The following is a 144179-nucleotide window of genomic DNA, read 5'->3' as shown; positions in this document are numbered from 1 at the left end:
AATATTATTGCTAACATTCGCATTCGCACATTCGCATACCGTAAATTCGCATTCGCATTCGCAAATGTGAAAAATATGACATTCGAAACATTCCTAGTATAGACTTAATTTTGTTTTTAATTAGGCGGCCGCTGTAGTGTAGTGGTTAAAAGTGCGCAATCCCATTCCGCATGGTCTGGGATCGAGCTGTTTCCGGCTAACATCAAAAAAATAAAAGAAGAGTGATCGAGTGTGATCGATCTGTCCATGATTCGGAAGGTGTAGAAGGTGTAGTGGTTTCCAGGAATATGTGTAGAGAGATTACCTGCTGCCATGCACAAATTTAAACTGGCTCTGAGCAATGACAAGATCTAAAGGTGGTGCAGGACGAAAGAGGAGCGAGTGGAACATATCCGCTGCGAGTGCCCTGCCATTAGCGAAATGCGAATTAGTCTACTAGGAGCAGGCTTTCTGACTAATCTGGAAGCCGCTACCAAAATAGGGTACAATAGGGTAGATGTATTGCTCCTGGTACTCAGTGATTAGCTGTCTAAAGTGGTCGTAGTTCATGTGGTAACGCTATGGATCTTAATACTTACCTAACCTAACTTAACGAAAACTTTTATGTCTCAATCTTAATAGAACATATATCTATTTCGATCCAAGTAATTTGTTCTTTCGTCGTTCTCGTTGAATTTTGATTTGTATTTATGCCACATCCAACGACCAAGCAAATCATGTGCCCATTAGTCAAGAAGACACCACTCCAGCCAGCATTTTCATGTCTCAACTCATACTCGCTTACTTATGTAGCCAGAACCGACTTAGAATTTGTGTTGGCCATTGGCAGAGTCTCTACACGCCGACTAGCCAACTCAATAATGTTCGACAAACAACAACATATCCAGTTACCAGCGTTTTGCAGCTGTGTCTTCGTTCAATGAGCCATTTGACCATTTAAGGTGGACGACATCGAATGTCCGTTACCGACTTTGTTTGTTTACTCGGCCTATTACAAATAGCGCTGTTGCATGCATCTTGCGCCACCGTCGCGCGCGCTCCATGTTTGCGACATAAATTCCCTTTCTCGGCTTTCTCGGCTACCACTTTTTTGCTAACGCTTTTTTGTTTGTTTTGTTTTTGCCTATTACCATTTTTGGACAATGGACTTTTCGCATGCAACATTGTGGGTCGCGCGACTTGCGAGATTAATCGAACTTTTCGTTTGTGGCAGCTGCTGCTGCTGTAGGTGACGCTGCTCCGCGGGGGGTTGCGCTGGCGCGTTATTGTCATTGCTGACTGCTCAGTTATACATAGGTGCAAATACGTATGCCCATCAGTATGTATGTACATATGTATGTATGTATGTCATCAATATGAGCATTATATACGGAAATTGTGTTGTTTTGGTAAGATAAACCAAATCGGCGGTGGGCAAACAGGCAGCGCACAAACATACAAATCAGCATATAGACAAGCTGTAAGATAAAGCAATAGTCAACAAGCGACAGCCGCCAATAGCCGCCTAACCATTTAAGCCGACACGCTAACGATGTTGGAATTGCATTCGATTGCAGTTGAATTGCAAGCAAGGCTGTCTGTCGTCTTGTCTGTCTCTCTCTCTGTTTATCAGTCTGCCTGCCGGCAGGCCTATCTATCGGTTGGCAGTTGGTTCTGCTGCGAAGTGCTATAAGTGGGTTTTCTCTGTTGCAATGCAGCCGCAGCAGGAGGATGTCGTGGGTCGTTGGCGATGTCATTCACAGCTACTTTCTTTACATTTCACGGAATTTATTGTATTTCAATGCGCGATTGCTGTTATTGGTGGCAGCAAATGTCTGTAGCTGTTTGCGGTAACTTACTACATATATGTACATTGTTTTGCTTTTATTCATTTGTTTTTGGTTTTTCTTTTTCCTCGGTTACAACACTGTAATGTTGGTTTAGCTCAGATGGGAGTAATTTGTATATGTTAAGGTGTTTAAAAGCGTTTGTGAACAGCATAAATTACTATTCATAGAGAAAATCTACGTACAAATGAGCCGTGCCGCTTATATGGACCGGTGAAGGGCAACGCAGAAAGTTGACAGTGGTGATGATGGAAAGTTTTGGGTACTGCCACCAAAAAGTCAAACAGTAGAATATCAGATGGTATCCTTATCGTTACCGATGTGATAATCGATATAATTGCTGATACATCAGTTTATATTATCACTGATACTGATAATTTTTCGATAATGCTATCGATAAATTCATTGACATTTGATATTATCGATATAGTTATCGATAACTTTTATCAATGTAAATTCACAGACATTCATATCGATATAGTTATCGATAAATTTTTGGGTTATCAAAGTAAATTCATAGACATTAATATCGATATAGTTATCGATAAGTTTTTGGGTTATCAATGTACTTATCGATATATTTATCAGTTATCGATGTACTAGTTTATATAACAGCATTTTGAGATAGGCAGGATGACAGAAATAAGTCTGCTTCGTTTCGATAGCGCAGGCCCGACTGTCGTGGGCATATATTCATCGATACTGATATTAAGACGATTGTCCATATCGTTTCTAGTACTGTCGTAATCGTATTATTCTTCTATTTTTAATACATCGTCGTTTAAAGAACAATACCTCTTTTCAGTAAAATCCCAACACGGAAGCACACAGCAGCTGCAACCTGACAAAATTATAAAAATGGTATCGGAAGTACAAAGCCTATTAGCTCTCACAAAAGTGAAAGGAACCGAGAGGTCTGCGCAACAAACACTCATCATTGTGTGGCCAACGAACAGCGTCTGAGGAGATTTGCTGCAGCATGATGGCCTTTACTTCCCAAGCTCTCTAAAGCCACCCACCAAGTTAAAAGTACCGATCGTCGCCTGGTCATGCAGGGAGGATCAGAAGGACTTCAAGACGCTGCAAGAGTCTTGGGGTCAAAACCCAGTGGGTCTGAACTCGAAATGGTATGTGGAGCAAAAGAGCGCCACTTGTGAAGGAGGACCAGATCAGCCCTGTGAGGATAGTAGACCCGTGGAGAAGAGTGTAGCGACAATGGCTTCGGGAAGTTCAAAGTCTGACAGCGAAACTGAAACCAATTTGGCAGCATTCGTGAAAACTGAAGAAGCATCCAACAGGCAAAAGATGGACGCTGGTATGGTTTGGATGTGTCGGTATGCAGGGGTGGTTTTACGCCTATTTCAAACATCTTCGATAGAACGTTCAGTTAAACATAAACATAAACTTATATAGTTATATGTGGGGGGTATCACGCCCATTTTCCAATAATAATGTTATTTTTTCAAAGGATTGTTGTTAGTACAAATTTTGTGTAAATTAGCGTCATTAAATTTCTAAATATCGAAGTTATATCAAAAGTGGACTTAGTTTTAGTCCGATTTCAATAATTTTAAAGCTTTTGCTTTTATGTGGCAAGCACAATAATCGTACCGAGTTTAGTACCAATTGATAGAACGGTTAGCGAGATACAGATAAGTGGTTAGAAGTGGGCGGTGCAACGCCCATTTTCCAAAATTTATCATAAACGTATTTACTGATTTATCGAAGGTTTCGTATTTATCGAAATTACTGTACGATTTTTTAAAATTTGAGCCGTTTGGTATGCTGTACCAAAGCCAACAACTGTGCCAAGTTTGGCAGAAATTGGTAGAGCGGTTACCAAGATATACACATTTAATCAAAAGTGGGCGGGTCTTTACCCATTTTCCAAAAATTTATAGTATTCTTATTCGTCGTCTAAGAATCGTTGTAAAGATCAATTTTGAGTGAATAAGCTTCAATAGTTCCTAAAATATCGCAGTTTTCGTATTTCTGAAAACTACCGTTATATGGGAGGTAGGCGTGGTTATTGTCCGACTTTGCTCATTTTCAATGCCATCCGTTCTACGGTGAAAAGAAGTACACGTACCAAGTTTCGTTAAGATATCTTAATTTTTACTCGAGTTATCGTGTGCACGGACGGACGGACAGACAGGCACCGCTTAAACGATTTATTTTTTCATTCTGATCATTTATGTATCTATATCCATCACGATTCGTTTTGGCTATTACAAACAACCGTTATGTGAACAAAGTTATAATACCCTTATGCACACGTGCGCTCGGCTATAAAAATGAAAAATGTGCTCTGAAATATTTAGATAACCAAAACAACTAAATATAACTATACTGCGCTAATTTTGTGGGGCGGAGGACTGTCGTAGGCTAGCAAAGCTCAAAAAGTCCCAGTTCTTGGCCGGATTCTATCGACGCGAGCACCCGAACGAGCTCTGGTAGTCAGGACTTCCTTCGAAGGACGCCATAAGGCAGATTTAAAACAACAACGCTGTATAGGCAAACAATTCATCAGACCGTACTCGTAGTTCAATCAACACCCATTGTAGGGCAAGATCCTTGAGAAATATGCGGATAGCAAGTTAATTTCGACACGGATATCCCGCATGTGAAAGTTACTCGAAAGATCACATTTCCCGGGACTTACTTTTGTCAAACAACGCCTATAAATATGCAAGGTTTTTAGACGTAATTGCGTACAGTGCACTCTCCACTAAGTTGATTATAGAGTATTTTTCAAATAAACAGCCTCTTTGTAAGTGTCGTGTTGGGTGCAAGTCGCGTTTCCCCCGAGTCGAGTCGTATCGAAAAATGTATTAAAACGCAACTTGGCAGCAATGGACAGTTTTACGATTTTCGTCATCTACTTATTTCAGCACGCCCATAGGCAATGCCAATGTTGTGAAGTCGTGCAATTGCTCTAATTTACCACTTATATACGCAATGAGGCCAAAAGTCTCCGAAATTCGAGAAAATCGAGCTTTTTGAACCAAGGCGAGCCGATTTGCAAGGGTACATGCTAAGAATCGCAACACATTAAAATTATATAAAAAATACTTCTACCGCTTAGACTTTGTTGCTTTTTCAATTTTTCCTAATAAACAATCTTTGTACTACGATAATAATAAATATATTACTACGATAATAATAAAAATATTAAAAACAAAATGTTAACAAGCCACAATAACATTGACATATATAAAAAATATTTATCAAAATTAAAATAATTGCTGACTCTAATATTTGTTTTTTGATTGGTTTCCTGTAAATATGTGTGAAAAAGAATCACAAATAAACAGCCGATACCGTATGTTCCACAACCATTTTTGATTTTTTTAGACAAACGTACGTTTTGGCCGCACAATTTACTATTTCTAATTGACTGTAATTCTAGAATATTGTCAGTTGTCCAGCTACGTATGTACAAATAAAGCTATGCATTTTTTTCCATTAGTTTTGCTTACATTTGACATATTTATTTGTATATAATTTGTGTAGCATAATATCGTCTTAAAATACTAAGTAACTAATTACTAATTGAATTCTTTATTATCTCTCTCATTTATTTCGCTTGGTCTGCACTACATATTGCCAATTGGTTATGTTGCTTATTCACTTTCATTTTATTTCTTTTTTAAGGTTGCTAATTCTTGCTTACAACATAAAACTTACTTCATTCAAATCTTTTTCTTTTTTCCATAATGATTCCGAAATGTGAATTTTTAATGCAATAATATATTCCATTTGTAATGTTAAAATTTAGTCAGGTAAAAATCATCAACATCAATCATTATTGTGAAAAAAAAAACAAAGACAATTTACTTAAATGGCGAATACTAACAACAAATTATTACGCGATATAGTGTATATGCAAGTAATGGTAGGTGAATATTTTCGCAGCCTCGGTTTCTTGCATCAATATTGGGCATATATCTACAGGAATTTTATATTTTAATTAGCTAAATGTTCTCCTATGTTGCTGTTTTTAGTTTTGATATCTACTTGTGCAGTTTCTTGCTATAATTTCAACTGTGTGACAACTTTTTCTAGTCTAAGCACATGTACGCCCAGTTGAGTGACTGACCGAATGTACGCTTTTATGATTTTGTTGTTTTTGTTGATGTATTCTATATCGGGAGCTATGTATTGTGGCGGCTTAAATGCCTGCTATGAAACGGCTAGCTGCGCATGTTTGCTATAGCTTATTTGACTTTTCCAGCTGCTGCCGCAGCGGCTGCCTCCTCTTTCTTTTTCTGTTTTTCACGCATTACCTCGGCATCTCTGTATAAATGGGTAATATAAAAAAAAGTTAATACGATGCCTTATTTTAAATACGCCGATATAAATTACCTTGCTTTCCTCTGTTCAACTGTTAAATTATCACTGCGTTTACCCTTGCCAAGTTCTTGCAGTTTCTTCTGGGCCTTTTGGCGGGCAAGATCTCTTTGATTTCCACCTGGAACATTCCAAAGTACATGAACAATCAGTTTTTTGTAAAGCATAGTTAAATACATAGTTTAAACCAGTTATTAACTTAGGCATATTGGTATACATATTTAAACACAGAATTAACTCATATCAAAATAGGAATTAACTTGCCATCAATCACCGTATAGATAATATTTATTTACATAAGCGATAATTTCTGAAAATTTGTACTTCGCTAACAGTTTGACAATTTAAATTTACGTAAATTAAGCATCCAGAAATTGTATGTTTTGATAAAATGTATGTAAAGAGCATAATTAAAATGCATCTGCGCCAATGAAAATCAGATACTTCAAAAGCTTTTCAATGTGAAGCAAATACGTTTTAAAAAAATTTTCATATTCATAGCACGAAGTTACTTGCCAATGAACATTGCAAAACTTAAACAAATCTAACCAGGACAATATCTTACAACTCTTTATACTAATTTTCTTAAACAAAAACTGTATACATTACTAGAATATCCTATTTATGTTACTTTACATTTCTTTCTTTAAAAACGCTAGAAAATGTGAACTAACCAAACTTCAATAGTGTAAATACAAGTATCGAGTTCTGGCAGAAATTACCACTTCCCCTTCTTCTGTTTCATATCTGTATCGATTACTATTATCCCACTGGAGCAAAATATGTATGATGTATTCATCTTTACTATGGGAGTATGTGGATATGTACATATATATCTAAATTCAAAATTATAAAGCCGTTTTTGTCGAAATTTGGACTAAATCCTGCAAAACCTGCAAATCGTAGACGTTCTGAAACGCTCTATTTTAGGAAATGGGTGATATGTAGCATGTGTATGTATATCGTAAACACACTTTAAAATTAATGCAAAAACAGGAATAACAGTAGTTTTCTATTTGGAGAATATTTGCAAATTTGCATTAATTGGTATTTATTTATGCAAAAATCGACCTCAATTTGTTTCCGTGTTGTGCCTTTTTTGAAGAAGGCGTGTGCCATGCGTATTTTCCCAAGGTATTTTGTCTATTTCCATAAAATGAGAAAGTAAACAAGTTTTAAATCGAAGGTCACGCCCATAGAAGGGGATGACGTGAAAATGGCGACATTACCTCAAACAACGAATATTTATTATATTTAATAAAAAAAACAGTTAACCTGTTTAGAAGATAATTTATAAAATTAATCGATGACAACTTTTTTAGATTATATTTGAAGCTTACGCACCTTCCAAACCAAAAAAATCGCTGCCTTTGCTTTGGCCATTTATGGCACATCATCGCAGACCCAAACGCAACTTGTTACGTGTTCCCATACAAACAGAAACAAATATAAACACTATTTTAGATCCAAAGCACTTACGTGTCATATTTTAGATGTTATGCAAAAGCTTCCTGCAAATTTATTTAAACTATTTTAGACTTTTCCCGTGGCTGAAACGCCTATCGAAAATTTTCACGCCAGTCGTTCTCGATCGTTCTATTAATTTTGTTGTGTGTGAACTCGGTGTTGCAGCTCGTTACTTTTGCTCAATTAACTCGTTTGTTTTATTTGTCAAATTATGACAGCCCTTGTTGTTTTTAGAATGGAGCAGGGTTGCTGGCGCCCTTCGGTTGCATAGTGCAAAAGGTAGATGCCGTGCAAATCGCTTTTCGTTTTTTTTTTAATTCACTTAAATAAAATGCTTTAAACATTAGGAAAAAAGGAACAGTCCAGCGCCTTCGTCTTGGTCTGCAGGCTGTATCGGAGATACACCCGCTAAATTTAAACGTAGAATACGTGGTATGGTTAAGAGCATATCCAAGTCAAAAACGAAAGCACAAACTAAGAAAAAAATATTGATAACAAAATCGATAATAAAATCGATAACAAAATCGATAAAAATATCGATAACAAAATCGTTAACTAAATCGATTACAAAATCGATAAAAAATCGATTACAAAATCTATCGAAAAATCGATTACAAAATCGATAACAAAATCGATTCCAAAGTCAATAACAAAATTGATAACAAAATCTATCAAAAAATCCATTACAAAATCGGTAATAAATTCGATAAAAAAATCGATAAAACTATCGATAACAAAAGCGATGGCAATATCGATAGCAAAATCGGTAAAAAAACCGATAAAAATACCGACAACAAAAGCGATAACAATATCTATAGAAAAATCGATAAAAATATTGATGACAAAAGCGACAAAAATATCGATAACAAAAGCGATAACAATATCGATAGCAAAATTGTTAAAACAATCAAGAAAAATATCGATAACAAAACCGATAAATAATCAATAATAAAATCAATAACAGAATCGATTACAAAATCGATAACAAAATCGATAAAAATATCGATCATTATATCGATAAGTTCCGAAAATATCGATAGCAAAATCAATAACAACATCGATACAAATTTCGATAACAAAATCGGTGAAAATATCGGTAACAAAACCGATAAAAATATCGATGGCAAAATCGATTAAAATATCGGCAACAAAATCTATAAAAATATCGATAACAAAATCGATAGCAAAATCGATAACAAAATCGATAAAAATATCGATAACAAAACCAAACAGATCCACATTAACTGAAACTTTCATATGTACGTATATATGCATTTACATATGTACATACGCTGCGATCAAAAGCCGCATTACATACGCATACATACTTTTTGTCTCCTTCCCACACTTCCAACATATGCACGTGTTTGCAAAATGATGACGAGGTGATTTTGTATGGAAAATCATTTATGCCCATATATTTGAATAAAATAAACATATATAGAAGATATCAACCAATACTTCCCATATACCAAACGAAAGGAAAACTCTTGAATTTTTGATTAAAGAAAACAAAAACAAAATCATTCGAGCGGTTTTCGAGCATTTTGGTAATGAAAAAAATTTGCAAATTTTTTCAACAATTTTTTGCCTTAAAATGCTCAATATTTGTTAAATTTATATAAAATTTGTACCCGATAATATTTCTACTGCTCCAAAGAACCTATATCCCGAAAATGAAAGTTATATATGCCAACAATAAGTTGCTAGAGCACTTTAAAGGCTCAAAATTGACCCCAAAATAAGGCAATGTTTACCGTTGTTTTTACGACAGAAACCGAATTGGTTATTTACAAAAATGAATCTGTCGACAGGTTTGGAATTTTATCTTTGAAACGCCACACTTTTCTTTGAAATCGCTTTATTAGTTCTCGTGCAATAAGCGTTTTTGTGAAGCTCTAAAAATTACAACTACAACATTTGAACATAGCCCCCATACCTTAAGGTAAGACGTATTCTACGTCAAAAAAACAAGTGAAAAGAAAGCATTTCATTTAAATAGTAAAAAAATATGTTTCATACCAAGTTAAGTAACAGAAAATGAAACAAAACAAAAAGAAAAAAATGAGGTAAATTAAAATAAAACAATAGGAACCTTTAATAATATTTCTGCGAGATATTTCTTAAAATGTTTCAAAATTCTTATGAAATTGAGAGAATGCTTTATATTTAATAATATTTACTATAAGCACAAAAATATACTTTTTTAATTTCTTCAAAATAAATTAAATTTTAAATTATAGAAAAATTACCGCATTTTTGTACTTATGCATCGTTTATATTTGTTGTTGTTGTAACAGCATAAAAACTCCCAAAACAGGTTTTGGGTAGTGATGCTGGGGGGCAGTCCTTGGCCAGATATACATAAATCTGGGTCGTTCCGGTTACGTAGACCCGACTGTCGTGAGAGCTATCATTTACATTTCGCTACCTTCGGTGGACTTACATTCCCTACCTATTTCCATTCCATATGTAATACACTTTGTCGTAGAACTATGTAGCACTTACTAAAATTAGAATACAAAAACAAAAAAACCTACAAGGCTGTACAAGCAAACTAATAAGTTACAAGTGTATGTTATTTTAAAACAAAAATCAAATCATCAATAGCTTTACCTTTTTTGTAAACATATAATAATTTAATGTATTAGTGTATGCTGGGAATTAAAATACCCCGGAGTCCAGGACATCAACAAATCAAGGTCTGCGGTTTTCTGTTTAAATTATTAAATAAGTCATAAACCACCAATCCATTAAAATATTTAGGGCAGACAAACGTGCATAAATGTATACATATTTGTATGTATGTATTTAGTAATTTTGCATTTCTTGGTGCATGTACATTAGGGTGGTCCAAATTTTGTATGTGCGGAAAAAATGTCGTCGTAGAAAACGGGGCACCCACTTAGTTTTTTTTCCTTTTGGTATTTGTAATATCTACAACTTTCGATTTTCTACTGTAACCAATACAGGGTGCTCAATGGCCTTGAAATGCGTTACTGAGTCCCTTTGAGACTGACAAAAGATAGCCAATATTAAAATAGCTTGCGCGATGGGCTTGGAACAAGCGACGTTAAAAACAAATCCAAATAAAAAGCATAAAATGGCTTGGAGCATTATCTATACCAATACTGACAGCCCCTGCAAGTGGGAAAGGTATATGATTTACAGATATGTACCTGGAATGTACGGTCCTTCAAGCTCTGGATGTCCTAGAAATCCATAAGGCTTACATCACTGCAGTACCGGAAATGTGAAGGACGGAGCTTGGATGGGAAAAGTATTCGAGCGATAATTGGAAATAAGGCAACAATGCTCCGAAGCTGTAGGTATGCGGGTGAACTTTTCAAAGTCAGTGACGACAACTTGATGGAGGTCTAATAGTCGTTGGTGAGGTCCTCTGTCTGTCTGCTCTCTATTAAAGAAGCAGTAGACATACTGATGGCTCCGAATTGATCAAACATTGCCTGATCTCTCACTCAATCGAGTCGAAGTCGAGCTCTCATAATAAGATTCCGAAATTGGCTAGTATCTATTCGTGAAAACGCTTTAGGAGTGAGACCCAAGGTTTTAAATTCTTAAGCTTAGTAGCAGCTATTGAAGTAATTCCACTTCATCATACTCCATACAGCTGCTGCAGTAGCAGAGTACATGTAACCAGTGGAGCCCACCACCGAGAGAGGAGTAAGGAATTCCTTTACCATTTTCGAGCATATCCTCAAAGAGTCAACGACCGTGATTTCCGCCTGGCTATCATAATTGTAGGTATATATTAACCTTATTACGGCAATACACTTTTAAGAATCCAATTGCGGCTACCTAAGCTTTGAAAATATTGCAGTTATTCCGTCCACAAAATTTTAGGTGTAAAAGGAAATACAGAACATTTGGCGTCCCGTATAAAATAAATAAATTACCAGGACAATTGGTCAAAAAAGAAGACTGTCCCGTATAATACAGGACGGATGGTCACCGTAAATATAGGTGAGGTTGATTTGCTGTGTAATTGCTGTTTACTCAAAACAAAAATTAATTGAAATCTGAGAGCGTATGTGAATCGGTAACAAAGTTCGAGGCGAGTAAATTTTTGACAACTATGAGGTGAATAAAATTTCACTAGCTCATGAGGCTAGTGAAATTTTTGATAAATGCATAGAAAATTTTGACAATCGCAAAGATTGTTGATGTGTGTAACCTTTCGTTCGTTAAAAGCTTCAGTTGATGAATTGCGATGTTTTCTCAAAATATGAATTTCACTTCAATTTGTAATATTTTATTCCGCATAAATCCGCGGTTATCAAAAATTGACTGCTGTCAAAAAATATTTCATTTCACATAGCATATTGTCAAACTGTCTCACCATAGTAAAAATGTTATTCAACAGCTTTCCCCATAGAACTTTGTTACCGATTCACACACGCCCTGAATAACTTTGTTTATTTCTTTCGAGTTTGCTTTCAAACCAAATGAAATTTTTTATATGTATGTTTGTATGTACAAATATGTATGTGCGTATGCACATCCCACTAGAACTTGAAGGAAGATCTCCCTATTTGAGGAATAAAAGAGTACTCCCTTAACCTGATTTCTGAGCAATAAGAGAGATTTTTCGGTTTTGTACTCCTTTATTACTCGTTTAGGAGTCAAATAAGAGATCTCCTAAGCGAGCAATTAAAGAATGCTCCCTGCGGCATGATTTGAGAGCAATAAGCGAGATTTGTCGGTTTTTTACTCCGCTATTACTCGTTTAGGAGCTTAATGAGAGATCTCCTAAGCGAGCAATTAAAGAATGCTCCCTGCGGCATGATTTGAGAGCAATAAGCGAGATTTGTCGGTTTTTTACTCCGCTATTACTCGTTTAGGAGCAAAAAGTGATGTCTCCTAAGCGAGAAATCAAAGAGTATTCTTTTTGATTGATAGGAGAGCAGTACGCACCTCGCTCAAAAGAAATTTGTGTTTTCGAAAAAATTTATCATACAAAAAAAAAACAACAGAAAATATTTCTTATAGAAGCATAAGGAGGACACAATAATTTAATTTGGATAGCACACAGATTTTAATAAAAGTCCGTTGGTATGCACTTCAATTTTTGTTTAAATATATTAAGTATGTATTGTATTACTTGTAAATGCACCGTTAAATACTTTTCAGATTGCGCAAATTAGTGTCAGCATTTAAGTGTGACCCCCGGGTTTAAACATCGCATGGGTGACAAAGATGTCAGATAAGCAAAGTCACCTTCACAATTTCCCCGCTTGGTGAATTCCTGAACTGGCAAGCATCCTTGACACCCGGGAAATCATATAGGAGTACATACTTATATGTGCATATAGGTGCATATAATTCAAATCTTATCTTACCGTTTTGTTATTATTATGTTTTAATTTCATATGATTTCTCTGCAATATAATTCTAAAATTAAGCAATTATGTAAGACGTATCATTTATGTTTTATTTTTAAGATCTTGTAATATTGCACAAATGCAAGTGATTAAAAAGATAAATAAAAAAATTTAATAAATAGCAAAATCTGTTTGGCTAATGTAAAATGTTCGTTATCATTGCTCTCTTATTACTCCTACAGGAGGTTTTCGGGATGTCTCTAATGGGGGCACTCCTTTATTGCTCGTTCGGGAGGAATATGGGATGTTTTCTATGTGCACTCCCTTGTTGTCTTTTTGGGAGGTTTCTGGGAGGTAACTATGGGAGTACTCCCGTATTGCTCTATTAGGAGGTTTGTGGGATGATAATTCTGTGTGTGCTCCCCGATTGCTCGTTTAGGAGGTAAAAGGGATTACTCCCCCTCCTAGGACATCCAATGCTAAAGGGAGAATACAAAATTACATGCTTATACACAGAAGCATAGGGAGCAATGGGGAGTATTCGTATACTCCCAAGGGAGTACTCACCGAGCAATGGTACGATGCTCCCAAGTTCTACTGGGATTCAATATTCGTATTATTAATAAAAAATGCCAAACAAGTACGTACTATATAGTACATATTACGTAAATACATATGTACATACATATATATGTAGGTCCTTAAAATGAAAAATACGTATACATATACATATATACGTACATATGAACATACATACATATATATAAATTGTTTTCTATTTTTGTATACATACATACGTATGTTCATATGTAGAACAAAGTATAACAACAATTAGTCAGATTTCTGGTTAATCAGGTTATGATTTATCAGTTTGCTGAGTAATCAAATTAATTAGATTCTGATTAATCAATATGTAATTAATTGGGAAATTAATTATTTAGATTAATGAAAAATAATAGATATTTGATTAATTAATTAATGGGCTTTCGATTAATCAGCTTGTTCGATTAATTGGTTAATCACACATCCCTACATGGAAAACTTTGAGCGCTCTGAGCGACCTCTAAATATTTTTTTTTGATTTCAAAATAAAAAATAAGGGTATACTTTTTTCGATATAGAACAATCCTAGGGGGTGAGAGCATTACAATTCCGACCTTATTTTTTCTGGACCACCCTAATGTACATGCATGCTGCAACAGGTGCGTGCTTATTTGTGACATTAGTAACAAATCAACAAAAAGCTAGAGTAAACAATTGCATTACAAAAAAGTTGATGACATTAGACTCATTAATAAATACTTAAGTATGTATGTACATATAGTATTTATGTGTGTTTGTAAATCCTTATTTAAAAACTGCAACTATTCGCGCAAGCGCTTTTACAGCACCTTTGAGTATTTGAATGTCAGACGACCAGCAAAAAATGAATCAAACAATAAGCTAACAAATCATATTTTTTCTGCTCCCAATGCTATTACTTTTACTACATATTGAAGCTTTTGACGCTCACTGAAATCCATTAAGTTGTTAGAATCAAATTATTTGCGCCAACAGTAATTTTTCATGTCACAAAAGCATTTTACATTTTTTTCGTCCCACTCTGATTGCAGGTCGACGGTCCATTTGCCTATAGCCACTTCACTTTTTTACACTTTCCACTCGCAAAGCTAAGTGGTTGCACTACATGCATAGCCGTGAATGTGTGTTTACATATGTACATATGTATGTATGTACAGTAGGGTGGTGCAAAAATGCATGTGCAAAAGTGAAATCGGAATTTCAATGCTCTCACCCCCCCTAGGTTTGTTCTATAGCGTAAAAACTATCCTCCTATATTTTGAAATCAGAAAATATTTAGAGGTCGCTTAAAGCGCTCAAAGTTTTCCATGTATTTTATATGGAAAAAAAACTTTTCGTAGAAATTGTATAGGAGTCTGGAAAATCAATATTTTTCGATCGGATTTTCAAGAATTCTTTACTTCTACGAAAAACTTTTTTTTTCTCTGAAAAACTTTGAGCGGTTTGAGCGAACCCCAAATATTTTTAGATTTCAAAATAAAAAATAGGGATATATTTTTTCGATATATAACAGTCCTAGGGAGTGAGAGCATAGAAATTCCGATTTTACTTTTTTTTTGGACCACCCTAATGTGCAGGCATTCGTATGTGGGTGCCATGTACTGCCATGCGAATACAGTTAATTGCCTGCCTGCCTGTTTCAATTGACTAAAAAGTGTCACTTTGCCATTGAGTACTTACCCGGAAAACCCCACAGCATTCGGTGAATCAAAATTTGTTTACTTTGTGTGCGCCATCAGCGGCGGGTGAGGGCCATCGGTACATACTTACATACTACATACCAAACAGCCAACCAGCGCCACCGGTGCGTATGAAAATGGGAAATTTATTTTATTGCTATTAGTTTTTCCTATTGCCTGACTCCACAAATTATTGTTGGAGTAGTTTTCACGGATTTTTTTTTTGTGTCCCTAGCTACTAGTTCCACTTGCTTTTTTTTATGCCGCCACTCAAACTCACCCGCAATTCCAGAAATATAGAAAATAATAATCTATATAAAATTAAAATATTTCAAATTATCACGAGCAGTTGACCAACACGCGTGGTCGAGTGGATAGCAAATATTTAACGGCGCGGAGTTTCAAGTGCTTTTACATACATATTTACTTAGAGTAGTGGTTGTGTTAACACGCGATACAAAATTTACTGTTTGTTTGCGCAACGAAGGACCTCCATATAATATATATGTACAAACAAATTTGCAAATTCAATAAATAAAATGCAATTCCACTTCAGCGCCTTTGCACTTGTTGCCCTTTTGTGCAGTCTGGCGCTTTTGTCGGATTATATCCAGAGCGCACACGGCTTATCTACGGTTGATTCGGTACGTCGCAATAGAGGATTTACATTTAGTTCGGTTAATGGCAGCAGTGGTGGTGACAATGGTGGCCAGTCCATAGGATCGCCGAGTGCAACAGGTGATTCAGAATTTGGAAAACTGCTACGTTTGGGTTATGTGAAAGTTTTGTGAAAAATTAAATAAATAAAAATATTACTATTACATACGTATGCATTTATGAAAAACAAACTAAGTAGTTGAATGATTTGTGAAGTTTGGTATTTTTAATAATTTCCAAATTTTGTTAGAAGTAGTTCTGATTATGGAACATAATGTAGTACCCAAAGTAGATGGATAGACAATACAATGAAACTGAGCACTTTTTATTTTTACGAATGTTGCATACACTTTTACTTATTAAGCAATACTTCACGGTTGTTTTATGTATTTACACACAGTGGGACATCTCCATGTAAGCTGCGGCTAAAAATGGTAACCGTACTACGAATTCGCTGAAATTTCTTATATGCCCTATTCTCTCCTAGCTAGGATTGAAGAATGGTAAAAGTCGTCGCACTGCACAGTGGTTCCATATAGCCAGCTGTTTTGGGTCGCTTATACCAGATTTAAAAAATTCAAAATGGCGCACCCACTTCAAAAATTCAAAACTCATTTAATCTCAATAAAAGTTACAAAATTGGGGTTTTGGGGGTTGCTAACTCCTATAAAAACACGGTGCTATAAAAAAAAATCACGAAATCCACCCGAAACAAAACTTAGTGTAGATTATATATAGGTGGTGTATAATAATTAAAAAAAAACCGCTATTTTCGTCCGACATGTTTTGAAAATGAGATTTAAGGTCCCCCTTTGGGCGCTTTGAGCGACCTCTAAATATTTTTTTATTTCAAAATAAAAAAAAAATAGGGGTATATTCTTTTTCGGTATAGAGCAATCGTAGGATGTGAGAGCATACAAATTTCGACTTTACTTTTTCACCTGCATTTTTGGACCACCCTATTCTACATATATTGCCGTAATGCCGAATTTCCACTAGGCATTAAATTAGACAAATTTTAATGAAAAAGTTTGGCATTAAAAAATAGTTAGTCATTAAGTTATAAAATTGCTATTAAATTCGTTTCCACATGCAGGCCTATCACAGATTGCGAGTGAACTCCCGTCGTGAGAAAATCTCCCGTCACGAATTCGCGAGAAATGTTATCAGCACTTACGACATATTCGTAGTTGGTGCTGCCTTTGGTTTTTGTTTGTTTTTATGTTTTGGTTAAATAAAATATATCCAAATAAAATAACTCGTATCGAATTTGAAGGAGAATTTCGTGATCACGATGGAATTCGTCATAATGACGGAATTCATGATATTTTTTAAATTACACACATTTTTCGTAATTTCAATGCCTAGTGGAAATACGGCAAACCAGTTTATAAGAGTTCCCAAATTTGGACATGCCGTCATAGGGACAACTTCTCATCGTGCTTATTATTAACTGAAGCGATAGTTCGCCTAGAAGCAACCGGCTCGCTTTATGTGTCGACGTATGTAAATGTCTCTAGAGTCTTTGGATTGTCCTGGCGGAGTAACGACGACTTCTATATTCGGGAATGTATTGGTCTGGCCAAATTGCGATGAACATATGGTAGATATGCGTTTCCAGTTTCTTTTGCGCCAATATTCAACAGATCTGCTATTATACTATCGGATCTGAAGATTTTCTTATATTTTATTTACTTTGTTGTTGTTTTTATCTCTTCGTCGATTGTAGGTTTATAAGCTTCGTCCAAATACATTTGTATGGCTTCTATTTCATCAAACGCGACCCGCTGTGCTGCCCTGAAAACCGTAAAAAGTGGGTACTTAATATCTTTAGTGCACTCTGAACGTCTATTAACAAATTTGCATCGTCATATCCGCAGAACGGTTTTGAAACCAAGATTTAAATTTTTGCTGATACCTTTTTTTGCTTTCTTTAAAATAAATAAAGTTCTAATATTAATCTAACTGCCACAAATATCTTTCGCAGTTATGACACGCCAACTGATAGTCGGCAGCATTTCGCCATTTACTGTTCCGGCCAGCAGCACATCGTACTGCATCTGTGTGCCACCCGGTTCATGCTCGAATTCAAACAATGACGGCAGCGGTCAAATCGACGTACGCATCGTGAACAATGTAAGTGAAATAAGATTTCTTGAAGTTAAAAGTGGTGTATACGAAACTTCTTCCTCGCCCCCGTGCAGTTGACGTCTCCCATTGTTACACCAACCTTTTGCAATTACGGACTCACACTTTGCTGCCTAGCGGGTTCATACCAGTGTGGACGCCGCTATTCACCACCCCCCGGCAGCACACCAGGCGGCGCTGGTCAAGCGCAATTCGGCGAATATCCTTGGGTCGCAGCGCTGCTTACCAACAATGAGGTTTATTTGGGCGCCGGAGCGCTAATCACTGCACAGCATGTGCTCACGGCCGCGCACAAAGTCTACAATATTCCGTAAGATAATTCGCTATTTAAAAATTTTTCGTATTTTTCTTATTGCTGACTTACTTACTTTGACGCTTGCAGCACTTCAACCTTCAAGGTGCGTGTCGGCGAATGGGATGCGGCAAGCACTTCGGAGCCCATACCAGCGCAAGATGTGCTCATCGCAGCCGTTTATTTGCACCCGAATTTCAATTCGGCTAATTTACAAAATGATATCGCCATCATTCAACTCGCTACAGCTGTTTCACTCACCACAAAATCTACGGTGGGCACTGTCTGCTTGCCGACGACAACTTTTGTGGGTCAAACGTGCTATGTGGCCGGTTGGGGTAAGAACGATTTTGGTCCCACAGGCGCTTATCAGGCTATAGAACGGGAGGTGGATGTGCCACTCATTACGAATGCGGCGTGTCAGTCATTGCTGCAGGCCACACGACTCGGACCATCTTTTCAATTAAACAATAGTAGTTTCATTTGTGCTGGTGGTCAAGCGGGCAAAGATGCTTGTACGGTGAGTGAATGAGTGGAGCGAAGAGGTGACAGAGTTTTGTATTTACTTGGCTGTGCTTTCTTTCATACAGGGTGATGGCGGTGCACCACTCGTTTGCCAGAGCAACAACATTTGGTATGTGGTCGGCTTGGTGGCTTGGGGCATTGGTTGTGGCCAAGGTGGGGTGCCTGGAGTTTATGTGAATGTGGCCACGTATCTGGCGTGGATTCAAACAGTTTTAGCTTCTTCGTAAATTGTTGAAAGTCTTTTGTGAAGGAAGTTTGCGCATCTGAAGTATGAGCAATTTTATCGCATGCTTTAAGATTACACAGAATACATATTTTTTGACGCTTTCTGTGTTTTGGAAATCAAATATTATACATAAATGTAAATCCTTCTACGTGTGAAATTAAATCATTCCTTATTCGAAAAATTCAAAATTGTAAGAAAAGACATCATTCTAATATTGGAACTCCAACCCCTTTTGGTATCCCGCACGCAGGACTGAAACATTCAACCAATTCCTCCAGCATGTCCTCAGAAATATCCAAGTTCCTCTATGTTGAATTAGGATGAGCTGAGCAAAGATTCCTGTGACACAACTTCGAGATTCCTGTGGGAAGTTTTAGGAGGATTCGCGTCTCTCAGCAAGGCTGAAGGTGATTCCATCTCGATCCACCAGACATGATCTAGATCTTTTTAATCTCCTTTCATGGTGATCAAAATATACCCATTGCTGAAAATTTTGAAAAAGAAATATTTTTAGTTCGGTTACGATTAGCATGAATGCTCTGGTTCAACCTAAGATGGTCGCCGCTATTAACTTGATTTAAGTCCAGTAACGTTACATCTCAATGTGCAGCAAAAACTTGGCGATGACCGCCTTGTAAACCTTGATCTGTAAGGTCTTCATCCTCTAGAATTTTTTCCAGGCCTCTGTCGAACAGACCTCGGAGACTATCTGCTGGTCTGCTTAGCTGAGCACTCGCCACCAATACTCTCCGTATCCGATGAAGTCGTATCGACCTCTATGCACCATGGGATCGCGTTCTTTCCTACAGAGCTTTGACGCTTCCGGAGATTGATGCCCTGGCAGCAGACGTGAGGACTTTAAGAACCGCCTCGTCGTAGCCATAACTTATGAATACACTGGTATCAGCATTCAGCAGTACCCTCGGTCTTCTCCAGCTTTATAACCCTCCCATTTTACGTCGGAAGGTTGGAATTACAGTATCGAAGAGTTTCTTCGATTTCCACACACATGGATGAATCTGCAAGAAGCTAGACACGAGCCCGCGGATGAAGAGAGAGGTGCTTCTTTTCCTTTCTGCACCTCTCAAACCAGGGAGACTGCCTCCTTGGAAGGGAGTGGCCTGCTAATCAGCTTGTGCAGGCCATAGAGCCATGTGGCAGTCTCTGTTGGGGGTGTTCCGCTGACCATCCCACGACCTTTGTTGCATGACAAGCGGCAGTGGCGTGTTCACACCACTAGCCGCCGTCCCATCGAGTGTGCGAGTATGATTCTCAGAAGCTGATAACCCTACTAACCACCACAGTGCTTCAGAATTTTTGTGGGCAGTCTGCGCACAGTGGTTCAAAATTGACATTTTGTGCTCACAATTAGGTGGAGCCTTCAGTTTTTAACGAAAGCTAATAAAATATTGCAAATTTGCCCGATTTTTGAATTTTTGTTAGTTTGTATAAAATTTGTTAGTGCAAAGTGCTGAAAAGTAGAAAAAGTTACAAAAAAATTAATCCAATTGATTGAAAAATTAAGACTCCAGTGAATTGTGAACAAACAAAATCCAATTTTGAACCACTGTGCGGCGTTCCGAGAGCGCCTTTAGCTTGTTAGTTTTGTTAGTCAGACATTGCATTGTAAAATTCTGAGATAGGGCTTTCTTTAACCCAATTCTGAGATAGGGCGTTCTTGAAAAGTTTTCTGAGATAGAGCGTTGTTGAATTGGCTGCCGAGATAGGTCGATCTTCCACTCAGGTGACGATGTAGTATAAACAAGTTGAACTTAAGCTGTAAGAATACTCTCCAGTAGACTTGGTTTGCGTAACGAATTTATTCCTCAAGACTCTTCGAGTCAAGTATTGAGTCAAGAGTAATCCTTAATCCTAGCGATCACGTAAAGATTTTCCAAATTGTCTTTTTCTGAATTTGTGTGCATAAAATTTTATTTGTAAATAAACGACGAGAAATACACGGTAAATTATAAGACAAAGCTTGCAAATGAATGCAGCTGAAAACTAGACTGAATGTAGTTATGTACATAGATGTGAAATTGTACGTACAGATGTATGTAGATATGTTTACAATTGTGCACACTTGTAAAAGCTCTCCGACAAATGCAAATCCATAGGAGGAAAAAGAAACTAAATAAAAATGCCAAACAATTTATGCGCGCGAGGAGGCTGAGCTTAAAAATGGCAGTAAAGCGAAAAAAGACAAAAACAAATTCTAGAAGGCTAGAATAGCTAGCGCACATTAACAAGTCAGAGGGAATGTTTGCCAACAGGTGAGTCGCGGAATGCGCCCACTAAGTGGCATCATTCGAGAGAAAGCTTGAAAAAACCGAAGCGTTTGTGTGTATATTGGCTGCTATGGAATGCCTTGTTACATTTGTTGATGGTTTTTGTAGTCGTAGTTGTAGAAAACGTACACTTTCATTTGCAAATCAGCAGAGATGGGCAAACACACACATGCGCTTGTGTGCGAAGCAGCGCAGTCTTGCTCACTCTTAATTTAATTCCTGAAAACGGGGCACCGCCTTATCTTTTTCTTTTTGATATATGTTAAATCTATACCAACTTTCAGTTTTCTACTGCAACCAATACAGGGTGCTCAATGACCTCAAAATGCGCAAGTGGATTGCTATGAAACTGGTAAAAATATTAGTGATTTTTATAAAAAGCGATAATTTAGATTTGAGATATTCCCAAGTTATTTTATTATTTTTTTGATCAATACATGTACACAATACTTCTAGAGTAAACATGGGCATCCTCTAAATGCATACTTAGAAACGTGGTACCAGGACCTCTTTCGGTAAGAGGAAAAATTTGGGAAGTGGGCCACCTTGTCCCCTACCCTACCTCGGAAAACATTTTTTGGTCCACTCTAGTGTACAAGCGCCAAATAGCTCCTATGGCTGTAAAACAGTAATAAGTATGCACGAATGTTCATATGTATGTATGTATGCAGGTGTGCTTGAGTGCCCCACACACCACATTCTCATACGCACTTCTGTGGCATATTGCGTGATGACAACAAAACCAACAAAAAAAAAAATCCAAAACAACAACCACTATAACCAGCCTGAAAATGCAACTGCAAATGACTCACTATGCCAATAAGCATAAATGTATGCGTACTCGTACGTACGTATGAAGTATGTATGTATCAGCGCAAGCAAACAAACCTCCCCACATACACGCATCTACGCAAATAAATCGCCTCAATGCTTCGCCACATATATGTATTCGTACACATGCTTTCACGCTCTGTTACGCGGTTAGACCCACACACACTCCATCCAACTCGCACTTGTCGACAAATATCGACTGACTACTTACCTACTCGTACATATCAAGTACATACAATACTGCCAGCCGCGCGCCTCAAGGTTCCTTTGCTCCATTTCGATTTGGCATTTCTCCAGCTCAGCATATTGTTGGAGCCTTTGCCTGCTCGTTGGTGGGGGGTCAGTCGGTCTGCGGGTTGGTGCATTTTTTTTTTTTTATTGCTGCTCTGCGAGTTCTAAAGTTGCCATGGCTTATTTCCCCTTTCCTTTCAATTTGCAATTGCTTCTCAAATTGTCTGCTTTCCCATTTGAAAAGTGAAAATTTGTATAGATTTTTGTAAGTTTTTTTTCGTGTTTTTTATTTTTCCCCTTTTAACTGCCATTCGACACACTTTATAGTTCGCATAAAATTGGGCAATTGACCGTTGTTTGAACTTGCCTTTGAAATTGACTCAGATTCTTTTGCTTTTGTTTGTTGGCCCCCAAATAATAACAAAGCGTGGAAATCGAGTGAAAAGGAAAAGTAGCGAAACCGTGAAGTGTGCTCCGCAAAAAAAAAAAAAAACAGGCAAACAGCGCTGCAGAAACGATAAAGGAAAAGCTGAAAAATAATACAAACAAAACACAATTATCACGCAATCAGCTTTAGTGAGTGCGTTTTGGTGAGTTCGAAGTTTGTTTTGAATTTGGCCAAAGTGTTGGATTCTGCGCAGTTCCGACACGACTGAAAGTGTAAAGAGAAAGGCCTGCTCTTAAAATCGCTGATTATGAAAAACTTCATTTCAAGTGAATATTACTAGAGCACCTATGAATACCATTTTCGATATACGAAGGATCATTGTAAGAATCAGCGGAAAACGGAGTATTTATTATCAAAAATATTAAAGTTCCTGTTAGGGTTAATTTTAAGACAGAAAAACATAACTTTGACCTCAATAAATGCCACGTATGTGGACGCATCGGATCAACACCCAAAAGGGAAGCGATGCCTGTGTATGCGCTGATGTTCTGGCGGTGACCAGCGTTGGCACTTTGATACGATCGTATTAAATTTGCTACGAATTAAAAAAAAAAATTAAAATATGCCACCGCACTACGCTTTAGCACCTGGCAACCAGGATATTGATAATCCAAGTTAAAGAGCTAATAAGAAATAGCTATACTTGTAATTATTTTAAAGTCGGCAATTATAACCCAATTCTGTATCGGTGACGAAAAATTTTTTAGTAAACTGTGACAAGAATTTGGCACTGATACAAAATAGATCCATTACACTTTAAACCTCTCATGAACAGGTAATCTCTCTTACTCTCTTTTTACCGCAAATATATGCTCTTTGTACACTTCACGACGACTCATATCCTTCCGGCTTGAGTAACCAAAGCAAAACCATGGCGACAGTCAACCGTTAACAGCCATGTCATAACATGTGTACTCACTCATACATACACATTGATTTATTCCCAGTCAAAGAAATGTGTACAATTTGTTTAATCTTAGTACGATTCAAGGGAAGGCATTAGCGGCTTGAATTTTGAGAGTTGCTCCAATGGCAAGAAACAAATATTTTAAAGGGAATCAGAAGAAATTTTACTCGTTAATTAAAGGAAATCTGGTACTTGTGCAGAACTGTATGCGGATGCTTAAGGCGATTCAATTGGTGATATCTAGTAATATGCTTGTAGTAATGGGCATGACAATGGTAATGCAATAGTAATGATAAGAATAAGGCTAACTGTAAAATAATGGTAGTAGTATTGGTAAAAGTTATGGTACAGTTAATATTACTGGTAAAGGGGTTTGGTAGTTGTAATGCCAATGATAGTGGTAATGGAAATTGTAATGGCAATGGTAATGGTAGTGGTATTGCTATTGGTAAAGGTAATGTATTCGTTATAATGATAGTAAAGGTAATGGCATTACCATGTCGGCTAAAGGGAATTTCAATGATATTGGCAATGGCAATGGTAATCACAATTATAATTTTAATGATACTAGGGTGATTGTGATGGTAATGGCAATTGTATTAAATTTGGTAATTGTTATGGTAATGGTACTGGTAATTGTAAATGTGATAGCATTCGTGATAGCAATCGTAAAGGAAGTGGTAGTAATAATGCTGAAGATGATTGTATACGTGAGTGTAATTGTAATGATAATTATAATGGTACTGGTACTGATAAAGATAATGATAATGATAATGATACTAGCAAAGATAAAGATAATGGTACTGGTCATTGAAAATGGTGTTTTCTTAAGTAAAATTCAAGTTTACCGACTTCACTTTTGCTTAGTGGGAAAATAAAATTATAACTCACGCATACATACATACATATGTACGTTCAAATATCTACATAAGAAGTTTCTGCGTGTGGTGAGTTTCCTTACTACCAATGCAGTGCAAGTGAACTCATATTTACAGGCTACCACTGAATTATTCTTTCAGTCCGTCCTAAGCATTCTCACGTAACCGACGTTAAGCAAAAGAGGATAACTAGCGCGCCAACGGTACTTATTAGTGAAAATGAAAGTGAACAATTGAATTTGAATTCAAAAATATACTACAATAAATAAAAGTGGCATATAAGAAATTGGCTGGAAATTAAAAAAAAAAAAATCAGAAAATTAATTACTTAAAAGTTTTATGCAACTGACTTTTTTGCAAACAAAATCAATAAATAAAAATTAAATTTGACTACTAAATATTAATCAATTATTCTATAGAGTGAAAAGCGAAAAAGTTGCATGCCTACTCATTTAGATATGTATTTATAGTAAATATGTGCTTGTGTGCTGACTAAGTTGGACGACTTCTCCTCTCTGATCGTTTGGTTAGTTGGTGGAAATTTAAGAAAGTTGATCCGGATTTCACATATGCTGAGCTAAGTGAAGATGCAAACATACACATATTAACTCGAATTCTACACTGTGCCATTTAATAAAAACACACATACAAACAGCTACATATGTACATATATATGTATGTATGAATGCATATAATTTGATTTTCTCTTGTGCCAGTTTATTTTTTGTGTCATTTGTTGTTTTTGTTATTACTCACTTCCTGTTATGTCCTGTTGTTGTTGCCCATGGCAAAATGACGGCAAAAACAGTACGCAAACAGAAGGTGAAGTTATGTGTTGTGTAATCGCCTAAGCGGATGAAAAAGCGGGCAAGCAATGAATAAAAGACTCCAAAGTGAAAATTATAAAAAATTCAATAAAACTCAGTTATTATAAAAGCGTGTCAGCGCTAAGCTTGGTCTATTGCAAATCCGCGAAAATCGCAGCTAAAAGGTGAAAGTCCAGAAAATTTGTGTGCGCAACTGACAAAAACTCAGACTGGCGGATAAGTGGTTAAATGTTTTAAAAGCGATTAGGTAGGTGGGTTTTTTGTCAAGGCGCTTGCAAAACAACGACAAAAAAGTAAAAAAAAAAAACCTTTGAAATCATGAAGAGCGAAGAAAGGGAAAATAGTGCTGAAACGCGTAACATGCACGCAAATGTCCTTGACGTTGTCTGCCCGTGTGTGATTATCTGTTTTTTTTTTTTGTCTGTCTAACTGTGACTCAACTTACGCACGCCAATTCCTGGCAGCAACGATTAATTTCATTATTTAATTTTGTCGAATGTTTTGTTGCTTGTTGTGGCAAACTAGCAGCGAATAAAACGCATATTTGAAAATAAAAAGTGGAAATGGCAATTAAAATGCTTCTCAACGAAATAATTGCTCTCGTTTAACTATAGGCATTTTGGTGAAATATTTGAGTTTGTGGCAATTAAGGAAAGTATCAAAAAGTATCTGACAAATTGAGGTCATAAAAATAATAATCGTGAGCAACTGGCTGTTAAGTTACATAATAGATTATTCTTAATTAAATAAATGTAAGCATTTTTCTGCAAACCCTTTTATTTTCGAAAAATCACTTAAAAAAAATGGAAAATAAATTTGAATGATATTCCCAGGTTATCAGGTTATCTGGTTAAAAATAATTTATCTGTACTCTATTTTATTGGTGTAAACTAAATAAAAAATAACCATGGAAATTTATTTTGATTGCAAATCTAAAATTCATGTAACCTTCATAATCGACTGGGAAGCCTAATATTTTAATCGAAACTCGACGGGATACAGAAGATTCCGAGATGAGAAAGAAAGAGAATCCAATCATGACTTCATATGCGGGTTCATCGAACTGCTAAAAAAATGCCTCGGTTCGCTGGACGATAACTTCTTCGAAAGCTTAGATATGGAATCCGATCAGCAATATGTAGAGACAGATATATTTAGCAGGGACTGAACATAACAGTTATTGATGAAAAATGTCATTGAAAAATTCCATATCGTTGGCTGAGTGGAAGATCGACCTATCTCGGCAGCCAGTTCGAAAACGCCCTATCTCAGAAAAATTTTCAACAACGCCCTGTCTCAGAAAACTTTTCAAGAACGCCCTACTTCAGAATTTTTTTGAAAAACACCCCATCTCAGAATTTGGTTGAATAACGCCCTATCTGAGAATTCGGTTCAAAAACGCCCTATCTCGAACGAAAATACATTGAAAATAAGCTGAAATAGGGCGTTTTTGAATCGGCAGCTGAGATAGGGCGTTCTTGAAAAGTTTATTGAGATAGGGCGTTTTTCAATAAAATTCTGAAGTAGGGCGTTCTTGAAAAGTTTTATTAGTTAGAGCGTTGTTGAAAAATTTTCTGAGATAGGGCGTTTTCGAACTGGCAGCCGAGATAGGTCGATCTTCCACTCAGCCAACGATATGAAAGAAATGTTCTACAACTAAGTGATGCATACCAATTGATTTCTTTTTTCATCGAGAATCAAATTTGAAAATAAATTTTTATTTACAATTTTGATGAAATATTTAAAAAAAATAACAATTATCTTTGATTTTTATTTTATAAATCCAAAATAACAATTATTTTTAATTTGTATCTAAATAGTATGAAAATAACATTTATTTTTGATTTTTATATTATATGTCTTAGATAACAGTTATTGCAGACTTTTATTTATAAAAGTCATTAATAAATGTCAGTCAACGACTTTTATTTTCTAAGTCATACGATAAAAGTCATTATAATTTTTCGTAGTTAAGAAGGTGTTGGAGAACCACAATTTACTAAGACTTGTACAAATGACTTTTATAAGTATGATTTTAAATTGTATTAAATTATATTGATGGCTTGTATAAATAATTTAAAAATCAAAAATAACTGTTATTTGTGATTTATAAAATAAAAATCAGAAAAAACAGTTATTTAAGGAGTAATTAAATAAAATTCAAAAAAATAATTGTTAAATAGCGATTTATTTTAATAAAAGTTGTAACTGTTACGGTCCCTGATATTTAGGGGAATCCTTTCTCAGAAAATTTTTGGGTATGCATTTCTTAAGCTTCCATTACAAATTTCATTTACATTCATCAAAAAAACCTAAGTAAGTTTTATCTCCTAAGGAAGTTTTTGCAATTTAACCGAAACCAGTTAATTACCTCTTCCATTATAAACTGTTTTGTTCATTTGGCATGAAAGTTGTATGTACCCATAAAATCCAATTAATTGCAATTATTGGATTATCAATTATTGGAGAAGCTACATATATCTGGTTGCGCAATTTTAAAGTAAAATTTCTCTTCATTTAAGTAGTAAATGGCATCAGTTGAAAACACATTTGCTTCTCCTTTTTTTCTTCTGATACTGCCTCCCAATTCTTTATTTAGACTACGGAATTATTCGATTAATTAAAGTAATAAATAGGAAAAAGAATTCTTATAACGAAACTTTTTTAATTTTCAAAATACCTTCATTTGTGAGATTTTTTTTTGGTTTTTAAGTTGATTTATTTTTTAAGGATATCACGTCATAAACTTTTGAAAATACGATGCAATCGTAGTAAGTATAGAAGAAAATTTACCAAACGGAAGTGCTATTCAATCATGAAGAAATAGTTGATATCCATTGAGCATTTCTCGGGGTTAATCTAATTGAACATTGTTGCGAATAGTTACACTTAGTTGTAAATCTCGGTTAATTGCAACTTAATGACTGATAATATGGAGTTCCAATTATCAGGTTTCGACAGTACATACAATTTTTGTGGAGAAACAAGGTTTTCAGAGGTATGTACAACACAGTCCAGCTCACGAATGACGCTTAATTAAGCTAAAATATTTTTGTCAAAGCCAAAAAATATATCTACATACATACGTAACTACATTCTTTGTGAAGAGCCAACAGTGAAACTTCTTTGCGCAAAACATCGAAGTAACGAGAAAGCGACACAATCCTTTGGCTCTATGAAGGGAGGTGATGGCGGGGATGGTTGGGCACGACTAAGGCGAAGACTAACATTAAGATGAGGATTAAGATTAAGGCTAAGATTAAGATTAAGATTTAAAGTGAGACTAAGATTAAGATTAATAATAAGATTAAGATTCCGATTTAAATTGAGATTAAGATTAATACTAAAATTGATATTGAGATTAAGACTAGGATTAAGATTGAGATTGAAACTAAGACTGAGATTAGGATAACAATTTTAATTGAGATTAAGATTAAGCCCAAGATTAAGATTAAGAATAAGATTGAGATTAAGATTAAGACAGAGATTGAGCCTTAGGTTAAGATTAAGGCTAAGATTTAGATTAAGAGTAAAATTCAAATTTAGATTAAGGTTACGATTAAGTTGCAAATTAAGATTGAGGGCGAGATTGAGGTTGGAATCGAGATTAAGATTAAGATTTAGACTAAGACTAAGATTAAGATTGAGACTGAGATTAAAATTAAGACTGAGATTGAGATACAGATTTAAATGGATATTGTGATTAAGCTTAAGCTTAAGCCTAAGATTGAGATTAAGCTTAAGAAAATTGTTCCTTATTCGTCAGCATGGGATTCACAGACACCCTTTTTCCTGCAACAGAAGTTGAATTACCTGTTGTTATAAAAGCATAATTATTCAGTAAAGATTTTTGGTGAATGCTGCTGGTGTGACAGTCCTTAGCCAGAAATGTATATTAACCTTTGGAGTAACATTGATACGACTATCATGAGAACGATCACCACTTTAATAAAAAGTTGACAAGGCAATAATTTTTATGGTAATACACTACTTTGTAATACCCAAATACTCTCAAAGATAATATCTTGAAATAAAGCACAAATCGGACTTTTCGAAAAATTAAGCAAAAGCATAGCGCCTTAATGAATAATAGAGCATTTTGTGCAAGTACTGATAACATAACTTTTTCTAGCGCTTATTATAAAGCTTGCGGCAGCTAAGCGATACGTACCCTCTTTTTGTTTTCGTTTAGAATGGCATTTGTGCAATTAAAATCCAAATACAAAAAAATTATACCTGGTATATACAAAAACAAAGAAGAATCTGAAACAGAAGACACGTTCATATCGATGTATAGTATTAAACTAACTAACAAAGCAAAACGATTCCTTCAAACAAACCGAAGACTTTAGTGCCGAGGCGATTATTTAACAGAAAAAAAAACGTAAAAAGAAGTATTAAAGAAAAAATTAGGAAAAACAATGAAACAGTTGCTAATTGTCAGCCGCTAGCGCAATTTCGTTCGACACGTCGTATGAGTGATGATTTAAAAAAAAACTCCCATAAACGCATAAAGCACTCATACGCCGTGTTGACAGCGGCGGCTTGAGGGCAAATTGTACTAACTATACTCGTACATACAAAAATTTGAAAAATATGACAAGCACATTATTACCGTTATTAGCAGCATTAGGTGCGGAGAAAAGGAAAGGAAAATTGTTGCAACAACAATAACAATTACAAAGCACAGAGATTACTGAAATGTTACATTGTGTAGTTATGTAGTATGTATGCATGTGCGCTGCTAATGTAACAGCCAAGCAACAGTGAAGTTTAAAAGTATGTAGTTACAATTTGCAGAATACAACAATAAAAAAGAAAAGCCAAAAACACATTTACGAAAACTGTAAAAATCTACTTAAAAACCGGCGCAGCATCAAAGCTTATTGCTCATTTGTTCTGTACTCTGGGTGTCTTGAGCGGCACTGGAGTGTCATTAAAACGTCGACTACTCTACATAATTTGATGCGTCACTTTGCTTTGTGCGCCATCGTCAGTTGAGTTACGTAAGCAGTGAAAGCAACAACAACAACAACAACACTAGGAGGAATAAAATATCAGCAGTCAGACTGGTGTGTATTGTAAATAAATATTTTAGCCTATTACTTTTTTTTTCTATGTCCTCGCATGTATGTAGTTATTTAAAAATTAAAAAAAAAAAAAAAAAATATTTGTTATCTTTGTTATGTAGTCACTATTGTACATTTTGTCACCATCTATTAAAGTGTGTATGTGTTTGTGTGTGTGCTTCTATGAACAAATACTGCACATGCATTTTTATTACTACTTAATGCTAGTGTAACTGTGTTTACTTTTTACACTTTGAATATTAAGTTGAACACATTCACTATTTAAGAGTTGATAATATTTTAGTATTGTGTTTTCATTTATTTATTTATTTATACACAAATAAGACATATGGGATATTCACATCTGCCTGATTATCAGGTTATCTGGTCATAAATTATTATTCTCTAGTGTATTTTGTTTTTGTAAACTGAGCTAAAAATACAACCACAATCGGATAATTTGATAACCAGGCAGCTGTGAACACCCCAATAGTCTTTTATAATTAGTCTTGTACATAAAATTAAAAACATTACCTTAATAATAAAAAATTTCAATAACTTAAAAATAAAGAAGATTAGATACTAATAAATAAAAAGAGATTAGATTTTCACTGATACCCTGTGCAACACTGACTAAGAGCTGAGGTTTAAAAAAAATTCATAACTCAAATTATTGTAGAGTACACCCCATAATAATATACTTAAGTATTGCGCAATACCCGGAGCTACCATTGGGATTTTTTTCAATTTTTTTTTTTTTTGGGGGTTTTTATCAAAAAATTTTTAGGTGAAAAATTTTTCAAGAAAAAAAATTTAAAATATTTCTTTGCATAGAGAATTTTGATGTGTGTATGTGTGATTTTTTCAAATTTTTTCCTCGCCCCGTTCTCTATATATTTTTGAAAACTATTAAACCGATTTGTTTTTGTTTTTGTGCTGTAAAGCCTTTAAAAATTTATTAATCAAGCTCAAATTTCATATTTATTTATTACTTATGTTTATGCATCAACCCTAAAAATTTGAAACAAATCAAACACATAAAGTGTGAGCCCCGTCCGTTTTGGTATGTAACGCCCCATATACTTTTTAAAGTTTTAAAGGTTTCGGTATGGTTTGTATCGTATTAACATAATTAGATCAGTTAGTTAAAATGGTCAAAGTTTAAATATTACTGTACATATTTTTCTATTCAAAATGCACAACTTTTTCTTAACAAGGAAATCGAGACTTTGTTGAAAGTTAAGATGTTAATCGTATCGTCTTTATAGTCTAAAAATATTTACCAATTGTATACTAATGGACACACGTTGATGCTTTAATACTTTTAGCTTTCAATTACTTGAGTAATCAAGAATTTCATTACTCAAAACGATGATTAATTGAGTTACTTCAAATATGATTACTCAAAAAATAAATTTTGCTCGTTAAAATAGTTAGCTTTTGAAAATGTTTAACTTTTTTTTAAAATGTGTAATAAAAAAATATTTTATTATATTTTTGAGAACAAAAGTGTTCTTTTCAAAATATCAAGACACTTCTAGTGCTTAATTAAAATCTTGATTGCTCGAGTAACTGAACTTTTGAGTAATTCCAATTAATCGAATAATTGAGTTATTTACTTTATGATTAATTAAAAGTTTGAATAATCTATTAATCGCACAGCCCTACTTTGCATATAAGCATTTACCGTTAGGTAATTTCATTATTCGTATCCGCATATACTATTTAATTCTCTCATTAAAACATGTCGCACATACACACCCACCCACGTTTATAAAATACATTTGTAGATACATGTGTACATACATTAATGCATATTTTTGACCACATATTCAGGCACTTCCACTTCTGGGCATATGGGCATTTTCATCATATCGGACGAGACCATCGTACAAATTTAAACTGAAAAAAGCTGTAATCTAAAAAGTTTTTTTGTTTTGTAATTTTGACAACAGGCTTAACTTAAAGCTCTTAAATATCCCTATAATTGGCGCTTAAGTTGATTTTGGACGATTTTTCGTTTTCAAGGTTATAGCAAAAAAAAAAAAACAAAACAAGGAATGGGCAAAAAATAGAGGGGGTTTTCGCAGTCAACAATTCAAGGAGCGATTTCAGCTTATATTTTAGCAAACCCTATTTAAATCCAATAATGAAATTGTGTACGAAAATTAAAAAAAAAACTGCAAAGTTTCAACAAAATTGCACGCTTTTTAATAAGAATTTCTAAAAAAAAAATCAGGTATGCAGTATTATAGCCTATTAAATTTTAGTATAATAATGTGCAAATTTCAATTTAATTTTCCTCCCTGTCTCACGGGACATTTTTTTCATCAAGCAAAGTAAAAACTTACAGTTATTTTCCATCGAACAGTTTCTTATAGTTTTGTTAAAGATTTTAGAGAGCAATAGTCAACACATAATGTCTCCCCTTAAGAGCTTTTAAAAAAAAAAAAAAAACAAACTCCAATAGAAATATCCAAATGAGAAAGGTCGCGCTTAACGACTTTGAATTCGAATATCTCGAAATGAGTTATGAATAAATGTGAAATTTGTTTAAATCAAATTTGATTGTTTCCCTATGAAAATATGCTAAAGCAATGTAATTTTATTAAGGTATACAATTTTGTCTGCGGTGGAAATACCCATATGCAAATGTGTATTTACACGTACGCAGAACAAATACTCACATGTAACATACGTACATATAAATTCATGTACATAGCAACACTTACACGTAGCTATGTACATATAGACGCTCTCATACGGGCGCTTTGCACTTAAAGTTTGCTTCAGTTCTTATAGCCATGTTATGCCATTATATCCCAGTAGGGAAAATCACAGCTAAGCATTGCTCAAATTTCTCTAATATTTAAAACGAGTTTAGTACGAGTTCGACAATTTCAAAACACTTCCACTTTTCCCATAACACACTAAATAATCACAAACAATCTTATCGATGAAGTATGCGGCAAGAAACAGTCGTCACTATTTAGAAAATAACTAATTCAAAAGAGCATTAAAGAAAAACATGTCTACATCGTTCTAAATTCACTAGAATCGCATCAGTTCCCTATAAGGATTCAACTGCAACTTTGAACATATATTTACCATTGCATGTGAAAGTCAGCGAAGACGGTAGTCAGTTTATTCTTTGCTGTTACATATTTACTCACTTGTTAGCCACTCACTTCACCTGCACTTGCGCTTGCAATTACTGCAGCTGCGTTGGCACTTTTAGTTATGCTCTTTCTGGATGGAGCACTCTTTCAAGTCGGCATTTGAGGACTTTAGTTGCTATCCGAATTTAACAAAATTAGGTTTTTGTAAATGGATTTTTTTATAATTGGTGGGCGTAACAGTGGGCTGATTTTTACCATCTTTCAGATTTAAGTTTTTTTGGTTAAAATTAAGATACAAATCGAATTACATTAAAATCGGATAACATTCACCATATGCGCCCCTAGTATACTGGGCGTGGCAGTTTACCGTTCTATGCGATTTTTCACATTTCTTAATGCCTAAGAAAAAATATCATAGATAACCAATTACAGTAGAATCGGTGTATAATTGATACTTTTTGCCAAATTTTATATGAGACTCTTCTTTTGAGCCCCACCAGAAATATACAATCTCATATAGATTTTTACCACGATATAGGGAGACAGAGGTGGCGCAATCAGCAATACCGCTACTTTGTTCTTGGCGAATTTGACAGAATCAGCTGTTCACGTGACGTCATTTTAGCAAACTGTTTGTATGTATGCAGAGATGTTTATATGTATGTAAATATGGCGACCTCCATGATTTGACAGTTAACACTCTTTCTCTCCTCCATCTCCAATTATTCTTTCCTATTCGTTGCTATCTTGACGTTATCACTCGCAGGAATGCGCAATCTTGTATTCCAACATTCTTGGATTTTTACATCAGGAGCGATATAATTTCTGGAATTGCTACTATGGGCCGTTCAAGCGGCTCTAAAGGACAACAATTAAAATCAATTCTTCTGCATTTAAACAACGCTAAAATATTCTTAAGACACCGCACAGTGGTTCAGTTTCATACATTTTGTTGAGAAATTTAGAAGGAGTAGGCGTAGAGCTAAAATTTTTCTTGTGTAAGTTTGAGGACAATTTTGTCCATATATTTATAATAATAATATAAGTAAACACGCTTTAAATGCCTGTAATCGGTTTATTTTACGCACAACTCCCAGACATGTTTAACCTCAAAAAGCTTTAAAGAGCCATACAAAGCAATTTTTTTAGTGGAAGTTGTTGCTCATTTTCTCCATACAAAAAATAATTGTCGAATATACTTTGTATGGAAGAACTTGCGTGAAAAAAAAATTACCAAAAATCAATGCGATTTTCTAGCGACTTCAAACTTGCACTTTGTGATTCTAAATTTGGAATGGGCTATAAAACTGCATAATTAGAATTTTTTTAAAAAATCTGAATAAAAAGTTGCAAATAAGTGTGCAAATTTAATGAATTTCCTGAGTTTTGCACAAAGTTTAGAGATTTTATTATTATGTTTTCTGGTGTAGAATGAACAATATTTTTACAAAAAATTATCGAAAATAAATTAGAATAAAGAACTTTGCATATATTGCGAAAAATTCACTGTGCCAATACTTCTGTTCAGCACTGTATGTATTTTAAAATTTTTTTTGGTAGATATTCAGTCCCAGAAACTTTTTTGGCTTTGTTTACAAACTTGAAATTATATTTGCAGCCATGATAAAAATATTACAAGGTAAAACCATTGAGAGGCAGTCTGACGTTTGCAAGCAATTTTAAAATTCAAAACTCAAACACACACACACACACACACACACACATTTTCAATCTCAAAAAACAACCATTGTGAAAAATTTCATTTTTTATTATCAACTTTATATGATTTTAAAATGCTTGAAAATGTCAGAAAAAAAATCATGGCCGACGGATTGAGAGAATGATTTTACCTTGTAATGTTTTTAACATGTTTGCAGCCAATTTTTTTTTAAACCAAATCACTCAAAGGATGTAGTATAAGTAATAAATATAAAAAACGACAAAATCTGACCATCACCAATATAATTTTTTTTCCGCTCATCACCCATTGTGTGCCGCGAAATAAGTGCAATAAAATTACTGAAAAACAATACCTTAAGAATTCTTTCTTTGTCACTCGCATTCAATGAATGCATTAAAATATCGATAAAAATGCATTTCAACATTTCTGTCAAATGAAATTGCATTTTGAATGACTATAATTAAACAGGATGACCGTTAATGCACATCTGGAAAAAACCGATTAATTTTCATCTCCCATAGAGCTCAATAATAGCAATATTGGATTTTTTCTCGGACAAATGGATATGCGGTGTATAAAATAAAGTAAGCATGTATGTATGTACGTATGTACGTATGTACGTATGTAAGTAAGTAGACGTAACTGCATGTTGCCCATTGGTGCGATCATAATTAAAAATTGCAATCGAATAAAATGAAATGGCATTGCAAGCGCTTAAATATGTACATATGTGTGTGTAATCGTCGGTAGCACGGCAATCAAAACAAATGAATATCACCACCCCACATACGTGGTGTACGTGTAAGTGAGGTAGAAAATCGTGGGCGGTATTTGCGCAGCTTATCGTGATGGCATTACATTTTTAAGCCGCCAGAAAATCCTACTTAAACGACTGTTGCACAAATGTCGCGCGGTAGACGACTATGTACATTGGGATGGTTCTTAAAATCAGTATTTTGGTCCCGATTGCACAGGGGGCAAAGTACAGTTTTTTCTATAGAGACTCAAAATATTTAAATAAATTTTTTTTCCCATCTAATTCCCAAAATCGATACTATCACAAGTCGAAGATATCACATATAAATTTTTGTCCCGATTGAAGTCGTTCAAGACGTGTCGCAAAGGGGTCTAACACCAGATGCCTCTAAGGACTCAAAAGATTAAAAATATTTTTGTTTTTTTTTTATGTTGTGCCCAAAACCGATATTACTAAAGTCGATACTAAGACGTCTTCATAGGGTAATTTAAACTTTGGCCCCTGTGTGACACGCCTCAACCGTCTCCAATCGGGGTCAAAATTTATAAGTGATATCTTCGACTATATTAGCATCGACGTAGGGGTTCAGGCTTAGGAAATCTGATGTAAAAATTTGCTTGCTACATTTAAGGACCACCCTAATGTACACACATACATACATACATACATATGTATAGTAAATGGTATTAAGCGTGCAGTTAATGTTTGTTGTATAAGCGGCTAACCCTTTAAGCGCCTTTTAGCGACAAGCAGCATTTCGTTTGACCGCACATAATAACGTTTGGTTACGTTGCGAATGTTGGTGCATGTGTACGTCAACATACATACATACACATGTATGTATACGCATTAATGCACTTTGCACACACACACACACATACGTACACATGTATATGTAGTACATCTCCAAACGCACTTAAATAAACTGTCACAAACTTTCCAACCCATTCTCTGGCTTCCGTAAATGTCTCCTTGAAAAGATATGCTGACACATGGCCTAGTAAATATTACAGCTCGTATGGCAACGCCTATCCAAATATTTTTACAAGTGCAGGACTAGTATGTAGATTGATTTATTTGCATTATGTCGTTTTGCCATATAACTCTTTTTTTTTTTTTTTTTTTGTTACATTGGCGTTTCTGCCGCGCTCCAATTTCACGCAAGTTGTCCATTTTGTTACGCTTTGTTTCTCCACATTGTTGCCTCTGTTGGTTTTTTATGCACTCAATGCCTCCGACACGTGCGCCTTAAGCAAGTTTTTTTAATTCATTGTTTTTGTTATTTAATTTGACTTATTTTCTTTTTAAATATAGTTCATTCAAAAACCATGGATTTTTAATTTGCAAACTTTGTGTGCAATGTTAAAAAAAAGTTTAAACATTTTCGTGAAATTCCGAGTTTTCTAATTAATTTCACAGAACAATTTTGAGTATATCAAATTATTGTGGATTTTTTTTATAAAGGTTTGAAACTTGGATTTGCATGTTTTTTTGTTTAAAAATTAACTAAACTAAAACAAATAACTAAAATTAAATAACAAAAAATTAAATAATTGTGAAAACTTGTTAATATGTTGTGCGGCTATAACTATTTCTGATTTGTACAATAAAAGCCCCGAATAAATGAAAATAATAAAAATGTACAGTTGCCACCTTTTGAAAATTTTAATTTATTAAGTTAAGAAAATAAATGAAATATAACAATTTGGATATCAAACTAATGAGGGTTAAGGCGGCTTAATTTTGAAAATATTTTTGAAGAGGGTTGCCGTATGTTTCAAAAATTGCATTCATTTAAATTGATAAGATAAATGTCATATTATTCCAATATGGGCATCAAACTAAAGAGGCTTAAGGAAGCTTGATTTCTAAAATTTATTTGAAGAGGGTTGCAACCTGTTCGAAAAATTTTAACTGCTAAGGAAATTAAATGTTGTAATATGGGTGTCAAACGAAAGTGGTTTAAGAAAGTTTAATTTGTAAAATTTTTTTAAGAGGGTTGCCACCGGTTTGAAAAATTTTAATTCAATTAAATCGATACGAAAGCTGTTTAGAAAAAACTTTGACTTAGAAACATTTTGCACCAATCTAAAAAGTTGAGACGACTAATCAATTAAAAATAAATGAAATATTACCATATCGTACATGGCGTATGAGCAAGATTTTCCATGTTAGAAATATTTTCCATTATTTCTGTTGCTTGAAAAAGTACTTTGCTTTTACTGTAAATTTTCTTGAAGAAATAAATATAGGAGCATTTTATCTGATCTAAGAAATTTTGATAGAAGAAAATTTTCTTTCCCTTTCTTGTGCGTCATTTTGTATGAATTTTTCGTTTTTCTTGAAAGCTGCAAACAGCCCTCAAAGTTTGAATTTTTTCCATTCGCAAATGAAAATATATTGGAAAATTAGCCTGCTGACCTAGAAAAACGGAATACAGATCCGTAATCTACGACTCAAAATTAAGTTTACGTGTATCGGCGTTTTTTGTGTTATTTTAGCGTCCCTACAGTGTTATCAATCGAATTGTTCAAAAACTCTTTGAGAGAGTTGCCACTGATATTTATTTTTATAACCGAGCGCACTTGTGCACAAATTTTGGAAAATGGGCGTGGCACCGCCCACTTATGATCACATATAAGTATATCGGTAACCGTTCTACCAATTTGTACCAAACTCGGTGTGGTCATTGTGCTTGCCACACATAAGCAAATCGTTGAAAATTATTGAAATCGGACTAAAATAACGGCCACTTCTCATATAACGGTAAATTTCAGAAATGCTTGAAACTTCAATATTTCGAAATTGAAGGACGCTAATTTACTCAAAATTGATACACCCCGGCTTACCATCTAGCGAAAGGTTTCGGAAAGGTGAAAAAACATATATTTAATACTTGCGCCGGGTATTTAATGTTCGGCTCCGCCCGAACTTAGACTTTCTTACTTGTTATACTGAGGGTTATAGTAATTGAGTTGAAACACAAATTATGAATTGTTTACGAAACGTAAAATATTGAAAATATAATATATTATAAGGAATCATAAAAACGTAAACAATTATTAAAATATCAGATGAAAGCTGTTTACAAAGACTTTGATGGAAACTCAACTAAATTCACTGGTTTACAGCAAAAATGTTCTGCGAATGCCACTATCCAATTCCTATGTAGAATTGCTCGGTAATTCCGAACATCGAGTCAATTTTTTTTCTACGGATACCTTTTCGAGATATTTTCAATTTAGCGTTATTCAGCTTAAAACAAAAATTGGTTCCTTTTAATCACGTGTATCTTACGAACCAATTTAACAATCTTAATATAAAATATGGCAAATGAAAGCTAATAAAACCGTATACACATCGTAGCTTATGTCTCAATATTAATATCCATATTCGTCCGTTCATTCGACTTCATATTCAATTTCGACTTTGTATTCGATTTCGTTTTCGTATTCGACTTCGTAATATTCGTCTACAAATTTTTATTCGCCTTCGTCTACATGTTCGTGTACGTCTTAATGTTTGCCCTAGCCTTCGTATTCGTCTTCGTTTTGTCTTCGCGATATCACGTCAGGAATTCTACCAACTGTACAACGTTGCATGTCAGGAGTGACCATTCGTCGGGTTGAAAAAGGAAACCAGTGCGAAAGCCGAGCGGCAGACTTACCCGCCTTGTCTACAGCTTAAACGCTAAGCATGTCGTATAGGCCTAGAGTAGAAGTGTTAGATAATAAATATATACATGTTAAATTAAATATTGATGTTAAGAAGGTATACAAACATTCGGGTCTATTTCGTAAATACCAAAAGCTAGCCAGCCATTTGGGTCTACATTATAAACTCAGCAATATTTATTCGTCAAATTTACTCGCAGTGTAGTGGTCCCATAAATTGTTTGCAAAGCGCGAATGAATACAACAATTACACACTCTCACGAATTACACACCTTACAACTCATTTCATATTCTGCATTCTAATTTTTTGCAATCGGATTCTACGTACTTACTTATTTACATAACGGTAAACGTATGAATACTTTAAGGTATGGAAATCTATATTTACGCTTATTCGGTTGCATTTGCTTGTGTTTACCATCAATGAAAGTTAAATATTTGCTCGGCTTTGTATAATGAGGCGAGTGTATTGGTATATATTTATATGTACATATGTATGTAGGTAGGTATGTATATTGTTTTTTAATTTAAATATGCAAAAGCTGCACAAACACTATTTGCGTATTGACTGACATACATACACCGTTGTTGCATTCATTTAGCAGAATTTAGTAAATTTTAGTGTATAATTTTCACTTTCGTTGTCGCTCGAACAGCGTTTACATTGTCGTTAGTTTTGTTATCGTTTCAAATTGTTGTTGTTATTTGCATTCCGCTTTTAACAATTAAACCTTTAACAACGTAAGTATTCGCTTTTCCCCCGATTGTTTATAAACAAAAGCAGCGTGGTTTACGAGTAAAAAAAAAAAACGAAGCAAACACGGTCACCTTGCTAACTGCCGACAGACAGCAACAATACCAAAAACAACAAATCTGTCTACCTCTTCTGCTTACTAAAGACAGGGTGTTGTCGACCACTTCGACCTTTTCACTCATCTATTGTTCTGTTTTTTTTTTTATATATATATATGTATATATTTTTCTAACATTCTCTACATTTCATTCAAAGAACCTTTGTCACCATCGCTTCTTCCTCTTGCTTTTCTTAACTTTTTGTTCGTCCTTCTTCGTCCGTCTGTTTCGTTTTTCACCTTTCATTATCCTTTTATTTTAACTAGTTAAACCTTCGACCTTGTATATTTTCGTTCTCTCTCGTCCCTTTCTCATACAAATTCAACCACATCGCTTCGCCTCAGCAGTCTGCTTTTGAAACTTTTTCCTTTTGTTGCTTTTGTTTTATTACCACCACTATTGTTGAATTGTTGTGGCTTTTTGTTATTTCTAGCCTGCGTCATGTCTTTTATGCCAATGTTTTTGTTGCTTTCAATTTAGCTGTTCACTGCTTCTTTTATTTTAATACAATTGGCATTTGTTTGCCTTATCCAGCTAATTTGGGTAATTAATAAGTGTTTTGGCGTAGCGTACATTTAGGCGTTTTGTAGGCTGTTTGAGTGTGTGTGGGAGTGTTTTTATACTTATTCGAAAAAATTGCCACTTTTCAGTTATCTAACGTAAGCAAATGCTAAATTAATGATGGCTATAAAGGTGCTTTTATGCATTTTTTGTGTCCCAGTTGGCACTTTGATGTATTTTCTTGGTATTTAATGAGCCTCTGGGTGATGTGACACATGATAACAAATGCAGAACAGCTTCTCGGTTAACTCCTTCAAAACGAAAATGGCCATGTTCCCAAAAAAAACACAAAACTTCTCGCTTCGAAATACCTAGGTGAGATGGTGAGATTCAAGAAGAGTCTTGCGGATTAGTACATCTGCGAAAGTGCTTTTGGAAAACAAAGTGGTCTGTCGCCGTACATCACTTGTGACATGTACACCACAGTCATCAGGAGGGGACCGGATTTTTAGGACCTAAAAACCTATAAAAAAGGCAAAATAAAATAGCGAAATAGGCAGGAAAAGGCACTAGAAACGGCAACAACTGAAAAATAACACTGGTTTACATGAAAAATGTTCAACGGGCGCGACTTCATATCCAATTCCTGTATAGAATTGCGCGCTGATTCCGAAAATCGAGTTAATTTTTTCGATATATTTTTAGGTGTACATGGCGTATGGGTAACATTGTTTCCTGAACCACTTAAATATTATTTCTTTATTTATAAATCGATTTTCTTCATTATCAACTTGATATTTTTTTGTAACAGAACAGGCTTGAACACAGACTTGAATGTACTAAACGTGCGCTCGACGTGAGTTGAGTCAAGTGGAGCCCAATTCAAATATGGAGCCTTCACTTTTTCAGTTTTATTGATTATTAAATTTTAGTATATGTAAGCTGGCTGCAAATGGCGCAGAGTTTATTTTTAATATTTTTTTTTCGCAACTTTTCGAGCACATCTGCATGCTCAATAGAAAATTAAAGCGTTTTCTTTATCTCGCGTAGTCTATATTATTAAAAATCAACTCGAACTCTTAAAATTTAATGATCCACAAAAGCGCATACCCAATTTTTCTAATGGCGTTCTCTTTTGTACAAAACATTGTGTCTTTCCATTGCCTTCCCCTTAGTATTTGAAGCGTAGAGGGCACTGAGAAGGCAACATTTTTCAGTAAAAAAGAAAACGCCATAAAAAAAAATAATAATTTTGTTCAAATTTATTTTGTGAATTTTTTTTGCGTGTTGGGTGAAGCCTACAATTGTTTTCAACTAATTTTTAGTACGTAACATTTATTAATAGGAAAAGGAGAATTTTCTTCAAAATTGCTAGTTTTTCGGCACTTTGCGCTAAAAAATTTAATATAATTAATCAAATTGAAATAAACTCTATTCGTAAGACCCGCAGATCTTGTAGTTAGTCTTATGCTAAATGGCATAGTTCCGGCAAGAAAAGCCGATATATTCGTCGAAAGCCAAGCGGTATTAAAAGCAATAGCAATAGGATCCAAGGTAGGGAAATCAGCGATCGTTTGGAAACGCCTTACCGCGTTAGTATTACTAGCATATCTTAACGTCACTTTTTGCTAGGTTGCCGGACAATGTCTAAATTAGGCAGTTATTGTCTTACAAACTACTTATGAACCGAAGGAGACGATTCCGTGAGTACAACTCCGCAGTTAAACAGGAAACCACGGACGTCTTTCTGAAACTCAAAAGATCTGCATTAAGAAGAGATCTTAACGGCGTCATTGCAGGACACTATGATGCTCCAAATGTGCAAAATATCAACTGAAGCTACTACGTTGAGAATGAAGAGGAATCAATTGACCACTTTCCGGTCCAAGGGCCGAAACAACTCAATCGACTGGGGCAACGCTTCTTCGCCAGTCTGTCAGATATAAAGAATGTGGAATTACTAGACTTACTCAACTTTATTTAGGATATTAAGTGGCTCAAGTGGTTAATGTCTGAATTGTTTTTTTTATTTTCTCTTTCTAAAGGTTAGGTAAATAAGTCTTCTCCACAAGAGACAACTAGCATGTCTCCAAGTGAAAGTATGTCACTCTCCATACACCTTACAACAAAGAAGGTTGATGTCACACTCAACTCATTTTCTCAGTGACAGTGCTATTTGTCAGATACTCCGCAGTGTAGCCTCCAGAGCCTTCCACGAATTCCGCCAAGCCAGGTGCTGGTTGGTCGATGATATTGCTTGAGTGTTTGACTTTCAACTGCGTAATAGCCCTTCCCCTTTTTGATGCGATTTTCTCATGACGTCGAGTGAATATTCTTTATTTACCGTCTAACTATTTAGAAGAAAGTCATGGAGCGCAGGAGGAGTGAACATCCGAAAAGCAGAGTCAGACCCACCTTAACTTCGCTTTCACTTGACTAACACCGATGCATATTTACTAGTTATGTACATGGTTAAACTACATAACTATGACACATTTGTTGGTTATTCACCCGTTAGTCCATTTTCTAAGCCTTTGGCGTATTAGAGAATAATTTACGTATAATAATAATCATGTATAAGAACACTAATATTAAAGTAATTGCTTTTCACATGTAATTCTTCAAATAAATTGCTTGCCTTCATAAACCTACCTACATACATATGTACACATGTACGGGCATATACTTTTCATATGGGCATTGAGCTTGTGCGAATGTTCTGTTATGCTATTTTTAGCATGACATGCGTGCTCGCCATGCATTATTCCTAAAATAAAATTGAAACATATTCGCTCTATTTTAGCGCATATACATACATCTATGTATGTATACACACATTTTTCTAAGCCAAACTGCGATGGCAGAATTCATTTCAAATACAAGTGGAAATACCTTGCTGGTATTATGAAAAACTTAAAAGCACGTAAAATGTTAGAACAATAAATTCGAATATAAAAAAAAAACGGATTTTAATTTAAAGCTATTATTTATAGTGAGATGAAAGTTGTACCTAGTATATGTAGTACAGTTAATGTCACAGCTGCTAAAGTCTTAACGTGAAATTGAAATGTTTTTTGTTTTTTTTTTTGTCAGAAGTAAACCATGAAACGGTCGAAAATACGCGAAAAGTTTAAATTTAAAAGTGCAAAGAAATCCCGATTTATCCAAAAAAAAACCGAAAAGTCACTGAAAAATCTGAAAAGTTTCAAAAACACGTTTTGAAAGACTCCGAAATATCATGCAAGTTTCGAAATACATTGGAAACATTCGAAAGCCTCGAATATCTCATAAATCCCACAAAATTACCAAAAAAAAATTCCGAAAGGCCCCGAAAAAATTAGATAAACACCGAAAACTCACGAAAAGTCTGGAAATAAATCTATAGAAAATTTAAATTCAAATTTTATTTTAATGCCCTGTTTTACACGAAAATATATATGCACATATCTTAAACTAAATCTTAATCTGCCTTACCCTGTGTTTCCCCGAGTTATCCGAAACTTTTATAAACCGCCCATAGTAAATACATGGAAACCAAAAGTGAAAAGTGAACCGATTCGTGTACATTGAAACTCGTGAAAAGGCTGAATAACTAATGCTAGGGTGATTAACTTTTTTGTCGATACTAACCCAAAAATTGCGAAATGTGCGGAACACAACACGTGGCAAGTCGAAAATTCCCAAACGAGGTCCAAATGCCCTGGAAACGAACGGAAATATAGGCAAAATTAAGGTTTGAATGTTGAATTAGAATATTCCTGAAAAATTTCAATTGAAACACGAAAAGTCCGAGAAATCCTGAAAGCCCCCGATGAACTTCCAATAATCTAGTACAGCTTCGGGAGAGCCAAAAAATTTAGGGGTTTTCGTTTTTTGTACAGTTCATACCCGTTATTTTTTTTTTTAATTTTCTAAAAAATAAAGCCGTTTTCGCCTTTTACTTTTTTCAAAAAAGAATTAATTTTTGGAAAAAATAAATAAAAAATCTCCAAACCAAATTTGACAAGGGATGACGGAAATCCGTTCCATAATACATCATACACCCACCCTGTCGGAAACAACAACAACCAAAAAGGAAATAAAAAATCATTTGTCAAAAAAAAAAAATATTTTTCCTACAAATTAAAAGCAAAAAATGTTGCTTTTGCATTTATTTAATGTTTTTGAGATTCATAGTTTCTAATCATAGAAAATGAGATGTTATACGGGCGGTTTCAAATAATACTTTCAAAAAATTGAAAGGACCAATTCTTGGTTTCACAACCCTAAAAATAACTTAAACGAGTATTTAAAGGTTGGAAAATTTATCTTTTCCTACACAAGCATTTGAAAAGTCAGCAATAAAAGAAAATTTGTATGTTAGATATTCCTTAACCGATTGAAAATTCGTCATGACTATCTATTGAGCGGGATAAAACATGTGAATCTAAATCCAATTACCAGCGTCTAAGCACGTTTGCTAAATATTTGAAATTAAAGCTTCGAATGTACGTATGTACCCCTCCTCCAGTCAGCTCTAATAGCACATATTCGTGTTATGGCTGATGTTCAATATTAAAATAATGAATGTAATATTCCCTTTATGGCATTTCGTGCTTCTCCCCCTTAAATATTCCTCTACTTTGTAAGCAAAATTTACCAAAAACACAATTAGGAGAACATGTATAACATACGAACTAAAAATGAAGGGAAAAACCAATTGCACAGCTTATTCCGAACATATATGTACATCCATACATACATACATACATATGTACATATGTACATATATGCCCGTATTTATGGCAAGCAGCCAAAAGGCAATCGATACCTCGACATGTGTTAAATTGTAAAAAAGGTACTAGATATGTGTTTATCAAACATTTGTAGGTATGTATGTATGTAGTTCAAAACCGTATGCCATTCAAAAAAATTAGCAAATCTCAGGCATTCAATCTAAAATGTTGGCTTTGCTCTTATCTGCTAACAACAGCCTCTTCCCTACAAGACAGCTGAGTATCATATGAGTACTCATATTATCATTATCCCTAATCACAAAAGTGCTTATCAAAGTCCTCATTTTCGTTCAGGCCATGGGAAAAAATTGAGTACTTACCCCTCAATGTTGTCATCAGAAAGTCCTCAGTACTAATAGTCAAACTACTCATTTATGCCGTACTACAAAAACAAAAGTGTAAATGTGTGAGAATTTTTGCCTAAAGTGCTCAGCAATGTCTTGTAGGGTTCAATTTTATATCCTAATCACATGGATGAGAGGCGCTCATTATTTATACTTACGCATACATACATACATACTATCTACTCGTGCTTAGGTGTTGTCGAACATGCATGTCTACATAAATGTTTGGGTATTTTAACCCACTTTAAAGCGTTCAAATCGAAAATATATTAGATAACCATAAAATTTATAGCATACATTTGGGCGTTACAAGGATTTTCATTTGAAAAAGGTCGATGCATGACTGGCTGCATTCGCTCCCACAACAATGCCGCCACACACATTTATGAGCAAATCACAGCGGTTAGTAAAATTTTATCGAATACCCGTGCCAAGCCAAGGTAAGTTGGTAGTGTGGGAATATTTAAGTACTATAAGGCAACCAGGCCAACATCAACGCAGCACATTTTAACCACATGACGCGGCGTATTTGCAAGTAACCGAGCCGATAGGCAGCCCCACCAGCCAGCTACCTGTTATGTAAAGCGCGCCGCTCTTGGGATGTCAAGCATATTTTAGCGCAAATTCCAACAGATGTTAACTTATTTGTACTTGCCCGCAAGTTTCTGTAAGTGTGTATGTTTGTATTTAAACCATGTTGATTTTTGTGGCGTTGCAACTGGTGGTGGAAAGAGGCATGGCACTTTTTGGTCTGCAGCCACACGCTGTTGCATTTGATGAGCATAGCAACGGGTTGCAAATGAATGATTTTATCCTTATGGTATGAGCGTGTCCGAATTGAAAATGGAAAATCAGGACTTTAGTGGTATTGTGATTACGGTAAGAAAACTACAAATCTATATAAATAAATTGAAAAAATTTAAATCGAAGATGTTCCAATAATTTTAGTTTTTATCAAATACGTATTAGTTCAAAAAAAAAATTATAAAATTAAATAAGTATGTACTTTCTAAAAGTTTTAAAATTTAAATACTTCTACAGAAAAGTCAAATTTTTAAAAACTAAATACTAAAGAGCTAGAGCTTGAATGTTCGGAGAAAGGGGGTTTCTTTTAAAAAGTTACATAAGCACTTCGTACCTACACGTATACCTATTTCGGTTACTTATTTGCTGGTATTTGTACTTAAGCCTGACGTCAAACTTTCCGTTATTAGAAGAAACTTTTTGTTTTTATATTGGTGTAAAGGACGCTTTTAAGCAACAACAAAGCTTCGATCCTAAAATGATGAATAACAGGGCAATTATGGCAACGGTCTTTCAACTCACCACAGCCTTTGGAAAGACAAAAGTCCGACTGTCAATTCTGGTAACTATCTTGAAAGCTCTTTCGAAAAACTAATTGAAAGTTCTGCTCTCGAGGAGATCTTAGCATTATCCTCTTTGTATTTTAGTGCAAGGTTTGCTAAAAATTAAATTAAAAAATATGCATACATAAATACTTTTGTCTTTAGAGCAATAAAACTTTAAAATTAAAAGAAAAATAATTTCATTAAAAAAAATAATACAACTTTATAAAAATTTAATGTAACAAAAAAGTGTGCTTATTTTTAAAACAATATATTCCAAAAAGTTAAAAGACAATAAAATAAAAAAGTTCCTAAAAATTAAAGAAATTAACAAAAAAAAATTCTTGCTAAAATAATATAATCTGAATATTAAAAAAAAACTAATAAGTAAATTTATATTAATAAAAAAGGTCCTAAAAATTAAATTAAACTAAATGAAAATTTAATAAAAGGAAGAAAAATAAATATTAATAAAAAGAAAGAAAAAATTTTTCTAAAAAATAAAAAACAAATCCTTTATAGAAACTAAAATCTAAAAATTAAATTAAAACAGGAATAAGGTTAAAATAAAATAGTTCATTATTAAAAACCCAGAAAAAAATTCCTCTACTCGAGGACTCAAACCTCGAATTTTTCGAATATCACGCCAGTACTTTGCTCACTAGGCCATTTCGATTGTTGGAGCAGCGAGTGCTTTCCGTCAAACGCGCTTTTCATCACGAAAGTTGGCTTTCTTTTTTCTTCTAAGTGCCGTTTTCACCAACTCTGGTTAACACTAATTCCCTGTTAAGCATCGATATTCTATGCATATAACATTGTATCGTTAACGTCGGCCATGGTGTTTAACTGGTGATTAGTGTTAACCAGAGTTGGTGAAAACGGAACTTAAACTTTCGTCCCAGAACAAAGAAAATCTTTGAAACTTTCTTGCTTACTGTCTTTCAGTTGTCTTAAAAAAGACTTTCTTCTATCTTAGCCAGAATTGCCCTGTAAATCTAAGCTTGTCATAAATAGCTTTGACACGCTTCAACATTTGGCATTTGGAAATTGAATCGGACACAACCAGCTTCGTTGTCATATGCACCGACTCGGCCTTAAAGCGATACAACTTCCGATAACATTATTTACGTTTGCCCAGCTTCAAATCCTTAGAATTAGGATTTTGCCTTCTTTTAGTATTTATTAGGGAAGCCGGAGGTATGTTTTAGTATTCGGCGTCAGATACTCTCTTTAGGAATATAAAAATCTTTTCAGGTCGCTGTGGTCCTTTTTCTGATACATCCAATTGTTTAACTTACCAAGTACTGTATTATTTTCTTCAATCCTCAATCAAAATCAATTAATGAATACGAATACGAGTGGCATCTTAGGGCTTAACGGGTCTTAGTGGTTAGAGGAGCATTCTATCACTCGAAAGTGCACAGTGTTTGCAGTTTTTAGGCAAGCCTTCTTTTGCTGGTCTAACAGAAGCACAGATACGGTAAATAAAAATTACCTTTAAATTTTGACAGAAAAAGGCACGAAAAAACGGAAGTGCCTTCTTTTCGAAGATACCATTACAATTTGATTTCCTCTTCTTACTTAAAAGGCTTGACTTTTATTTAAAGTGGCTAATAACGTGTAATTTTTTGCTTTTTCAATCGACTTCAAAAAAACGAGGAATTTATCAATTCGTCGGAATTTTTTGTATGTGTGTAACCGATTTTCGATAATTCTTTTTCCAGAAAGGTGATGCTTTAATAAGGGTGGTGCCATACTAATTTGGCTGAGTTCTGATCATTGGACCATAAATAAACCAACGGCAATCCTAAATGCTTATATGAGCACTGAAGTCGATTGTTTTTTGTTTGATTGAAAATTATTTGTACTTAGTAAGTTTTCGAGAGTTTTAAAGATCTTCTCGAGACTTTTTCGGTAACTTTTAGAAATCTTTATGTTTTTACGAGAGTTTTATGGTTTTTCGGGCTTATCCGGGATATAGCGAGATTTGTTAAGAGCTTGCGATTGTTTGGCATTTTTCTTGAACCTTTATGTCTAAAATATTATTTAAGTCTCAGTTTTGCTTTACATGAATGCTTGAAACAATATGAAATCAAGTTTAATATTTAAAACTCCATGGATTGAATTTGATAAAATAGGAGGTTATCTAACCTGGCATCAATCTATGCTCATACAGAGTAGCAGAATGCATCCGATCGATTTTCTTACCGATATGTCTTTTCGAAATTATCAATGAAATATTTTCCATAAATTTTTCGATATCGTAATAGGTACTCTCATCGAGCTTGTTATCGAAAAGTTTATCGATATATTTACAGCTTTTGTCATCAACTTTTCGACTCGGTAATCAACTCTTAGTATTGTTTAGCTGCTCGATAAATCATTCCATTGGAATGGATAGACATGTAACCTTGCGTTAAGCCCTGTTTCTCATTTTCACATCATTATACATTTATACATAAAACTTACATACTATACAGAAATGTTATTTACACTATCTTTGACCGTTTGTGTATTTGCTCAACGCATGCATACGTGCACATACATATGTATAGCTTAAAGTACATACATATGTACATACAGAGAAGGTGTTGTCAGTTTTATGACAGCTGCCTTGGGATTTCTTGCGGTCAGCTAAAATTGATTGGAGGAAAGTGTGTGGAATCGGCAGCGAACAAGTCCTTCCTTTACATATGTATGTATATGTACATATGTAGGTATATATAAGTAGTACGTATTTATATAAATATATATATGAATAATTGTACATGCAAACTTTTACAAACACACTCACAAACTGAATTATTAAAACGAAGAAAAACATATAAATTTGACCTCTGTTGCATACTTAACTCAACCACCGCGGCAGAGTGTAAAATTAGTCCAAAATAATATAAATAAATAATATACTTTAAGGCGTAAACACACTGCATGCGAAATAAGTAATTTAGTTCTTGAAATTTTAGTACACAGCGGCAGGGGTCATTTTACAATGGGTTGTCTTCTCGATGCCGGAAAGCCAGAGAGAATGGCGAAAGTTGATAAACGTGACTAAGTAGCCTACATTTTACAAAATTTTTTTTTTTTTTCAGTCTGCAGCGAACATCAAATATGTTTGAAGCCATTGTTCATATATCTCACCTTGAAATTTTCACAGCTGCAGTCATTTTATTATTTTCAGTGCGCTCTTAATTCGCAGCTTTTTTTAAGTAAAATTTATTTGCTCGACTGAAATTGTATGCTGCCTGAATATCTGTAAGCAAAGTATATACTATATTTAGTAAATATATGCATACACAGGCTACATTTATTAAAGCATCTAAAATTTAGGGCGTACAAATTTTTAGCTGCTTTATTTTGCCACTTTTTGTTGTTTGTTGGCTTGCGCATACAACAATGATTTATTACTGTTTGCGGGCCATGACAAGCGACATGACAACAAAATAAGCCTAAGAACATATTTACAAATAACGTCACCTGCTAAATTTTCTCTAAATGGAACGAAAATATATTCATTGTAGCATACTTCTGTGCGCTGGAGATAATTTTTTTGCTATTACTTAAGTTCGCTTTGTTCTGTATTCTTTTGATTGAAGTAGAGCAGGGAAGTGTGATTTTTTGTGCTTTGCGTAAAATCATAAAATATATTTTTCTCATTTAAAGGACTAAAATTAAATTTAAACTTAAGTACTGAAAAAAGATAATCCTTCCGCGAGTGAAGAGGCCACTTTCGGTTCAACTGTTACCGTTTTACTTCAATTTCAGGATTGTCTATTTGGCTGCTTTCGTATCTCTCATCATAGGTATATTCAATTTAAGAAAACGCATATGCTAATGTGTGTCAATGTGTCTCTATACATATGTTTGTATGTAGGTGTACCTGAAAAAAATTTAAATCTATTGCGAATTACCGCAACCCTGCCACTAGCACGGACGCACAAATGGACGAATGTAGAAATATGCAAGAAGTGGTCGTAATTTGTTGAAACTTTACTCCTATGACGAGGACTTCACGGTGATTTCTAAAATTAAATCGGTTTTTTCTACCGGTTACTAACTGCGAAAAATCAGATATTTTAGTACCGCTTACCAATTCTTAAAAATTTTTAATAATTTAATATGAATAAACCATAAGAACATTTGTTCAAAAATTTTCAAATTCGTTTTTGCTCTTTATACATACATTTAAAAAAATGGGCGGTACCACTCCGCTTTTTACGAAATCAGTAACCGGTACTAAAAATTCGGATTTTTCAAAATTGGTAACCGGTGCAAAAAAGCGACTTCATTTTTGAAATAACCATAAAAAAAAAACTCCCCAATTCACTAAAAATGTACTGATACGAATGTACATATGTATGTAACCCCTGAACATTCCTGTATATGTATAAGTAAGTATGAACATTTGCGCTTATGTAACAGTTACGTCATATCTACAGCAATGTGTCACCGCATTTAAGCGTAGGAGAGAAAGTTTTCGCTCAAAATTTAGATAAACACGAATTTTGTATAAAAATAGTTGCAGGAAACTATGAAAAAAAAGATAAAATGGAAAACTATCTATAAAAAGTTTGCGCAGCAGCAAGTATGCTACAAAAACACTACGTTGTACATACCAGACAAAAAGTTTCATTTTCCGTATAATATTTCCGCTTTACAAATTTTAAATTAAGGCAACGCCAATGCAAACCTTGCTCCTGCATATTTACATACTTGAAAGAAAATAAATGTAAATAGTTTAATGCTAAAATTTAGTAAGCGCAAAATTTTAGTTTTGTTAGTGTAGTATATTTTTAGGCACCCCTAAATTATGGGGAAAATGGCTTTTGCTTTCGCTTGTAACGGTCGTGGTTATTCATCGTTAACTCTTTACTAATTGCAAAATGTCGCTTTCACTTTCTTATTTAGCTAGCTAACTGCTCTGCTGCAGAAAGCTCGATAGGTAGCGCGGCCACCAAATCTATGTCTGCGGTGATACATAGCTAATCTGCAGATGGGAGCTTCCACCGTCACGGGTGGGACATTTGTACAGAAAAAATGTTCTTTCTTGTTTAAATTTGAGTATAAAGTACTCAACAATTCTACATTTTGATAAAGCTACACCCTTGATAAAAGCATAGTAAGATAAAACCGTTCTCTCAATGCGTCGGCCATGATTTTTTTTTTGAAGTTTGCCAACATTTCCAAATCGTATAAAATTGAGAGTAAAAAAAAGGAGTTGTTCAAAGTTGTTGTTGTTTGAGATTGAAAAAAAGAATGTGTGTGTAAAATTTTAAAATTAAATTGCTTGCAAACGTCAAGAATTTGAAAAATTCCTCTCAGCGGTTCCACCTTCCTATTTTTTTTTATCATGGCAACACCTAATTGACTATTATATGAGTGATTATTGATGAACTTATTGTGGAAAAGCAACAATAATTTGAAAAAATGGTAGAAGTGATAGCTATTTCGGAAATCCCCACATTTCCTCATCAGACTTCTTTCAGTAGGATTCGCACCGACGATCACCTCTGACTCAGCCAGTTGCCTACGCACTGTGCTAAGTTTGCCTTGTTAGGCCATAAAATAACAAAAACAAATAACTTAAGGACGAGTACACCTAAAAGTTAAACATTCTAATAATAGAAATATTAACAAAAACCAACAAAACCAACAACCACATGATCAAGTGAATTGCAGCGGAATAGCTGCGCTTGATTGTAGTTGGCTTAGCAAAGTGAAATAGTGGAAAATAAGCAACAAGAATTAACAAGACAAACTTAGCACAGTGCGTAGGCAACTGGCTGAGTCAGTGGTGATTGTCGGTTCGAATTCTACTGAAAGAAGTCTGATGAGGAAATGTGGTGATTTCCGAAATAGCTATCACTTCTACCATTTTTTCAAATTATTGTTGCTTTTCCACAATAAGTTTTCACTAAAAACGGCCTCAAGCTCATAAAAATTTTTGAACATAATTGTTATAAGGCCATAAAATAACAAAAACAAAAAATATTATGTTAAAACTTGTCAAAATGTGATGAAGAATGAACTATATTTTTATAAAAAAATAACCAAAATTAAATAACAAAAAATATTATGTTAAAACTTGTCAAAATGTGATGCGGCTATAATTCTTACGACCACTGTATATACATATGCAACTATGTATTTGTGTAGAATGAATTCAAAATCGCACTCAATCATCAAATTCTAAATACTTGTGTGAACAAATTACATTTTGGGCAGACCATAAATCATTTAGAAATTTACAAATGCCATTAAAATACTGTAATGATATAATTTGTATTTAACAATAAGTAAAAGATATATTAGCTCATATATTATGAATGAAACTGCGTTTTACAAATTTATAAATGGATATAAATCATTCACTGGGAGTAATATTATGTTGTATATATCTCATTAGTTACTCGTTCATATTTTATTCCATTGAAAGGAAGAAATCTGCATATGGATCACATGCGTGACTTCTAAGTATGTACATACATAGTTCAATAAATAAATTACTAAATTTTCATGGCAGCGGAGGAGTTCAATTTGGAATTTAACACCAAAACTAGTTTTTCGCTTTAATTCAATTCAAATGTGTATGTATTTAAGTCTCACACGTGGCGACGTACATTCATACCCAGTATGGAAAGAAACTAGTTTACATATTGATATACAACTAGTTCTTTACCCACCACAACTAATTGAAGATCTGATTTTCTGCCTTGGAACGAACTGTTTACTTTAACATGGCGATGTCCTAGGAAGCACTCAATCATCCGACACTGCATTTGATTTCAACTGCTTTAAAATGCATTTGGCGTAAAGTACTTTAAAATCAGTATATTTCGTTTGAATACGCTTTCGTTCGGCACTTCACAGATGCTTTTTCATATTTCCAAGACACAAAAAAAAAAAAAAATTATTATCATTTTTACATGTTGTTGCCGTTGAGATTCGAACCCGTACCTTCTGGAAGTTAACAAGTAACAGCAGGCTTCTCTTCACGATCAGCTATAGCCAGCCATGTAAATGTGCTTTCAAATATTCAATTTGAATTGTGTGCACTTTGTAAAAATATAAATTTAAAAATATGTGATACATATATTTGCAGATGTCTTTTCAATCAATTTAAAATTACTTAGTATGAAATGCTGAACTAGTTAACTGCTCAAAGTTAAATGATTTTTCTACTAATATTGAATTATTTGCAAAGATATCAAAAGTGTAAGCATTTATGTAGTTTATCTCAAGGAGGTTGCTAGGTGATTATACATTAATTTGAAGTAAGTTGCTAAATAAGCAGAAATAAATTACTTTTTCTGAGAAATTGGTTGAGCTATGCCGTACTGGGTAGGTATGAACACATACATACATACATTTTAGTATGAAAATTGTGTTGGAATAACATTTTATTTAACCTTGATGTCACCCACACACGTCAGAAAATATGTTTGACTTCGTGTATTTATAAAAACCAATTTGTTGACACCGTCAAAGGTAATATCGAGAAAAAATAAATTTGGAGATCAAACTGGTGCAAATGCATTGCATTTTAATAGCATACCACCTACATGCATATGCATTTATGTTATATGTGTACAGTGACTCAAACAAATTACCACGTGTTGAATTTTTTTTTTAATATTCGTAATGTCCAAGGAAAATTCAAAAAATTTTCATCAAAATTTCAACTTTTTATTCCAAATTTTTAGAACGTTTTTGCAAGTTTTAACTAGCTAAAAATCGCATTCATTTTTGAGATTTTTTTTAGACTACTTTTTCGACTTTTTTTTTAATATAACAAGTGCATTTTACAAAAACACTGGCGTTAATTTTTTGAAATTTTGCTGCTAACGGTCTCCGGCATTTTATTTTGTAAGAAATTCACGCTCGTATGGAAAAAAGTGCAAAAATTCGAAAAAAACTTGAAACTTGCACTTCATTAGACTAAAATTGTATGTGCTATAAAACTAAATACCCAAAAATATTTTAAAGATTCAGAATAAAAAGTTGAGATTTTGATGAAAATTTGTTGCATTTTCCTAAATTTTGTATAAAGTTTGAAACAATGGTTTATGACATCGGTTAAAGCTTGGACGGTATTTTTATAGAAAAATAACAAAAAAAAATTAGCTCGAAAAACATTACAAATATTTAAAAAAAAAATCAACGCGTGGTCATTTGTTCGAGTCACTGTATATGAATGGGTTAGTAACCAAAGGGAATAAGTCAGCATTTTTCCGATATGGAAAATTGTATGCAGAGCTCCTTTAAATGAACCTAATTGCCATATCGAAAAAAAAAAGTTTATTTTTTTAATATCTCAAAAACGATTATACATATATAGTAACAAAAATTCGAAAAATAAAACATACAGAATTTTAAAATAAGAAAAAAAATCGTTAAACCAAAAAGTTATAAACATTTTTTCCTAACTTTATCTATACATATGTACATATCTCCAACTGATCTTCAAAGATCCTGAAATTTTCAAGAAGTCAGTATTTCGCTATAAACATACGTATTTTGAATAAGTTATGCATAATACGAGTACATACATATACATTAGAGTGTACCAAAAAAAAAAATTCCCTGTACAACCCTGAGCCTAAAGTATTTTTGCATGACAATTTCAAAACAATTATTATTTTTTTTTGCTGAGCGTAGGCGTTGACTTTTTACATTTTTCGACATATCTTCCGCATTTACAGTCGGGTCTTAAAATATAAGAAAAAAATTTTTTTGTTCCGAAATTAATTGGCCTCAAGTACTCACCCATCAGACCTCTGTTCTTATCCCCCCAACATAGCACTCGAATGCCAAAAATCATTAAACTTTTGCCAAAAAAATATTTCAATTATTCCAATAGAATTATTAAAAAAAAAATTGCCTTATTTAGGGAGACCGAAAAATTAAAAAAACGACCTCTAGGTTCCGCCAAAAAAAATTTTTTCCAAATTACAAAGTTTGCAAAAATTGCAAAAAATACTTTAGACTCAGGGATGTAGGCGAACTTTTTTGTTTACTTATTCGGTTGTACGGTCTAATGTTCATATACATACATACATATGAATGAATCATGTTTTGTTTTTTTTTAATATAAGATATTTAGTATGGTTATAACTGCAGAAAATAAACAACCTGCTCGACACGGCTCGCTGCGTACGTGTGCCATTAGCGCGGTGTCATTGTCGGTGGAGTAAATGTGCTGAGATATTCAAGTTTCGTGTCACGTGTCATAAGCAAACAATGATGTCGATCGAAAGCTGCTTAGAGTACATAATACGTATAAACAGGACATGCTAGCTAGCGTGAGGAGTTTTAACGCTGAAATGCGTGCTTAGCGATGGCAGAACTACACAAGTCACAATCCCAATAGGACGAGGCTGCTTTGACTGGGTTTAGACACGGCAACTTTTGTTGCGGCAACTCAAAGATTTGTGGAGAGACAGAGAGAGCGGCGATGAAAGGGAAAAGGCACCGAGTTGCTCGTGCACGCTTTGTGCTCTCGTTCATTGGACAAAAAAAAAAAGAGAAAATGCCGATACTAAGCTACTCGAGTTGCCGTGTCGGAACGCAGTTTTTCTAAATGTACTTATTATAGCACGGTTTTTATTCCGCTCAGAAGTAGTTCAAAAAATATGAAATCTTTAATTCGCTTTTATACAGGCGTTAAACATAGCAAGAACGGTTCTTTAAGAAGGCAATTTCGCATGGGGTGGTTTGTTGTTGGTCTGTAGTTTTGTAGAGTTTTTTTTTATCCTCATTCGCACTTATTTGTCGAAGTCCAAGCATTACAAAATGGTGATTTTAGTAGCGAAGTTTTCAAGACCTACGGATTTTTAACCTTCCATTATGGTAAAAAAAGAATGTTATTACTTTTCCACGCGGATATTTAGTGAGTTTTCATGGGTATCCACAAATTTAAAAACATCTCCTTTTTCAATTCAGCAACCCAATTAATAAAAAAAAAAAACAAGACAATTGTTATGTGCCTTAAGCACTTACAAACGCCAGTTACAATTTTGCAATGGAGATTATTTTCATAAAATTGATATGCTGCCCGGAGGCACAATAAAATTACAAGCTTATCTACTAGTGTTTGGAACACCTTTACAAGTCTGGTTCACATATTATTTTTTCTGTTCGTTAATTCCATATAACTTTAATATGACCTCATCACAATTTATACTAACTATATAAATATCCACCAAAATTACTGACAAAAAATTATGCATAAAATTACTAACAGGAAATTGGCAATAAAAATATTTCAATGTCCTTGTGAAATCTCCATTTTTCAGTCAACCGAAACAAAGTTGCCATCATTATGGACATTTTTGGACATATTCCAATTTAGCGCAGCCAAGGTTGTCGGCATTGTTATTGCATTCATATAGTTTCTCCAACTAAAAATAGATTTGGCAGAATTACTAAGAATATGCAAGCTGACACTGTTATTTAAATAAAAGCACGTCCGAATATTTATGCAAATACAAATGTATTTCCTTACGACGATTGCTCGACGCCGAAGCTGTAACTCAAGGGTGGCAAGCTAAGAATTTGCATATGATAATTTATATGTAGAAGTACTCTACAATTTGGTATTTGAATATATACATATTTTCATGGCAGAACTCTTTAAAATACTAGACGTTTGTGAAAGGATTTTTTAAAGCTTTTATTTGTAAAGCACAAATTTGTCGACTGAGTCGATGGAAGAGGTATGTGTGTTTGAAAATTAAGCGAATTGCTGAAGTTGTTAAATCAATGACCAGTCTAAATATCCGGAATTATCAACTCCCTTTGTCAAGGTCAATGCGAAAGGGGTGACAGTAATGCTCACCCCACATCGGAAAGAAAGACAGGGATAAACAATTTAAAAATCACTGGAGACAAAATTTGGTTGATAACAAATAACCTAAGTGGCTGCTGGAGTCGAGGAAAGGAATAAATTGCTGATAATAAGAAAGGATGTATTCTACTTTTCCTTGTTTTTATGGTAAAGACTAAACACAGTTTTATGGCACAGATCAACTTTATGAAATATTTGAGAAGTGCACTAAGATTTATAGAGGATATTTAAAAAAAAAAATAATAATCATAATATTCTCCACACTTCGAGCTTGTTGACCCTGCATGTCTCTGCATGAAAGTATGTAGGTAAAAATAATTTCAAATTTTTTCTAAATTTAGAGATACTCATTATCAAGCCAAATTTAAAAAAAAAAAATACCGCAAAATAACAGTGTTGTTAAAAAATATACGTGGAAGCAATAAAGTAACGGCAGCACAAGCACAAGAATATCACTCGAAGCATAAGCAATAAAACGCTTTTAAAGTAAGTACTTTAAGTACTTTCGTAATTCTATTGTTTTTAATGCGTTTTTTACGCCTTGCTATTTCTCAAAGAGCAGCGGCTATGTATTCGTACCAGAGCTGGTTAATAATTATCAATAATCATAATGATTGTTAATTAAAGTTTTTTTTTTTTGGTTAGCCGTTTAATGATTAAATACCATTATTGACACCTTTTTAATGATTAATAATTAATTACTTAAAAATTTCCATTGAGTTTTCTCCTCAGAACGTGAGCCGAGGACTTGTAAAGAGCAGGTACTCCACGTAGCCGCGAAATGGGTTACTTTGATGACTAAGTACGTGCTAACACATACATATGTACATCAATATTGGCGATAAAATCTTCCTTTCATTGTATTATCTCATCATACTTGCCATTGGGATATGTTGCGTTGCCTTTCTCGTCTGTGCCGGTTTTCCTTTCTATTGTGCCTAACTTCTCTATTTTCGACCATTTCGTTAGTTAAGAACTCGTGTGGATTCAGTCCAGATATGACGGGTGTTATGTGCTTCAACATCGTTTTGTATGTGGTTGTGTCAATTCATAGCCTGTAAATACGCTTCAATGCGTCAAACCAAACTAAATACTGCTCCATATAGAAATATTTATCTCACTATCCATTCCAGTAGTTGTGTTTAGACTGCTGCCATTGGTCCGCCAATATTTGCTGTCGATCTGAAAGAGGTTAGAATTGCTATCGCGGCCTTATCATAGCCGGAGTTAAGATGATCACCGAAACATAGACGATAGTCTACCCAGTATCCCAATAATTCTGATTTTATCACACTCCTTCCAGCTGCAACTGCCACATTTCATGGTCTTTTGCGACTGCCTTGTGAGTTGCAAGTATGTATGAGAGACCACCGCCAACGCCACCACCTTGGTTTCCCTGAGACCACTATTGAGACATCGTTCACAAATGTTCCACGGCAATGGTCCAGAGATAGACCCCTCGTGGCACTGCGGCAATTAGTGAATGGTCTCCTAAGCTGGCTGCTTAACACAGAATGAAATACAAAATTTCCGAAATGAATGTATGTATTATTTTGCTATGCGTTTTCTACAATACGCAGCAGTGGTAAGCTTTTTATATTACTCTCGCGACAATTTATCTATTTATTTACAACGAATTCATTTTCTGTTATGAAAAGCAACAAATGGCATTACTGCAACTCGATACTGATGGTAGAAACAAAGCAATGAAATAAAAACACCTGCTGGGCAAAAGTTAAATGATACGACCATCAAAATTATCGTGCAATCTGATATATTAAATAGTGTATGCACGTATGGATGTACGGCATATGTACATATGTATGTACAAGCACATAAACAAATCGAAAGGAGGACAGGGCGTATGAGTGACACGAGTACATTTCAACTTGCAGGAAAAAATGACTGCAACAAATCACAGTTGACAAAGAATACCAAATAATGTGATTTTGTAAGCGAAATTACATTTCAGTTTATATACATATGTACATATGCGCATGGTATATACATACAGTGACGAACAAAAGTATTGGCGCAGTGGATTTTTCGCAATATATGCAAAGCTCTTTATTCTAAATTATTTTCGATAATTTTTTCTTAAAATATACATATGTAGTACATACTACACCAAAAAACGAAATCTCCAAACTTTTTGCAAAGCTCACGAAAGTGCAAAGTGGAAAATCGAGTTGATTTTTGGCAATTTTTTTAGTGGAAGGTGTTGCTCATTTTCTCCATACAAAAAATAATTTCCAACATACATACATATATGCAAGAACCTGTGTGTAGAAATTTGCCAAAAATCAACGCGATTTTCTTGCAACTTCAAGCCTGCTTATACTAAAATTGTATAGGCTATAAAACTGCATACCTAGAACTTTTCGAAAAATTTTTAATAGATAGTTGCAAATTCGTGTGCAAATTTATTGAATTTTCCTGAGTTTTTGCAAAAAATTTAGAGATTTTATTTTTATATTTTTTTTTTGGCGTAGAATGCACTATATTTTTACAAGAATTTATTGAAAATAAATCAGAATAAAAAAAATGTTCCATATATTGAGAGAAATTCACTGTGCCAATACTTTTGTTCAGCACTGTACTTTGTTCACATGTAAAAGCTAATAGTGGCAAAAACATCCTTTGTCTAACACCTGACTTCTTTATATCTTAGTATGTGTGTAGCAGAAATACATATATTTCGAACACAGGGTACGGCCTGCAAAAGTTTGTCTCACAATCAATCCACGTGCCACATGCAAGGTGCACAAACACACGAGAGAAAAAGGAAAAAAATGGCTGTCATTGAACAACGACCACCATTAGCATCTTTTCTTTCTGCCAATATTGCCGATTCGCTTCTGTTGTGCAGGTAGCGATGGCTGCCTCGAACTGCTTACAAACTGATTGGTTTATAAATTTTTGATATGCTTGCTCAGCGTTCGTTCGCCTGTCATTTGAATGTGAGTGATTTGCTAATTCCACAATTCCGAGTAGAAATTTTTCGAAGCTTTCGTAACTTTATGGTGCACTCCTTGCATACAAAGGCCATTGTAATGAGTTGGAAGAACGAATCGGGGCATCCAAAAAAATGTATGCTGAAAATGCCCTTATTTTTGGCCCCCCCAGATTCAGTATGAAAGTAGAAGTAGCAAAAGTAATTGGCCATATATGTATGTATGTATGTATGTATGTGCATTACAAACGGACATACTTAAACAAGAATATGCATGTGTATTGCTTCTCCATCAATTTGCACAACTGACACGTTTCACGGCGCTCGAACGCAACCAAAATTTATAGCTCAGCAAAAATTGCCAAGCTACTTACAATATAAGCCGAATGGCTACAATTCGCTTTTGCTGACTTTTTTGATTTTTCTTCTTCGTTTTTTGTCGCAAAATGTCGCAACCATCAAGTCATCTATGTACGACATCACTGCTATTGTTATTCTCAACAGCTCAATGGGTTTTTAATAAGATTGCATTGTGTGGCTGGTTGAGCTTAATTTTTTGCGTTCTTGCTTTGGTATGGACAGCAATAACTGGGGATGGAAATTACATACTTATATGAACTGGTATTCTTTTAAAAAACGATTTTGAAGAATTCTGGGAAATATTGCATCTTCCTGGAAGGTAGCAAAGAATGTTATAGGCTTAGATGGGTTCTTTCTAGCATTCCCGTTCTCCCTGAAATACATCAGGTACAACAACGGAAACTGGGCGCTGAGCAGCGTGGAGTCTCTTCGTATGCTCTTCGATGTTCACTTCTCAGGTAACTCGGATCCAGAGAAGATCCGTTTAGAACAGGAATGGGCAGATTTTTGGCTCTTAAAGCCATCAAAGCGCCAGCAAGTGCTACGAAATAAATCATTTCTCAGAGTAAACGACGCTTCAACCCGGAGATGTGATGATTACCTGAACTTTTGCTATTGGTGGGATTCTAACTGGTCATTGCATGATATCATGTTGATATCAGTTGCTTAAGGAGTTGCGTGGTGAGCACGGAGAGTTATTCATATAAGAAGCCTTAGGTGTCATCATTCTATTCCTTCCTCCTCTGTTTCAGGTCTCCGCATGGCTTTCGAAACCTTGGATCCAGCATGCAGAACAAATGTCTGAGATATCTCAGTCACTCGAGTATTTAGACCCAGAATGTGATAGGCGATACCAAGGTGGAGCAAGAACTGTTTTTGGGTGTGAGCGTGCCACAGTAAGCTCCTAAGCGACAAATTTTGCATACGGCTGAGCCTTCACTCCAAAAAAGGTCCATTTCCACGCAATAAAAATCAAAATTTCACAATTCATCTTGATCGCAAGCATAAAAATAAAAAACAGGAATATGCAGTGATCTAAATTATTAAAATATCGATATCTAACGGTTATTTGCGGTCCCTGCTTTTAAGGCATATGAAATTCCATTTGGTTCCGAATCAAATGCCAATCTTAGAGTAACTTCTAAGAATTTTGAGCTCCAGCATTAGTATAACTAGCTAGAAAATTTCGGATCCAATGGAGGTCATCGGGCTGCACTCAAATTATTTAAAAAAATTTAAGACTGTACATACAACTCTTTGAGTTTCTGCTGTCAACTCAGCTAAATCATCGAATAATTTTTATAATCTTTCGATATCAATGAAAGCTACAGCTCGGCTGTTTTCATTTTTCTAAAGTTAAATACCATTTTTTAAAGGCAAATATTTCTTTATGTGTCTTTTATAATTATGTCCTGGCTATGCACACCTAAATATACTCTGTAATTAGTATCGTTTTAACTAATTACAACGTTTTGACACAGCGGCCGCCGTTGGCGTTAAATGTCAATTAAGTGCTTGAACGCTGCACAGCTCGACCGAAAAATTATCAGCACACATGCTTACAAACGTATTTGTATACATACCCTGCAGAAACAATTATCAATCGATAAAAAATAACCCACTTGTAGTGAGACAAATATGTAATGTTAAATAAAGCAGGGACCGAACATAACAGTTATTGATGAAAACTGTCATTGAAAAATTCACTATGGAGAAAATGTTGTGCAACTAAGTGATACATATCAATCGATTTCTTTTTTCACCGAGCATCAAATTTGAAAATAAATTTTTATTTATAATTTTTATGAAAAATTAAAAAAATTACAATTATTTTTGATTTTTATTTTATAAATCCAAAATAACAAATTTTTTTTTTTATTTCTATCTAAATAATGTGTAAATAACACCTATTTTTGATTTTTATATTATATGTCTTAGAGTTATTGAAGACTTTTATTTATAAAATTCATTAATAAAAATCAGTCACCGACTGTTATTTTTTAAATCAAACGTATAATAGTAATTATCATTTCTCGCAGTTAAGAAGGTGTTGGAGAACCAAAGTTTTCTAAGACTTTTACAAATGACTTTTAAAAGTATGATTTAAAAAATAAAAGTCAGTGACTGATTAATATTGATGGCTTTTGTAAATAAAAGTCTTCAATAATGGTTATTTGCAGATTATTTAGATAGAAATCAAAAATAATTGTTATTTTGGATTTATAAAATAAAAATCAGAGAAAACTGTTTTTTAAGACGTAATTAAATATAAGTAAAAAAATAATTGTTAAATTCTGATTTTTTAATAAAAGTTGTAAATAAATAAATAAGTAAAAATAATTGAAAACATATTTTTTTTCTTATTGATATCTTATGTCCAGAAGTAGTTAGTTACAACTTAGTTGACAGCTAATGCAGAGGTAACCACCCTTAACTATTTCACGTCCAGCGCCATACAAACATATGTATGTATGTACATACATAGCTTTCCTCAAATAAAATATACAGATAATAGTGACATTTAGTTCCTTCCTAATCAAATATAAGTTAATTTATAGTTAGATACATTTCCTGCAGGGTAAGTGCGCATACATATTTATGCGAACAACAACTACTATAATGTAATGAACAAATATTTTTTACATGCGCTCATATTCACACCAACAAACACATGTATGCAAGCATTCAAGTGAGCACACATACGCTTAAACACACTATATACTTACATATGTATTTAGTAAAAGCAAACAAAAGTCCTAAAACAAACCAATAATTTGTCCCACTTGACTTGTCAAAGCGGTGGTGCGGTTAGCGAAATGCGGCGAAATGAGAACAACCGCAAACTGAATTAAAACATATTCAAAAAAGCGCACTCGAACACCGCATCTAAAGACACATGTAAACATACCACACTGTATTGTGACAGTGTGTGTGTGTGTGTGTGTGTGTGTGTGTGTGCTATGTTTTATCACCGGCGGCAACCACAAGGTCAACAACGCCATCGAAATACGTTGCGCGCTTCAATGCTGTCAACCTAGTACGAGTACTCATACCAAGTGTGGTGGCTTGGTAGTGGTTTTGATTTTACTGCCTTTCCAAGCCACCAATAAATGGGTAACAGCTTGGCTTTTGTGAGCTAATCATGTGTGATGCTGTGTCACTCAAATGCACATTCATATACATATGTACGTACAGACACACAAGAATTGGCCTTTTGTAAAGTTCTATGTCTGCATGGATTTATGCATGTATAATAGCAACTAAATAATTGGCTTTAGATGAAGTTCTCCATGGCGTATGAGTAACTTTGCGGGCTTTGGGGGAATAACAGACTGCGCGCTCATATCTGATGAGGAAAGGATAGAAAGAAATTGGTAAAAAGGTTTTCAACTTGCTACATATGTTGCACATAAGATAATCTGTATTAAGTGCAAGGGGAGGTCAATTTATTTTGGGTTTACTGTGAATGCTTGAGATAGATACCAATGGGTGCTAAATTAATTTGAAGCTGGAATGCGAGTATGTATAAGAATCGCTGAGTTGAGAATGTTCTTCTTGGCTAATGGTTTTTATTTTGGTTTGCACATTAAGCATGAAGCATTAAAAGTATGTACATATATGTATTTACATACATACGTACATACAAGACTAATGTGAAGGCCTAAGCCGGAGCAAATATATGTTGCATATACGAGTATAAAAAGCTTGGGCACGATACATGGCATTCGCTTCGACTATATAATGGCATGAAACGGCGTCTGCTTTCCAATCTAATCCAATTTCCAATTTTCCAATCAATTTAAGTGGTCTTTTCAGAGGTAGATCAACAGTTTCCATTCTTGCGGTTTTTACGGAAGCTTGTTTTGCCGCCTTTCAAGAAGGTCATCAAGTCGATACAATTTATACCTACTTTTCGAAAGCGTTCGATAGAGTCTTTCACAAGGCTTTAGTAGCTAAATTAAGTAAACTTGGCTTTCATTCTATTTCCTTTGAGTGGACTAAATCCTACCTCAGTGAAAGTCATTGCGTGGTTGCTTTCGATAATATCTGCTCTGAACCAATTATTGCGACGTCTGGGGTTCCTCAAGGAAGCAGATTGGGTCCTCTGTTCTTTTTCTTATTCTTATTAATGACATCGGTTCTTGTTTATCGTCATCTGAATTTCTACTATATGTGGACGAACTAAAGATATTCGCTACAATTAGGGACTTGCATAATGGAGCTTAATAAGCTACACACTTGGTGTACTCGGAATCGTCTGTCTCTGAATGTGAATAACTGTTATCATGCTACTTTCACTAGAATGCTTATTCCTTTACCCACGAGTATGCATATATCGGAATTTTCTTTAAATAGTATTACTGTTACATTGCATTTTCTCGAAATCTTATATTATGCTAGCTTTTGTTCAGCGTAAGAGTCTATCTTTTTCAGACCCATATACTCTGAAGACTTTGTACAACGTTTTTGTAAGACCTATGCTTGCGATGGCCGCCTTCATTTGGATACCGTACCACGTTACGCATATTAGACGCATAGAGCGCTTTCAAAATATTTTCATAAATTTTTCAATCCATTCCTTGAACTTGAAGAATTCCAAAGTCCAACTATATGAAATTGGTTCCATTGAATGTAGTCTTATCTTATTATAAATAAATTCAGGAAGCGCACTCCAACTTCGAAGAAGATCAGTAGTATTTCTTAAAAAAAACATTTGCTTCCAATCAAGGCTAAGCATTATAAGTATCTATCATTACCAATACCATCACCAAAACCATTACAAATACCAATTGCCAATACTATTACCATTACAATCAAAATTACCATTACTATTAGTTTTACCATTAGCATTACCATCAGGACTACTATTACCATTAACAATACCATTACCATAGCATAGCCATCACGAGTACCAATGGAATAACCATCACTATTTAAATGTTACCATTACCATTAATTTTACCATTCCCACCACCATTATTATTTCAATTACCCTCACCATTACCGTTGCCACTACCAAAACTACAACCATTACGCAATGGTCATTATCCATATAACAATAATAATAATTTAAGCGTTAACAATAGATTTTTCCAATAAAATTTAATCGTTTTTTATTTTTATTTTTCCGATCATTATTTTTGATAAACATAAAAAAGCAATCTCAATTACAACGGTTAAAAATTATCGCAAAAAAAATCCAAAAGTAACGATTTTTTAATAATGTAACAATAAAAATCTTGGTATTTAATAGTTATTTTTGGCCAGTGATTCAATTGCATAACCTCCAAATTTGATAGTACTCAAAAAATGACAAAGTTTGAAGGCTTCTATGGAAATGAGCATTAACTATTCAGAAAACTTACATAATCTTACAATTATGTATTAATGACCCCACCGCACAATATTTAAATAACATTCTTCATGTATTTGTATTCCTCAATATTTTTTTGCCGTTACCGTATTTACTTGTACTTAGTCACTTATGTATGAAGTGAGATCACTTAACATTTTAATCCGCAGCGCTAAGTAAAAGTACTATGAATTTCCTTGCCAACACTTCACTCGCTGCTTTCAACTTTCTGAACTTACTGCCCTTTCTACGCCAGCTTTCACTACTTCGCATTTCATTATTGACCTTTCCTCTTGACCTCAATACGCTTTAACGCTTTTTACATCCATCGTCGGCAATTGGCGCACCAAAATACACTTTGACATTGTAAATGTAAACATACTCCGAAAGAAATATGCATCATCTTATATGTATGCACTGTGGTATATGTTACATCTTTGTAAGGACATAAATTTAAGTTGGTGGTACATATTTATTTGTTCACTCAGCCATATGCCGAGTATCTATGACGCCCGCCTTAAGCGCCAAACTGGCGCAATAGCGCAGTCATCCAACCACGCATATAATAGTCAACTGGAAATTTCCCTTTCACTTTCTTCTACGAGTATTTGCATTGCTCTCTTTCATTTCCTCTGGCTAAGACATTTCAATTGCTGTGTCTTTGCTTTCCGCTTTGCCGCAGCTCTTTTGGCAATTTTCTTTATATTCATACAAATATTCGAAGCAAAAATCAAAATTGCTTTGCCGGTCACAAAACGTTTGCGCTATATTATTTTTGTCTGCATGTACATATGTATGTATGTACATATGTAGTTGTATAATGAATGTATGGATAGCATGACGAAAAAGATTATGAGCACAAAGAAAAGAATCTTGTGGAGTTCGTCCTAAGTGTCACTTTGCTTTGGCATCCGCATATTTATGATACGAATATTTTTGAAAATCATCTGGTTTAGCAGGCGGCATTTTTCTCGTTTAATTTGAGCAGTTTGGGTTCAAGGCTAGCAAGGCATAGAAAAATGCCTAACAGTTGACGTAATACAATTGCTTTGCGAATTTTACAAATTACTTTATTTTTTTGTATGTACGTCGTAATTTTGTGAAAACACTTTAATGGTGTTTTCGTTTCGTCCAAGTGCTTGTTGTGCATTAATATTTAGAGTGTGACCTCCTAAGAAAAAACACAACAATTGGTTTTTGTTATTTTTCTATAAAAATATCGGCCAAGCTTTACCCAAAAACATATCAATCACAGTTTGAAACTTTATATAAAATTAAGGAAAATTCAACAAATTTTCATCAAAATTTCAACATTTTAATCTGAATCTTTAAAAAATTTGGGTATGCAGCTTTGTAGGCCATATAATTTTAGCCTAATAAAGTACAAGTTTCAACCGGCTAAAAAATCGCGTTGATTTTTGAGAATATTTTTTAAGCAATTTTAACAATTTTCAACGTCCCTTTATTCTTCCATCCAATGGAATCTGGAAAAAACTTCTCGCGTCAATGTTTATGAAAAGTTACGACGCCTAAAAATATACAAATTCACTTTATCTGCAATTCCTACTTTTTTGTGTTTGCATATTTTAAGGCGTCGCTGTTTTTAATTTATAGAGCTTTTGAGAAGAACATTTAGCGCGTTGATTTTCCAAAATCTCCTCGAACGGTGATACGCAATTTTTAGTCTGAAATGTGATATCTTTTTTCACCACAAACATTTCCACTTTTAGAACCGCGAATTACACCCATAAAGGCTGTTATTTTTATCGATGTTCAGCGGTGAAAAAACATCTTACAACCACTTTCAAAGACACTTACTGAGTAGAAAGAACTTTTAGATTTCTAGCTACACTTTCATGAGTATTTTTTAATCTAGACTAGAAAAATCGTTTAGAACCATTCCATTGTAATGGAAATAGAGAGGAGGTCATTTGTGCCATAAGGAGTATTTAAAAATTTGTACGATATTTCCATCATAAAAATATGGTCACCGCATGGAGGTAACCAAAACTTCGTAAAATGTCACGCCCCTATTTATTTGCCGCCCCCTGATATATGTACATGTTTACATACATAAAACAATAAAGATAATCTCTAAATATGTCACAGTAAGTGCCTAATTTTCTTAACTTTTATCCCACTTACTGCTAACGCCATATTTTATTTTATAAAAGAATTTTTGTTGGCGCAACGGAAATACCCAAAAGCAGAAAGTTTCAGGCGTCTAAAAAATGTAACTTAATTACACAGTAGCAGCTGCAGAAGGCAAGTTTTTGCTCGCTGCATTTCTTGCCGCATTTCTAACCGCGGCTACCTCACCATTTGCCCAACGCTTTTGCCTCTCAATGCCAACCAGCTTTATTTAATTACACCCAAAAACCAAAAAGAAACCACTACAAAATTAATTCAAAAAGTTTTCAATTTATTTGTGCCATGCCGCGCCAGGAAAAACGCACGAGTGCGGAAGTGGGCTATCGTCGGGTTCGCCGCCATACAATTTCGAGGAGCTGCTTGCATTTTTGGAGTGCACGAAAATTCACGCCAAACAAGGCGAGGCAGCGCATACATACGTGAGCGGCGTGGCGGTTTTTGCATTTCGCAACTGCCGCCGACAAACTACATACATACATACATAAGTATTTACCAAATGCGTATCCTTGTGGAGTTTTTTAGGCAAACATTGGCGCACTTTTGAGTAAATGCATACATATGTACAAATACTGGTGCACGCAAGCACTAAAATGAAAATATTTTCTAGTTCAGCGCATTTTAGTGTTCGCTGAAGTTTCTTGCACTTAGCCGGCGAATACCCATCGGCACTGAGGTAAGAAATTACCAGTTAGATGAGCGTAAAAGCAATTTATTCTATGTGCTGGAGGGAATGCCATCCTAGTCATAGCTAAATGCGTATGCGTGGTGACATTTGATGGTGACAAGTGGGCTCATCGAGGCTGAGAAAAGGCGATTATGGCCTGCTTGCGCATGTTCTTTATGATGTGCACCAGACAGGCATTTAATATGATTGCAACGACGCTGTGGCCACACGAAAGCATTCACATATAATGGGTGCGGCTGTCTGCTATGCAAAAATATTTAATAAAGCGAAAATTCTGTGTGGCAATACCTATGTATGTATAGTCGTGCGTGATGATGCAGTGGAATGGGGCGATAATTCGTACCCCGTTAATTCGTAGATCTCGATAATTCGTAACAATCCGTTGGTTCCCTGACTATTTCTTCGCACAATTTTCATACATTTTGGTCCCTTCGTAATTGCGATGCTTTGGCTTGATGCATTTCTGAACGCACCCTATTTATCTTATTACATTAAACGAGCAATTCTTGTATATACATATATATCCATTGGGTTCTCGTAAACGGCTCTAACGATTTTGATGAAATTTTGTACACAGATAATGTTTTGGATTTCAAGGTTATCAGAATAGGCAATATCTCCGAGAAGACTCGTATAAATTAATTCAAACATCATAATATAGGTATCAAATGGAAGGTATTTTAAAGATCCGTAATTCCAAAAATATTTTTAATAAGGTTGCCACCTATTTTGAATCGCATATTTATTTAAATTTTTTTTAATTAGAAAAAAAAGGTTAAATATTACAATTCATGGGTACCAAGAGAAGGTTCTTAAACAATGCTTTCCCTATACCCAAAATGTTATGTCTTAGGATAATAGTGCAAGGTTGCCACTTATTTTCGATTCTACACAATTTATCTAAAACATCGCAATATGGATATCAAATGAAGGGTGTTGTTGAGAACTTTGGTCAGAAAATATTTTCCATTAGGGTTGCCTCGCTTCCTTGTAATACAAATTTTTATTTTGTTAATCTCAATCAACATTTTTTTTTATGTATACATACATAGTACACATACGCTCAAGGCATGTACAATTCATTCCAGCGTATTTCGGAATAGGGTTGCCACCTAAATTTTAGAGTAAGGAATTTACTTAATAGATATGGAAATCCTATTTTTTTTTTTTGTTTATTTCCAAAATATTTTTTTTTAAAGCTATCCACATCTTGAAAACTTTAAAAAGTATATGCAATCCGGGCTAAGCTCGGCAAATGGGTGGGACGGGTGAGACAAACAATAAGCATTTCTTTGAACGCTTATAACTTCTCACCATAAATGTATTCTTCTAATGACTTACAACCTTTTTAAGGTCCACGAATTGTGCTTTCTGTTTGGATGATTGTTTTTTGCATTGTCACGTTTAGAACATGGGAAATTTATTGAAAAATTGATGAAATAATTTTATAGCATATTATATATGTATGCGTTTTTAAACAATAGAACGGAGAAAATAGTGAAAAACTCGATAAAACTATATTTCTAAAGAATTATTCTAGGTGATTGACAGTTTTCATATGTAGATTTAAACACAATCTGTGTAATTTATTATTTTTTTTTTTACCTGTGGTGACATCTTCTCTGGAAAGACTCCTATCTCGGCAGCCAGTTCCAAAACGCCCTGTCTCAGAAAAATTTTCAAACAGGCAGGTTCTGCAATGCTCTTCCGAGTGATTTTCAACCCCTTTCCAATATGAATTCAAAATGGGGCCACCGCTTCATCATTTAATCGAGATTATTAAAGGCCATTGTTTAATGGGCTATATGTTCATTTAAATATATACATACATACATACTAGCATAAGCATTTGTATATATGTATGTACCCCTCTTCTGATAACACAAATTTGCGATAGCAGTGACACGTCAAGTATGACCTCCGGCAATAAATTGTGAATGCGGAATAATATGTTACCACAACAGCTGTTATGCAATCAAGCGAGTGTAAACCAAGCGGCAATGCGTGACATCACACCAAAGTTGTTGTGTGTAGTTTTGCTGCACATATGGAGTGGTAGATGTAGGCATGTATGTATGTATTATAATAGGGTAGTCCAAACAGGCAAGACATTTTAATGCTCTCATTATTGTTATTTGTAAGCGTTTCACCTTGAAAATCAATATTTTTCAATCGGCAAACGCTATTTCTCTTCAGGAGACTTCAAAAAATAATACCGAAGTGTTTATTTTACCATTTTTAACCGACTTCCAAAAAATTAGGAGGTTATCAGTTCGTCGGAATATTTTTGTTTTGTTTTTATGTATGTTACCGCATAACTTTGAACCACGTCAACCGATTTCGATAATTCTTTTTGCATCGGAAAGGTAGTGTCTCAGAGGTGGTCCCATACTAATCCGGCTTAGTTTTGATCATTGGATCATGAAATATCTATATATATATATTTTTGTTTAAGTCGGTTTTGTTGCTAAAAATTACTTGTTACAATTTTTTATGAGTCTGGCAAAAATTCAAAAATATGATTTTTTTCTCAGCTTTTGAGCAGCTTTTCCTGCCCGAATTGAACCAATTATTACATTACAAATTAAGCTACAGAGTTGCAAATTTTTTCTCAATTTTTAGTGTTTTTTTTTGGGTTTTTTTGGGGCCGATTTGAGTGACCTCTAAATATTTTTTGATCTAAAAAAAAGTGGTACTTTTTGGATATAGAACAATCCGAGGAGGTGAGAACATTAAATTTTCGCCTTATTTTTGTTTTACCACTCTAATGCTTAGGTGAGATATATCTTATGTTTTTTGAGCTACTTGTACTTAGTTTGTATGTATGTGTGTGCTGATATACTTATGTAGTTCTTCGACACTCGTATTTTAAATTAAGTGCCACACTCTTAATAAGTTTATTTGCTTTGAATGCACTGGTAGCGAATAACAGTAGGGGTATTCTCTGAGCCTTGCAAAGCCCTTGCACGGTGCACGGATTGCACGGTTTGCAAAGCTGTCCCATACGAAAACCGGTTTTTACCGTGCAATCCGTGCAATCTGTGCACCATGCAAGGGCTTTGCAAGGCTCAGAGAATACCCCTAGTGACAATTGGAGGCAACGAAAGCATACAGATCCACATACATACATACTCTATTTAAGTACATACATATCTACATATCTATCCAGGTAAATATATTAAGTGGCGTCAAGTAACAACACCCAAGAAAACAAACAAACAACTTAAAATGCAATTAATGCAACTTGAGCAAAATTGTTGGCATTGAAGATTTGCACGTTCATGCACGTTCATCTTGGCGTCAATGATGACAACTTTTGCCAGCAGCGCCACAACATAGTAGTAGCAGTGCGTTCAGTTGGAGCAACACCTGTCGGTGAAACTTTCTACAGGTAACTAGTAGTTGCTAACTACACGCACATGCACATACATACATAAATGCGCACGAAAGCATGCATAACTGCAGGTGTTCGTAACGCGAGACTGATTGCAATTCCATGTATGCATGTATAATGTATGTATGTATGTATGTATGTATGTATGTATCGGCATGCTGACGTTTAAAAAGGGGCTGCATATTATATGTACAGTGCATACGCAAACAATGTAGCTCATCACCACACCACGCCTTTGTCTAGAATATTTTAGCGTAGAATAAGTTGAAATAGTTTTTTTTTATGAATTTTCTAAATTGGGTCAAGGAAATGCACATCACTCAGTTTCGGTTGGATTCCTCTTTTTTATTTTGTTTTCATATTGATTTTTGATTACTATTTTATTTAGGTGTGTTTTCATTGATTCGCGGCGAGCTTAACATATCTGGCGTTTATAGCAAGTCATAGAAGAATTATTGAATTTTGTTATATGTAAGTGCTTTGTAATCAGGCGGCTAGTGTGCGATTTCATGTGTCAATTTTACATGTGGATGTGTTTAGCCCAGCGCACAATTAGCGCGTGTAGCATCATTTTGATGCTCGTTTCTCCCGAGGCCTTTGATGTTAACTGCTGTTTTCCTAGACCTTGCTAGAAATGACATATACCAGTGTAGGGTATCTGCTATGTGCCAGAGCAGCAGATTCTCAAAGTTAGTGGACATGGAGCACGGACAAGATTTACTTCCATCATTAATCTTGATTTTTGTGTAAAAAAATTTAGCCAATATTGGAAGTAAATATTTTTAATAGTTTAGTGAGGACATATTCTTCTTTTTTTTCGTAGAGCGTAAGACAGTCTAATGTATTTATGTGTGTGTTTGTATATAGCTACGGTGACCATATTAACCAACGTAAAATAAAGGACATTTTTTTCAAATTTTCAAATGATTTGGGAATACGTACTACATACAACTTGTATGATAAAAGTACTTTACCCAGTTAATTAACCGATTCCGAAAAATTAAGCCAAATCCTTTTCGAGGACTTCGCCATTTTTTGCCGCTCGCCGAAGCCAGCACACTGTGGTTCAAAATTGGAATTTAATGTTCATAATCCACTGTAGTCTTAATTTTTCAACCAATTTTTACTAAAAAAAGAACAAACAAAATAAATTATTTTGGTGATAATTTTTTTATAACATTTCAAATTTTTTTTTGTAATTTTTTCGTTTTGGGGAACAATACAATTGTTTTCAACTAGTCTTTGTTATATAACATTTATTAACTGGAACAGGAGAATATATTTTCTTCAAAATTGCCACTTTTTCTGCATTTTGCATTACAAAATTTAATATAACCAAATAAAAATTCACAATTCAGGCTCAACTAGTCTCTTGCAAATATTATAAGCTTCCATAAAAAAAAAATCAAATTAAGTGAACAAAATGAAGGCTCCAGTGAATTACGAACACTAAATGCCAGTTTTGAGCCACTGTGCAGCAGGGGGTTTATTGTTCTCTTTCAGTGGAACTGGAAACTCAGCGTGCAACACGATTCCCTGTACTTTATAAATTGTGCAAAGATTACCTATTAAATAAAAACCCTTAAGTGGGGTGCGAAACGAACTGGTGAAGGTTTTCATTATATTTTATAAGGGAAATTTTTATTTTTCATATTCTGTGTTTAAAAATTTACCTCTGAAAAATTCAAAGCTGATTTAAAAGACAGTTTAAAAAATAAACGACAAGAGGCGTCCTTTATTTTGAAAAAAAAATATATAAAGGACAGGGGGTTAAAATAAAGGACGGATGGTCACCGTATATATAGCGCAACTAAGTCAAAAGTTAAGTCACTGGAAGAGCAAAGCTCATTACTTAGTTAGTTTGACTGAACAATGATGAGCTACAAGGCACGAGTCATCTGAGTGACCAGAAGAAGTAACGATAAAAATAAATGCTTAGCTCGTATATAAATGTGTGTTTATTTGCATGCAAATGGGTCATTCGCGGTGCGGTAATGACTGCGGCAGCGACTTGCTGATAGCATCACGTGCTGTTGGAGCTGTTAATTACCAACCAAGCGTTCATTTACCCACCTGCTTATGGCTGGCGAAAATGCATAAATATATATATGTATATATATGTACGAGTATATGTACATATGTATGTATGACCACGTAGTAGGTATAAAGGGATTTGTTAAGTTCGTATGCGCCGAGTCGCTGTAAAATTTCTGCCGCATGAGGGCAAATAATTGACTTTCTCGCTGACCAAGTTTTGCTGATTTTTTTTTTCATACTTTTATTTAATGTTTTACCTTACATTCTTTGTTACTTTCTTTACATTTGGCATAACCACGACATAATGCTAAGCAAATACTTCATGAAGTTTGCTGACCTCTAAAAAATTCTGCTGGTTTATGAAAGTTTTCTATGCTGGTAGGCGATGGTAAATACGGCCGTTGACTGGTTGGCTTATTTCATTCATTTAAATGCCATCAAAGGGGATTATTCATATTTACATACACGAGATATTGCTTGCGCAATAAATTATGTTGCTCATACGCCATGTAGAACGAACCATGGGGAAGTAGTTTATAGCAAAATACGCTGCGTGCCACGAATGAAGTTTAGCAAACGATGACTAGTTTAAGAGAGCTTCCTGCGATATCACTATGGCCTGGCACACACAAGTATGGCAAGTCTGACAAGGAAATATTGAAGGGAGTATTCAGAAGCGACAGAAAGCGAGATTAAGCATTCCCCAACTAGCTTTGAACGAACCGTGAGCAAGTCCAAGGCCCTGATTGCTACTATTATTGTAGATATTAAAAATCAGCAACCATTCGACTGCATCTTTAATGACAGCTATCTCTGCCTGGAAAATAATACAGTGATCTGGAAGCCTATATTTATAACGGATGGAGAGTTCAGAGTGCAAAAAAAAAAACCGACACTTCCATCAAGCTTCGGCTAATCCGTGCTCGTAATATAGGCCTGTTTTTCAATCACCCTTCCAGGGTTTGAGCTGAATTCCGTTGTAGCCATATTTGGTTCCCAAATCGGCGGTTTCTTCTCGACAGGATTGCACGGGAAATGGACATCGAGAAAAAGTCCAAGCGATTGCTCGCCACTCATTATCCAGTTTCCAGCTTCGTCCCTTAAATATATCCCAAGGGGAAGGACTCCCCGCAAGCACGCGCCTGAGACTAGAGAATTGATAGCAAGGCCTCAGAGTGTTCTATTTTGGGGAAAAAAAATACAAAAAAATATCTTGAGAACGGAAGAGATAGCTAATTAAATGTAACGGTATTGTAAATTTGTACTTTTTTGTATGTTTTTGACCTAAATACAGCTTGTAATGAGCTTAGAAAAAAATACGATGCGTTTCTCGATTCTTCGACTTTGGAAATGGATTTCAGGTCACAGAAAAAAAATATATCTTCAAAACGTTATATTTTTGAGGGTTATTTTAAAGGTCAACGAGATTCTTCCTGAATATTCCATCTAAAAAGCTTTAAGATACCGCTACGCTAATTTGACCGCCTCTTCCATTTATGGAGATTTATGATTTTGTCCCTTTTTCCAAAATAGAACACAGTGCGCCTTCTTTTGGCTTCTGTTTTTTACCTACTCTTTCCTTTCGTTACTATTTGGGTTTTCACTTCTTTACTTTCTTTTCGTTTTTTTTTCTCCTTTCTTTCCTTTTATTTTATTTTATGTTATTTTATTTTATTTTATTTTATTTTATTTTATTTTATTTTATTTTATTTTATTTTATTTTATTTTATTTTATTTTATTTTATTTTATTTTATTTTATTTTATTTTATTTCCTTTTAGTTTTTATTTTAGTCTTTATTTTTGTTACTGTAACAGAAAACCAGAACAACTAATAAAAATCAAATATTTTAAATCTTCAAATAATAATTTTGTAATTTTCAAAAGTATTCGATTACATATTTTTGTTTACAAATTTTAGGCAAACCGCAAAACTACGACCCAAAACCAAAACAAATATGTAAAAACAATGCAGACAGATGGCAGCTATGCATGAAATAGTTATTTGCGGTAGAGCTGGAAAATTTAATCAAATCTAGTGAGCAGACATTGTAGTTGTTGTTTTTAGCTCCATACATACACACATACATACATAGGTTATTGTTAGCGACTGAAATAGTTGAAAATTTTTTATTAAGTAAGCAAGCTTGTGGCTTCTCGCAAACCCCTCTGCCATTGTTGTTTCTGACTGTTATTTTTTGTTCCATGTTTCCATTTCTTTTGCATACTCGAGAGAAAATAAAAATTCACTTTACTACCCCCGAGAGCAATGTGCAAAATTTGGGCGAACATACTACATACATACATATGTATGTATGCACTTGGCATGTGGCAAATGTCTCTTTCTGCAGACTGCTGCCAGCCGACAACTCTTTCATTTTGACGTTCTAAACTCAACCAACAGCAACGATGCACTTGCAACAGCAAAAAAAAAAAATTACTTGCAGCAGCAGTAGATATGCTAGGAAAATGTGCAATAAAAATTTATTTAGTGGCATGGTTTCTGCAGCAGCCTCCATAAGCTAAACAAAGCCAAGGTCACCCCACTGCGTTGCCATAATCCACTTGCAACAATTTATGTATTTGTGCTTTTTTTGGCCATTGGAAGTTTTATTACTTCGGGTTTCCAATAATACTGTTATTTATGCCAATTGCTATTATTTTGTGGTCGCTTTTATTGCCAAACTGTGTAAAATGTGGTACATATTTCCGGCACACTTCATACATAGTACCTCCCGTTGCAGAATTTTAAATTTTCTTGTTGCTTAAAGTTTTTGCAAATCTACGGAAGTTTAAATTCGTAACACTTAATTTTCTTTTCTACTCCCCTTTTTCATTCATTAAAATGCTAATTACTAATTAGACGCAGTCGAGTTTACATTCAATTTCGGCGATATTCGCTTGAGCTGCCATCTTTGTACTTTTCACATTTTCTCGCTGCTCTTTTAGATGCTGAAAAAAGCGCAAGCAAGCTTGAGTTACTTTTACCCTTTTTGGTGTTTTTTAGACTTTACTGAATAAAAATTAAAAGTTTCTTGCTTTTTAATTAGTAAATAATTTTAGGGCGAAAGTAACACTTGCGTAGGCGATTATAAGCAAAGCGTCTATTTGTCTTGTCCCCCCCCTCCCTCCAATGACCAAATGTGTGCAAGTGTGAAATTTTTGCATCAAAAAGAAAATTTTGAAAAAAAACTGTCTCGATAAATTAAGAACTAATACCAAATCGTCGAATTTCGTCTCACAAACTTTATAAGTTTAGGATAAAGTAATGATGATACTTCTTGATATAAACCAAAGAATATATTTGCGCTTAAAATATCAACACTATGGGGCGATGATGGATGATTAGTTTGTTCTCAGTACAAAATAAAGACATCCACGAAGATTTCAAAATTAAAAAAAAAAAAATAGGCATCGCTTCCAGCGTTTGTAAAAATTTAATTTTTGTTTTTAAATCACAAAAGTTCGACAGAAACTTGACTTTGCCCAGCAATAACTCAGTGAGTTTAGGAATTTATGTCAATAGATTTCATGTCAAGTTATTTTTAAATTAAAATTTGTTCAAACCCTCTAAAAATTGAAATGAAAGATCTGGCATCCTTCGCCTATTATTATTTTTATTTTGCTTTGCTGTTCGTTCTCGTCCCAATGAAACATAAAAGAGTGCATATTTCATACATCGTTTTTAAGGAAGATTTTCTGAATTTGGGGAGGTTGCAGGAGGATTTTGGTCCCGTCTACTATAAGGGATTAGCTATTTATCCTTATTTATTTCACGTCAATAAACGAATGACAACTATACATTGATTTATTCAGCCATTTATAACAACTTTAATTGCTCTCGTAATTTAGAAGCATTCGTAGAATTTTCTGAAAATGTCCTCTTATTTATATGGAAATGGAGAATGTGATATTTTAATTGCTATTTGGGCTGAAAAACTACTCTCCAAAGGCAATAGGACGAATGCTCGTATGTATGTAAACCACGTACATATGCATAATTTACATATGCTCCACAGCACTTTTGTGGTTGTTGCTATTTTATGTACCAATGTTTGCATATTTTAGCAAATATTGCACAGAAAATAAAATTAAATTTGAACGCACATGATGTATGTATGCATGTAGATATACATATACATATGTATGTATTGTTTGTTGATAAACAGTATGTAGTTCTGTGACAGTTAATGAATATATATATGTACATAGGTACACTAGGATGCCTCATGTAAAACATTGCTGCAGTGGGATTCTTACAATCGCTATGCAAAACTTTCGTCGCCAAAATCCTCTAAATGAAAAAAGCGTGACCTAAAAGTATACAACATGAAAAAGTAACAGATGTAATGTGTAATCACACATATCTCGAAGTATAAGGGACGTGTACTGGGTGTTGCATATTGTTAGGCGCGCAAGCTATTCTTTTCGAGATTTTCGGCGAACAAAATAAGCGATAGCGATTTTCAGAATCCCACTGCTGAATTCCTAAGCAAATCATAATAAGTTTTTTTTTTTTGTTAATTAATAAAATTTACTAATCGATCTCATTGATAATAAGGTATTAAATAGACCTCTTAAAATAAAGTTTTTAATAAAAGCAACAGAGGCATATGTCTAGTTCTAAGTAAATATTTTTTCAGTAAATATCCTTGATGAGGGATGGAATGTGCTCGTAATGTATGTACATACATAGCAGAGATGGACGCGGAACTAAATATTCAAACCCGATACCGTCATTAAATTTTTAGGTCTTGAGCCCGCCCATCACAACATTTTTTCAGATTGGCTAAAAAAAAATAAAAATAAAAAATCAAAATTAATTTTAAATAACATAATTGAATATTTTGTTCCCGAATATCCTACTTTCATCATACTGAAAGATCTAGAATCTTCTGGTTATTCTATTTTGCTTACAGTTCATTTTCGCCTCTGTATAGCATTAATTTCATATAACGTTTTGAGAAAAAAATTTGGAATTTCATTAATTTCATATAACGTTTTGAGAAAAAAATTTGGAATTTCGGCAAGATGCAGGCTTTATCCTGAGTGTCGGAATAGGATTTGTAATGTTTTGAGTGTGTGACCCAGTCTGAACCCTTACGTGGTTAACGTTATTACTTAGTTAAAAAGCGCAAAAAATCGCCAAATATTATCAAAATTATTTTAAAATGATTTTCTTGAAAAAACAACAATTCAGGAACTTCTATGCGTTCTGTTCTATCTTGTTTCCAAATAAACCTTAATTTTTTCTAGTTTAGAAAAACGAGTTACTTGGTTCTTTTCTATTACACTACATATATGAACTTGCTTTTGCAGCCTGTGAATTAAGAGCGAAATACACCGCACAAGCGGCTTGTCAAACATACTTTTCCCATTTTGCCATAGACCATGCAAACATGAGTCGTTCAAGCACAGAATTTTAGTTTTCTTTCGGTTAACAATGTAAAACATTTTAGTTTTCTACCATTATTCTCCCTTACGTCTTCACTTGGTGAAATTTCAGTTGCAATTGAGGCGATTTTACCATCCACATCTCAAGCGGTTTGATCAAACGTCAACATGGCGGCCAGAAAATCAAAAAAATTTGATTTTTGCTCAAATTTCCCTCAAGCGGTTTGTCAAACCTTCAAACACCCCATAGACAGCACAAATGGCTTGAAGCAAAGGGAAATTTTGCTTGGTTTGTCAAGCCGCTTGTGTTGTGTATTTCGCTCTTTACTCTGTTCCCTTACAGCTGCAAGTTTTAAGTTTCTAAAGAGTTGTGTTTTGGCAATTTTTTAACGCATTTTCTTCCAAAATTTCGGAAATTTTTTTGCACGGAAAAAAAAATGCGTAATACAGTCTGATTAAAAAGTTGAAAATTTAGAAAGGTATGCTGCAGGTGCGATTAGAAATATTTTTACGAAAAATGGATTCACTAGTGGCGTTAGTGTTCTTATTACTAATCCTATTTAGATGAAATTAACTATAGTGAAATCCAACAGCTATTTTTGAGAGATATTCCATTGAAAATTATGTTAAACAAGTAAGAAAGTCTAAGTTCGGGCGGAGCCGAACATTAAATACCCGGCGCAAGTATTAAATATATGGTTTTTCACCTTTCCGAAAGCTACCGCTACAGCATAAGCCGGAGTGTATAAATTTTAAGTAAATAAGCGTCCTTAAATTTCGAAATATTGAAATTTCAAGCATTTCTGAAATTTACCGTTATATGAAAAGCGGCCTCAATTTTAGTCCGATTTCAACAATTTTCAACGGTTTGCTTTTATGTGGCAAGCACAATAACCATACCGAGCTTGGTACAAATATATGATCACAAGTGGGCGGTGCCATTTTCCAAAATTTTGTCATAAACGTATTTCATGGTAAAGAATTGTTGCAACCAACAATTTTGAATAAATTAGCTTCAATATTTACTGGCGCAGTTTTCGTATTTCTGAAAATTACCGTTATATGGGAGGTAGGCGTGGTTATTGTCCGATTTCGCCCATTTTCAATACCATCCGTCCTACGCCCAAAAGAAGTTCACGTACCAAGTTTCGTTAAGATATCTCAATTTTTACTCGAGTTATCGTGTGCACAGACGGACGGACGGACGGACGGACGGACAGACAGTCACCGCTTAATCGATTTCTCTTTTCATTCTGATCATTTATGTATACATTTGTCTATATCTATCTCGATTCGTTTTGCCTGTTACAAACAACCGTTATGTGAACAAAGTTATAATACCCTTGTGCACAAGTGCGCTCGGGTATAAAAATTGCTACTAACTTTAAAGACGACTTAATCTTAACTACGACTGTGGGACACTGGACATACGTATGTGAGTCGGTTATGTATATCTAAGTATGTATGTATGTGTGCTTTGTATATTTGTAGTTATGTTCAGTAATTTGTGTATTCAAATATCCATATTTTCGAATATTTTTTAAAATTTGTATTGTGGTAACTTCTCCTGTTAATTGTTTCATTTTAAGATTTCATTGTTGTTCTTGTATAAATTAAAAATATTTGTATATTAATGTATATTTGCATGTATAGTCTTTCAGTTCATTTCCATCTCCTTCTGTAACTCCCCTTCACACCATAGATTAAAACACTGTGCACGCAGTCTGCCGTTTTCTCCTTAACTATCTATTTTGTGTGTTCGTGTTACTTCCGGTTTTGGTTTTCAGTTATCACTGTACAAAATAATAATGAAACTTAAATGGTCTAAAGATTTTTTTTGTTTTTGTTTTTACTTCTCTCTGTACTAGTTAAGTGAGTGAAATTTTTTCAAAGAATTCACAAATCACTAACTCTAAATTTTCTATCTACTTTTTTTTCATTTCTTTCTACTTTTTAGCTTGAAGCTAACAAACAAAAATATAAAACGCAAGAACAAGCCGTAGTTGAAAAGCTTAAGCTGAAAAATAAACACAAAACACGGAACTAATTCGAAAAACACACACAAACACAAGCACACAAATGCACAAATACACAGAAAATTAGAGTTTTGTAAAAGTACACTGTTTTTAGTAGTGAGATTTTGATTTTTAGTAAAAAAAAAAACCTAACAACAAAACCTGGAAACAGAAACTGTTGTACGCAATTTTAAATAACAACTGAACAAATTGTAGCATACTTTTAGGCACACAACCCATATTTGTAACTATAAGTTAAACCAAGCAACACTATCGCGCATAAAAATCACCTTCATTTAGTAAAAAATATAACTACAAAACCATTTTACACGAAACGCACACGCAATCTACCCAGACTACCCATAAAGCTCAGCTTTTCGCAACTTCTTATTTGAGAAACGCACAAAAATTAATTTCAAAACTAATAAAGTGCACCAAAGCCATACACCAACACCATCCACACCGCCGACAAACGACCATACCGATCTATACTTTCTACATCACCAACCGAACCACCAACCACCACACAGAGACCGCGAAGCACTGCAACACATTTCCAAAAAAAGTACAAAAGCGAAAATAACCGAAGCGACAGATACTTCTGCGAAACCCGCAACCACAACTACAGCAACAATAACAGCGACCACCGGACTCAAAAATATGAGCCTCAATAAAATCAAAAAACGCGACACAGACTTATGACTGGTAAAGACACGGGTCGGTTCGGCCAGTTTGGGCGGCGGCGGCGGCGGCACTGGCAGTCGCTACAAAGTGACCGCACGCTGCGTGCCAGAAGTAAGCATAACCTCACCGACCAACGGGCATTATCATGAATTACAGGCACCATCGACGACATCATCCGCTTCACCATCGTCCACGTCAACGCCATCGCCATCGCCATCGCCACAACCACCAGCAGTCACATCGCATGCGCATTCGCAACAGCTCGCCAATCATCACTCATCCGAACAGCTGCCATTAAAAAATCCAACAGCACAACAGTCACAATCAGAAAATCAACTTCAGTCGCATCCACAGTCACATCACAAACAACAACAACAACAACAACAACATAATAATAAACAACATCATAAGAAATCGAAAAGCAAGCAAAGTAGCGACAGCAACAGTCACTGCTATAGCAACTACAACTACAACATCAACAGCATTAATAATAGCAACAGCCACAGCCATAGCCAACCTAACCACAATAGTAGTAACAGTAACAGTAACAGTAAATCTTATCTGCTGCGCAGTAAACACACTAACAACATTTATTCGTCAGGAGCCACACTGGTCGAGGAAGAGGACTTCAATGAATTAACAGCGGTACCTACAGCGACAATTGTGATAGCGACAAACGTCAACGGTAAAGTGCGCGTGAGTCCACAAATAAGCGGCAACGTCTCAAGTTCCGATACTGGCGTGGTCACCAGCAAGAGAACGGGTCGTCATCTGCCAGCGCCTTTAAAGCTGACCACCATCACACGCCCAGGTCCGTCGTCAACGAAAAATGCGCTAAAACGCCAACAGGCGACCCAGCAGCAACAGCAGAAGCAGACGAGCCCCACATCAGCCTCAGTAAAATTGACGGCCCAAGCCAGCGAAGAGAGCCAACTCACTGAACTGACGCCTTTGGTAGACACCGACGATAAAACACTAAGTCACAGCCCAGTAACGCCCACATTCTCTTCGAATACGAACACCGCCAGCTCAACACAGCGTTCGAATAGCACAGCGATCGCCGCTTCTGTATCGCCGACTAGTATTGGTGTGGCCGCAACAACACAGTTTGGTGGCGGCTTAACGCCCGCCACGTCCGCAGCAAGCATTAACGCCACAATCGGCGCAGCGAATTCGCCAAACGTTTACGGTCAACAGTCCAGCGTACCGGCCGCGCCAACGGCGCCTCCACCTACAGTGGTTGCCGCAGCTGCAGCTGCTGCCGCCGCCGCCACCACCACAACCTATAGTCACAATTCGAAGACCACCCGCTCCTGGCCGGTGATCTATCGCAATCCACATCACTACGACTACGAAGCGCTCTACGTACAGGCCAACAGCGGCAGCGGTAAATCTACAACCGGCAGCAATCATCACTACCACCACCAGCCGCCAAGCCATTATCAAACTGGTAGCAGCGCTTTTAAACAAAATTGCTACTCAAATCAATTTGCGCAATCGATATTATATACGTCCAGTAATGAGGACTTGAGCGCAATCAATGAGCACGGCAGTAGCGGGGGCGGACTCAATGGTGTGGCTTGCGGTGCGTCCGGTGGCAGCGGCACCTTCGGCATTGGCAACGGCCACAGTAATCACCAAAACAAATCAACAAATAGCAATACACAAACGACGTGCTACTACTTCGCGCCCAGTCGGCACAACAGCATTTATGAACACCCCTCGGCGGTGGTACAAAACTCGTTTCACTTCGATCCAACGGCGGCAACAAGTGCAGCCGCAGCAGCGGCTGTTGAGAGTTTGAGACGCAGCAATAGCATTCTGTTGCGAAATAGTAGCTGCGCCAAGGCGCTGAACCAAAGTGGTGGTGGCGGCGGCCTTATCGATGGCTCAGCTGGTGGCCTGGGCACGCCAACGTCACTGAATTCAGCTATGGATATGGGCAGTGGCACAGACGCTTCGTCTTGTTGCTCTAACTGCTGCGTCGGCCCACCGCCGGTGCTATTTCTGTTCGTAACACTGTTGATGACCACCAGTGCGACAGCTATGCTCTGCGCCGCCATTATGACTGATCATTGGGAACATGTGACGTGGGATCGCAATAGCTTGGATAGATATATGAATCGTTCAGGCATGCAGTTAGAGTGGATGTTGGACGACAAGGTGGCAATGTTAAAGCCGGACAAGAAAAGTAAGTGTAAAAGTGAAGCTTTACAGGGTTAAAGGCGATGTCAACTAGTCTACACTATTAAGCAAATGTAAGTGATGCAGTGAAGAAATTTTTTAAGAGTACTAACAAATGTTCAGCTGGGGAAGATAAAGCTTTTAAATCTTATGGCATCTTCATTCACTACAGTTTTAGCAACAAACCAATTGGACCTTGAAGCTATAGCTCTCGCATTCACTCCCTCACGTGTGGAGGGGACGGAATACTTATGAACGATCTTCAGGGAAAAAGGTCTGTAACAGCTGAGCTATAAGACCCGCCTTCAATTATCTGATTTTATTCCACTTCTGAAAATTAGTTATTTGTTACAACCTTTTTGATCGGATTCCCAATGCTACTGGAAGCGTTATACTTTTATGTTCCCCAGAAAGTTCAACATCGCCTTCAGAAGTAGTGGGTGGATGTGGCCACATTGAACCTAGACTTCTCTCTTGTCTTCTGCAAACTACATCACACTCGGTGAGAATGTTACGTGGTGTCTCACTGGTCGAGTCGCAGAACTAGCACGGATCATTTTACCATGTCCCCAGCTTATGTAGATGTCCGCTTAGTCTGCAGTGCCCTCTAAGGATACCTGTTACAATTCTAAGCCTATGTTTTGGGAGATTAACCAAGCTTTGGAATCTCTTTTTGTTAAACTTTCCCAGTAAACTCTTTGCCTGACGCATCGCTCCTGAGCCATGCAAATGTATATCTCTCTGTGTGTTCCTCTCCCTCCAAAGCTCAACCTTTATGAAGTCGGGAAGTACTCTCAGCAAGGGCTCGGGCCAACTGTATTAATGGCTGTCGCCTTTCTTGTGAGACAGTCCGTGGCCTCGTTACCCCCTATGCCGCCTCGTACCCACGCTAACTTGATGTTATTGTGTCTGCCAAGGGAGTTGAGCGTTGACTTCATAAGATAGGAGAACCTGGGGTGTCACCTGGCGGTCGCTCCGAATTATGATTGTCTCGTTTATGTACGCTCTATTCATGATTTTCTCCGCACAAAGATATATGGCGTACACTTCTGCCTGAAAGATGCTCGGATATTTTGCGATATGAACAGGGATCCTATTACCTCTGGGGCCTTCCAGTCATCTATGTACTAATGCAGCGTGCCACCCAGAAGTAGTAGTTCTTTTGGCGGGGCTCAAGCTCGAGGGCTACTTCCAGCGCCGTCGCCAGTTCAGTTTTGGCTGGGTCTATGCTAAGCCCTAACTTGGCACACCAACAACCTTTGTTAATCTTAACCTTTTTGGATGATGTCACAAAGAGTGCTCTCAACCAACCCTCTGACAATGATCACTATGTCGTCCGCATAGTCTTGGTAGCGGATACCTTTGGTGGGTGATAGGACCCTGCCAGAGGGCAGAACTTTTTAGTTTGTGGTTGTACCCCGCTTGGTTTCAGCAATTGTAGTATGCAGCAGCGCATCTGCATATTCATTTTCTCAGGATTCTTTATGTATTTACTTATTTTAATAAAATGCACCATTCTTATCACACTGCCTAAAAAAATTCTGATTTTAATATTTATCTTTCTACACATTTACAGTGGAATATCGCTTTCGGCGAGACACCGTTTTTCTGGTACCCATGCACGGTGGCATTTGGACCCTTTGCATAGACTTGCCGATGCCAGAATTACAAGAACTGCGACGACATCCAAAATTTCCACGCGGCGCACCACCTTGCGTCAACTATCTGGCCGGCTCGATGGAGAATGCTCGTGGCGAAGAGCAGCGAAACGATTGGCAACATAGTGAGTCCCAGACCTCATTGCAGCCCCATTTAAGTACGTATGGTACAATCTATGTGTATTCCAACAGAAAGCAAACAAAAAAAAAAAAACACACCAAAAAACACAAATAGATTTTAAAATTTTTTCAAAATTATAATTTGCGTAAAGAAAAAATTCGTTATCAATTGGCATTACACACTCACACTGCATTCTATCACTAAATGCAATTTCTACTATGTGCAATCAATTAAAGAGAAAAGAAACTTTACTTTCATATGTACATATCGAATGCTAGATTCAACTACCGTACTATCTTTAGTATCTTCTAGGCAGCAACTTAACTACTCGTAGCTACATAAATATTTAACGTATTGCATAGTTGAATCTTCTGAACCACATAACAGATAGTTAATTGTATAGCAATGTTCTACCATTCATCAAATGCATATGTAGTCAATTTATTTGTTGTAGTTTGCCCAAGCATTGCAGCTAGTATTGTTGACCCGCCTTCAATTATCTGATTTTATTCCACTTCTGAAAATTAGTTATTTGTTAGATACCGTTAGATTACTTCAGTATGATGCTTTTCAAAACAGTAGTAAAGTAAGCAAATCGAATAGAAAAATACTGCAAAATATAATACTATGTATGTATATAGGGTTCCTAGACCACCCGTCTACCCCATCCAAAATGGGGGAAAATGATTTTTATTGAAAAACGCAGAGATAAGATCTACCAAATTAGGGATGCTCTATTTTTAGTGTTAGTATTACCGACTTCCAGTTTCGTCTGGAAGCGGGTTAAATATACCGGAAATTCATTATCTTAACCGGAAGTCCTTTCCAGAAAAGTTTCCCACCAAACATATTTATTTTTGTTCGCAGAGTCCGAATCTGTGGTAAAAATATGTATTTCCTACTTAAAAAATTAACTTCCGTCCAGTTTAATCCACATTCGGTCGAAACCGGAAGTCGTTAATAGAACAAAATATAGAGCGTCCCCGACCTGGCGATTTATATTTTTTTGTTTTCCAAAAAAAACATGTTCATCCATTCCGAAATCCAGATAATTTAGAGTTCCGCATGCGAATCTGTAGTAAAAAGATGTATGTCTAATTAAAAAAAAAAAAAATGGACTTCCGGCCTGTTTAATCCAATTCCGGTCGGTAGTACCACCAAAAGAAGAGCATCCCTGATCTGATTGCTCATATTTTTGCGTTTTTTTTTTTCAATAAAAAAACATTTCCCCCCATTTTAGAGGGGTTGGAGGGTGGTCTAGAACACTCTCTATATACATTTATGTCAATAGGATAAAAGTAAACCCAGAATATTTCTATCGACCTCGCAATTCGCTTTTGAGTGCACGAAGATATCGAAACTTTTACGAGCCAGTGGGGAAGGTCTGCCCGAGCTGTTTGAAACCATAAATCAGGAAATTACTGACGTACGCATATCACTCTGGCAACCATTATTATTACTGATTACCGGAACGTCATCACCATACAGATAAGTTAGAGTCTGAACCTCCGCCGATCATGCGACAAGATGGTTCTCGTCGCGCAGCTCTTCCAGGACGTCCTGGATGTGTCCCCTTGCAAATCGAACGAAACGGTGGATCGTGATCTCTGCAGTCCCCGATGCTGTTTAATCTGTATATGAATAAATTCCCTCGCCGTCAGCTGTGGTTTACCTTATTCGCTCGCGCCGACGGATGGTATATCATGCCGATGGATCAAAAGATCGACGGCCTGCGCGAGATAACTATCTCTTCCGACTCCGCTACATTCTTCAATGGTAGGAACCTACAAATTTCAGTGTAGACGGCAGAAACCAGTTCTCATTGGGGACATTTAGAAATTTCAGCACCACCTACTGATCCAGACTGGCATTGAAAAAGCAGCTTTGGAACGAGTTCATTTTGGAATGGCATCGTGGTGAGCATCCCAAAAACGCACTATTTTGTAACGAATTGCCACCCAGGCATGTATGAAGTCACTACTCGACTAGAAGGAGACGTACGTAGACCCTCCATCTTCGAAGAAGCGGTACGGCAGAGCATTGAGCGAAGTAGAATTAGGCAAGAGGCACGTTGCACCTTCGCGCAGAGACTTTCGGGTTAGGGCTTCCGGGTCAACAGTTACTTCTCGCGTACCCACAAGTGCACTTGATACCTTTTTGCATGCCAATCTAACTCGACGATTCGAACACCCGAAGTGATTTTCGCAGGACTGCTTCAAAACCAACTTAACACCATTAAGGGACTTCTGCAAAGACCAAAACACTTGATAATTTGAGCGTGAAGGATTCGGGATATATGGTGGAGGCATCATCAGAACTTCACAACCAAGATTACTCCGCTTGCTTGGCCATGTCGTTCGAACGGACAATGACGCTGGAGTTCTGAAAGTATTTAACGCGGAACCCGCTGGTGCTAGCAGAGAAAAGACCAAGTGAAAAAGGAATTGGCACAGAAGAGAGCCGACTGGCGAGCTTTATTAATTTCTACCAAAATCGCTCAGGGGGTTACAGGGCTAAATAAGTAGAAGACAGCAAAGAGGCAATTCGGGCTCTAGCACCGCTCATGGAACGATCCTAACTGACTGGCTAATACGTTGGCTAGGCAGATCACCCTTGAGGTCATTTCTCCTCACAGGGAGGGTAAAAAGATTCCTGTGTCAATCTGTGGACTGCTCTTGGACCGATGAGCCAACTATAAGCTCAACGAGCCGTTACCGTTTCAGAAATAATCTAAGAAACGCCTTATTGAGCCCCTGACCTGGCAGTCACCTAATATGGCCCTTACTATTAACAGCAAAGGAACGGAATTTTAAAGCTGATAGCGTTGTGTTCTTCATTTCAAAAGCGCACACCCCGAATCATTGTACTTTTTCTTAAGAGGTTGTACGATGGCCACTTAAACTCAAGCGACTTCCCCAATATTTGAAGGTGTTTTTTTTTTCATAGGACTTCTTATTTCCTTAATTAGCAGTTGGTACATTAAAGTGTTAAAAGTTGGATCTAAAAGTTTCGATTTATTAGCAGAACCCACCATAGCCCCAAAGAAAAGTTTTCATGATTCATTTTGAATATAAATTTAAAAGTTTGTATTGTCCAACTTAAAACTACAGCTCATTTTTTATAGAGCAGCGGTACAGAGATATCTTCAAATCGAACTTTTAAGTAAAAAAAAACACAATACAAACATTAGCATGAACTATTATTAATAAGTTATGTACGTAGATATATGTATAAATATATATTATTAATGCATACGTTTACAACTAGTTGCTATTAAGAGAATATAAACGAAAAATCGCTACTGGCAGTAGAAAATTTAAATTTAAATTCAAAGAAAATTTTAGAGAAGTAAAAAAGGCAATTCAATTTTTAACTGCAAGTCATGCCGACCAAAATAGTGCAGCTGCAAAAATAATATGAAAACTCTGTGTGTAGGTAAATGTGTATGTAGTTGTACGGTTAAATTACAATGCAAGGACAGAAAGTGCGGCAGCCAGTTGAGAATAGATGGAGAAATGAAAGATAAAATTATTCACTTTGGCTACTCAAATATGCATTAAAAAGTGGAAAGACCGATAAAACTGCTGCATCAATTTAAAACTACCAAACAATGCACCGACACAAAAGGCTTAAGCGTTTTCTTGAGCAAGCAAAAAAATGTATTATTTTGACCGTATGAAGGAATTTGTTTTATTATTTGTTAGTTTTTTGTTTCCCTACACTTTTGTTTGCATATGTAACTGAATTAATAAATATGAACGGAATGCAGCAGCAATTTACATACACTAAAGCTTGCGCTCGCTAATCAAAAGATACAAACAAAAATACGAAAGAAGTTCAAGTGGCGCGAAGGAATTAAACAGCTGGCCGTTTGGCTGGTGATGCCGCCGCTTCAGCCTCCGAACTCTGCTCATCGGGCTTCTTGCGCTTAATCAAATGTGAAATGTCTGTAGGCTTAGCTGCTGAACTGGAGGAAGATGCGCCCGCTGCCGACGTCGATGACGACGACGAGGGTCCAGCGGCATCCTTTTGCTCCGAGTTGATGGGTTTAATGTAACTGTCCAATGCAGCGCGCACCTCAGCTATGTTCTGCATTAAAAAAAAAAAAGAGAAGCAAATAAATAATCGTTAAGCGCATGACCAGCATTTACACTTTTACCTGCGCTTGTGTGTCTTCAATTTCGGCGATTTTAGCCCAAATTTCTTGTTTTGTCTCCTCCATATCTTGTATGTTGTTCTTCTGCTTTTCGCTGAGCTCCTCCTCGTTAGCTTCCAGCTCTTTTATTTCGGCATCAATCAAAGTGCAGGCATCCTTTAGCGATTCAGCACCTTCTTTATTCAGCTGCTGCATCAGATATGTAAGACCAATTTTGTAGTGTATTTCTGCCATCGCGCGACGATAATTTGTAGGCAATTCACTGTAAATTTTTAGTGCCTTCACTGTATATGTATGTATGTATGTGGATAGATGAGAAAAGAATTTTTAGTTTATTTTCGAATACTTTGCGAAAATACAAAAATAAATATATGTGAAGCTGTTGAATTTTTTTCATTTACCGTAATCCTCACGTGCCGCCTCGGGCAAGTTGTTCTCAAATTCGATATTAGCTAACTCTGTTTGCACCTCAGCAAGGTTGGGTAGACCGCTTGTACCTTGGCGTATGAATATTTTGGCAGCCAACTCAAGGATTTCCCAGGCCAATTGCAGATTCGAAGCCTACGGGTTACGCGTGAAGCAAAAAAAAAAGAAATAGTTAATGAGTTTAAATTGAGACAAGTGTAACAAAAGGGCTGATAGCCGCCTGAAGCAATCACTTTGAAAACTACACAGTGGAGGAGACAATATTTAATTTTCAAAATTAATTGCTTGTTGCAATATTTAAAGCGGATACGATTACCTTATTTAAAATTTAACCCTAATAAGAGTATTTTATTATTTTTACTTTCGTTGTATTTTTTTAATTTTATTTATAGTGATTATATTTTTCTCATTTCTAACTGCCTATTTTGTCCCCAAGTGCGTATGTTCGTTCACTCATTGCCTAAGTTGGTAAAATGGAATAGGCCCCTCTAGCAGATGTGGCATAATACACCCGCTATCAACACCCCCGCTGCTGCACCGCCGGACACCTACATAACTAAGTACAAACACTCTTTGTTTGAGTCAATTCCCAAATTCAATTCAGTTCAATTGCATTTGAGGCGCACAAAACACGTACTTATATTAAAATGAAATTAGCTTCAAGTACAACTCACCGCTTCATTCTCTTCCTCATCGTCCTCTTCGCCGGCATCTGCATCGCCATTCGAAGTGCTTGGCTTTTCGCCATCCAGAACAGGTGCGGCAACAACTGGGGTGGCCGACTTGCCATTGGCTGCCCCCTTTGAGGCTTTCTCCTCCTTCTGCTTTTCCTTCTCCTCCACATCAGCAGCACCACCATTAGCATCATCAGTGCTACTTACTTGCCCATCTTCGACAGGCTTTTCAACAGCAGGCGATTTTTTTGCTTCAGCAGGCTTCACTATCTCACCGCCCGTTGAGTCTGCCACATCATCATTCTCTTTGATGTCATCCAGCTTGACTTTTGCTGCTGCGCCATTTGAACTTGCTGCCACCGCACCATTACTGCCTTCCGCTGCTGCTTCATCGTCATCACCCTCAACGCCATCTTCGTCATCATCCTCGAGTTCTTCTTCGTCGGGCACATCGATGACTTTGTTTTCATCCAAAGCCAAGGCAATCAATGATTTGGCATAGCTACAATGGAAAGAAAGTGGAGTGAAATGAAATTTAGTATAGAGGCAGTGCACATAGAAACGAAAGTGTGCTTACAGCAAGTATGGCATGCCCAATTCATCTGACTGCTCGCCGTACAATTCTTCATACAAGGCGCAAACTTGACTCAGCTCATCTGCTGCCTCAACATAGCTCTTTACAAGAAAATTACGCGAACCATGACTGTACAACTCCTTGGCGTTGAGAATTTTTTCGGCGCGCTCCTGCTCGACAATTAAATCTGTGGTAATGGCAGCATCCGCTACAACCGACGATTCACTTGCTTCTGTGACTTTGACGCCATCGGTGGCTACAACAGGAATTTGCTCCTCTGCAGACATTTTGTAACAATATTACTATTTGCCTTTAGAACTTGAAGTGATTTGTGTGGGATAAAACTAAAAGAAGAGATATAAAAACAGATTTGGTGTGATTGAGATGCAAAGGATTTTTTTTTAGATCGAAGTCAGTATTTTAGTTAGGTTGGGAATAGACAATCGGCTGCATATGCATTTTGGAGAAATACGTAAGAACAGTTAATTCTTTTGGATGCGTGCATCAGGTTCAACAATTCAAATGCAATATTCTAGAAAGCCAACAACTCAAGATTCTTCTTGCCACGTAGGTTGTACCTGCAACTCTTTTAAACAACTTTTTCTATATAACTAAAGCTTAATACATACATACTTACCTTTGCTTGTATAAGTAGTTATGCATGATTTGATATAGATATAGAAAACAAACATACACACACATAGCACAACAATATTATATAAGCACACTTTAATACACATCTTTTGCGAGATCAAATCATGCTTAACAGTTTCATAAATATCCGAGTTAAGTCCAATTTAGAATAATTAAAAAAAATAGAACATTAACCATTATATCCTCACAATATTAAATAAGCCGCATTCCAATATACATTCATTCATTTTCAAACCGGACGCTTAACTAAATTTTACATCCCTGATTTGCTTCAAAATTTGTTAATACATCGGTTCTTAAAACTGAAGTATTATGGGGGAGAATATAACGGTTAAATATCAAGATTTATATTTCTAGATCATTGCGAAATCGTTGTCTTTTGATTTTTATTTTTTTGTGAAATTTTCGATCATATTTCACTGATTTAAATCTTTTATGCTCTAAAACATTAACACCCAAATTCTTAAAAAAATAAAGAAGACTTTAACTCTTTTATAAATCGAAAATTTGTATGAAAATGTCACTTTATAAAGCTTTTTAAACCCATTTTATTTTTCTCATTTTCATTGTTGGTGTTTCCGACAGGGTAGGAGTGTGATGAAATGTGGAACGCTTTTCCATCATCCCTTGTCAAATGTGGTTTGGAGGCAAACCGGTTTCGGCGTTGTGCCATCTGCAGTGTCATTTTTCGTTCTTATGAATAAGGCCATAAATCTATAAATAACGGTTAAATATGTGGAATACAAAATTAGAGTTCAAAAATAACGATCTTTCTTGATCGAAAAAAAAAATAGAAATCATAATCAGGCAGGTTCTGCAATTCACTTCCGAGTGAATTTCAACCCCTGCAAATATGAATTCAAAGCGAATTCGACTCAAATTCACTCGGAAGTGAATTACAGAACCAGACTAAATATAACGGTTAAATTTGATCGGATAAATAAAAATCAAAAATAATGATAAAAAAGGAATCAAAAAAGTAAAAATTAAAAAGATAATGTTTATCCTTGATCGAAAAAATAAAAATCATAAAATAATGGTTAATCATGAACAGGAAAACCGAAATCACATTTTAATGGTAAAATTATGATTTTTTCGATAAAGATCATAGCAGTTGCGATCCCTGCAAAGTATTCCAACGCTTTTTGAATTTTTTAAGGTTAGAAGTAAATAAAATAAAACTTGATAAAACCATGATAAAAACAAGCATCTATTTTCGAAATTTAGAGCCTTAATAGCCATATAGCTCTTGTCCTCTGAGAAATATGTAAAATTTAGCGAGTAAGTGTTCTCTTGTTGAACTCTTTCCATGAAAAAAAAAAATTTAAGAAACTTCATCATAAAAGCAAAAATGCTGGAAAAAACTTTGCCACCTTTTTCATAATTGATCATAATTAATTATAAGAACGATAAATTTTCTTTCTTTCAAATATGGTAATCCCGGTTGAAATTATTTGTTTAACATTTTCAAAGATCATTTTAACATTCTAATAGTTATTTGTAGCACTATAACCTTGTGGGTTTGGTGAAGCAATTTACAAAAAGTCAATGGTTTCGCCAGTAGTATGGCGGCATTTATTTAAAATACTACTCTGTTCGAATTTTAAAATTATATTGCTGGCAAACGTCAGACCGTCTCTCAATGATTTTACCTTGTAATGTTGTTATCATGGTCAGTAGTATATATGTAAGTACACTGATGTATGACCAAATGTATGTTTTTTAAACTGCGTGCACACATGTACGCGCGTAAACGCATTTTACTGCTCTTAAAAAATTCATAAAGGACATTTTTACGGTTCAACTACTTTAGCGATACTTCATCCTGTTGCCGACAAATTTCATCAGGAGCAACGGCAATCGGACTTATCAAAACGAATGGATGAGTGCGAAAGCAATATGTAAGCCTGCTGTTCTCGTACTTCCTTCGGCTATGCACCAGTTTGCAATGTTGCTTTACCTTTAATTTTCATTTTTAAGCGCAATAATATTACATACATGCATACATGCATTACGTATGATAGGTCCAGAAGTAAAGTGTACCAACTAGCATTCACTTGTCTCGTTGTAAAATTACATGCGTGTATCCTACAAATTAAAATTGTGTAAAAATTACAGCAACCGGTGGAACAATGCATGAAAGGAGGCGGAGGTTACTCAAAACGGAAAGCGTTTTAACACAAGATATTGAGAATAGTCATTCCCATAAACCGTTTAAATTGCTTCGTTTTGAACGTTACATGTTTTCTATTGAAAGGTTTTCTCTTGGGAAATTCCCTATACCTCTTTTCTGTCTTTCTGTGTCTAACCCCTTTCCACTTTCTATTTCCTTCCCTCTAATTTCCCTCTCACGCTATCTCCTTCGCCCTCAGACTCTTTCTCCCTCTATCTCGCTCACATCGTTGCCGAATTGAAGATTTCGACGTACTTTTTACGTTTTTTTTTGCTCATTCACGTTGCGATGAGTTTTTCCCCCCGTAATGATGATTTTTATTTTAGCTTTCCACTTAATAACATATACATATGTGTCTACATAAGTATGTATCTATGTAAAAAATTTGTAAAAGGTAAACATAATCCAAAATACAACCATGCATTTATCTAGTTTTGTTCTACAGCCGCACTTTTTAACTTCACCGTTAATTTGCACTGCTGACACTCATGTGAAAAAGACAGAGAAATAGCAGAGGGAATTTGTTCAGTCAATATTATATCACTCTCTATCTCCCTCACTCTATGTCCCTCACTCTCTCTTCCTCTATCTCCCTCACTCTCTCTCTCTCTATCTCCCTCACTCTCTCTCTCTCTCTCTCTCTCTATCTCCCTCGCTCTCTCTCTCTCTCTCTCTCTCTATCTCCCTCGCTCTCTCTCTCTCTCTCTCTCTCTATCTCCCTCGCTCTCTCTCTCTCTCTCTCTCTCTATCTCCCTCGCTCTCTCTCTCTCTCTCTCTCTCTATCTCCCTCACTCTCTCTCTCTCTATCTCCCTCACTCCCGCTCTCTATTTCCCTCACTCTCTCTCTATCTCCCTCACTCTCTCTCTATCTCCCTCACTCTCTCTCTATCTCCCTCACTCTCGCTCTCTATTTGCCTCACTTTCTCTCTATCTCTATCTCCCTCTCTCTCTCTCTATTTCCCTCACTCTCTCTCTATCTCCGTCACTCTGTCTCTCGTATCTGTCTCTCGTATAAAACATGATTGCACCCAAACTTTTTTGTTGTTGTTGTTGTAGCAGCATACAACCCAGTCGGAAAAGTAGTAATGCATTACATGCGTGATAAATAATAGAATGTATTTCTTATGCGTTCTCGATAATATTACTTCGCTATATAATCAGCATTCTAATGTATTCAAGAAGTTCCAAAAATTTCATATTAGAACACATTCGCTTCTCGATACTAGGTAATGCAAAATTGAATGCCCCATTTTTTTCTGCACATCGCCCTGGGGAAAAAAAATACATTTTCGTATGTGAAAAGGGTTGTTTTACTGATTACTTTTTTCGATTACTATACATTACATTTTCCCACTGGGAAGTTCCCCAAAGAGTATTTGTGGAGTGTTGCTGGAGTGACGGTCCTTGGCCAAATATAAATCTGGGTCGTTCCGGTTACGTAGACCCGACTGTCGTCGGAACGCCCAAACTTTTTTCTCAACATACAGTGTTCAAATAAAACTGGCACGCTCAACTTTTTTCTTTCATATATACATATGTATGTCCTGCAAACCATTTTTTAAGAGTATTCTGACCTCATCCGACTTTTTGCCGAATTTTCTAAAATGAAATGAACTGTGCACACTTCGATTCTTTTACAAGATTTAGGAGAAAAATCGCTAAAGCAATAAATAACGTAGCAACGTGAAGAATTTCTTGCAGTATTTTTCATAATTTTCTTTCTTTTTCGTACAGAAATTTCTTTACGATTCGTGTCAACCACTCCGTATTATTTGCTTTGAAGATTCGTAAAAAAAATTAATACAGAAATGAGATACTCCTAAAGATTTCGGGAACTTTGGTTTGCAGGGTAGTCATACGGCTTAATGCTTACACTCTATTTTTTTAATCTCTTCCTATCTACGAATCATCTGCAACTCATTTCTTTCTAAGAAACCTCCGATCGATATCCTTGTAGAGTACCTTTTTTATTAAGTATTAATTTTCATTTACTTTTTGAGGAATGCAGTTTATTAATATTTGTTTCGATTACAAAATAAATTGGTTGCAGTTACAAACGCAAATAAGTATGTAGATTTACTGACACTTAATACATATACATAATTAACTGAATTTTGAATAATGCAACTTAAGAACTTTCTAAGTTGAATAAAATGATTTGACACTTTAATGTAGGCATTTGTGTATATATTGCTAACGCAACGATAATTCTTCGTAAAATTATCAAGAAATTTTAAGGTATATATAAAATGTATATGTAAATTACTGAATATTGAATAATCAAAATTGATTCCTTTTTATGCCGCTTAAAACGATTTGACATTATAATGTATACATACATATATTTCTAACTCAACAATAATTTTTCGCAAAACTATCGAGAGATCTTAATTTATGTATAAAATGTATATGTATATGTATAATCAATTTAAATTTTACGCATTATGTGATTTTTCTTAACGTTTACAATTTATGATTAACAAGCGTTGTTCTGCAATACAATTTTTAAGATCTTTTATATATATATATATTTTTTTTTTTTGCTTTCTTTAAATAATATTTGGACTCGTGTGGAGATGAGCTTTTTGATTACTTATTTCGCCTCAACCCAAACATATTCCTTGCGCGGCCTACCACGCTTGCCAGTCAACACCTTCTTGGGCACGCCCAATGCTCGCTTCATCAGTTTGCCATCGACCAATTTCGTAATAAGCGGCTTCTTTGCTTTGGGTCTACGGCCAACGCCAGCAGGGCGACCACGCTTTCTTTTTTCGACACCCTCTGTCTCTGTACCGTTCGTATTGGGTGCAGTATTGATATTTGGACTTGCCACTTGCTTGGTGGCTTCACTTTTACGCGACTTCGCCATTTTTTTGATTCGAGTCCTTAGCAAAGCTTGTCTTCTTGGTTAACCGTTAGTTGTGTTATTTTGTTCTGAGCTGTTTTTTGTTTCGGCTTTTCAATATTAAGTCGAACGTTTATGTGTCGACACGTCAAAAATTGTTTGTCTGTAATAAAAAGCGAAAAAAGCAGTGGTAAGTGATGAGGATTGGTAGCAGTGGCAGGCAGGCAGCAAACACATAAGAAGTGAGAATATGTTTTGTTTGGGCGCCAATTGAAATAATCTACATATTTACATTAATTAGTGTCTTGAACCAGTATACAAGTATCAAGAATTGCAACTTTAATTTTTTATCTAAATAAATTGTAAATTAAGTATTTTAGATATCTAATTATGTAAATACTTTAAATTTTTGTTCTTGGTTGGCGCTTTAATCGCCTAAACGATTTCTCAGACTTTTGATAAATGTACGTTTTTCTAGTTGATAACTAATACTGTGTTCACTACTTAATTTCTAGCCGACTACACATTATAATTCTCCAGTAGCTTCCACTAAAGAATTCGTCAGGTAGAGAAACGACCCAAATTTATAACCGGCCAAGGAGTGTCACTCCAGAACCATTACCAAAGCACACACTTTGGGGTAATACTAGGCTGTATCAAACTTAGCCTCAAATCTTTCCCAATTTGAGTGTTAATTAAGAGGGTAGTAATAGAGACAGTACAAACCCTTCCAGACTCATAGCAATCAACCAAACGTCCGGTTTAAAAAGAATTCCTGTTCTAACAATGTTCACAACTCAAATCAATCATTCCATAAATTTATAAATAGCATCTGTTCGCTCTCTTATTTTATAAGCTTACATAAGTTTCGTGAATGACTCAAAATATAAAAATTATCAAAAATACATATAACACTGCTATATAGAATGGTAATTTAGATCTATAAGCATATTCACGCACAAAACTAGATACATATTACATGCATTACATTCTAATATCTCTAAAATACATAAACATGTACATCTACTTAAAATATATTTCATCTGATTAAAATACAAAATTTTGCTCGAAAAGTCCACATTTTTGTGTAAACTTGCTTTAATTTCTGAAAACTACATTTAAAACTATTTTACCCTTTTTAAAAATTAAAAAAAGTTTGAATGCATTTGCTAATACATAGTATATTCTATTTTCTACACTGTTATGTCATCTCCAAACATTTTTTTTTTAATTCCTATAGGAATGCAAAATCTGTCAATTTCCTGCTCATTGGTCTGTCTAATTATACTGGGTAGCGCCGCCTTGGTAGGAGCTTTCGGTGTTTGTCAACGACAAATTAGCGCCATACTAATAACAGGCGTCATGTATCTGCTGGCGGGTAAGTTATACAGTAAATTGTTCGCTGCAAAGCGCCTGAGCTTGCGCAATTACCGTCACTCTCAAAGTAAAAAATAATCAGTCTTACTACTTCCTTCCTCGTCTTTGCCACCTTTGTAGCGCACATATTCAGTGAAAAATTTTAATAATTTTTTTTTTTTTGTACTTTTTTATTCCAGCACTGTTTGCGCTCTTCACACTCATGATCATACATTTCAAACGCCAACAAGGACGTCCCATGCTAGACAGCGACTATGATGGCACCGTCGATGGTATTGTGGCGCGTCCGGGCGGTGTAGCCATAATGGCCAAACCACTATTGGGCGCACGCATATTTCTGACATCATGGAGTTTGGATTTGGGCTGGGGCGGTGTGGTGCTATGCGGCATAACATCGGTGCTTTGGATTTTATTATCGAAAATTATGCGTTACAATCCATTTTCAGCACTAATGATTTAGTTGCCGGTTGAAGTCTACACCTAAGTCAGTGGACTAGGTGAGGAAGATGATGATGCAGAGGTGGTAATAAATTGGTGCGCATTTCCTAAGGCAACGCATACAACAACACATTCAGTGTGTATGTGTTTGTAAATGTCAAACGTTCTATGTACCTTAAGACGCCCTTTCAAGGCGGCGCGGAGAATGGCGTAATTATCAAGCAAATAATACAGTTGTAGGCATTATAAATTCCAATATGTACATGTACATACATATATGTAAATATGTATTGTACGTATATAAGCTGATTATGCATAGCAACTTATCAAAGTATGCATTATTTTTAGCAGCTAAAAAAAAAGAGTATGTACTGTAAATAGCTTATGAAACGAAATGCAAAAGTTTACACCTTTAAGAATATACTATGGGACTGTTCAGGATGTTGTGGAAATGGTCTTGGATTTGCAGTTGGAATTGCATTTGCATTTGAAAATTTTATGCAACGAATATGCAAATGCAAGAGCGCAAGCAGAGAAGATCCTAAACAGCCCTTATGTAATTTATTGCTAATGCAAATTTACAAGCAAAAATACTTTTAGTTGGTTAGTAAATTTAAATGAAATCATACAATTGATAGTATAAAAATTAGTACCTAACCTAACACTACCAATGTTTTTTTTTTTGTTTAGATTTTTTACTTGGTAGTTAATAAAACATTAATTTCTTTGATATTAAAAATTACACGTCATTAATATATCCTTGCCTTGCCATTATAAACGGAAAATTTGTCAACAATAAGTGGACTTCGCAGTTATTATTTTGTAAAGCATTTTTCAAAAACATATGCATAAATACATTTGTACATTCACATGTAGTATGTATGATGCATTTATACACTGTGCGTCATTTGATTAGCACAACCCCAAACATTTCTTTCAATATTAGAAAACCTGATTACAAAGGTGAAAAAACTCATTGAAAACGCTTTGGCTATACATATTTCGTCACTTTATTCGATGTCTAATATTTTTTATAAATGTCTAACACGCACCATATAAATCCACCTTTCAAACTTTGTACAAAAATTTAACAAATTTTACCAAAATACTCCAAAAATTTCAAAATTTTTATTCAGATTTTTTTTTTTTTTTTTAATATTGGTTATGCAGTTTTATAGCCCATTAAAATTTAAATGGTAAAAGTGCAAATTTCGAGACGTTAGAAAATCGCGTTGAGTTTTAATAATTTTTTTGGCTGACGGTGTTGTGCATTTTCTTCCATATAAGTATGCTCGACAATGTTCAAAATTTATTTTTATATGGAAGAAAATGCCTAGCGGCGTCAGCAAATAACTTTTTTTTTTAAATCAACGCGATCGTTTTCCGTATTGAAATTCGCACTAATAAAATTTAATGAGCAATAAATTTGCATAACCAACATTTTTCAAAAAAAAATCTGAGAAAAAATTAAGAAATTTTTGGGGGATTTTGGTAAAATTTGTTAAATTTTTGTGCAAAGTTTCAAAGTGTGATTTATATGGTGTGTGTTATATAATGCGCTAGAAATTTATAAAAAATATTAGACATCGAATGCACAAAAGATATTTAGCCAAAACTGGTCAAAATTAAATGTTTCTATTATTGCTTCCACCACTGTATGTTACCGCATAACTTTGGATCAAGTTAATCGATTTCTATAATTCTTTTTTTTGGGGAAGGTGGTTTCGTACTAATTTGGTTTAGATCCGATCATTGGATCATGCAGAAATTAACGGTACTCCTCTTAAATTTTTATAACAGAATTGAAGTCGGTTTGTTGTTTGCTCAAAAATTAATTGTTTATAATTACATATCGTTACCTTAATATAGAAAATCCGTGACATTTTTGCCTGTATACGGGGTTCTTTAGCTCCAAATTCCTTTTAAAAACTAAATTTTATTGAAGATTGCAAATAATTTGATGCTATAGTTATATTTGATTTCTAATAGGAGCTTGAGAGCAATTTACCAATTTTCGTATAAAACTGAATTTTAGAGCCTTTCTAGTATATTATGGTAACGATATGTACATTTATCGATAACGAGAATTTTCACCCCTTTGCAAATCATTGATTTTTTTAATACACGCATTTCTGGGAGCTCCGTGGTTAAAGCTTCACACTGTCAATCGCTACGACCCAGGTTCGATTCGTGGTCCGACTTCAGTAGGCAATGGCAAAACTTCTCATTTAAAAATTTCCCGTTTGGAGGCGGCACAACAGATCGGAGCACTAACAACTGTTTAAGCGAAATTTTTTTCTTCCAAACCCTTCATCGCAATTTCGTTCTATTGAAAACAAAAAACAAAAATAGACCAAAGTTCTGTGTCCGAATAAGTGCAACCCAATGATGAACAGTGTATATATATTTTCGAAGTCCACTTTTATATAAACTTACTAAGAGCTTTACTATAATTTTTTGTGATAAAATCCCAATGTAAATTAAATTTACGCCTCGTATGACTTTATATCTCAAGCAAAGCCCGCAACATTTACTTTATACAAATTTATAAGCTGAGGATGCTAACTAAACCATTTTGTATGCAAAACATATGTATGTATGTAGATTTCTTTTTGATAACCAAAAACCATATATTACATGTAAAGAGTATGCTTGTAGCTAGCCTTACAATGTTAGTCAATTCATGCTTGCATAGATAAAATTAAATTAAATATAAAAAAAAGATAAAGTATGTATGTATGTAGTTAAAAGTAAAACCAAATACAAAAAATAAAATTAAAAACAAAGTACAGCTAAAATCTGACTTTAAGACACAATTACCCGCCTATTGATGAGGAATTCAAGAAAAAATCTGAACACCATTTGCGGCATAAGTATTAAAAAAAAATATTAAGATATGTACTAAGTACTGTCGGCACATAAAAATTAACTTATGATATTGAAAATAAAATATTTTGAAAAAAAAACCTACATATGTATGTATGCACTACTGTACTATATTTAATATTATTTTGATGCTGATTGAACGTTACCAACATGACATTTTCAATTAAGTGCAATAAACAGAATCATAAATTTTCTTAAATTTAGCTCAAATTCTTTTCATGCTTTAAAACCCTATAAATAATGCATTTGGCACAAATTAAATAAGAGTATCTGCACCCGATGAACACTTTCGCACTGTGAACCCACCCAACACATTAAAGAAAATCTCATTCTAAAATATGCACCCGACAGGATTGTTAAATAAATGTTCAGTAAACTGTCGCCGCTGGAAAAAAAAAACTTAGCACTACATCCCCCTGGGCGTGGTTATTGCCCGATTTTGTCTATTTTCAATACCATCCGTCCTTGTCTCCAGGACCAATTTATACTCGATTATCGTGTGCACACAATCGTAGAGCGTTCATTCGGAGCGTTTTGGTATAAAATATAGCATATGTATGTATGTATCTATCTTGACTCCTTTGGACTGATACAAAGTGATGAAGCCATTTTAGGTAGCGGTGGTCATCCTTAGTTGGGAATACACTAAAACGTGAGAATTTAATTTGGGATATCACCTAACTTGAGGTAAATTATTTGGTATACTGATTTTTAACACCGTTTGGTGTTTTCCGTTATTTGACGACAATTTCCAGGGAATACAACATAGTGAAAACAAGCCTTTGTCTTCTCAAAAGCTGGGCAGCCTAGTAGTATTGAGGTAGTACCACCTCATCATCCTCCACTCAACTGCGGCAGGAGGGACACATTTGGTTTTCAGCCTCATCGCGTGACCTGTCAGAACCCCGCCAAAAACGAGAGATGTTGCTTTGCAAGCACGAGAAACCTCGATCCACACGCTTTCCGGAGGATCTTGCAAACTTCGCAAAGGTTGTTAGTAACGCTCCCATTCCTAAAATTTTCTTTTCAAAGACTTAGTTGCGCAAACGATAACCAACTTCATTCTCTTTCGTCTATGTTACCGCATATCTTTGGACAACGTTAACCGATTTGTATAAATTATTTTTTTTTTTAAAGTGGTCCCATACTAATTTGGTTTAGATCCGATCATTGGATCTTGAAGAAATTAACGATAATCTTAAATTTTTATGTGGGAATTGAAGTCGGTTTTGTTTTCTGCTTAAAAACTACTTGTAAGCTTTTTTCGATGCTTCTTGTGTTGTGGAGACAGAATGCCCAAAACGCGATATTTCAAATATGAATTTGTTTACTAGTCGCAAAAGCATTGATTTAAAGAAATCACAAGAACACTTCTGCGTTGTATTAAAATGGTGATGAGCGACTTTTATAAAGTTTATTTGCATGCACTTCAAATATACCTACAATTCGATATATTTAGGGAAACGTTATCGGAAGAAATCCATATTTTTAGTATAAGAGAACATTGTATATAATTACATAACTTTACAACATTTAATTAAACAGAAATGTTTTTTTTAAATTTCAATCAATTGCAAAGATTCAACTTGTATATACTTGCGCTTTGCAAGTTATTTACAGACAAATTATGTAAATTGTATAAAATATCAAAAACTCTAAATTTAAAAATACACATGCATACATACACATACACATAAAATGTATTAGAAGCAAAATGTATTTTTATGTAAACGCTTTGCCTTAAAATTTAAAATTACCTAAATACAAGAATTAATAAAATGAAATTTATTTGAAATGCAAGTGCACAGTAGTTTGGCTAAGAGGATCCCAAAGTAAGTATGTCTCTCGAAATGTCGTGCTAATGTTAGAAATTTAATTCAACGAGTTCTATATAATATCGGTTTTCTAATACAATACATTTTAAAAGCCACGGGGTAAACTCTCGTATCGGGCATACAAAATCGGCAAACAAGAACGGCGAAAAGATTTTGGTATGCAGTTTTGTAGCCTATTAAATTTTTGTGTAATGAAGTGCAATTTTCAAGTTCGTAAGAAATCCCGTTGATTTTTGAAAACTTTTTTGTTTGAAGGTGTTTCGCATTTTTCCATTCCAAAGTATGTTCGACAATTTTCTTTTATATGGAAGACACTGCCAACAAAAAAAAAAAAAATGCCCATAAATGAACGGGATTTTTAGCAGCTTGAAACTTGCACTTCTTTATACTCAAAATGTATTTAACACACCTTGATTATACAACAATTTAATGGACTAAAAAACAGCAAAGCAAAATTTTTTCTAAACCTGATTAAAAAGTTTGGAGCTTTGCAGAATTTTTTAATTTTTATACAGTGTTTGAAGTATGAAATTATATTGTGTTGGTTGTATATCCAGCTAGACTATTATAAAAAATATATACATATATATATTAAATAAGCAAAAGACAAATAGTCAAAACTGGTCAAAATATCGCACTCCTATTATTTTGTGGACAACTGTACGTAAGTAACCAGTAGATAATTACTAAATCTAAAAGCCCTACCCAAAGGCCTTCCCGCATTCCTTTCTCATTGCTTTTTAGTATAAAGTGGATAAAGTATAAATAGAAGGGCTTTTGTACAACATATTTCGGCGCGATTACGATAACCGGGGCGACAAATTTTGAACAAGGACGTCGATAGAGGTTTTTGAAGCAAGTATAACGGTATATATATATATATATTTTTTTTTTTTTATGGGAAACGAAAACTACAGGAGTTACCTAAGGTCAAAAGTCAAATTCATAATTTTTTTAAATCCAAATATGTATCTCGAAAACGAAAGCACGGATTTCAGAATTTTTTGTCATTCAATAGGAAATATGAATGGCTTTTATACGATATAAATCTTATAAATTTTTAGCAATAATTCAATTTAACGAAAAAAAGTAACAAAACATTTTAAACAAACACATCATTTTTTTTAAATTGTCTTATTAAATATATATAAAAACTTTATAATTCAATAGTATATAAAACAAGCTTTCATTTCGTATACAACATTATGCCTTCCGTCCGTGCTATACAGTGTTAAAAAAATAACCTGGTCGGACCAACACCGGCTACGTTAACCACAGTACTTCTTCCTGCGTAGGCGGCGTTCGGCCGCCCTTATGAACTAGAACCCTTACTACGAAGAATTCTCCTTTCTGTGTAACAAGAGAAAGGGAAACCTTATTTGAATGAACTACAATAGGTGTAAGGTTGTCAGTTGCTTGTAAATGCATTTAAATTTTTTATTCTTATTCTAAATTCTTAAATCTCAAAAGCAGATCATAATAAAATATTTGTACCAAATTAAAGGTAATAACTTGTACTTTCTAAGTAATGTACATTTCTTTAGCATTAATCACGTAATTTTTTCAAAAAGGGTGTTTTTATGAAAAATTACATTTTTTTCTCTTTTTAATATTTTGGGCTTTAAAATATGAAAAATAATATAAATTAGGTACATGAACTGAATTTATCTTTATTTGGACACATTACTTTTTCGGTTGTTCAAAAGTATTAATATTTAAAAAAAAAAAAGTAAAAAAATTACTTTCAATACTAAATATTTTTAAAACTAGAAGGCCCCGGAACCTGAAGGTGGGAATATTTGAGAAGCGGAGGAGCACAGTTTTCCTATGGCATAGTCAAAATATGTCGCCCCGGTTATCGTAATGTGCCCCATATTTTAGAAGCCTTTTTGCAGGAATGGAATTTTTTTTTTGAATTTTTTATTGTTGTTTTTCCGCAACATTTTTCATTAGAAACGACGACAAGCTCAATAAAATTGTTGAATAAAACAGTCTTAATAGTATTGTTCCTGGTAACAGAGAAGGTAGTGATGAAGACGACAGTCGGGTCTACGTAACCCGAACGACCCAGATTTATATCTGGCCAAGGACTGTCACTCCAGCAACACTCCCCAAAGACTTTGGGGAATTTGTGTGCTGCTACAACAACAACATGAATAAGATATTTTGGCGGAGGGTAGGAATATAATCCGTGAACTGATTTATGGGAAAACCCACACATTTTACTTCTAACTGTATACTTTGCGCACTTAGTACCTTTCTACTACCGTTTTCGCAAAAGGCGATCACATTCTTCCCCTTTCTCCTACTTCCAAAATACAAATCTAGATAAAGGAGTGTAAAATTTTAACTGTCACAAATTACATAACCTTGTGTTATTGAATCATGTCCATGATGCAATAATACAATGTGGTATCAGTTGTGACAGCTCGATTTGACACTGCCTTAGCTCAGTAGAATAAGAAGAAAAACGAGAAGAAATTAATCCNTTTCTCCTACTTCCAAAATACAAATCTAGATAAAGGAGTGTAAAATTTTAACTGTCACAAATTACATAACCTTGTGTTATTGAATCATGTCCATGATGCAATAATACAATGTGGTATCAGTTGTGACAGCTCGATTTGACACTGCCTTAGCTCAGTAGAATAAGAAGAAAAACGAGAAGAAATTAATCCCCGTTTGGGGGAAAAATATAAAATTTCATATTTTCTTCTAAACAAAATTAGCTTTTTTATAGTATATTCGCAATGAAATGAAAAAAATAAGACATAATACATTCTTGAGAAAACAGAATGTGTATACTGAGAAAAAAAAAAATCAACTATATTATTAGGCAAAGAAATATTAAAGAAGTAACACTGTTTCAGCTAAGGCAGTCAATATGGCGGAATTAGAGCGAGAAGTTGCCAACTGATAACACCTTGTATTATTGCATCATGAATCATGTCCACTATCCATGATTCAATAATACAAGGTTAGATAATAATTGACAGCCGCGGTTTGACAATCCCTTACAAAAGGTTGCATTTACGAAGGACGGAGAAAGGGGAATAACGAAATCTCTTGGTGCGAAAATGGCAGTAGAAAAGTATGCAAAGTAGGCAATTAGTAGTGAAATTCCTTTTGTAAATTCAAATGTATTTGCAGGAAATCTGGCATTTTAAACGAAATGTTGAACGTAATACTGATATATCAACGTGAATTGCGTAATCTATGTGCTATTTAGCTGTATAAAAACGGCAAAATGACTCAAAATCAAAATAAAGACTACTATGAGATTGATGTTAACATCCAATTTAAAAACAGTTTATGTTTTCATCAGTTAAATATGCTTCATATGCATATCCAAATAAACATATTGCACAAAAACGNTTACATAACCTTGTGTTATTGAATCATGTCCATGATGCAATAATACAATGTGGTATCAGTTGTGACAGCTCGATTTGACACTGCCTTAGCTCAGTAGAATAAGAAGAAAAACGAGAAGAAATTAATCCCCGTTTGGGGGAAAAATATAAAATTTCATATTTTCTTCTAAACAAAATTAGCTTTTTTATAGTATATTCGCAATGAAATGAAAAAAATAAGACATAATACATTCTTGAGAAAACAGAATGTGTATACTGAGAAAAAAAAAAATCAACTATATTATTAGGCAAAGAAATATTAAAGAAGTAACACTGTTTCAGCTAAGGCAGTCAATATGGCGGAATTAGAGCGAGAAGTTGCCAACTGATAACACCTTGTATTATTGCATCATGAATCATGTCCACTATCCATGATTCAATAATACAAGGTTAGATAATAATTGACAGCCGCGGTTTGACAATCCCTTACAAAAGGTTGCATTTACGAAGGACGGAGAAAGGGGAATAACGAAATCTCTTGGTGCGAAAATGGTAGTAGAAAAGTACGCAAAGTAGGCAATTAGTAGTGAAATTCCTTTTGTAAATTCTAATTTATTTGCAGGAAATCTGGCATTTTAAACGAAATGTTGAACGTAATACTGATATATCAACGTGAATTGCGTAATCTATGTGCTATTTAGCTGTATAAAAACGGCAAAATGACTCAAAATCAAAATAAAGACTACTATGAGATTGATGTTAACATCCAATTTAAAAACAGTTTATGTTTTCATCAGTTAAATATGCTTCATATGCATATCCAAATAAACATATTGCACAAAAACGTATACTTTTATTTCACACCAAAGCTACACTGATTCCATGTAAATTTGCAAAGAAGCAACACGGTGCCACTGCTAAGGGAGCGGTGCGAGAGAGACAACTGTCAGTTTCTTTTACAAATTATCCAGTAACTTGCCAGTAATTCTCCAGTAACTTAATTTCTGAGAATTCGCTCTCATAGCATAAAAGTACAGGAACGCAAAACCAGTAATAATTTGCAAGTTTTACGAACAGCTGATTAATTTGTTGTTTATTCGCAGCTAGTTCCTATTAAAACAATATATATTATATTTAAACAGGCTCATTTTGTCAATTTCAAACTATGAAAACCTCAAAACATTTCTTTTATTAGTTTTAATTCCACCCAGCAACATGCGATCAGCTGTTTTTCTCACATGAAAGTTCTTACTAGCGAAAATATATCCAGTAAAAACTAGCAACTTCTCCTCAGAAAGAAATGTCAATTTGCGCTCTCAATTTTCCCTTTCTTACAAGTGTTTTGGGTACAAGAACACCAAAACGTGATAGTTAGTACAAACTGGTACAAACTATCGCGTACAAGAACGCTACTATTATTGAATCATGTCCACTATACATCCCCACAAGAATTGTGTGATGGAAACTAACCCATTCTCATTTATCTTACTAACACATTTGCAAATTTTGCGTTGGTTAAAAAGAGACCATTAAATAAGGCCGTAAGTTGTACACAAATGTTTACATCAGATTTTTCAAACTGCCCTTTAGAATTTGATAGAAACTTGTAGGTAGCCAGTGACAGAAATCTCTATCAGTCTTGCAACTCAAATGATTTGTCAAATGATAGTCACTGTTCTTGCAGGGATCTCTCTCATCACCAGTGTTGCCGTTTTAGTCTTTTGGTGGCTAGATTTACTTACCACTTACTTTTTTTGGCCACATAAATTTAAAATTGCCCCTAGCCCTTTTTCTAGCCCTTTGGAGAATTCATACTTGGCATGAAAAAGTTGTATATGCATACTTTGTCCTATTTTTTTCATTTATGTAAGAGATGAATTTTTAAACTATGAAAGACTGATATTTATATACTGTATATATTTATATATTGTATGTTCCTTACCTTTTTATACATACGTACTGTAAAAGTGTTAAGGCTGTTAACTTATCTATTAACGATTTAACTATATTTTAAAATAGATAAGGTTACGGCCCATAGGGCCGGTTACTCCATGTCTGGTCAACACTAATCTGCGGTTAAACATCGTGATCGACGTCTTCGACCCCATGCATACAACAGAGAGTCGTTAACGTCGATAATTATGTTTAACCGGAGATTAGTGTTAACCAGACATTGAATAACCGGCCCTTAATANGGCTGTTAACTTATCTATTAACGATTTAACTATATTTTAAAATAGATAAGGTTACGGCCCATAGGGCCGGTTACTCCATGTCTGGTCAACACTAATCTGCGGTTAAACATCGTGATCGACGTCTTCGACCCCATGCATACAACAGAGAGTCGTTAACGTCGATAATTATGTTTAACCGGAGATTAGTGTTAACCAGACATTGAATAACCGGCCCTTAATATGCTTAATTTGTTAAATGGCCCAGCAAGTCGATTGACCGTGTATGTTCTCATGGTGTGATTGTACCAGCTGCTGGTGCGACTTCAAAAACTATTTGAAAATTTTATGATTGTACCAGCATGCTGGTGTCGTGAGTGGTCAAATTAGCTCAATTTTCTAAGTAAAAAGTATTTTGGCGGAAATTTCTTGCACTATATGAGTCAAAGCCGTGTTTATGGAAGATTAAGTTCACAATATTGCAGTAGTGAAAAAAATGTTTAACAAAATGGTAGAAAAATTATGAAATTTCGGCTCTAATCATTTCGATTTTTCCTCGACTTCATTTGTAAAGAAAAAAATATTGTACCAGCATGCTGGTAAGTTATATGCTGCGAGCCTGATGGTACAATCACTTGATCGAGCCAGCAAGCTGGTGTCGTATATTTCCCCTTTTATAGAAAAAGGTTTTTGGTAGGATAATATATTAGCGTTTTTTCCAGAGTTCATTGTTTTTCCATATCATTACTTATTGAAAATGTTTGCGAGTATACTTATATATGTATATGTAAGTAAAAAACTTAGCTACCATTTTTAGCCACAACGACCTTTTTTAGCTCTTTTTTAGCCCTTTTTTTAAAGGAATTTGGCTACCACTAAAAATGATTCGCGGCAACACTGCTCATCATTTTGCCGTAAAATTAAGAACCTACCAAGAGCTTGTGCTTGAACTGAGTAAAATGGGTTAGCAAAAATCGGGTTACTTGAGATTTTTATTTTTTTTTCTCGTTTTTTTTTAGTATGAAACTAACAAGTATTTTACCATTTTACAATCCTGGTTAAATGCGCGAACTTTTAATGGCACTTGCCAAGGCACTTTAGTACATTTTTTTTAAAGGAGGGCCTTTCAAGGCGACAAATTATAAAAAATTTTAATTCATAGTTTAACAAATAGTCTTAGTTCTAGAAAACTTGGGGCATTTGTGTCATAATTTTTGATTTAGGTTCTAGAAATGTTATTTTGGGTTAAGGTTCCAAAGTTTAAATGAACAAAAATAATAAAAAATTAAACACAATAACCGAAAAATGGTTAGTTTGACCAAATTTTTAGGTTTTTGTTAAATGCTCATAATTTTCAAACTGCATGGGATAGATTTTTTTCTGATTTTTCTCATGATGGTTAAAATCAATCCTGTCACCCCGTTTCGGCTTGACGTTGAGTTCTGGGACACCCTGTATGTATGTTCATATGTATCTATGGTTTTATATTTTAGTCGACAGCATCCATACATGTCTATCAAAAGTTTACTAGGATGTTGTTGTTGTTGTTGTAGCGGCTACAACAACCCCGCCCAGATCGGTTGGTATCTCAGTCGTTGTCGTCAAGTTCCACTAACGGCAACCCTAGGAAGCGTGCAGCTTCTGTGGGATCTGTCCACAGGGACAGGGTCGTTAGGGTTGTCGGGTTTTCCGGGCATGCGAAGAGATGGTTCGAGTCATGTGGGGTCTCTCCGCATGCCGGACATTCGTTCGGCACATCCTCATTCAGCCTACTCAAGTAGGAGTTTAACCTGCTGCAGTAGCCGGAGCGAAGTTGAGCAAGTGTAGTGCGTGTCTCCCGAGGCAGATGAAGCTCTGTCTCGTCAATGTCCGGGGGTGGTATGCCTAGAACGGCATTCACAGGTCTAGAGTCTACATAACTCGAGACTGCGTCCCTGTGAATGCCGTTCAGGGCCTGTCTGTACGCTGTCGGGTCCAGAGTTTACTAGGATCACGAGAATCGCTGTTACAATTTGTAAAGCAATTAGGGAGTTCACAAGGTGTTGTATACTGCTTTACTATACTTTAAACGGCTAAAACTCTATTTAAGGAATTCGCAAGATAACATAAAAGTTTTATTATGAAATTTCACACAATTAAAAAATAGTTGGTGGTGATTTCAAGTCCTCTAAACATTTATTTAGCCGTTAAAAACTTTACAACATACAACAATACGACATGTACGACACCTTGTGAACCACCCAAATATCTTTCAAATGCTTAGCAAATATGAGAGTATACATTTATTTTAAAACATTTACGTTTTAATGGGATAAATGCTCAAGTCGTTTGACAATTAAACACAAAGTTCGTTCACTTTTCGTAAATGGGAATGAACTTTACAATGCGTTGGATTGCATATCTATACTTGTAAATACTTACATACATACATATGTATTAAAAAATAAATAAAATAAAAATAAATCAGCAATAACGTAAGTACCAGTAATTGAATAAGCGACAAAACAGATGCTGACAACAAGTAGAATAAAAGTCAATGGAATATTGAATGTATGTACGAATATTTTGTAAGAAAACGTGTTTCCGAGCGGCCTGTACAAGGTCATTATACCACTAACGTATATACGCAGGTAGGTATACAAAAAAATATTTGGCGGCTACATTTCGGTTAAGTGTTTGTACGAGGTACTTACAGTATATCCGAAAAGCTTTTCCATGGCAGAAGACCACTCGGACGTTAACATTGCCTGTCGAGGGAACGTTATTAGAAAAATACTGCTTAGGATTTGTTCATGTTTGCATTTAATATTTGCTCACGAACATACATATACGTACATATATATATACGGGTTTAGCAATATCGTGGGTTTTCCTAACCCAATTTTCCGCGCATATTCCAAAATTTGTTGCCTCAACGTACATACTGGTATAATGAAGGGATGTAGATAAATATATACTTATACATATATGTACATATGTATAGTATATGAAAAAATAGGCGCGCAATGAAGTGCAGCTGCGGAGAATGGTTACCTACTGAACCCGCGGCGCTGGTGTACAGAGGCGTCAATGCACAACATGCGAACACACACACACAAAGTTCCATCGTACATAAAGACAAAGTAGAGGAAAATCACAAAATTGCATATTACTGTACTATGTAAAAAAGGTTCGTTCACCTCCTTCGCTAACCCTCTTGATTAACTTGGAGGAGCCGGGCGGACCGACCATATCTCTGCTAGCTTCAAACTTAAGACGGTAAACCCTCACTTTTATGCATGCATATATCGCTAGGTATATTTGCAAAATTATGATGTCAATTTTTAGAGCTTAATCATCATGAGGGGAATAAAATCCATTGTTTGCCACTACTCAGCTATCCGAACACCAAAAATTTTCCCCAATGAAAAACGTGATATACTCACCTCTAATTTCTCCAATATTTTAGTGTTTTGTATTAAACGATGTTAGGTGATCTCTATATGCACTATCCAAATAGATTTGTATAAAAATTAAATACACAACTGCAACAGACGACTTCACTTTTCCTTTTGCGTGTATAGTGAAATATCAATGCGTTTTCCTTGCTGCTGGTAAAAATGCCGCTCAATTTCTATTGTGAAAATAAAGTTTATATGGTTGTTTCGTTCTGTAAACTTGTTTAGCATACCAACATCAGCTGCACCAAAAAGAGACGAATAGCATGAATTGAAAGATAAATTTGCGCGCAACCGGCTGTCAAAAAAATGGCACCTTTTGCCCGGAGAACGTAATTTCAGAGAACGTTTACGATCTCTGTTTTGCCACAATTAGATCACAATGAAATTATAATACTTCATTTACACTTAGCGCTGGAAAATTTCAGAAATTACTTTGTAATCATTTAAAAAATTGGTTCATTTGGTTAAAATTTTTGAGTTTATATATAGTCATATTTATTCCATTAATTGCAAAAATAGAAAAAAACACATTCTTTTATTCTTCTTTTTAAGAATAATTTTTCATAAAATTAATTGCAAACTAAAATATGGGACTCTTATGGGGACAGAGCGGGAGCTTTATCATATATGTGCATATCGCACACCGTCTTCAAAAGAGTCAAAACTCAAAATAATACGTTCGTCAGAATGGCGAAAAAACTAGGCGTGCGACTTTACCTTAGGTTTTTTTAAACAAATTATAACAAATTTGCTCCAGCTTTTGTGGAAAGGTAATTTAAAGCTCTGTGAACATTTTTATGGCATAATTTCGAAAATGCCAAATTTCGAGTTGTGACTCTTTTGAAGACTGTGTGTGATATGTATGTTTGTTGGGTTCCGAGTTAGCACTAATAAAAATACCTATTTTTAGAGCTTATCAGGCAGGTTATGCAATTCACTTCCAAGTGTATTTCAATCCCTGCCAATTTGAATTCAAAACGAATTTATTGATATTCACTTGGAAGTGAATTGCAGGAACTGCCTGTACATACATAACAACTATTCATTCTTACTTATATATTATTTTATTTCAACTAGTATCTACGTATCAAAGACTCCTGTATCGGCATTAAACATAATTTTAGCAATTTCAAACTCAAAATAACTTTTCACGGGGCCGCTGTATTGTCGATGTTTTGCCGCAACATAGTCTCCAAAAACACCGCTAGCATCCTCTATAAGCGATTTTTTCCGGTTATCAAGAAACTTTTTCATTGTTTCGTGCATATCTTCCAAGGCCTTTAGTTTCTTTCTTTCTATTGCTAGCTGTTTTCTTCTCAATAAGCTCAAGGAGTTGGTGGGTTTGGCAATTCCAATTCGCCGTTTAGTTTGCTCAACCTTTACACTTCTCCCAGGCTCTGTCGAAAAGGAAGCTATATCGGATTCAGAGTCTGGTGATGGTTGAGGCCATTCACAAGCAAAAATATCGTCCATTGTTGAAAAATATTTCCACGAAATGCTTTCCCGTCCTGGAATAGAATAAATCAATAATTTTAGTGAAAGTAATTTTAATCAGTCTAATGAAACACACCTTTACCGCTTTTGCTGGCATTGAGTTGTACCGTCTTATACGTTTTCTTAAGATTGCGCATTTTACGATCCAGTATATCTTCATCTTCCACTTCATACCCAGCAGCGCGCATAACTTGTAAGATCTCCCTCCATAATAGTTTCTTTTTTTCTTTGGGGTCCCGGAAGCGCTCCTTTCGCTCAATATATGCATTCAGATAAATATTTATAGATTTATTATCCCATTTGAAAGCTACAACATTGATTAGTTTTTTAGCTACCATACAAAAGGTTTGATAACCTTTACTTACAATTCTCTGATGCATAGTCATCCTCCGCAGTAACAAATTCAACTATATGTTCCATTGCATCAATTCAAAAATACTTGTTTAAATGTCGATAGTTTTACAACAGTTGCAAATAGATTCCAGTATGATTTTGCAACAGTGGCCAAAATGTTGACTCTTTTCTTGATCAGTACGGTGGAGTGATATATGTACTTATTTAAGCCATACATACATATGTATGTAAATATGTATTTCGACCAAAAGTCAAGGCGAATTCATCTGAATTCATGTGAATTCGCCTTGCTTTGCGTTCTTTAGCGGGGTTCGAACTCCACCAGGCCACAGACTAAATAAGGTGAAAATTATAGGATAAATAAATAGTCTGTTCCAATAGCAGTGCGGTTTAGAGGATTAACTCTGGGATTCAGTAATTCTGTCTCATCTCAAGTCACTAAATTTGAGATTAGCAATTAGTGACTATTTTTGTGACTTGAGACGATTTGGGTATTCAGAAGGAGAGAGTCACAAAAAGTTCACCAAAAATGTGTGGTGAAAGCAAACACAGACAATCAACTGATAGGCGCATATTCATAGTCATATTTAGTACTCAACTAAGTCGAAACTATTCTAAGTCACAACTAAAGCTATTGATAGTCGCCTTAGTTTCGACTTTTCTGGCTAAGTACCAACTTAAAATTTAGTTTCGGCTGCAACTGCAACTAAGTCGTAACTAGGAAGAAGTATTTTATCAAATTAAGGGAAAACAGACGAAATATGTAAAAATTAAGTTGGTAGAGGGTGATTTTGATAATATTGAATAATCTCCAATTAAAATTTACAAAGATCGATCCATTTTAATCGGAAGATGAAATTAAATGCGTATTACAATTCGAATAAAGCTACATCACAATTTTATAATTGGAATAATTTAGATAAATTCTCAAATAATAAGTCAGTTTCACGCTAGTTCTTTTAAAGTAAATTTGTGCATAACATTTAGATATCTACTATTTGTATGTTTCACAGCATGCTTTCGATAAACATCGACTTCACATCACTGGGGTTGTTCTGGGTATTTCACTTAATTAACAAGAAAATGATACCTTTTGCATAATCATGCAATGAAAATAAAAATTACATAAACGGATGATCAAACTTGACATTATTTAATAAAAATGCGATTCTTCCAAAATATCGTAAAGAAAACTCGATACATTTTCACACTCGTTTTGCTATATCGTAAACTAAGTCGAAACTACTTCGTAGAAGTCTGAAATGCGACTATGAATAGAGGTAAATTTTAAGTTGGTACTTAAATTTAAGTTGCAACTTTATTAGTTTCGACTTAGTTGCTGGACTATGAATACGCGCCAATGCCTTATTCATAAAAAATAAAGTAGGTTTAAAGAATTTACACATTGACGTTTTCATACATTTTTCAATTTATAAAGCTATTATAAAGCTATTTTATTTTTTTATGAATAAGGCCACAAATGTTTTAGTGCGATATATCGATGTTTCAAAAACGATATTATCGATACGACGATTTTTCCAATTTCGCCATATTTTTGCGAATATTTTTGAAAATATGAGCAATGCTAATTTTCTAGGGGGCAATTTGCTTAATGGCACTTAAGTTTAATTATATATTGCTATTTAAATGTAATTTCAATTTCGTTAGATCACCTTTATTTAAATAAGCTAAAGAGTGGCAACACTGTTGCATTGTCCTGGAAATTGTTGTGTATTTGTTTGTTTACATTTGGTGAAATGTTTGTCTGGTAACCCTAGGTATGTTATTAATTTCCTCAGCATTTTGCGATTTTTGTGAAGATGGAGGCAGATAAAGCTCATCTTCTGTAGAATCATCAATATCGACTGCATTTTCGCTTTCGTCACCAACTATGAATAATTCAGCATCATTATTAACTGCCATTGATTCATATTCCTGCAAAGGGGACATCGAAGAAAGTGATGACATTTCCTTTCTGCATGATGCACATAGCTTTGCCTCGCGTGGAATATTGGCATATTTGTTTTTCAAATTTGCTGATATCGTTCTTAAACCACTGGAAGAGCTGTGACGATCCTTTGCGAAAGGATTATAACAATGATTACCAAAACACCTTTGTTTTTTCATTGTGTCAGAACGTGCAAGAAAATAATATTTGCTATTCCAAACAATATTTTTACGCGTCTACCTGCAAAGAAATATTTATGAAGTGAATCAAAGAAACTAGAATGACACAAGTAATTTTTAAGCAAAAAACCAAGGCCAAAAAACTAAGCCGACTTCAATTCTCATATAAAAAATTTAAGTTTATCGTTAAGGCGCGCCTTGCTGACTTCAATTTGCTTTGATTTACTTTGAAAACTTGCTTGGCCGAATGGTGGCTTGGAACGCTGTCAAAGTAACCAGCTGTCTGGTTGAAAAGTCAATAGGTTTGTTCGTCGAGCAAAAAATTTGTACGAATTTGTACGAATTATCACGATTTTTGCCCATATCGCGTTCGTGCAGACCAAAAAATTATCCAACACTCAAAAATTGTGAGAGCAAAGTGACAGTTCTCTTGGAGAGAAGTTGCAAATTCTTGCTGGAAAAAATTTTGCCAGCAAGAATTTGCAAACACGAAAAACATGTGGTTGTGGCGCATGGTTGCATTTTTGTCTACAATAATTTGAATAAATTAGGGCCGGTTACTCAATGTCTGGTTAACACTAATCTCTGGTTAAACATCTTTATCGACGTTACCGACTCCCTGTTATATGAATGGAGTCGAATACGTCGATAAAAATGTTTAACCGGACATTAGTGTTAACCAGACATTGAGTAACCGGCCCTTAGTTCGATTAAATTTAAAAATTTATAAACACGAGCGATTTTTTATGAAAAAGGAAGTAAATAATTGTTGATATAATTAATTTAGTTAATTCCAATGATTTGAACTTAATTCGGCTGAAAAAAATGGTATTCGCAATCGGAATGCAATTGCAACCAGAGTCGATTTAAGAAACCCGACAGCTAGTACGATGAAGAAATTGAAATGTATGTTAAAGAAAGTCAGAACAACAAGAAATATACATGTATATCCTGTTTTTGGCCATCCGAACGAATTTTAAAAATTCTATAAAAAATTTTTATGTTTGAAATGCAACCGTGGACGCCAGCTGGCAGGGAAACTTGCAATTCCTGCAAATTTGCGTTCGTGCAGAAATTTGCAAGTTTCTCAACATGAGAGAGAATTTGAGAGAATTTTTTCTTACTCTGATATTTTGAGTGTTGGATAATTCTTGCTGGATTTTCGACGAACAAACCTAATGTCTGTTCCCTTAACGTTAATAATTATTTCCTAGAAAACTCTAAAAAATTTATGTAAAACTACCAATATAATGAATAGTAGACAACATTACTAAAATATTTAAATAAAAAAAAAAAACCAAATGTAATTCAATTAAGATATTGAACCAGTCATTTTTAAAGGCAACAAATATAATAAAAAAGGATTAATTTATATGCATTATATCAATTGCATTTTTACTATTTGTATATTTCTTTTGTTTAACATATACTGGAATTTCAATGAAATAATGGTTCATTTTGAATACCGAACAAGAAAGGACAGCCCCTAGATCTAGGCGTCTAAGATGCTGTGGTGAATGAAACTTTTCGCATTCTGAAAAACATTTTGACTTAAAAAAATGATTTACACAAATATTGCAGCAGGTACATATGTATGTATGTATGTATGTATGTACATTAGACAGCATCACCAAAAAAGTTGCGGGTTTTCCGCCGGGATTAAAAAATTTATTACATTTTAAGACGTCCACCAAAATATTTCGGAAAAATATTTAGATTTAAGCGAGCTGGACCGGTTTGAAAATACCTCCAAAAATGGAGCTTTTTATGAATAAAAATAGTTTCTTAACGAACTTTTTGAAAAAAGTCCCCTCAGATGACAAAACAAGTTAGGCTTAAAAATTCTGCATAAAAATATTTAAAAATCTTTTCAACGGAATCGTAATAATGAGATTTTTGATGCTGTTTTTTTACTTTTTTCAAAGATTGATTTACGAAAAACTTAAATAACTGGGCCAAAACTATTCTAATTTAGACTTATGGGATCTCGGTAAAAAGGTATTTTCCCACTATTTTTTTTTTATGTGCAAAAAAAGTAATTTGTCCCAATATTTTTTTTTTTTTCAAATATCAACACATCGTAGTTCAACTTTGAATGATATTCGTTCATCCTACCTTTCTCTTTCATCCTTTGAATGAGTTTATTAGCAAAGAAATAAAATGGGCGAGAAAATACCTTTCCAATGATAATGGGGAGTTTAGGCTCAGTTATTCAAGTTTTTCTTATAGCAATCTTTGAAAAAAGTTGAAAACAGCATCAGAAATCTCATCATTACGATTCCGTCCAAAATTTAAAAAAATTTTTTTTTTTAATATTTTTACGCTAATTTTTTAAGCTTAAACCGTTTTGTCTTTTGAGAGTATTTTTTCAAAAAAAATCTTTAAGAAACTATTTTTATTCATAAAAAACTCCATCTTTGGAGGTATTTTCAAATCGGTCCAGCTCACTTAAATCTTAAAATTTTTTTCGAAATATTTTGGTGGACGTCTTTAAATATAATAGATTTTATAATTCTAATGGAAAAACAGTACCGATTTTTTTTTTTTGTATGGGGAGTGATGCAGTCTAATGTACATACCTATAGATCTTAATTCATATTTACATTTTCTATAAGATTTATTTCCCACATTTTTTCCTTCGATATGATAAATTACTCCAAAAATACAAAATTGTCTATAAATTTCAGTGTTCATTGTTCAGTTCACCCGAAAAACTCCCTTATTGCTCCGTAGTCATATATATATATATATATAATTGTTCGCTTTGGAAGACATCGCTTTTGGCTCCTAATAAATAAAATAAATAAGTCAGCCCGTGCTTTTACTATCACTAAGCCCGAGCCTATGTTTTCAGCTAAACCTTCGTTCAGCCTGAATTTCTTATTTCAACTAATCTCTGCAAAAACAACTACAAAGCGGGCAAGTGCTTATGTAACCAATAGTCATTACGGAGTTCAATGCTGGCATAAATTCATTCTTCCTTGGTTGGGCAATACATTTCTCGGATTTGACCGTTTTAATTCAGGGACGGAAAATAATCATTACTTTTTAAATTTTAACCAAAAAAAAAAAACAACAAGTTAAAATCGTCGTAAAACAATTTTATCTATACTCACGTATTTGTGTACGTATGTATGTTCGTCCTACTGTAATTTACAATGATTTTTATTTTTCGAGTTTAACCAATAAAGATTAAAAATAATAATTAATACTGGAGTATTAATTTTTCGCTCTAAAGTAATTAATATTACTTGACTTTCTATTTTTTCGATCAAAAATAATGATTATATTAGGTTTTTTTTTTATTTTTTCGCTCAAAGATAATTATTATTAGTGAGTTTTATTTTTTCACTTAAGAATAATGATCATTCGGAAAACTTAAAAGCTATACCAGCGTAATTTCCGACGTACTCTTTTTCAGAGTCCCAAAATTTTCAGGTCGATATTTCAGTAAGTTGCATCTGTAAGATATTTTTAATTTTATAAATAATCATTATTTTTTAAATTTAAAAATAAGACTCAATAATAATTATTATATCTCTGAGCGAAAAGATAAAATCATAAAATAATCATTATTTGCGATCGAAAAAATAAAAATCAATTAACAATCATTTACGTTGAGCGAAATAATAAAAATCAATAACAATAATTATTTTTGAGCGAAAAAATAAAAATCATAAAATATTGATTAAATGTTGATTTGAATAATTTCAAAACAAAGTATGCCTTATTTTCTTCACAGAACTCGTGTGCATTTACATATTTTCTATTTCTACCCAGGGCCTTGATTGTAGAGTGTTTTGTGTTGCAGTGTCCGACCCAGATATATGTATGTATATGACCATTCGCTAACTTACTGCTGTGCTTTGTGCAACGACCTGTTGGCTAGTCAATGCCGCTTTAGCTCATTTTGACCCATTTAGAGCAGCATACGATGATGCTGCGAATTACTTGCATACCCAATACCAGTTTAACTAATTGTTGTTGCGGTTTCCTTGACGAATTTTGTGTACTTATGTGCGCACAAAATAAATAAGAATGTAACAAGTGGGTGACGAAAAACTGATTAAGCGAAAAAAATATCAGGTCGAATTGACAACAGTTTGTAAAAGAGGCTTTGGGTAGACAATAAGAGTTGATAAATGGGTAAAAATTAGAATTATTCAAAGCCAAATTATGCGCGCATTAGGTCGTACTTGGGCATGCAGTAAACAAAAGACTTAAGTTACGAACTTGACTGCTTACGAATTTCCCACAATGCGTTTGGTGTCACAGCTAAATAATTGAATGTAGTGAATACATACATATGCATTTATTTATGCATATATATATATATATATATATATATATATATATGACAGTATGCATGTTGTTGTCGCCGGTCGTCATGGTTGACTTTTTCATAACTTATTTGTGCTGCTTTGAACTGCACAAATGTATGTACATAAATGTATATTTTGTAAGCCGCTGGAAAGCGATACATATTTATATGTGGAGGCCGACTACTTTAAATGCTACGGTGATATCGGAGAAACCAAATAAACAAGGCAAAAGTTGAAGTAAAATAACCAAAATGATATTAAAAAGAAATTAAAAGTAATAAAAGATGTTAAGTTTATTAAAATAATACCAATGCAATGAATGAATGAAGAATAGTAAAAAAATTACGATAATCTAGTAAAAGATAAATTAAAATAAATAAATCACGAATAATTTCCGTAAATACATGTAATAAAAAAAGTATCAAACTAAGAAAATATGAGCATTTTTTCGGGCTTCCATTGATGGAAAGCGCTGGTTAGGTGGCGCCTAACTGCAACTGATATTAAAAGCACTTTGTAGCCTGAAGGCACCAATTTACCCGCGAAAAATCATCTCCAGCTACCTCAGCGAGCGGTAGAGTGTTGCGCCACCACCGCGACCATGGATTCGTGGTGTATGAAGTAATGGCGGCTGTACGCCAGTGATCAGTATAAGGTCCTAGTTTGTGGAACAACGACTCGCAGTTGCTAAAGTGGCCATATTCATATTAAGCCTTCACGGACGACGTGTGTAACGCCGTTACAGTAAAAACGCTTGCTTGAAATTGGTAATCATCGCAGAGTGAAAGCCATAAAAGCAGCCGAGGAGAAGTTAAGCGCGAAATAATTTTCTGGGTTATCGCTTAATCCATCGTAGTCAGATTTTCATGAAATCTACGAAAATGCGATCACTGAACCCGAATTGCTACGAACACGAAAAATCGGACTACGATGGATTCGGTGATGGCCCTGATTTGAACTGCAGCCTACGCGATGGAAGCCATTCTTATTAGTAGTCGAAAGAAGGTGGAAGGCAAATAGCGGATACCAATATATGTATGTTAAATATCTCGACGTCTTGATTGATCAGCGCCTCTGCTTTCGGGACCATGTGGAATTAGCCAACCGTTATTTTGGGTTTTCGATCATTTATAACCGTTAAGTATGATAGAGACTTCGCTTTAATAACCGATTTACATTTTTATTATATAAAAAATTAAATCGGAAAAATAACGATTATAACACCGTGCGACAGTAAATTTTACACACACAATAGGGCAATTCTTTAAAATGCGTAAACGCATTGAAACTTTCGTTTTCAAATTTTATCCCCGAATATCCTTGAAAATTTGTCATTTGTTTTTGAAAAAATTATATATTAAGGACTAATATATACACGATTACATCCTCGAATTTCGACCTCCAAACTTTGTTAATTTAAAAAATTAAAATTAAAAAAATGCCCAAAAAGCTTTAATGGTTTTCGATTCTACAGAATTTTCTCTTTCATTTGGTACCCATATTGTTATTGTAAATTCTACTGATTTTTTTTTAAATAATTTTTTGAAGTAATCATGTCTTTAAAATTTCAAAGTTCTTAAAAAAATCCTGACGTCAGTGTGAAAAATTAAAAAGGTAGCTTTACTATATTTGGCCCATTGTTACGTGAGTATATTGATTGTTTCGTCTGTTTTGAAATTTTTTGTTTTTGTCGCACGGTGTAGTACATATGATTGAAAAAATAAAAATCAAAAATTTATCGAAAAAATAAAAATCTAAAAATAACGACCGAAAAAAATAAAATCATAAAATAACGGGTATATTTGATCGGAAAAATTGAAATCCAATTTTAACGGTTATATTATGAAATTTATTTTTTTCGGTCAAGAACACCATAACGATCCCGGCTTTCGATGCTTTCTCCTTGGAAAACAAAGTTGTATATTTTAGCTCACAACACCTCATTTGGCAAACAGTTTAGTTTCCGCAAAGTTTATAATACTTCCTAAGTACCATTTGGTCGAATTTATTTGATATGTATTTATGTAAGCACGCACATACATACATACGTAGGTAGTTTAAGTTGTACATGAGTTTTGTTACTACTAGCCTTTGTTTTTGTCAATCCAAATGATGTTCATTGACATTGAAACGCGTTCATAAATATGTATGTATGTATGTATGTATGTATGTAAATATATCGCAGTTCATATTTTGTTGTATCGATCATAATTTGTATGCATAACTGTGGGAAGCGAAGCCTAATGCTAAAAATGGATGATATGCATGTACGCGCACTTTGTATGTACAAATGTGTGTATGTTTATACATATGTATGTATATGAATGTATACTGTTTAAAAATGTGCGAGTAAATTCAGGAAACTTAGAAAATGTTTTTTTTTTTATTTTTAATCATATAATGCATATGTATGTATGTATGCACAAACATAAGTAGTGAATTAAGAACATTAAATTAATTAATTAAAAATTTTACATTTTCAAATTCAAGCGCAGCTTTTAGATGTGAATTCTGTTACCTATAACTAACAAAAAAAAACTAATGTACTTGAAAAACTTTACCATTCCATTAGATATGTACTTATGTATGTATGTATGTATATACATGCAAAGCCCTCTTCTTGCTCATTTTTAAGTGCATACCATGCTCGCATCTTCTGCACAAGTACTTTTTTACAAATGCATGTATGTATGTACATTAGACCATGCCACTTTACAAACAAACAGAGTCTTAAGGTGTTCTGCTAGGCAATTTCGATTTTTTTTTTTGTTTTTGCCGAACTTGGGGGTCGACTTCGGCAATACAACTCCTTTTTAAATAATCTAAAAAAAAATTACCTTAGCAAAAGTTTAAAGATTTTTGGAGGTCTTTAATTTACTGATATTAGGGTGGTACGTCAGTGTTATAAGAACTGAGATCTGGTGGCAAATATTACAACGGTGTACTTGAGGTCAATAAACTTTGGAACAAAAAAAAAAATAAATACTTTAGACTCAGGGGCTTACAGCGATATCTTTTTCTGGTACGGTCTAATGTATGTATATACACTACAACAATTATGACTGAGTTTATTTTTTGACTTTTTTTTTTTGATTTTTCGCATTTACATCTTCCTCTCAACTACTCCTAGTCGATGTATTTACGATGATTTTTTTGGCGCTTATGCACATGAATAGATCTGCCAGTACGTTCAGTAGCCAGTTGAGCGTCGTGCAAGCCGTTTTCGATTTCAGCAAAAGCGCTGTTTGTTTTTGGATATAGCAAAACGGGAATACAACGGGTACGCCAAGGCGTATTTAACAAGGTGGTGTTGGCCGTATATAAGTAAAAAATTACACTAACAAATTATACGCTGATGTCCATACTGTCATTGGTATGAGTTACAACAAACACATCATTTTGACGTAATGGCCTCCACGGCGAAAAACTCAGCTGTCGCCCCAACACCACCTTGTTTAATACACCTTGGGGTACGCCAATGCAGAAAATATAGAAAAGTTTTTTATATTTGAAGTGTTTAATGTTTACTTTTGTGCAATTTCGACGTACATACATACAGACGTATGTATGTACATACAAGTTTGGTGCAAAATAACAATTATTTGCATGTATGTTTGTTTGTGCCACTAGAATGGGTGTTGTTATTTTGTTGCAGTGTGGCAATCTCTTGCAGTTAAAGAAATTATGAAATTGTGCATGCCCACTGACATACATACATACATATGTATGTAAATATATAATAATTGTAAAACAATTTGGCAAATGCATTCGCCGTTTTATGTGTTGGCATTACGCAAATATTGTACATACATACAGTTAGAGTCAAAAGTTAGTATGCACCTTGTTCTAGTATAATATTCACAATAATTTTCATGCAACATTTTTCATTATTTTTTTTATGAAAATATAGTGCATTCTATAAGACAAACCATATAAATCAAAGTTTTACACTTTTCATAAAAAAAATTCAAACGTTCTAAATATTCAGAATTTTAAAAAAAATTTTGAGTATGAATTTTTTTTCAGCACATTCAATTTTAGTACAACAAAGTGCCAATGTCAAGTCAGTAAAATTACCGTTAACTTTTAAGAATTTCTTTTAAGGAGGGTGTTCCGCATTTTCTACCATAAAACAATGGATCAACGCGAATTCTTAGCGGCGTGAAACTTCGAATAAAAAGTTTAAAATTTTAATGAAAATTTGTGAATTTTGTTAAAAGTGTGAAACTCGGATTTATATGGTTTATTTTAAACGGTGTTCACATGAGGCGATTTCACAGGTAATTTTAGAAGCGATTAGTTGAAACGCCGTTTACACCAGACGATTGTTGCTTTCAACTAAAACTTGCCTGTAAAATCGTCTCATGTAAAAAAAAAAAAAAAATTATGAACAAATTTGTTCGTGAAAATAATTGCGAATATTATATTAAAACAAGATGTATACTAACTTTTGACTATGATTGTATGTATGCTTACGTATGACTGTCTGTTAGAAATGCATTTTGTGTCGCACGTTGTCTTCGATTGTAAATCACTTCTAAGTAAGGAAGTATTTATTTCTTCTCTTTGGGAGCCATATGAAAGAATTCGACTACTTCAAATTGAAAACTTTGTACATTAGGGTGCATCTCACTCTATACAAAAAATAAAAAATCATCATCATCGGTACTATTATCCATCTGAATTATAAATTGCATTACATTTTAAGATTGTCGTCGCAATATTTCGTAAAAATATTAAGACTTACGTGAGCTGAACAGATTTGAAAATACTTCGAAAAATCTCTTTATTTTGATTCCATTAATAATATTTTCAAAGATTTTTATGCAGACCTTTTAGGCTTAAACGCTTCTGTCATCTGAGGTGATTTTTTTTCGAAATAAATAGGAACTTGATTTTTAAGGTATTTTCAAATCGTTCCAGCTCACGTAAATCTTTATATTTTTACAAAAAATTTTAACTTAAGTCTTTAAAGATGTTTGTTTGGAAGTGTGTTATGTATAGTTTGTAAGTCTTTAAATATAATAAATTGTATAGTTCCGGTGGAAAAACCGCTATTTTTTATGGTGAGACACTCTAATGTACATACATACATATATATATATGCATAATTATAAAGTTCCACAACTTAAAAAAATATACGCACATGTATGTACATAAATAATAATAATAATAATTAAAAAGATAGATAATAAATACACGAAACATATTTGTCGATTTTCGAGCGTCGAGTCGTATGGGTCGTAAACTTGGGTGCTGTTAGTCGGTCGAATTTTTTTTAGTGAACGATGAAGATGCGTTCATTTCTTAGTCACGTTAAGTCTCGTCACGTCTTTCTTGCATAAAGATCCGCTGTCGTCTTCTTTGCTTCTGTTATAGGAAGCAGCCAGACCCCTGAAAATTGCCTGTTTTCTTAGTGTTTACCGTTTTTCTTGCCGGCATACTTCCAAATTACAACTTTAGGGAAAAGAATCGCTTTTACCACCAGCAATATAGAGCCATGCTCTTGTGCTCCAGACCCCAATTTTTACGCTTTTATCATGATTAGGTCCTCAAATTAATTTCCTATCCAGAATCGGGACTACTTTTCTGACCTGTTCAGTTTTCTTCAATGTTGCGAAGCCTCAGGGGATACTTCCGGAAGATGGAAAACTATTTCCTGGAAAATAGTACTAATTCAGATTATGTAGCAATTTTTCCTAAACATTCGAAAATACGCTAAAAACTTATTTGTTATGCAAATACATACATATGTGTGCACAGTGTACCAAACAAAAGTGTGCAATAAACAAACCAAATGCGCCAACAGCGAATATATATGCATGTATTTGTATTCCACTTACTACGCAATCGCAATTTTCACGCTAAGCGCTAAAGAAATGCGTAGCCGCTTTACAAATACTTCATTAGATCTGCTTTGCCAACGTTAACCTACTTTGCGTTTGCGCACCAAGGACTCAAACTTTAATTTTTTAACGAGCATTTTCACTTAGTAAGGGCTTGATATGCAGTTCAAAGTAAAATGGAAGTGCGAGGTAAAAAAATATTATTATATATGTAAAAATAATCAGGTATAAACGAAAAACCTTTGAAATTACCATGCAGAGCAGTGGTGAAAAAATAAATAGGGACGCGACATTTTAACAAGTTTTGTCTATTTTTATATTGTTTAAAATGATTATTATTTTTTATAAAGGTATAGCTCATTATCTAACAAAAAACATACATATGTATGTACAAAAAAAGTTTTCAGTTGCTAAAAAATCGCGTTGATTTTTGGTAATTTTTCACGCAATTTATTATTTTTATATTTTTTTTTTTTGGTATGATATATTGTAAGTCAGAAAAAAAATTATCAAAAATCAACGTGACTTCAAAATTGCAATTTATCATACTAGAATTTAATGGGCCATAAAACTGCATGCTCAAAAAGTCTGATTAAAAAGTTTAAAATTTAGATACAATTTTGCAGAATTTTTATAATTTTTGCACAAAGTTTGAATATGAATTTATATGATTTTTGTTAGATAATGAGCTATACTTTTATATAAAATAATAAATATTAAATAAACAAAAGAAAAATAGATAAAACTTCCAAAATTGTCGCGTACCTATGTATCTGCCGACATTTGGCAAAACAACTTCTCTAGACGCAGTCATTTTCTCTGCAAAGCAGTAATCCTTTGAGTTCTTATATTATACATATTTTTCTTTTTATTCATTAATGTGAGTACTTTAAGATGCTACCATAATGAAAGTCAATTAAAATGTAAAATTATCAAATAGCAGTTCCCTATATTTTAGCCTAAATTCAAACCTACAGAAAGCACAGAAGCTGTTTTGTTCAAAAGTCCACAGATATGCACTTCCATCTCCTTGAGCTATTTTCTACTTAATCTAATCTGCACTACTTGTTTACAGCTTCCAGCAGCAGAGTAATAGCCACTGCCTAAAATAAATTTAGCGTGTGACATAAATTACTACAAATACAAAGTCGAAAAAAAGCTTGTAAAAATACACAAATTATCTTCAATGTCCAACAGCATTAGACATAACATTAGTAGCAACAATAGTTATTACAGCCGCAGCGACCGTGTCATCAGTAATCGCATGAGTAGAGTAACTGCTGCGCATGCGCAACCTGATCTCCGCATTAGACGCGTTTCACTACTCTCAATCATATCAAAGCTGCTGCTGCAATGCATTTTAATGGTAATTGTAATAACTTGCGCAGCTACGAGACTCGGCGCACATGCACAAGGTCAAATTACAGTGGATGATGACTTTCAACGATTGTTGGGCAGGTGCAAAATGGGCAGCACCGAATTTGATGATTGCATGAAGGAGGTATTCAATGATTTGCGCGCCTATTTTCCGACTGGTGAGCGAAAGCAAAAGCAAAATTATGATAAAAAAAAAAGTTCAAGGAATCATCGTCATCATTACCAAGTGCTCTATGTATTTATGTTTAATTTAATAATTGGCACTGATTTACATACATACATAGATGTACCCTAGACTAGGTCGCGAAAAGAAGCTTGTTATTACTTACTTGGCAAAGATTTTGAATTGATAAAAATGTTCGTCCTTGTCAAGTATTAAAACATATCGTTGAAGATATTTTAAATAACTATACATTTCTCAAGGGCAGTCGTTATGTAAATCAATTCTATCCGAATAAATTCAAATCTAGTTATGCAGCACAAAACTAAAAATTTTAGTACGTAATAAAATTTGTTATGAAGAAAATTCAATTTCGCCATGTCCAGACGGAAAAATAACTCGTAAAGCAAACTTTCAAACCGTAATTGCCTTAAGGCATTAAAAATTCAAAATTTACGACCTCTTGAAGCCTAAAAGCACTTCATAAAAAAAGGTTTTGCTTCTACTCCACAGTCTTTGGCAATGATGACGAAAAAATATTTTTTTGCATGTTTACTAACAAATATTAACATTTCACTCCTCTCTCAGGTGTTCCCGCCTACCACATTAAACCTTTCGATCCTCATCGTTCACCTTTCGTGGAGTTGCGACGCGGCGATCAAAGCGGCTTCGGTGGTTTTAAACTAATTTTGCGCAACATTTCCGAATACGGCTGGGCGCAATCGGAGGTTACTAAATATCGCACAGACTATGCGAATAAGCGCATCATCTATGCCCAATATTTTCCAGAAAAAAGTTTAGAAGGTTGGTATGAGTTTTCTGGTAAAATACTGGGCACACAAGTGAAGCGAAGCGGCTTTTGGAATATGACACTATACGATTACAGTCAGACGACTAGCGTGCGACGGCTTGGTGCACCCGGTGCGTTGTTGAAAGTACGTGTGGAAATCGATCGGATCGGTGGCTTAAAAATGCATGTCGCCAATGCGTTAGCACAGGGACGGGAGCGTTTGGATAATTTTGCTGATGGTGTCATAAATAGCATGTGGCCTATTGGCTTCCCCGTTATTAAGCCTATTATAAATGAATTGGTCAGTAGTGCATTTACCGACATATTCAATGAATCATTTCGCAAGTTTCCTATAGCGAAATTTTTAAGTTGATGTCACGTGTGTTTGTGTGCCTAAAATATTTGTTATCAGAATTGTTGTTACATATTGTATTATACGATCTATTGTTTCGTTGGCTTACTTTTAGTGTGCTAGTTGATTTACATGATTATAAAATGTATGTATGTAAGTGTTTATGTTTGATACAACACTTAGTTTAGGTTTAGGAAAAAGATAAAAAAAAATACATGTTTAGAAAAATTGTGTTTGTTCTTTGTTTCTACAAAGCAAGTATTGATGTTAAAATACTTTCTCTTACAAATATTTTATACAGTAATTATTTAAGAAAAAATTTAAAACTCTCGTTTCTTAGGTCAACACTAGCCCGCTAATAAAATATTGTTAAAAACTTAATTGTCGTCAAGGCTAGTGGCCACTTGCATTTCCATTTGTGAAAACTCGATTTTCTTATGCGAAATTTCGTCACTCTGTTCAAGCGGCTTGAAACTGCTGAATAATTTCCCCAGGGATATTGTACAGAAGGCCGATTTTTCAAGTTGCTGATTCACCGTGTCGACGAGCGTTTGGTAGGCGGCCTCTGTTTCTGGTGTGAGTGGCACGTCTAGAATGGAGAGCAGAGTGGAATTAAAAGCGTTTGTCCATATCAACAGGAAACACAATAGTTCAACTACTTATCAATTCGTTCACACTTACGTTTATGTTGATATTTGCTCAAATCGAACATATACTGAAAGTAGCTGAGCTGCTGGTACAAATTCCTTTCAGAGTATTGACGAACTAACGAACCAGTTTTGCAGAATGGACATATGGGTCGATTTCCCGTCGTCACATGCGTATAGAAACGTGTATTCTGATTACATGATGGATCATCACAGACGAGCCAGTTTTGATAAAAGCGTTTAATGTATGAGCGTATACTGAGCAATAAGCGATTTCGTATGGCTACTATGTACTGATAAGGGGCAGTGCTGCAATCACTGTTAGCGCATTTTTGTAGCACTGCGTCGTATGAATTTGATGCATTCGGGCGAAAAGCGGTTGCGACGATATTCTCAGCTTTACAGGCAATGCATACAAATTTAAACTTATCGCATTCACGATATTTTTGTAAGGTAGTCTTTACAAGCGATTCACCAGTTGTATCTTCGGTGCGTTCTTGATGGGATCTGGGTTTAGAAGTTATCAAAAACAAAAAAATATATGAAATGAAAAATTAAAAATAAATTTAATCATCACACTACCTTTGTGCAGCGGCTCTAAATTTGCTCGGATCCAAACCCAATGACTCGGCCACACGACTTGCATCTGTGCCCTCCAACACGTCCACCATGCGCGTCACCACCGGATGTATCTGGTGTGCCAGATAATATTGTGTGTCCAATTTTAGCGTTTCGCTGGACTTTACCTCATCCAAGTGATAACCGCGTTGTGTGGCCGGATTATTTGTGCCATCTAAACATATAACATAGTCCACCATGTCTCCTTTTTTATAGCGACGATTGCGTGTTGAGTTCATGCGCAGCGCTACTTGCACATGTGGCTGTGAGATAGCATTATTGAATTCTGTTGGCGCTTTGGAAAGCTGCTTTGTTATAGTGTACATCGGCAAAGGCACAGCCCCTGATTCGACTTGTCCTCGTATCTTTTCGAGATGTGAATGCACTGCATCTAATTTTTCGTCGAGTTGTTTCTCTGAGAGGATTTCATCGAGCACAATACGCCCAACCATAATTGCGAGCTGCGACCAATCGCGGCGTACAATATCAAGACCTTTTTGCTCCTGCACTTTAACCAGTGCACCTAAAAGTAGAATTGATTACATTTACATGCTTTAGTATAATTAATTTTTGATTTCGGTGACTTCAAACTTACCAGTTTTCGGGTTTTTGTCCACTTTCACAGCGGCATACTTCTTCTTCTTTAACAACAACAAGCAACTAAAGACGCCATCGATGCCCAATTCGACTTGCTTATACATTTTGTTGACGCTCTGCTTGATACTACTGCCAATTGTGAACACTTGATCGTAGTCCAGTATGTTTGTATTCACCATTATGGAATCGGTATCACCGTACACCACTTCGTAGTTCATCTTTTGTACCAAGCTCTTTGTATTCAACAGTATCTCACGGCCCTTGTGCGTTACTAGCGCAGCTAAATGCTGTGCGGCAAAGCGCGAATGCCCCGCACCCAAACAGCCATACATCGCATTCGCAGTAATCTTGAGCGCCCACTGACGAATATCGTACTGTTTGAGCTGCTCTGGAGGCACATCTGGTTTGGCCATCAGCTTCTTCACCTCGCGACGCGACTGCACCAAGCGACGCAACTGCTGGGGTAATATACCAAGCTCTATACTGGGGTCAGGTAATTGTGGCAAATCCTCAGCGTTATAAGGCTGTTGCACTGTGGTGAAACATATGTTATACTCCTGTATTATACTGGGATACAGGGAATTGAAGTCCATCAGTAGTATGTATTTATCATAGAGGCCTGCTATAGGATCCAATACCATGCCGCCAGCGTAAGCTGCTTTTTTTCGTCCGCTACTTGCGGCCGCGGCGGTCGTATCATTCACCTCACCATCAATGATTGTGTTGTTATTATCGCTCCATTCACGCTTCTTTTTATCAGGTACTATGTAGTTCTTATCAGTGAAGGCGTGTAGCAACAAGAACTCAATGCGTTCGGAACGTCCATGTTGCAGCGTGCGTGTCATGGTGTTGCCGCAAATATTGGTGATTTGTAGTGCCAAAGGCAACAGATCCAGTTTATACATCATGCGAAGTACATAAGCAGCGTCCTGCATAGTCAGTGTTACCAGTTTCAGCACTCCGTCGCCTGCGAAAAGAAAAACGTTTACATAGAGACATTGCAGATTTTAACCATTGTTAGAAGTCTTACCCGTTTCAAACATTTGCAATAAATCTTCATCGTTCACATCCATTCGTTCGTTTTCTTTAATTTCCAAAACTGCTTGGCATAGCGTTTGCAAATCATATGAACGCGCCTTGATTTTCTCCTCAGATGCTGTTCTTTTCACATCGCATACCATCCGACCGGCAAAGTGCTCGAGCCATTTGCGTCCACTAGTGTACGCAGACAAGCGCACACGACCCAAACGCGACCATTGCCCCACTTTGAGTGTTGCGATGCGATCGGTTATCACGTCCAATTGACAATCGATAGCATCGAATGTTACAATCAAATCGGCATCAATTTGCTGGTACATGGCCAGGAACCACATTAGCAGTGCGCGCTCGTTGTCGTGCTTTGCCACATTGATTGCCTTGAATTGTGCCAACTTTGCTTTGAGGTCGTAGGGCCATGCGGCCATCACGGGACGTGTAAAGCCGCACATGCTTCTGTTGAAAGCCGGCTGCGGTGCAGGTCGATCGATGTGAAATCGGTTATGCACTAACATGGAAATCATGCAAATCTCATTTTTCAAAGTTTTAGGATTGAGTGCAGTGCGTACATTTAGCGTGAGGAGCGTAAGTGGTGGTGGTGGTTGTGGTTTTGGATCTTCGGAAAGTGTGACGCCCTTGGGCTCGCTGACGCTAACATCAGTGTTACACCAGCTTATAGGTGCTGGGTTCGCACGGAATTGATTCAGTGTCAACCAGCAAGGACCCTTTATTTTTCTGTCGAGCAGGAAGCGCTCCATTGCAGTAGTGTTAGCGCCGAATATGTGTGCAATCGAGTTGTATTTTTTCTTTAAATTTGGTGGAGGCTTCTTGCCGTCGTAATGTATCTGTAAGTAAAGATCAGTTTCTTTATTTGCATAAATTGAACTAAAATAAGTCGTACCTCCATGTAGTCACAAACTTGTGGTACATCGATGCCGATTGAATGGTTACCAAAGTTCTTAGTAACTTTACGTGAGCGAAAACCATCCAATTTTAGCTCGACGGAGATGTCATCATCAAATTCTTTATAAAGATCGCTCAGTTGGACAAGTTTACCAGTTTGTTCTTTCGTAATTGGATCTAGTAACTGTATTAACAATAAAATAATAAATGAAAAATATTGCTGTCATAGAAAAGTATTAATTTTTCTAGTGCTCACATATTTTCTTGGCAGCAGATACAGAATGCGATCGATCTTCTCCACGCGCACACAAATCGACTTATTTTCTGCGGTGCGTCCAAAAAGAAAAACTTCACCCGGACATTTATTTGGATCTTCCCAAGCTTCCCAATACCAGAATTTTAAGGTGTCTGGCGCACTCGTACCCATCGATGCGTTGCTTTCGCTTTTTGCACTTTCTGCTTCAAAATTGTCCATTTGACATATTTGCTCCCAGTTACTTAATAAGTTCTGCAAGTCGTCAGCATCTTTAGCTGGGGCTAAAGTTAGTTTTTTAACTGCATTTTTTTTCGATACGCTTTCAACTTTATCAAATCGATTTTCTTCGCTCTGCAAACAACTGAAATCCATATCATCGTCAGGAAAATCAGCTTCAGGCGTTTTTGTTTCTTTTAAAGGTGCGGTCTTCTCTACGATTTTTTCGAGTTTCTTGTGCTCTACTGGCTTCTCTGCAGTCACCACCACACTTGCCTTCTTAAATGCCACTGGCTTTTCTGACTGTTCTGTAGCCGTTGTTTTTTCGTCCGTGAATCTCGGTTTTCCTACCGACTTTTTACTCGCCACTTGTACTTCTGATTGGTTTGCAGCCTCTGCTTTTTCGTCCTTGACTTTCGGTTTTTCTACAGACTTTTTATTCGCTACTGTTTGTTTCGGTTTGAGAATACGGTCTAACAATTCATCATCACTGGCTTCCTCGGGCTTTTTTACTGGTTCAGACATTTTAATATTATTTATGAAACTATTCATATACTCTTTGGCAAGCGCGGCATCTGATTTTCTAGTAGATTTACTTACAATCCTGGCAGGCGCTATAACACCTGTTGATTTCACTTCAGTCTCTGAAGCATTCTTAATGCCATTCGAAGTAGAACTCTTGGGATTTCCATGCATTTCACCTAAAATATCTGCCAATATGTTATCTTCCGCCAACGAAGTTACTTTTGTTTTCTTTGGAACAGCGTTACTGAACAGGTTGCGTATGGAACTTTTCCCCTTCACTGGCTTATCGCCTTCGCGTGGACGTTTCTTACTGTTTTTCTTATTTTTGTCCTTTTTATCATCAATTTCTTCCTCAGAGTATTCGTCTTCGTCCTCGAAGAAGTCGCGTCCGTCCTCGGCATAGCCAGTACCATCTACATTTTACAAAACAAATCAATCAACGCCAGTGAAGTAGTAAATGAAGCGCGGTAGACGACATACATAAGTATGTAGTGCTTACCATCCTCAATCCAATCATTCCCGTATTTTTCCCTCGCTCGCTTCGCATATTCACGCTCATCCACCACTTCGTACACATCGTCCACTTCCTCTTTAACTTCATACTTATGCTTGCTGCCTTTCAGGTTCCTTAGCCGTTCCAGCGCAGCGAAGCGCCCTGCTTTGTCCACGCGTTGCCGTTTTGCTCTTGGTTCACCTGCCGAGAAAGAATACTTTTTACACAGTTTTTTTTATCATTTTCATCGCAGTGATTACTTGGAGAGTCAGCCATATTGTTATATTTAATATGAATAAATATTTTGTTTAAATTTGTAAAAAGATTTCACAAACACACGAATAAAAATAATTTACAATTTGCAGTGCTTGCCTTGCATAAAATCTGACAATTTTAAAAGTAAAGGCGGGAAAACCAAAACAAAAGGCGCACCTGACGCATGGTTGCATTTGAGTTAGAGGTGTGGTGGATTTTTTCGATGGTGTAAATGGTATCAAAAGTACTTTTTGCGATTATTAAAAAAAAGTTATAAATTCAATTTGGTATAAGATGCTATTAACCCTAGAATACTAACCTTATTTTTTATTCCTCTAATACTAACGTTTGCCTGTGAGGCTTAAATTAAATTCAAAAAAAATGGGCTTAAATATATTTCATATGTTTCTAAAGTAAAAAAATAAATTAATTTAATAATTTTTTTAATATTAATAATAATAATTCTTCCGAATTGTCCCCACTATCGCTTCCATTCAATGATATTTCTTCCAACCATTTTAGAACTTTTTCTTCATAGGTACCCGTCTAGAAAAGTAAAAAAAAATTTAGTTCAAAAGAGAAAATACATGTTAAAAACTGAAATAAGTAGAGCAAACAAAATTACCTTTACTACTAACGTTCGCCTGTCAGGCGTCAAGACGGCGTGGAACTCAGCCGCGCAAGGCCACTGTACAATGTGCGCCTGCTAACAACCTCGTACAGTGCTAAACTGAGTTGGCGTGAACGCTTACTTTGATCATTAAAATCGTTCCTGAACTATCGCGAGAAAACCGAATTCGTTCCGCCTCACAGGCGAACGTTAGTGTTCTAGGGTTAAAAATCGCTCAGATTTTGGAGGAATTTGGACTACGGGATCATTTTTCCTGTAACTTCCTGCTAGTTTGTGTTAAAACCTGTAAGTTCATGGAGTACTGGATATCAGACTAGGGCTGTTCAGGATGTTGTTCAGGGTGTGGATAGCACCCATAACTTCTATTATGTAATAATAATAATAGATTGGCGCATATATTAGTGTTTGGCCAAGCTTCTCCTCCGAATTGTGGCGTGCGCCTTGATGTTGTCATACAGCGCCGAGGGACCTACAGTTTTACGCCGACTCCGAACGGCGATTGTATTTTTATGAGAAGCCGTTTTTCATGGCAGAAATACACTCGGAGGTTTGCCATTGCCTGCCGAGGGACGACCGCTGTTAAGAAAAAACCTTTTTCTATATTTTTTGCGATGTTGCTTTGACCAGGGCTTGAACCCAGGTGCTGATGAGTGAAGACGCGCACTGCTTACCACTACACCACAGCGGCCGAGCTACTATACGTATGTACATATATTATTGTTGTTCTTCCACATAATTTTTCATTAAAACACGGCCTCTGGATCACTAACAGTTGGTGCATGTTAATTTGAAACTTTATTAATTTTCGTTACAATTTAATGTAAAATATTTTATTTTCAGCTATTAGCCTGTTCCCGTACTTTACGATTTGCAGGTTTTACAGGAACAGCTGTTTTCGCCTTTAATAAACCTTAGGTGAACATGGCGTACGGGAACGACTTTGGACTAAATCCTGCTAAACCTGCAAATTGTAGACGTTCTGGAACGCACTAAATATTTAAGTTTATTAATTTACATTTGACAATTTTTTTCCTAGCTTCACTATTTCACCTTTAAATAGCACTATTTCCGGTTCCTTATTGTGCTAGCGTTCATAACCTCACAATATGTCAACGGTTTTATCATCGTTGAGTTGACTCAGTTGCGTTGCCTTAAACTCGAGCTCCTTTTCAAAGAGTATTTGTTCACGCAGCATCTCATCGCGTTCACGTTGCAACTTCATTTCGAGTAACTCCAAACGTTTTTGCTCCACTGCAATGCGATAACGGTGAAGTTCTTGTTGGCGTTGGCGGAAACCGCCCTGTGTCGGTGTGGACTTTGACTTGTCAGAGTCATTGGGTATCTCCGCAACTGTTAGCTGTAGGCAATTTTCATCGTTCTGTGGACCAGCTGCAGTCGTGGCGCGCAAACTCGATATTCGTGTCGTTTGCAAACGTTCGTTATGCCGTTCAGGACTTTGTGTCGCTTTTGTCGTATTCCTGATGATGCATGTTTGCTGAATGCCATCCACTTTGTCCTTTGTCATTGCACAACAAAAGTCAGCGTCAAAGTCTGGCGTTTCGCCGATCTCGTTATCTCCCAGAAGCAAAAAATCGGTACATGAAGAATAGAGTACAGCCATTCTAGTAGTATCGGTTGAGTTATCTGATAACTCCAATACGCGTTCGTCAGAGTACTCTTGCGAGCTAACATCTTCTTCATTGTTATCATCAGTACGTAGAGTCGCCGATTCCACTTCACTTTCCTCAATCGTATTCAGCTGTGGATCCTCCACTGTGGCTTCTTGCTCCACTGGCGAACAAAACACCTCCAGCTTGATTGCTTCCTTTGCGCGTTCCTTCTGTAACGTATGTATATTTTCATAGGAAGGCACAGGTGTATTCGGTGTTTTATGGGAGGCCAGATCTTCTATAGAGCAATCGTAGAGATTACGCAAGTTGGGTGCATCCTCATCCTCATCATAATCTTCCTCTTTTTCGTTGTTCTGTTCGGCACTCATGGCCGCGACCATGCGATTCCAGTGTTTCTTCTTCGAAACTGCGCCTGTGTTGCGCGGATAGTTTTTGTCCATTTTGGCATAGCGATAATTGACCAACACTGTACGGTAAGTCTCCTTCTCAGGTGAAGGTATCCAACTTAGCTTTTGGCACAGCCGTGATTTACAGCTAGTGGCAGACTTTGTTCCGCTGGTCGTGGACGATGCAGTCTCGCCGTTATCGTTCATCTCTTCCTCTGGAAGAGAAATTGTGTCAGTGGAAAGAAGTAAATGAGGAGGGAATGATGGAGTTACTTACCATTGGTGTTGCAAATATTCGAATTCATAATGTGCGATTGTCTTAACAGGTTTTTTAGTGAGCTAGATTTCCGAAAATAGTTAAATTTTCGGTGTTTTTAGAATTTTGAAAAAGTGTTAACAAAAAAAATTTATTTAGGTCCAATAATTTTGTTATCCAGCGATGATTTTTGATTAAAAGATGAAATGTGGAATGACGAAATATCAAAGAGTTTGAAAACAATTTCAATACAAAATATGGAAGAAAGTAATTGAAGTAGGTGCAGTCAAAACTCGATAGCACTAACTAGACGAAAAGGTATCTTCGGTAGAAAAGAAGGGCTTACTCCTTCTACAAAAGGAAAGAAGCTGACCTTTTCAGATAGCGAAAAAGACTAGTACTGGAACGTTGTAAACTTTACCGAGTAAGCTATAGAATTTACCAAGGGCTATCCGCACCATTCCCTTATAAGGGATTTAGATTACCAGCATTATAAAACAAATATAAACCCAGGAGCAAAATCAAACTGATTTCACGAACACCTTCTATGATATCTCAGTGTACAGCCCGTAAGCAAAGTAAGTAAGCTGAAGTTAAGGTGGCGTCTACTTACCGAAAGTTCCATAAGTTGAGCCTCGACACACTAGTTTTTTCAGACGGCCTGAAACCGGTTTCTCATGGGCGAGAAGGGGAAGAGAGTAGTAGTTTACCTCAACAAATTCAGACGTTGAAAAAGCGGTATGACTTCGGTCTGAAACACACACACATAGAAAAATCTCTTACATCAGCGGTTTCAGGCAGTCTGAAAAGACTTGTGTATTTTCGCGTGTTAGTCTGCTCAGACTGTCTGCGTCGAGCATGGAAACATCGATTTCGATTGTAAGTGCCATAAGGCGCATATTTCCTTAATCAGGTTTCGTTACAAAGAGAAAAGAAATAATAATCAATGGGCTTAAGTTTATTTATGGCTTCGGATATCTCCATTAAATCGATGTTAGTAGTTTCCCTGATTTCCTTGAGCTGATTCTCTGCCTCACTTTGGTTTAAGATTTCGGTACTTCGGTGATGCTTCTATTGCTTTCAGCGGATCAAAAGGCGTCATATGTAGTATAAGCTGCAAGTTCTTTTACTAAGGCGGGTCAATTTGTAGGGGAGATTTTTTCGACTATACGCGTATAGCACAGAGGGATTCTACGTGTAATTCTAAGCAAATTTGCCGAAGTAACCATGGGTCTAAAATGAATTTGGAGTTTGCCAAATTGCGAAAATAGGCTTCTTAGCATTTTGTTGTAGCGTCGCAAAGAAGTGCTTAAAATTTGTAGAAAAACATGATAAAAGCGGTTCTTTTGGTATGAGGAATTCAGTTTCGCACTTATCTTCTCCTTAAAACTTCGACCAGAGGGCGCAACAGTGAACATTTTCACATTTTCTTCGAAACCTTTTTTTTTGAAATTTGGCAAACTATAAATTGGCTTTAGACCCATGGTTTCTTCGGAAAAATTTCTTAGAACTGCTCGTAGAATGCTCCTGTTATGCTATACTATACGCGCATAGTAAAAAACAAAAAAAAAATTGTCCCGCCCTAACCTTCACCCCATCCATATTGCATTAGATTGTTTTGCCTCAACACACGAAGCTGATTTGTTATTTGGATGAATGGAATCCATCAAAATTAAATCAACAGACTCTTTTTTAAGTGCCATTTGGACACAAAGTACTTCCCACATCCAACCTAGTAAGATTTCACAAAACTCCTTGCGAGCTGCATTTGTTCTACATTTCTATGTCTTCGAGCTATGTAGTCCTATGTTTACTCGAACTCTTTTCAAATCGACAGTATTTGGCCTTGTTGAAGCGCTTTCGTGACTTCGCGACGTCGATGTAAGTGGACCAAAATATTAAGCTCACCAAAACACCACGGCTGGGGGTTGGTTCGTGGCCACGCTATAGGACAGGAGAGCTCGAAACACTTGGTCAGTAGTGGAATAGCTTTACTTCTAACAGTGGTATTTGGTTTTTTTTTTTGCAGAAGATAACGGGAGTTTTCAATGATTAGTTAACCCATAACTTACCATTAAATAGAAATTAAAACGAATGCAATTTAAATTTGTAAAGGGATTTTGCCTTAATTTTTTTTTTTTTATTTCAACTCAAACTTTCGGGTGTATACATACATACATTTGAATGTATAATTGAACAAAAAATATACATACATAATAATAATGCATTTTCCACTTGTTTTTTTTTTTGTTTGTAGTGTTTTGTGTTTGTTGTGAGCGTAGTATCCGTGTGCGCATGCGAGTCACAATTTGTTTAGTACGGATTTGTATTTTCTTCTCTCCTTGGTTTGCCTACCGTTTTTGCAAAAATTATCTACAATTCAATTTAAATATTTCTTGTTTCATCTTGTCATTAACATTTCGTAAAATATAACAAAAATATAAACGCTGGTATATAAATTACTAAAATTCACTAGTTGACCATTTTATGTTCTTACTTATGTAAATGTATATGTACATACATTTTTGTTTAATAATTTTATCTAAAATTTTTTATACCAATAGAATAATGTTTGTTTATGTTTCTTAGCTTGTGTTTAATGTTAAATTTTAAAAATTTACAACGATAGTTTGGTTATAAATATTCATCAGCAGCAAATTATGTTGGTTTGCTGTATTTTTTCTTTTGTCTGTTTTACAAACGTAAAGTAAGGCCCTTAATGCTATTAAAACTAGGTATGCAAATTTTCATTTTGTTGAAATTTCAGAATATTTTGGCATGAACAGAATCAATATGGTTGAGTGTATGTATTTACAATTGTAGATTAGGGTGGTCCTTAAAAATATCAACATCATGGGCCCCTACCAGGGCTTGAAAAATTTTTAATTTATTTTTTAAATCGCGTAAATTCGACAAAATGTTGACTTTTACTCGCTATAAGTCAGCGAGCTTATGAATGTATATTTATCAGATTTCAAGTCAACATTTTTTTCGAATTTTTGCTATTTAAAAAATTTAAATTTCTTCAAACCCCGGCAGCCAAACATAAAGAATTATTAAAAGTTTTGAAAGTTTCTTTGTACGTAGTACAAAATAAAGGGGTGCCGCATATAAAATTTAAATGTTGAAATTTTAAGGCCCACCTTAATGGGCATACAAATAAATGATTTATTGGTGTGCCTATTCGTTACTTTTTTTATTTTTTTTTATATAAAAATAATAGTTAAAATCACAAATTTAAAATGTTAAAAATGTTATGCTAAGCAAATCGATTTTCTATTTTGTAGACTTCTAATGATTTTGTTGAAGATACATATCTACTAATTCTACGATTCTATAGCGTATTTTGTTTTTCACTAAATTTCGCTAATTTTTTAATGTTATTTTCTACAAAAAGAAAAACAATTTGAAAAATTATTTATCTTTTGGTTAATTTTTTTTTTATTAAAGACATGTTGCACTTATTAAACCAATATCTTTTTCATTGTTTTCTAGTTTTATAAACATTTTTTGAATTCCAATTTTAAGTCTTTTCTTAACTTTTTTATATTTAAATAAGTCACATTGTAGTTTAGTGCTCTTTAATAAAAAAAAAATAAAATAAAAATTATAAAAATAAAAAGCATTGAATTCACTTGCCAATTTGAAATCTAATCAAGCTACTATCACAGTGTTTTGTAATTCGACACAGAAAATAAGTGGCATTTTAATTTCTTTGGTATAACAAAATCTACATACTCTTGGGTGATTTCAACGCAAACAACAACAAAAAACAAAAAAAGTAAAATAAAAATGAATTAAAGAAAAGTAATTAATTTACATTAATTAAATTGTGATTTTTTTTAATGAAAACCATTGTCGTTATGGTCCCTGTTTTTGATCGATAAATTTGCAATAAAACAATTTTTTTTTTGTAAAAAAAAGTTTTCGAAAACATTCTTCTATTTACATAAATACAAAAGTGTGTACTTAGGCATATATTCTTTTTTTTTGTGACTGTATTACGGGGACATACGTATATACTATGTTTAGTACAGCATGTGAATTTCAAAAATTCGTTAAATTTTTTTTGTAAGCGCATGTTGGACGTGGTTTAGTAGAGTTTCCTAAATGCGCTGGATATATTTAAAGCTTCAGAGGTTGCAATATATATATGTATATTTTTTTGAAAATTTAATGAATGTAAAACAATGAGGAAAATTCGTTTGGAAGTAGGTAATTGTTTGTACATTAGGGTGGTCCAAAAATATACAGGAAAATCCACTTTTTGAAATTTTCTTGCTGCCACCCACCAGAATTATAGAAAATGGAAAATAGTGAAACGCGTATTTTTTATATTGAAATCGGTTAATATATAACCGTGCCCTTCATGATGCATTCTCAATTTTAAAATTTTACTGGCTACTGTTTCAAAACCGCTAATCTTATCTCGTATATACATAAAAAACCTG

The 144179-nt window shown here is 35.0% G+C and overlaps 9 protein-coding genes across 12 annotated transcripts; 4 read left to right on the top strand and 5 right to left on the bottom strand.

The window, feature by feature from the left end:
* Nucleotides 1-5295: 5295 nt before the first annotated feature.
* On the bottom strand, nucleotides 5296-7825 carry LOC108359310 (putative SERF-like protein). Its single transcript, XM_017611124.1, has 3 exons — nucleotides 7656-7825; nucleotides 6192-6297; nucleotides 5296-6122 (listed from the first exon to the last, which is right to left on the bottom strand). The coding sequence occupies exons 1-3, from the start codon at nucleotides 7660-7662 to the stop codon at nucleotides 6044-6046; spliced, it is 192 nt and encodes a 63-aa protein (XP_017466613.1). The 5' UTR covers nucleotides 7663-7825; the 3' UTR covers nucleotides 5296-6043.
* Nucleotides 7826-10149: 2324 nt separating this feature from the next.
* On the top strand, nucleotides 10150-19248 carry LOC108359317 (chymotrypsinogen A). 2 transcript variants are annotated; one of them, XM_017611134.1, is made up of 5 exons: nucleotides 10150-10345; nucleotides 17891-18039; nucleotides 18108-18361; nucleotides 18434-18863; nucleotides 18934-19248. In XM_017611134.1, exons 2-5 carry the CDS (start codon nucleotides 17893-17895, stop codon nucleotides 19093-19095), a joined length of 993 nt encoding a protein of 330 aa, XP_017466623.1. In that variant the 5' UTR covers nucleotides 10150-10345; nucleotides 17891-17892; the 3' UTR covers nucleotides 19096-19248. The 2 variants fall into 2 exon arrangements, with proteins under 2 accessions (XP_017466623.1, XP_017466622.1); XM_017611133.1 differs by lacking the exon at nucleotides 10150-10345 and adding an exon at nucleotides 15595-15984.
* A 6221-nt stretch (nucleotides 19249-25469) lies between these two features.
* Nucleotides 25470-85416, top strand: LOC108359299 (G-box-binding factor-like). The gene is made up of 4 exons (XM_017611108.1): nucleotides 25470-25499; nucleotides 83520-84042; nucleotides 84094-85290; nucleotides 85355-85416. The coding sequence occupies exons 1-4, from the start codon at nucleotides 25470-25472 to the stop codon at nucleotides 85414-85416; spliced, it is 1812 nt and encodes a 603-aa protein (XP_017466597.1).
* LOC108359309 (uncharacterized) lies at nucleotides 84688-101392 on the top strand. The gene is made up of 4 exons (XM_017611122.1): nucleotides 84688-85683; nucleotides 87253-87459; nucleotides 100198-100335; nucleotides 100514-101392. Exons 1-4 carry the CDS (start codon nucleotides 85425-85427, stop codon nucleotides 100792-100794), a joined length of 885 nt encoding a protein of 294 aa, XP_017466611.1. The 5' UTR covers nucleotides 84688-85424; the 3' UTR covers nucleotides 100795-101392.
* Nasp (Nuclear autoantigenic sperm protein) lies at nucleotides 91146-114766 on the bottom strand. 2 transcript variants are annotated; one of them, XM_017611121.1, is made up of 8 exons: nucleotides 114688-114766; nucleotides 114443-114630; nucleotides 93289-93629; nucleotides 92712-93213; nucleotides 92013-92172; nucleotides 91615-91895; nucleotides 91262-91544; nucleotides 91146-91231 (listed from the first exon to the last, which is right to left on the bottom strand). In XM_017611121.1, exons 3-7 carry the CDS (start codon nucleotides 93570-93572, stop codon nucleotides 91311-91313), a joined length of 1461 nt encoding a protein of 486 aa, XP_017466610.1. In that variant the 5' UTR covers nucleotides 93573-93629; nucleotides 114443-114630; nucleotides 114688-114766; the 3' UTR covers nucleotides 91146-91231; nucleotides 91262-91310. The 2 variants fall into 2 exon arrangements, with proteins under 2 accessions (XP_017466610.1, XP_017466609.1); XM_017611120.1 differs by having other exon boundaries at nucleotides 91146-91544.
* Nucleotides 114767-115498: 732 nt separating this feature from the next.
* On the bottom strand, nucleotides 115499-118064 carry LOC108359316 (uncharacterized). 2 transcript variants are annotated; one of them, XM_017611130.1, is made up of 4 exons: nucleotides 117979-118064; nucleotides 116317-116638; nucleotides 116028-116258; nucleotides 115499-115965 (listed from the first exon to the last, which is right to left on the bottom strand). In XM_017611130.1, exons 2-4 carry the CDS (start codon nucleotides 116369-116371, stop codon nucleotides 115538-115540), a joined length of 714 nt encoding a protein of 237 aa, XP_017466619.1. In that variant the 5' UTR covers nucleotides 116372-116638; nucleotides 117979-118064; the 3' UTR covers nucleotides 115499-115537. The 2 variants fall into 2 exon arrangements, with proteins under 2 accessions (XP_017466619.1, XP_017466621.1); XM_017611132.1 differs by having other exon boundaries at nucleotides 116317-116709; nucleotides 117979-118012.
* A 7744-nt stretch (nucleotides 118065-125808) lies between these two features.
* On the top strand, nucleotides 125809-131408 carry Jhbp16 (Juvenile hormone binding protein 16). The gene is made up of 3 exons (XM_017611119.1): nucleotides 125809-126034; nucleotides 129676-130135; nucleotides 130726-131408. Exons 2-3 carry the CDS (start codon nucleotides 129787-129789, stop codon nucleotides 131298-131300), a joined length of 924 nt encoding a protein of 307 aa, XP_017466608.1. The 5' UTR covers nucleotides 125809-126034; nucleotides 129676-129786; the 3' UTR covers nucleotides 131301-131408.
* An 83-nt stretch (nucleotides 131409-131491) lies between these two features.
* On the bottom strand, nucleotides 131492-136962 carry PolA1 (DNA polymerase alpha catalytic subunit). The gene is made up of 9 exons (XM_017611118.1): nucleotides 136830-136962; nucleotides 136576-136770; nucleotides 135336-136489; nucleotides 135078-135263; nucleotides 134172-135021; nucleotides 133140-134108; nucleotides 132509-133067; nucleotides 131961-132433; nucleotides 131492-131868 (listed from the first exon to the last, which is right to left on the bottom strand). Exons 1-9 carry the CDS (start codon nucleotides 136843-136845, stop codon nucleotides 131657-131659), a joined length of 4614 nt encoding a protein of 1537 aa, XP_017466607.1. The 5' UTR covers nucleotides 136846-136962; the 3' UTR covers nucleotides 131492-131656.
* Nucleotides 136963-138554: 1592 nt separating this feature from the next.
* Nucleotides 138555-139777, bottom strand: LOC108359298 (uncharacterized). The gene is made up of 2 exons (XM_017611107.1): nucleotides 139750-139777; nucleotides 138555-139687 (listed from the first exon to the last, which is right to left on the bottom strand). The coding sequence occupies exons 1-2, from the start codon at nucleotides 139775-139777 to the stop codon at nucleotides 138555-138557; spliced, it is 1161 nt and encodes a 386-aa protein (XP_017466596.1).
* Nucleotides 139778-144179: the final 4402 nt, after the last annotated feature.

The sequence above is a fragment of the Rhagoletis zephyria genome, unplaced genomic scaffold (genome assembly GCF_001687245.7).
Source record: "Rhagoletis zephyria isolate East Lansing unplaced genomic scaffold, Rhagoletis_zephyria_1.1 Rzeph_scaffold_00371, whole genome shotgun sequence".
NCBI classification, from domain to species: Eukaryota; Metazoa; Arthropoda; class Insecta; order Diptera; family Tephritidae; genus Rhagoletis; species Rhagoletis zephyria.
The sequence above is the reverse complement of the archived record's forward strand: the minus strand, read 5'-3'. Positions and strand labels throughout refer to the sequence as shown.

What these genes read in the sequence shown, in the direction of transcription:
- LOC108359310 (XM_017611124.1), bottom strand. An exon ending in GTTGAACAGAGGAAAGCAAG is followed by an intron (nt 6,123 to 6,191) that starts GTAATTTATATC and finishes CCATTTATACAG; the next exon opens with AGATGCCGAGGTAATGCGTG.
- LOC108359317 (XM_017611133.1), top strand. Translation starts at nt 15,786, where the DNA reads ATGCAATTCCACTTCAGCGCCTTTGCACTTGTTGCCCTTTTGTGCAGT. An exon ending in ACGTACGCATCGTGAACAAT is followed by an intron (nt 18,040 to 18,107) that starts GTAAGTGAAATA and finishes GCCCCCGTGCAG; the next exon opens with TTGACGTCTCCCATTGTTAC. An exon ending in CACAAAGTCTACAATATTCC is followed by an intron (nt 18,362 to 18,433) that starts GTAAGATAATTC and finishes TGACGCTTGCAG; the next exon opens with CACTTCAACCTTCAAGGTGC.
- LOC108359299 (XM_017611108.1), top strand. Translation starts at nt 25,470, where the DNA reads ATGACGGCAAAAACAGTACGCAAACAGAAG. An exon ending in AAACAGTACGCAAACAGAAG is followed by an intron (nt 25,500 to 83,519) that starts GTGAAGTTATGT and finishes TGACTGGTAAAG; the next exon opens with ACACGGGTCGGTTCGGCCAG. An exon ending in TAGTAACAGTAACAGTAACA is followed by an intron (nt 84,043 to 84,093) that starts GTAAATCTTATC and finishes TTTATTCGTCAG; the next exon opens with GAGCCACACTGGTCGAGGAA.
- LOC108359309 (XM_017611122.1), top strand. Translation starts at nt 85,425, where the DNA reads ATGGATATGGGCAGTGGCACAGACGCTTCGTCTTGTTGCTCTAACTGC. An exon ending in GTTAAAGCCGGACAAGAAAA is followed by an intron (nt 85,684 to 87,252) that starts GTAAGTGTAAAA and finishes ACACATTTACAG; the next exon opens with TGGAATATCGCTTTCGGCGA. An exon ending in GCGAAACGATTGGCAACATA is followed by an intron (nt 87,460 to 100,197) that starts GTGAGTCCCAGA and finishes TAATTCCTATAG; the next exon opens with GAATGCAAAATCTGTCAATT.
- Nasp (XM_017611120.1), bottom strand. Translation starts at nt 93,572, where the DNA reads ATGTCTGCAGAGGAGCAAATTCCTGTTGTAGCCACCGATGGCGTCAAA. An exon ending in TTGGGCATGCCATACTTGCT is followed by an intron (nt 93,214 to 93,288) that starts GTAAGCACACTT and finishes TTTCCATTGTAG; the next exon opens with CTATGCCAAATCATTGATTG. An exon ending in GGCGGCACGTGAGGATTACG is followed by an intron (nt 91,896 to 92,012) that starts GTAAATGAAAAA and finishes ATACATATACAG; the next exon opens with TGAAGGCACTAAAAATTTAC.
- LOC108359316 (XM_017611130.1), bottom strand. Translation starts at nt 116,371, where the DNA reads ATGGAACATATAGTTGAATTTGTTACTGCGGAGGATGACTATGCATCA. An exon ending in TGACTATGCATCAGAGAATT is followed by an intron (nt 116,259 to 116,316) that starts GTAAGTAAAGGT and finishes TCAATGTTGTAG; the next exon opens with CTTTCAAATGGGATAATAAA. An exon ending in TGCCAGCAAAAGCGGTAAAG is followed by an intron (nt 115,966 to 116,027) that starts GTGTGTTTCATT and finishes ATTCTATTCCAG; the next exon opens with GACGGGAAAGCATTTCGTGG.
- Jhbp16 (XM_017611119.1), top strand. Translation starts at nt 129,787, where the DNA reads ATGTCCAACAGCATTAGACATAACATTAGTAGCAACAATAGTTATTAC. An exon ending in GCGCGCCTATTTTCCGACTG is followed by an intron (nt 130,136 to 130,725) that starts GTGAGCGAAAGC and finishes CTCCTCTCTCAG; the next exon opens with GTGTTCCCGCCTACCACATT.
- PolA1 (XM_017611118.1), bottom strand. An exon ending in AAGTTTGTGACTACATGGAG is followed by an intron (nt 135,022 to 135,077) that starts GTACGACTTATT and finishes CTTTACTTACAG; the next exon opens with ATACATTACGACGGCAAGAA. An exon ending in ATTGCAAATGTTTGAAACGG is followed by an intron (nt 134,109 to 134,171) that starts GTAAGACTTCTA and finishes TTCTTTTCGCAG; the next exon opens with GCGACGGAGTGCTGAAACTG.
- LOC108359298 (XM_017611107.1), bottom strand. Translation starts at nt 139,777, where the DNA reads ATGAATTCGAATATTTGCAACACCAATG. An exon ending in GAATATTTGCAACACCAATG is followed by an intron (nt 139,688 to 139,749) that starts GTAAGTAACTCC and finishes TTTCTCTTCCAG; the next exon opens with AGGAAGAGATGAACGATAAC.